Source organism: Plectropomus leopardus, chromosome 5 (assembly GCF_008729295.1).
Source record: "Plectropomus leopardus isolate mb chromosome 5, YSFRI_Pleo_2.0, whole genome shotgun sequence".
In the NCBI taxonomy this organism is placed as follows: domain Eukaryota; kingdom Metazoa; phylum Chordata; class Actinopteri; order Perciformes; family Serranidae; genus Plectropomus; species Plectropomus leopardus.
Window position 1 is genome coordinate 10588019 of NC_056467.1, and position 141149 is coordinate 10729167.

The 141149-nt window shown below is 39.8% G+C and overlaps 10 protein-coding genes across 15 annotated transcripts in view; 6 read left to right on the plus strand and 4 right to left on the minus strand.

The window, feature by feature from the left end:
- Nucleotides 1-943: 943 nt before the first annotated feature.
- On the plus strand, nt 944-17416 carry bace2 (beta-secretase 2). Its single transcript, XM_042486748.1, has 9 exons — nt 944-1470; nt 9095-9183; nt 9382-9598; nt 11968-12099; nt 12672-12806; nt 13112-13213; nt 13621-13770; nt 13879-14047; nt 15567-17416. Exons 1-9 carry the CDS (start codon nt 1183-1185, stop codon nt 15806-15808), a joined length of 1524 nt encoding a protein of 507 aa, XP_042342682.1. The 5' UTR covers nt 944-1182; the 3' UTR covers nt 15809-17416.
- LOC121943260 (transmembrane protease serine 2-like) lies at nt 13971-26149 on the minus strand. 2 transcript variants are annotated; one of them, XM_042486750.1, is made up of 14 exons: nt 25024-26149; nt 24603-24750; nt 23530-23622; nt 23321-23434; nt 22498-22627; nt 21739-21849; nt 21595-21638; nt 21122-21284; nt 20601-20773; nt 19805-19906; nt 19189-19331; nt 18270-18422; nt 17944-17979; nt 13971-14044 (listed from the first exon to the last, which is right to left on the minus strand). In XM_042486750.1, exons 1-13 carry the CDS (start codon nt 25036-25038, stop codon nt 17956-17958), a joined length of 1413 nt encoding a protein of 470 aa, XP_042342684.1. In that variant the 5' UTR covers nt 25039-26149; the 3' UTR covers nt 13971-14044; nt 17944-17955. The 2 variants fall into 2 exon arrangements, with proteins under 2 accessions (XP_042342684.1, XP_042342683.1); XM_042486749.1 differs by lacking the exon at nt 13971-14044 and having other exon boundaries at nt 17792-17979.
- Nucleotides 26150-26158: 9 nt separating this feature from the next.
- Nucleotides 26159-57672, minus strand: atm (ATM serine/threonine kinase). The gene is made up of 63 exons (XM_042486751.1): nt 57580-57672; nt 57178-57291; nt 56500-56618; nt 55909-56054; nt 55514-55678; nt 55105-55270; nt 54745-54983; nt 53561-53730; nt 53227-53405; nt 52308-52679; nt 52007-52210; nt 51144-51245; nt 50786-51020; nt 50566-50697; nt 49476-49601; nt 49252-49341; nt 48932-49118; nt 48623-48816; nt 48466-48545; nt 48216-48371; nt 47648-47723; nt 47139-47281; nt 46938-47055; nt 46666-46836; nt 45940-46115; nt 45581-45824; nt 45038-45153; nt 44762-44888; nt 44468-44667; nt 44186-44360; nt 43539-43697; nt 43288-43420; nt 42910-43005; nt 42639-42810; nt 42407-42548; nt 42036-42212; nt 41226-41403; nt 41007-41112; nt 40664-40816; nt 39725-39833; nt 39323-39411; nt 39110-39212; nt 38874-39022; nt 38639-38743; nt 38434-38553; nt 37813-38047; nt 37516-37686; nt 36598-36717; nt 35592-35809; nt 34822-35029; nt 34590-34715; nt 34307-34447; nt 33951-34089; nt 33449-33531; nt 33087-33227; nt 30686-30802; nt 30337-30486; nt 30003-30168; nt 28899-28985; nt 28472-28586; nt 27815-27878; nt 26762-26904; nt 26159-26628 (listed from the first exon to the last, which is right to left on the minus strand). Exons 2-63 carry the CDS (start codon nt 57247-57249, stop codon nt 26448-26450), a joined length of 9276 nt encoding a protein of 3091 aa, XP_042342685.1. The 5' UTR covers nt 57250-57291; nt 57580-57672; the 3' UTR covers nt 26159-26447.
- Nucleotides 57673-58056: 384 nt separating this feature from the next.
- npat (nuclear protein, ataxia-telangiectasia locus) lies at nt 58057-70237 on the plus strand. Its single transcript, XM_042486776.1, has 17 exons — nt 58057-58239; nt 58447-58565; nt 58670-58730; nt 59392-59464; nt 59615-59655; nt 60056-60302; nt 60689-60763; nt 61743-61866; nt 62403-62494; nt 62643-62724; nt 62887-62983; nt 63108-63224; nt 63970-65295; nt 65702-65802; nt 66877-66961; nt 67127-68496; nt 69487-70237. The coding sequence occupies exons 1-17, from the start codon at nt 58203-58205 to the stop codon at nt 69565-69567; spliced, it is 4128 nt and encodes a 1375-aa protein (XP_042342710.1). The 5' UTR covers nt 58057-58202; the 3' UTR covers nt 69568-70237.
- Nucleotides 70238-70966: 729 nt separating this feature from the next.
- Nucleotides 70967-88048, plus strand: vmp1 (vacuole membrane protein 1). 3 transcript variants are annotated; one of them, XM_042487139.1, is made up of 12 exons: nt 70967-70998; nt 71528-71636; nt 71938-72070; nt 72334-72424; nt 73039-73149; nt 78975-79142; nt 79476-79607; nt 82668-82748; nt 82976-83092; nt 84369-84430; nt 86113-86212; nt 86987-88048. In XM_042487139.1, exons 2-12 carry the CDS (start codon nt 71558-71560, stop codon nt 87128-87130), a joined length of 1218 nt encoding a protein of 405 aa, XP_042343073.1. In that variant the 5' UTR covers nt 70967-70998; nt 71528-71557; the 3' UTR covers nt 87131-88048. The 3 variants fall into 3 exon arrangements, with proteins under 3 accessions (XP_042343073.1, XP_042343072.1, XP_042343074.1); XM_042487138.1 differs by having other exon boundaries at nt 70990-71115; XM_042487140.1 differs by having other exon boundaries at nt 70990-71115; nt 71528-71624.
- Nucleotides 88049-89459: 1411 nt separating this feature from the next.
- tubd1 (tubulin, delta 1) lies at nt 89460-93160 on the minus strand. Its single transcript, XM_042487173.1, has 8 exons — nt 92970-93160; nt 92734-92881; nt 91600-91816; nt 91275-91506; nt 90735-90899; nt 90213-90341; nt 89818-90001; nt 89460-89621 (listed from the first exon to the last, which is right to left on the minus strand). The coding sequence occupies exons 1-8, from the start codon at nt 93118-93120 to the stop codon at nt 89516-89518; spliced, it is 1332 nt and encodes a 443-aa protein (XP_042343107.1). The 5' UTR covers nt 93121-93160; the 3' UTR covers nt 89460-89515.
- A 1050-nt stretch (nt 93161-94210) lies between these two features.
- Nucleotides 94211-106241, plus strand: LOC121942813 (ribosomal protein S6 kinase beta-1-like). Its single transcript, XM_042486079.1, is given in 16 exon segments — nt 94211-94336; nt 94339-94365; nt 96189-96232; nt 96324-96444; nt 96640-96708; nt 98729-98876; nt 99070-99127; nt 99632-99732; nt 99912-100002; nt 100178-100268; nt 100394-100501; nt 100606-100668; nt 102204-102281; nt 102600-102707; nt 103145-103257; nt 105290-106241. Coding segments are annotated over 16 exon segments (1518 nt in total). The 5' UTR covers nt 94211-94294; the 3' UTR covers nt 105546-106241.
- A 2571-nt stretch (nt 106242-108812) lies between these two features.
- Nucleotides 108813-113933, minus strand: slc33a1 (solute carrier family 33 member 1). 3 transcript variants are annotated; one of them, XM_042486077.1, is made up of 9 exons: nt 113788-113933; nt 112442-112896; nt 112179-112332; nt 111876-112071; nt 111566-111765; nt 111241-111425; nt 111030-111147; nt 110197-110412; nt 108813-110095 (listed from the first exon to the last, which is right to left on the minus strand). In XM_042486077.1, exons 2-9 carry the CDS (start codon nt 112852-112854, stop codon nt 109928-109930), a joined length of 1650 nt encoding a protein of 549 aa, XP_042342011.1. In that variant the 5' UTR covers nt 112855-112896; nt 113788-113933; the 3' UTR covers nt 108813-109927. The 3 variants fall into 3 exon arrangements, with proteins under 3 accessions (XP_042342011.1, XP_042342010.1, XP_042342012.1); XM_042486076.1 differs by having other exon boundaries at nt 113719-113933; XM_042486078.1 differs by lacking the exon at nt 113788-113933 and adding an exon at nt 113550-113671.
- A 4986-nt stretch (nt 113934-118919) lies between these two features.
- Nucleotides 118920-133680, plus strand: gmps (guanine monophosphate synthase). The gene is made up of 16 exons (XM_042486216.1): nt 118920-119158; nt 121772-121944; nt 122074-122188; nt 122565-122662; nt 123440-123543; nt 123846-124039; nt 124723-124888; nt 125165-125316; nt 125533-125706; nt 127405-127510; nt 127753-127868; nt 129183-129308; nt 130297-130412; nt 130538-130668; nt 131367-131539; nt 131643-133680. Exons 1-16 carry the CDS (start codon nt 119132-119134, stop codon nt 131742-131744), a joined length of 2073 nt encoding a protein of 690 aa, XP_042342150.1. The 5' UTR covers nt 118920-119131; the 3' UTR covers nt 131745-133680.
- Nucleotides 133681-135887: 2207 nt separating this feature from the next.
- The window catches only part of LOC121943407 (vomeronasal type-2 receptor 1), a 7186-nt gene continuing 1924 nt past the window's right edge, over nt 135888-141149 (plus strand). Inside the window, exons 1-11 of the mRNA XM_042486930.1 lie at nt 135888-136111; nt 136674-136965; nt 137048-137290; nt 137387-137578; nt 137821-137946; nt 138055-138239; nt 139306-139426; nt 139738-139965; nt 140115-140238; nt 140602-140762; nt 140869-141064. Of these exons, the coding sequence (XP_042342864.1) occupies nt 135888-136111; nt 136674-136965; nt 137048-137290; nt 137387-137578; nt 137821-137946; nt 138055-138239; nt 139306-139426; nt 139738-139965; nt 140115-140238; nt 140602-140762; nt 140869-141064 (2092 nt within the window). The remainder of the gene's footprint in view (nt 136112-136673; nt 136966-137047; nt 137291-137386; nt 137579-137820; nt 137947-138054; nt 138240-139305; nt 139427-139737; nt 139966-140114; nt 140239-140601; nt 140763-140868; nt 141065-141149) is intronic.

The following is a 141149-nucleotide window of genomic DNA, read 5'->3' on the forward strand; positions in this document are numbered from 1 at the left end:
AACTGTGCAATTCACTTTTGTTATACTGTTTAAAGACACATTTACAATATTGTTAAGTTACCTGTCCCGGCATTTTCACGTTTCAGTTTAAATTATGGTGGTCGGTCGTTCACATCCATGGTTGGTTAAAATGTGTCACCTGGCACCCAGGAAGTTGTGACAACAGCAGCGTCAAAACAGGAAAAATAAGAGCAGTGAGCTGGCCACTTTCCCTTCAAAATAAAATAAAAAGGGGGTCTGGGTCTGATGTACGATGGTTTGATTATAGCTAAACACTTATTCCCCCGATTTAGATTTTTTTAAAATGCCAGACCACTTTTCTTGTCTTCATGAAGGAGTTATTAATTATTTTTATTTTCACGAGTCATATGTTAAGTGGTTATTTTTTTAATGTTTATATGTCAACTTCATCTTATGGCAAAATGATTTTTTTTTTTTTTTTTTTTTTTTTTTTTTTAAAAATCACAATATAAAAACAAAATTACACTACAACAAAAAAGTCATTTAATTTAACTTGAATAAAATGCAAAATGTTGACGCAACATACACTATACCATAATATGAAGCAAGCGCCACAAGGCATTTCTTTTATATATCTCTATTTCTTGTATTTGTTTTCCGCCTCTGGCCTGTTCTGCAACTTATTTCCATAGATAGATAGATAGAATTATTATTATTATTATTAGTAGTAGTAGTAGTAGTAGTAGTAGTAGTAGTATTGTTGTTGTTGTGGTTTAAGATATTTTCTTATATAGATATTTTTAGATGTTTTCTAATAATACTGTATTTGACTCGTATACCTATGCAAAATTACTGTTTTTACGTTTCATACAAAATAACCGTTTAGGTTTACTTTAATTTTGAAGGTTGAACAAACAGGAAGTCGCGTGTCCTATTTTGTGCGTATTGATACAGTTGAAGAAATGTGTGGACTCTGGAGACCAAACATCTCGGAGAAGTACATCGACGCAGTCAAATACTTGTCACAGCGTTAGTTACTCAGTATTAAAATGTCTGTGTGTTTAGCTTCGTTTTGACAGTGGAGAGGCAGCCTTTCCACGATGGCGGTTGCCGCGGCACAGGCGTTTCCATGATGGCTAAACTTAAAACTTAAGGAGCAAACTTTGAACAAGGAGTCGGAGTCTCTTCCCAGACGTTATCGCTACAAAAAGTAACACCACCATGGCTCACACTGTCTCTGTTTCCAAATGGGCATTTGCTTTTAGTTTTTTCTTTAGCGTGTCCGAGTGTTTCATTACGATACCACTCAAAATATACAGAGGGAGTTACAATGTGTCCTCGACTGTGGATTTGACTCGGCGAGTCGTGTTAACGTCTGATGGAAATGGCCTCTCTCTGGCCTCTGATCCCACTGGTACCGTGAACTTTCTGGACATGGTAAATAACTTGCAAGGGGACTCTGGAAGAGGCTACTACATAGAAATGTCAATTGGTACACCTGGTCAAAAGGTAATGTTACCACAAACACTTTTACTGTGTGTATATCAGTTGTTTTTCTTGGATATCTGTCAGTTTTACAGGTGTTTTTCTTTTTGTGTGGTTAAAGGGGAATACTACCCAAATTGAGAATTCTTCCAGTATGTTATTGCCATGGTTTTGGAAAGTTGAATCAATATTTGTGAACGTAACGACACTCAGGACAGAAATCAGAGGAGTAAACTTGTGATGTCATAGGGTTTTAAGTCCAGGGCTGCTCCATAGACAATGTACAGGAGACACATTTTATGGACTCACAGAATATCTTTCTTTTTTATTCCCAAATGAGTTTTATTCTACTCTGATGTTCTCCACTCTGAAACAGAAAACGTACCCACATACTCAGATCCCTCCCCTCGGTGCTCTTTAATAATTTATTGTCAACAGTGAACCCCAGTAAAGAGTCTTAAAACTAAAAGTCAGTGGGCTTTTTGGGTGTTTTTGGTTATAAGCCATAATAAGGTCTGTTGTTAACACAAGCTAAAGAGATTTTCATGCTTTGTACTACAACATAAAATACATCAGTACAGGTCTGGGCGACATGATGATTTTTCTTTTTAAAGTCTATTGTTTCTTATTATGCTATATTGTTTATTTCCTTTGTATGAACTGATAATGCTTTGCGCTTTGATTTATTTAAGTTTAACAGCACTTTAACTTCATACATAATTTTATTTAACATTAAAACAGTATTTTATTAAACTTTATTATTACAGTAGTTTATTTAACTTTATTTAAAGACGCCAACTACTTTATTTGTAGCCGTAGTGCATTTAATAATTTTGTATTTTTAAGAAATATGTTTTAAAGATATTTTTGGGGCATTTTTTGCCTAAAATTGATAGGACAGCACATGTGTGAAAGGGGGAGAAAGAGAGGGGATGGCATGCAGCACAGGGCCGAGGCTGGAGTCGAACCCGCAGCCGCTGCGGCGAGGACACAGCCTCAATACATGGGGCACCCACTCTATCCACTGAGCCACCAGGCACCCTGTAAATTTGTATTTTAGTAGTTTACGGTCATTTAGAGGAGATTTTAAAATATCAAGCTATACATTTTGTACTGCGATACAGCTTAAAAATATTTATATATTTTTAAAGCCATATCGCCCAGTCCTGCATCAGTAAATACTCCAATCGCAAACTTTTGAAGCTTTTTTGTGTCTTAAAAAAAGATGTTGAGTGTGTTTCTTACACCCCAGGGCTATGGCTACAGCAGTACAACAATTTTTGTCAAGAACAGTTTTAAAATGGCATATTTTGCTATCGCTGTCCTTATAAAACAGTCAGCTGTTTATTTCCAGGCCTGCCTGGGACCATCAGCATGGCTGTAGGGTGCAGCAGCTGGCTCAAGTCTTTGCAGCCTTGGGGTCTGTAGGTAGACTAAAGCCCCGCTCACATGCACTCACATGATGCTGCCTGTGAGGACCACTGTTTCTTACCAGGCAGCTGACGGGGATTATGAGGCTCCCAGAGCAGAGAACAGCTCCACAGTTGCTCAAAACAATACTAACCCCAGTTCTGACATGTTCCCTGCTTATTTTCTTTTGGCTGCATAGAAATATGCCTGTGTAATTCAAGTTTTATACCGCTCATTATGTAAAGTGCCTAACAAGATCATATTAATGATTAAGGGGCACTAAATGGTCCCAGCAGAGGTGGCAGAGGGATTCTCCTGTCGTTATTAAAAATACATGACGCTTTAGGGTGTTGTAGGTTTAAGGTTACGCTTTGTCATCGTCTTCTGAGAAGATGCGTTTGAAATTGAGCTTAAACCAAAGGTGAATTATCTCATTAGTTTTTTGAACCATTGTTCCTGGGCCTCTCAGGTTAAACAGATCAGAGCTTTAAGACTCTTGGGTGGCACAGCTCAGTTTCTCAGGCACACAGAGGCTTATCAGTGCTGCCTGCCATGACACTGCCCTGTGTCAACCTCTGAGAGGATAATTTAGCATTAGTACAGTTCCCGCACAAATTAAAACCAGTTCACAGATGTAGGGAAATATGCTGAATGTGCTTTTCTGATCAAACACCACAGGTTTGAGTGTTGCTTGTAGGAGGAAATTCCCCAGACATAATGTTTGTTCAGACTATACTTTATTTAAAGCAACATTTTATGCCTGAGGACAATCCTCAGACTGCATAGAGAAGAAGCAGTACTCTAAACTACACACATAACGTATAACCAGGCACAGCTGTGGTTCCTAATTCGTAATAAAGAGTCAACAGGTTGATAAATAACAGATTTCGACATTACCATCCGGCTCTTTCATGATCAATCCCCAGTAGATACAGTGATTCAAAATAGGGCTGCACAATTAATTGGAAAATTATCAAACTCACAATATGGCCAAAATCCAAGTCACAGTAGCTGTTATGTTTTAGATAAAGCTAAAATTTGTCACAACATACCATTATAATTGAAGTGTAGTGGGCCTCTAAATCATATTCAAGGCGAAACATGCTTTGTTTTTGGTAGAGACATCAGCAAAAATCACACCGTCATCAGTTTCTACTTTTTTAAAGTTAAAATTAAATGCAAAAATTTCCATTCCTTTTTGAATTGCAGCACGTATTGCAATTGCAAAAACAATTCAACAGGAAATAAAAAAAGGAGCCTTTTATAATGTTTATGTCGTCAGATTTGAAATGGTCTATAAGTGGTATTTGTAGTGTATTAGTATTTCATATATGTAGGACATATGTGGTTGCTTTTTTAACTAAAAGCGTCAAGGGTGCCTCACCTCTTGTTCTCTAGTAGACCTTTGTCACGACATACATGTTTACCTGCAGAAAAAGCATCGGTGCAACGAATAACGTTAATGATGTCTCAGTTCCATTAAGTGTCCCAGTAAGCTTTTCTAGTGAGCCAGCACACACAATACCAAAGCCCTGAAGCGAGGTAATCTGTATGAATAGCATTCGTTAATGTCACGAGTCACACCTGTTTGTTTACTGCAGTCATGAACAAACTCCAGCCCGGGGGCCACTTGGTCCTCAAACCGATTTTAAACAGCCCTCTGCTTATCTTTCAAAATATACTACATGACAACACAATATTGGATAATCAAGCAAGATTACTTTTCGTATACTTGCAGTCACCTCACAATGGCAGGACAATCATGCCGTTTGCAGACATGTACCAAGAAGTAACCATGTAGGCGAAACTAATATGGTTTCATGAACAGAAGGTTAATAAGATTAACGTTTACCTAACACAAGATATTTCCCACTATGTAGCAGACATGGCCACAGCAGAGAGCTCAAGGGCCACAGCGAGGGTTGCTGTTTTTAGGAGTGAACTAGCTGGCTCCCAGGTATTTTGATATTATCTAATCTGCCCCCCCCCAATTAAAAAAGGTATATTTGGGACTTGTGTGAGGTGACTTGCTCTCGGAGCCTGAAGAAGCTCAAGGGAACATATACATAGATGGGACTGCACTATTTTTGAACAAATATTACCTTAAATGTTTCACCCATAGAGGATGCCTTTAAGGAAAATAGCATGCAGTCTATATTCGACTGAGTCAAATCTTGTGCGACATGTTTGTTAGTGCTGTATATATAAGCTGTTGCAGAGACACAAGAGCATCAGAACAATTTCTGTGGCAGGCATTAAAATTTACAGTTCCACTTCTTCTTATATCTCCTCTGATGTTCCAGCCGTTATACTCATGTGTCATGCGTATAGTTGCAGCAAAACCTTAATATCAGTTATTCATGCCGGCAGAGATCAATCCACTTTGGTTGAGATTGGTTATGCAGCACCAAAATGTCCTGTAACTCAATACTATTGAGTTATACTCTCAATATTATTCCAACTAAATGATGGTGTGATTACAGGGCCGCGGTGTTAAATGAGACTCTATTCAAATGAGCCTCTAATTGCTGCATCTGTTAGCATGTGGCACAGCCAGGCTGAGGTGTCGGCTGGAGAGCCTCACATCTGCTAATTGGTACAAACAGGTAGCAGATGCACGTTGCTGCCATGGAGCCACTGCCAATTAGACAGTGAACGCTCAACTGCAGGCTGCCGCAGCAGCGGGGGTAGAGATTTGCCCGAGGCTCAGCAGCCGAGCTGAGGGAGGAGAGTGTGACTGGAAAAGATAGGCAGTGTGTGGATAAGGAAATGCCCCTACTCTCCCTCCCTCAACACAAGGTTTCAGTATTTTCCAATCTGGCCTGTTTGTCCGGTTCAGCCTGTGTGTGGAGTGGACTCATGCCAACTGCAAGGCAGCAGTGAGGTTTTAGATGGCACAGTCGCAGTGATGGGACCAGATTCTGTCCATTGAGGAGGAACTGATAAGCCTGACTCCCACAGATGGGCCAACTGGGGCTTCCCATGCCTGGCTGAACTGGTCGATAAGACATTGTTGATTAATCATTTTTTAAAAAAAAAATAGTTTCATAATTACTTTATGCATACCTGAGCATGACAGTGACCATTGGCTAAAAATGATTATTTGTGATCCTTTTTGTGCTGTATAATTATGAACAGGTTCAGGGTTCTTATGAATCCTTGAAAAGTCTTGAATTCATTATTCTAAAAATATTATTGGTATTAAATTGACTTAAATTAATCTTTCAAAAGTCTTAATAGTGCTAGGACATGGGAAGTAGGACTTTATTAATCTTTTTTTTTTTTCTGATGTTGCATTGTGAAATCAAAATAATTGGTTACATCTATGTTTTAAATAATTTAATAAATTCCTTCTCTTAAACTAGTCATGATGGGAATGAGGGAATGCAGATTGAGAAACACAAAGTTGCCTAGAAAACCAACCAGAAATGCGAGATATTCCCCACTTCAGTTGGTAAACTAAATAGATACTTTTTTGGATTGGGCAGTATTTTTTCATACCTTCTCTTATACTCTTTTTTTTTTTGTACCTTCCTGGCATTTCATCGGGGTATACAGTATATGATGGTGACAGAGTGCACTGCCAACACACTGCATGCAAAACATCCTCAGTAAAGATTCTATAGTATAAAGTTAATGAAAAAGACGAGGGTCTGTATTTGTTATGGTATTCAAAATTATGCCATTTGGATTTTTAAATACCCGGGTGTACCGTAATACTGTGATACCGCCCATGCCTAGCACTTTTATGATAATATAATAAATGTCTAGCTTGTGCTCCACTCAAAAATGGGAGTATTCCAACATTTGACATTGATAATCTAACTTCTTCACTGGACAAAAAAAAAAAAAATCATTTTTTAACATTACAATTAACATTTAGGAAAAACAAAATTGTTCTTCAGTTTTAGATATTAAAATTGGTTTAAACTCAATTCAGAGTAGCATTTAAAAATAGTCTCTACATTGCCTTAAGCTGCAGGAACCCTGAGGTTAGATGTGGTTTACTTGTGAAAGGCATGAAGAAGCACACGTGAGGAAGTGTCTTTCTTTATGTAATTGTTGGAATTCCTTGTTTCTTGCTTATCAAACACGTTGAAACTTAAATAAAGAACTTCCTGCTGTTCTGGTTTTTCTAAAACAATGGGAAACACAGAGCAGCCGTGTTAGATTGATTGTTGCAGTTGCTGTTTGTCCCTGTGCTGCTGAGCATGCTGAATGAACCCTTTTATTTTGCATTATGTATTTCCATAGACTGTGTCATGTGACATCACAGAGAAGCCACTGTATAGAGCTCTTTGTTGTTGAGTCATCAGGTGGCTATGGGGCATTAGCTTTATGATCCCGTCATGGTGAGGAATGCTTGCTAGTGAGTGTTAATGTGGCCACTTCTCAGTAGTGGAGGTGACAGAAGTCTGCGAGCTAATTAGTTCCTGCTCGTTGACTTGATGCCTGGAAGGCAACATTATCTTAACTGCTGTAAGCCGGTTCCCAAAGTGCACATAACACAAACCGGGATGGCTGGATAGGTCATACAGTCATGTCAGTAGCCAGTGGCTGTCGTGTTTGACTCATAGATCACACATTAGAGAGCAATTATATCAGAGGTGCACACTAAGCCAGTTTGTGTGACGTCAAAAATCTCCAGGAATTAAGGATACTGCAGTCAGGATACCTCAATCAATGTAAAATTAAAAAACCTTTTCAAGATATCATGCAGCTGTACAGTACACACTTCCTGTCAGCTTTGAGTGTTTGTTAAGGTCAAAGCTCAGCATTAAGGAATAATCAGCCTGCAACAAAACAATGAAAACATAGACTGTTCCTTCCCTACACAGTATCGAAAAATATGGAATTAGATTTTAGTAACTTCCAGGTTTTGGTAAGTATGGAGAAAGGAGAAGAGAATTTGGAATATCATTAGTGTTCCCAGACGATTGCCTCTATAAAAATATAAAATTCTGAATTTTTAAGAATAAATTGATCATACAAGAACGCAGAAAGAGAGAAAAAGTCTTTTCATGGCTTTTGGAGCAGGCAGCCAAAGTGTTTACCACTGTGTGAGAAATTGTAGGCCAGAGCGAGCATCAAAAGCAAAGCAAGAAGTATGGCTTGTGCTCAAAGTGCCTTTTAACTGAATTAAATCAAGACATCTGTGACCAAATTAGTTTGAAAGAAATACGGTAACACCTTTGAATTGCATATGTATAGTATCACAAATAACCAAATATTAAGCGTGTTTTAAGATTTTTGAGTTATGTACATGTTATGAGACGAGTAAATGGACTCTTCTCTTCTGCGTACGGAAACTTTTTTGGCTGCGTTCATTATTTCCATGAACACAGTGAATAAATAAGTCTGTTCAGAAGCCACAAAATTGTTATTATTTCCCCTTTTTTTCCAACTAATTCTATCTGTACCCAGATATGGTGTGAAAAAATTAACTAAGGGGTCTGGCAATTAAAGTTTGGGAAAGTATGGAATTTTGAAACCCTGCTGCGTCTACTGCATCATAATCAAACACAGTATCTGCTGCCCATTTATGACGCATTATGTGACAGCAGGCATACGAGTTTATTTAAGTATTTTGTTATGAACTCCAGTGTGGAGATTTCAGATGGGCATGCATGGAACCTAACAGTCTGGTTTTTGTGTCTTTATTTAGTCTCTTTTCATGTTCTCTCTTCACTATCTCCAGTTTTATTTCTGTATCATGTTTGCGTCTTTAATTTACTGTTGGGAATTTTGTTGTTCTTGTTCTCCTTCAGTGTGCTGCTGTTCTTTTGTCTTCTCAACCATATTATTGTAATTAGTGCATACAGACATTTTATGCACTTTTGTCCTCTGTATGAATTGGTGTATTGTTTTGCTTTCTTTTCTTTTCTCTTTCTTTAAAAATCTGTTACTTGCCAAGAGACCAAGGATGGAAATTAGCAGCCCTGCACTCTGGCATATTTACATTTGTATTTTATACTGATGTTCATTAATATTCTATGTCCCTAAATAAACATTAAATTGAATTGAATTGAATTGAGCTAAATTCAATGAAATTAAAAATTCAATTAAATCGAATTAAATAAATGTCTCGGTTGCATTTAAAGTCTTGTTATTAATGTGTCGTGCTGTTTTACAGATGGTATATTTACGCTGTGACTCAGGAGCTCTGTAGGTCAGGGTGGGACCGGCGGACAGCAGACTGTAACGGACGTTAAAGCAAACTGTGCCTTTTGTTTTTCAGGTGAACATCCTGGTGGACACAGGCAGCAGTAACTTTGCAGTAGCTGCAGCTCCACACCCATTTATCACGCACTACTTCAACACTGCGCTGTAAGTACCTGTGACTCTTCTAGGCTCATCTCATTCCCAAATCCTTGGAAAGTCATACCAATATATTACATGTTATTTGTCATGTAATGTCTGTCTGTTTAAGCTTTAACAGCCCTAGTCCTAAATCGCCACAAATGTAGCTTTTTATCTACCTACTACAGGCCTTGGTAATGTCTTGGCTTCTGCCCCTGTGTGTAGCTCCAGTACCTACCAGTCTACCGGCCGGACTGTGGCGGTCAGGTACACCCAGGGCAACTGGGAAGGTGAACTGGGTGTTGACCTTGTCTCCATCCCCAAAGGCCCAAATGGGTCCATCTCCATCAACATAGCTGCCATCCTGTCATCTGAAGGCTTTTTCCTTCCTAACGTCAACTGGCAGGGCATCCTGGGACTGGCCTATCCCATGCTGGCACGGGTGAGAGAGATGCTCCTAAACTTTAAATCTTACCCTCAGCCTTAGATCGCAGAAATAAGGAAAAGCTTGAATTCCTCTTTCACTCATTTTTGTGGTAGCTTAGTGTGATGTCAAGTATCAAAACAGATTCACTCTGAAAAATTAATTTGGCTTCATTAAAAATGAAACTTATGCATGTGTTATCAAAAACAGTGAAGAAATGTGGTAATCAGACAGCACTTTTCTCCCTTTTATAAATAGAGATGGTTGCTGACTGACTAATGCTAGTGACTGACTTTGCTTCTTTTTTTTGTTTATGATTAAATTTTTTTTTGATTATGATTAGTGATTAGTAAAATTCAACAATGAAAAAAATCAAAGGCACTATTTTGTAATTCCACAGTTTAAAAAAAACAGTCATCTTTCTGTAGCTCTGATGTTTTAATCTGATGTTACTGTACGCATTTCTTGTGGACCTAATGTTGCCATGAAAAGTCACATTTTAAGACTCAAAATGAATTAAATACAGTACTCAAACAAGCATGTGGACTAAATCTGTTGGTCTATCGAGCAAAGTCAGTCCCATCTCTTATGAAAATACCGACCCTTCATGATGGAAACTTAAGTGTAAAAAATGCAGTGCACACAATGGAGGGAAAAAAAACATTGATTGGCTTAGATAAAGCAGTACTGCTTAACTTCCTGCTGTTCTGCATTTCTTTTACTGCACTAAATAACTTTTTAAGCTGATATCTTATCTGAGTGAGTCATGGATATTTCACATGACAACAGAATAGTTCCGTGTACGTGATTTATTTAAGGGTGTGATGCCTTTTGCATAATCAAGGTTTTTTTATATTCCCACTTTAAGAACATCACAGTGAATATTTGACAAGCACATGCTGAAAGTGCTTTGCTTTTTTTTTTTGTCAATTGTATTAATTTACAAAAACATCCTATATACAGTATCCGTGAAGATTGATACAAAAAAGATGCTTGGCTCACTGTCGGCTCTTGTTAACGTGATAATTTGGTGTTGATGGGATGAGAACTGCGTCAGCGTAAACCAGCACAATACGTCCTTTAGTACTGCACCGTCTACAGCAGCCCTTGGGATGAAACGCCAGCGATTGAGGGGCAGATAGTCTCACACTGACCACTTTGTGCCGTCGGCATCTCCTGAGTATTAAGGTTCAGCTTGCCTGAGGGCTGTTTGTCATGCGTGACGTGAAAATGCAGCACTGCCACTAAAGGCTATCTGAGGAAAACAGGAGCGAGAACATTGTTTAGTCAAGGGGCATACCACTGTACTCACACCTGGAAGTATTTGTACAAATACACTCATACACAGTGGTCAGAATATTGTTTCAGTCACAACCTTTTCAAAGCCATTATTCCACATTTAACCAACATTAAAGTATCTCTGTTGTCTGTAGCAACATTAGGGAGAAATAACAGCGGTTAACTTTGCATATCTTTCATGTTTTAAGTACACGGCAAATAGGCATACTTAATTGTTTTAACATGAATGGCTACCTCAGCGGGGAAAAAAGTAGAAAGGGTTATGGTCATATCCTTGAAGCATCAATTATAGTAGTAATTGATCATTTTTAATTTTGTTTTCCTTTTTATTTTCTTAGCCTTGTAAAATGGCTAAACTTTTTTTCTTCAAGAATAAAAAAGAATAGCTCGCAAAATGAGTTTTTAAGTTCAGCTGCATATTTTCAGAATTCACACTTTTTAAAAAAACAACATATTAATTTATCATTTTTGTCACTGGTTGTCTTTATTTTGGCAAAGAGAAAATGAATGTAATATTAGTCAGCCTGGGTAATCTCACAAATATAAAGCCAGTGTTGGGAACTCCAATTTCTTAAATGTAATTGGCTACAGATTACCAGTTAGCCTGTTAAAAATGTAAGAAATAAGATGATTTTAATTACTTCATCAAAGCAATTTAACTTATTATTATGAGCTTTCTAGCAAATGTTTTAAACTGGGCTATGAAGCCAAAAAGTCCTAAAAATATCATTTTAAACAAGGCAGCGTAAACCTTACATCACACATAAAGTTCTTCAGTAAAACAAAGAATATAGATTGTTATATTCTACACATACGTTTTTTACCGAAAGAATATATTCAAATGTAACTTCTTTGTAATCACCAACACTTTGATTAGCAACTAAAATTTAATTACATATTTTTCTCAGTAACTGTAATTGAAATGGAGTAGAATTAATTAAGTACATTCATTTTGTAATTGAATTACATGACTCCATTACATGTAAGCAGTTTCTCCCCCGAGTAAAGCTTTAAAATGTAAAGCTCAGAACCTGAAATCTCAAATTGATTAACATCAGTTAATTACCCATCTGCTGTGTCTTCATTAGCCCGACTCGTCCGTGGAGCCCTTCTTCAACTCTATGGTGCAACAGCTGGGAATTCCTGATATCTTTTCCCTCCAGATGTGTGGCGCTGGACTGTCGGCCAGCAGCACAGCAGACCCTGCAGGAGGCAGTCTTGTGAGTTGTCAGAAGGGGCTGAGTAAATGAACTTATGAAAAAAAGGTTTAAATGCTAAGTTTGTTCAGATTTTGTATCACTTGTGCCTTTTAATTCTGTAGTTTTGTGAACCGGTTTGTGTTTAGAGTTATGTAATGTGCAGAATCAATTATGTGGTTCAATCATAGAGGAGATGTGGCTGAGCACTCCTCTCCTTAGACAAAATAAAGTCTTTTTCTAGTGCACCAGACATAAAAACTGTGCATTTTACAAACATAATAGCCCGTATCCTCCTTGTCAATGTGGTTTCTCCATTGGAGGCCCAGTCTAGTTAGAGCGGAGCTAATTAAGCTAAGATAGCATCCTGCTGAGAGCAGATCTGTCACTGTTATACAAACGGCCTTGGGGCCTCGCTCACTGCGTCTCCATCATGTGACCCACTGACACAGACAGATGGATAAGATGGCAGGGTGCTTGTGTGTGTATGTGGGTTTTTGCATTCTGCCAAATTGTGGAGGGATGATAGAAACCTTTGCTTTGTTGTGGTTGTGACTCATAGATGAGTGAAGAAGTATTTTTGTTTTCTTCCTCAGATCATGGGAGGGGTTGAACCAGCTCTGTATCGGGGGTCAGTGTGGTACACCCCGATTGTAGAGGAGTGGTACTACCAAGTGGAGGTTTTGAAACTGGAGGTTGGTGACCAGAATCTGGAGCTGGACTGCAGAGAGGTAAATATCAAACTCTGCTTTGCAACACCACCATACACCACACATAATAAATGACATCTTTAAGTTTGACGCAGAAAAGGAATGCTTGTCAAAAAAAGCTAACATTAATTCTTGATAAACTGATTGTGTCAAGGTTACAACACGGAGATAAAACTGGAATTTAAGTAGCAGCACTGCAGCAGCAGTACTGAATACTGAATGTATTCAAGAACTTCATCGTTTTACATTTGCTCAAGGTCCTCCATAGGAGCCTGATGAACCGAGAAAAATACAACCGCACTTAACTCTTTGTCCCTTCCTTTCAGTATAACATGGATAAAGCTATAGTTGACAGTGGAACGACACTGCTGCGTCTTCCTGTCAACGTCTTCAATGCAGTGGTAGAAGCCATCACACGCAGCTCTCTGGTAAGCTGCCGTCTCTCCAAAGACAGTGATGAAACATGTTGTCAGACAAAAGCGATGCAGGGGAGGATAGCACACACTCACTGCTCAAGGACGTAGTAGCTTTGAGAGGAAGGATCAGGAATTTTATTCTATGAAAATATGTGTGCGCACATGCTTTTGTTTTTTTTTCTTCCTTATTCTACTTTACACATTTTTCACCTTTTGTAACTGCATACAAACAATACTCAAGGTTAATTTGAACCTGGAAGCAACATTTTCAATTAATGTACCCCAATCCATTGCTGATTAATCCCAAGTGGCAAAATGAAAGAGAACAGCAAAACCTGTTTTGGTGCCGTACTGACCTTCTGTTTCTGTCTGTTTGTCCCCCCCTTTGTCTGTTTCTCTTTTCTTTCCCTGTGGTTCAGATCCAGGACTTTTCTTCTGGATTCTGGGATGGCACCAAGCTTGCATGCTGGATGAAGGGAGAGACACCCTGGAGGTTTTTTCCCAAGCTCTCCATTTACCTAAGGGCGACGAACACCAGCCAGTCCTTCCGCATCACCATCCTCCCTCAGGTACCTGGATAAACATAAACACAAAAACATGTCTTCTTCTCCATGAGCCGAAGAGGCAAGAACACTCATCTGACCTTTCAATCTTCTCTGTTCATCTCGTCGTCTCAGCTGTACATCCAGCCAATCACAGACGTGGACGGCACAATGGACTGCTTCCGCTTCGGATTGTCTTCATCAGCGAATGGCCTAGTGATTGGTGCTACGGTTATGGAAGGCTTCTACGTGGTGTTTGACCGCGTCCAACAGAGACTGGGCTTCGCACTCAGTAGCTGTGCTGGTGAGGGTACACACAGAATTATTACGAAGACAGAAAAGCATTTAAAATGTTACCACATGACGTGTTACTCAGTTATATTAAACTTTGTTTTTCTGACGTCTCCACAGTCAACGAAGAATTCAAAAACAGAGAAAATTCATGATGAAGTAATAGGATGCTGCGTTAAACGACAGCAAAACCAAAGGGTCCCCTACAATAATTTATTCGTGGCGTGCCACCACAATAAAAACATCTGCTGCAACGAAGAGAGTTTCTATTTTTGCAGCTGGACCGTTCATTTGGAGTGCTATATACCGTTCAGTTATTCATAGCAGAGATGGTTAATTCGGCGCAGAGATGGAGCAGCAGAACATCAGGTGCATTAAAAGTGAAACTTAACCGTTCATTCTGCAGGGACTAAACGTTTGCATTTACCAACAGCCGCTCCTCTCTTCCAAGTGATCAGATCTGATCACCTGTGAACAGATCGACAGATTATTATCCACCCAGCGAGTTAAAAACTATCATGGTGAGCTCTGCCTGCGATGCGTTCACAGACCCAAGAAAACCTCTTATTTTAGACTCAGAATGCTACCAAGTGACACACGCATTTAAAGAAAAAACAAAACAGAAAACAGTCGCCCAGGGGTAAATAATTGTTAAACAATGGGCATTTTATGGGTAAAATATTGCTTTAAGACATTGGTTTGGTAATCTTAAAAATAGAATAAGCCATTCATAATGACCTAAACAGCAATGGTAAAACCTTAAACGGTGGTACTTTCCTGTAGTTCTGTGTAAACAAGAGCTTGGACAAGGCCTCTCATGCTCATCTTACAGTACAAAGATCACTTTTGTTACTAAGCAAACAGACTTGGAGCAGATGTAGGCTGAAGGTTAAGGATACAGGCTTGTGACAGAGGGGTTGCCAACTCCAATTTCTTAGCTTGCTGGTAAAATTTTGAAAAAAAAAAACCTACTGATATTCTTGTTGGCCATTGCTCTTGAATAAAGCAAACGACCTCAAATGACTTTAATAATGTAGCTCAGTCGCTGCCAGTCTGAGACAACTGTAGTGTTCAGAAGCTCCCACAAGTAAATCAAATCTATTAGATCATGCATTGAGTTTTTATTCAGCTGTGGTTTTACACTTTTGTAATAAAATACATGTAGGAACACGTTTGAGATACATTTATTTGAACTTTTACTCAGGGCTGAATAAATAATTCTAATTTAGTGTGTGGTTTTCTGTTAAAGATTATGAAGAGGACCTTTATAAAATCTGCCCTGACAACCCTCTGCACTTATAAATATTGTCTTTCACATAACAGGCATAGTATCACTATGCAGAATTCTGCAGATTTTCTGTCTGGATCACCACTAAATACTGTAAAAAAAAAAAAAAAAAAAAAATCTGCAGATCCATTTTGGGGTTTTTTTTGGCTGTTGCATTTATATTTTCCAGCACAACATTTTACTTAAGATGTGACTCATCCAGTCAGAAGTGAGATCTGCAACTATCCTTTGCATCTCTCGACAGTGAGCGGTGGAGTGGCTCTTTCAGAGATCGCAGGGCCCTTCTCAGCGGCAGACGTGGCAGCCAACTGCTCCGGCGGTATGCTGAAGGAGCCTCTTCTGTGGGTGATCTCCTACGCTCTTATAGCGGTCTGCGCAGTGGTCCTCATCATCCTGTTGCTCCTGCTGGTCCTGCCCTGCCGAGGCAGAAACCTCTCCGGGGAGATAACCGATGAGTCCTCTCTGGTGCGCCATCGTATCAAGTGACTCAGAAGAAAAAGACGAGCGGACAGGGTGAATAGGGGGGACAGCACGCAGAGTCCATCTGCAGCAGTGGAGAAAGGGGTGAGGTTGGGCCTGCACCCAACAGTGACCCTCGCCTCTGAATGTTTGACTGACTCTGGACTGCACTCATCAGCTTGGCCCGTGGAGGTTAACACAGACATATCAACCGCCTCTTGACAGGAAAATCCACCCAGAAACACTTCTGCAAAACAGCTGTCGGTGATGTATTTATGCTTCGCTCTTATTCTCACTCATAATTGATCACACTGTGTTGTATGTGACAGAGGAAGACATCAAGCGTAGAAGGAGAACAGTTTCTTTACTGACTTTAACTTTAAAAGGTCATAATGTCATGTTGCTTCAGGGCAGTTTGACTTTCTTTTTCTAAACTGGAAAGACTCGTATGCTAACGGTAGCGCTCTCCCCGCCTACACTCAGCTGGAGTGTAGTTTGAGAGAGCACTCAAATCCAGTTCATGCTTATTCTCTCGAGGGCTGTCAAAGGGTATTCTGGGAAACGTAAGACATCACTAACACAAACAGAAGCGTGAAACATAGTATGAAACACTTTTTCACAAAATAAACTCCTGACGCACACTGATGATCACACCAGCAATGACATATAACAACATGATAGTGTCAGCTAAGGGTGGAGTTTCTTCCTTACAGACAATCACAAGACGGCAGGTGGGGAGGAAGTAAACAGTCTGTGCTGAACAACCATTGGTGCACTCTTGAACAATTCAAAAGTGACTAATTTTACATCCAGGCATAGTGTGTATTATTCATTTCTAAAGGCCTTAATGTGTTTTTTTACATTCAGTGATCAATGAAGTAATGTCTCGTGCCTTTAATATTTTGAAGTGCTCTATTGAGCGAAACGAATGCCCGTGTAGGTTGAAAAGCTGCTCAAACATTTACTGTTCATACTAAGAATATAGTTAGAGAATACACACGTTTACAGTGCCTGTAGTGCCTTTAAGTCTCAGCTCACTGCTAACACAAACTGATGTACAGTATCAGAAGTTCGAGACTTACTCTGCTTGAATTGCACTTTGTTTCTTAAGTCAATCAAAAGTGTAATATAACGCTAAAGATCAATATTTCTCGATCTGTTATGCAATTGGTTGTATTAATGTAATTTTACTAATTCTGTATGAGTGTATATTTAAATTTCTTTGAATGTGATTGTATTATTATTCCAAATCTTTGCTTTTTTTTAAGACACTACATGTTCAGGGGTACATATTTATACTGCACATTTTATACAAACACTGAAGTAGAAACCAAAGTATTCTTAAAACTGACACAGTAGAAACACGTGTTCCTACTGGGTGCCTGTGGACCGTCCTGTTAGCAATAAAACGTTATCAAATGTCATTTAACAGTCTCTTTATACTAGTGACAGCTCCATATGCAAAAACAGAAACAAAAAATCTGAAAAATGTGCTTGTTGATTCTTAGTATGAGTAACGTTAATGTGTCTTTTTGTGAATTTTTTTCTGTGCCAAATTTTTTCTGTGCCAAATTTATACTTTGTGCTGTAAATAAAATAACTTGTGACCAAATAAAAGATGTAAATCATTCAAAATGAATAAAGGTTTATTTTTGTGAAAGGTTACTCTGGAACAGTCACTGGGAACAAGCTTAATGTGGTTTGTGAGTGACATCTAGTGCTGACATGCTGTATCTCCATCTACTGGCTCCAATTTAACTACAGATTAAATTAAATGTTTCAGTCGTATTTACACAAACTAAAATAAAACTTTATATATTTCACACAAATAAACAAAAAGGAAACAAACATAAAAAAATAAAGCATTAAAATGCAATGCATTTAGTTAAAAAAATCTGCTCTTGTTTAACAATATAATAAGCTACTTAAATCAGAAAAAAGCAGATTTTGTTTTTCAGGTGAATGCATAGCTCTTCTGTTATAAATATTAAAGATAACATTGTTCGTTGGAGCTTTTTAAGTTCATTTGAGAAAAATTATGAAGATATTCTAAGTTCACGAAAACAAGTAATTCTTATTTTCAGGTAATTATAAACTAATGAAAACAATATGTCCATCTAAATCCTACACACTTACTGGACCTTTAAAAAATGGTAACATACATTTCAGGTGGTTCATCTTTGGTCATCTTGATGCTTCTGTTAACAAAAAAACAAAAACAATTTGTTTTTTGCTTCATGTAATAATTTTGGGTTTTATAGATATACTTAAGATTAATCAAACTATATCATTTAAAATCTCAGCTTGTATAAAGACTCCACTGTGTAGGTTTTAATCACTGTGCATCCACTGAGAGTCAAGCAGTATTACTCAGAGCACCAGACAGATGCACCGTATTACTGCATCTGCTCGTGCGAGCAGATTAAATTAAATGCCACAAATTATGTATCAGATTTTGTTGAACTGTCAATCTTTTGTTGGTATTTACCCTCATCTGATGGTAGATCCAGTCCAGAAAATATGTGACGTTTCCATAAACACCTGGTCTGTTCTGCTCAGTGCAGTGTCCCCTCCAAATACTGTCCCCAGTGAGCCACCATACTCCGTCCGACAGAGACACCAGTGGCCCGCCGCTGTCAGTCTGGGAAAGCATTCAGCACAAAACTGACATTTTTATGAAGTACACACTCTTTAAGATAAATATATTGCTTATAGAGATTCCCACATTATACATCAAGAGCTTTACACTAATGTCAATGTTTTGTTTTTTTTTACATTTTAACACTAAAGGTTATTCATTCAGTTTATGAAGCATTCAAGGTCCTTCAAGGCTTTCCAAGGGCCATAAAAAACATGATATCATGGTCAGCTGCCACCTTAGTGTGCCAACTTTACATTTATTTTTGTCTGGACTGTATGAGTGGTTTGTTTTAAGTCACAAAGTGGGACTGTTTATCTAAAGCTGTAACCATGTACACAACATAATGCAGGTCTTGTTTAATGACGCCTCAGAGCAAGTTACATAAGAGCATGAAAATGGTTTGAATTCTTTCTAGAACAGGAAGTGCTCAATTTGTGCAAGAAAAATCTAATTTTAACCAGAAATATCTCATTATAAAGAGTGTTTGTTGCTGCTATCATCGTTGAGTGACTTTATTCTGTGAGATCTATCGACTGCATTATGTAAGGAATATATTTAAAGCCAGCGCCTAAACACATTAACCCCTAAGGGCAGTGGACCAGTGTGGTGACAGCAGTCACACTGCAACCATCTGGTACTCACTATTAAATAAAACAAACTGCACTCTGTGACATGTTTTAATATATGTATCAAGTCCTGATTAATGCAAATCTTTTTTGTGTTGGTTTCAGCATTCAGCCCTCTGAGAGGATGTGGTTAGTCTTACGTGGCACTTGTCAGCTACTGCCTCCGTCTCTCTGGCACATAACATGTCCTGTGATATCCGGCCATTGTAAGCGATGGAGCTGTTGCAGTCTGCAGTCTCAATGAGAGACACCTGAGCCTCCATCAGCTGCAGAGGGCCAGAGTCTGTCAAAAATCACTAGACATTAAAAGAAAGCAGCTGTACATTCATTTAAAGTCATTTAATCACTCATTCATATAGACTGTACACAATAATAAGCAAAACCAAGAAAGCCAAAACCATTTTGGAGGTACTTTTACTTTATTTACCTTGCAGAATCTGATTATATATATATGTGTGTGTGTTCAAGAAAAGACTTCATTTGGGAATTCATGAGCCCCATTTTTACAACCTGTTGCATTAAAGTGATTTACGATACACAAATAACGCATCAGTATATAATCCAGCACATTATTACATTATTCTGAAATTCTGCATAATGAGTACATTTAAAATCTAACATAACTGGTACAAAAATATTGTATATGTATATATATAAATAATAGTATCTAATCTAAATTTTGCTAATTTGTTTCAATTTCTCATCTTTCAAACATCTTGCTGTAGAATCACAACATAAAACCACATGCACGCTCACCTCCATTTACCGTGAAACCAAACTGTGTTATCCAGCCTTTCTGAGGTGCAGTGATGTTTAAACCAACATTTGGGAGGCACACAGGTCCAATATTACTGGAGGCTACCAAAGAGAAGAATAAACGTCATTGTGTTGAGTCTTACAACCTCCATGCTCTCGGGACACATTGTGCATTCATCAGCTGGTTTCCACAGAGTTAGGGATAAACACTCAGTTGCCAGTTTATTAACTAAACCTGGCTAAAACTAATTCAGTCTCATGCAACAGCCCTGCAACAAATCCTTCCTATAATATTTTTAGTTTGAGCTTTGAGCTTGTGATCATTTTTGGAGGCTGCAGTTTGTGATGCTGCTGGCTGTATTATATCATAAAGAAATTAATGATATATAATTTGAATTAATTTGCATTAACACCTTTCTAAAACAGTTTCAACAAAAAACTGAAAATTAAGACCTTCGTGATGGGTAAATTGACTATTGACTATTTAAGCTTCTGGCAACTGAGAGTATGGGTAAACTATTTATTGTTATGTATAACTGTTACTATTTTCCATAAACAAACTACAATAGCTGGCTACCCATAAGCAGGCCTGCTTTTAATTTTTGGTCACAACGAGATATAGTTCTTTAAACTGGAAAACAGGCTTCTATGAAAAATGTGTTAAGATGGGATCAACTGTGTGTGTGTGTGTGTGTGTGTGTGTGTGTGTGTGTGTGTGTGTGTGTGTGTGTGTGTGTGTGTGTGTGTGTCTTGCATGGTTTGGCACCTCTGTGTACGTAAATCTGTCGATACGTACCTGTGATGTCCAGAGGCTTAGAGAGCCTCATCAGAGCGATGTCATTCATGCGAGTGACACTGTTGAAGCCTTCATGGGCTATAATGCGGCTCACAGAGTACGCAGGGTTAAACAGAGAGTCTGAAGGATCCAGTATCCCAACATACACTGCCCAGTCTCCAGGACTGGAGGCCCTGCAGAGGAGAGAGACAGCAAAGAGTGGATTCAGGCAGCATCAGACCACAAACACTGATTTAAGAAGTCTTATGCCAGGCACAGGTCTAGGGACCCAAAGTGTCAGGGCCCCTTGATGACCTCACTAAGACACAAAACAATGGCAAGGAGACACAAAACAACCACAAGTAGACACAAAATAACCATAAGGAGACACAAAATGACCATAAGGAGGCACAAAACCATCACAAAGTCTGTGTGTCTGTGTGTGTGTGTGTGTGTGTGTGTGTGTGTGTGTGTCGCTGTTATGTGGGGAAGGTCGTGGGGCCCTTAACATAACTGTGTCTCATAATGTGAAAATGCCTCACCTGGCCACACAGTGTGCTGCAGTGACTATCCAGTAGGGGGAGATGACAGCTCCTCCACAGCGATGGGAGCCTGCAACCTGCAAGCTGACCTGCCAGGGCCAGGCCCCTGAGGAGGCCATCTGGCCCCCAGAGGCCCTACTGGAGTTCACCCCTCTCCCACAATCTGAGGACAAAACTGCTGTTAGAGAGGATGCATTTCACTTCTAGAGGGTTCTCCACCAAAAACGCCGTAGTGTGAGAGAACCACACCACTACAGGGATGAATGTCACAAGTGCACAATATGTCTTTGACAGAATAAGCTTAAGGAGAATAATATCACTCCATTCATTCCTGACATTTTAGTTTTCCGTACACATTGAAAAAGGAAACTACTCAGGAGAAAGTTTTTCAGGGATTCAATTAAAGGTAAAAACATGTCCAACTCCATTCTTCCCTACCTTTGACCTATTATTTAGAAATAGATATAACCTACCAGTGCAATGCAATGCCACCACACTGTTGCTGGGACATGTATCGCTGCAGATGGATAAAAAAAAACAAAATATTTGTGTAATTAGTATCATATTAATTCAGTATAAACAATTTGATACTGGTTTAACTCCACCAGTTCACTAACCTGAGCACAAGCTGTTGCAGTATTGATGCCTCCGGGTTAAAGTGGGACTTCACTATTAAGAATCCGTCGTCAGAATCAGTCATCTGTTGGCCGGATTTAAAATATGTGCCGCTGTCAAACCACATAACAGAAAATTAGACCTAAAGACATGAATCCTTCACGTCAGAACGCAGAGAAAACTATGAAAGTCTATTTCCACCAATGTGATGGGAAAAGAGTCCCGTAAGTCATTAAAATGAGAAACACTCTTAAAACAATGAAAAATGTTCTCAATTAATGAGGAACTCCTTAAAATGTAGTTATTATAACTGAATTTCAGGAACAGGAGCACGCTTCTCTCTCCCACTAATTTAAATCCTCTGCACCTTGTTAAGTCAACCACCTCATCAATTCAGTCAGACCTATACAGGTGTGTTGAAACCTTCTCCCCTTTTCGTCTCAGTTCCCGCAATCCCCAAATCCAAATAAAACTACTTTCTTGCCATACATCAAGCATGGTCTTCGTTAGTAAAATAATGAGTTAAATTCTCAAAATAATGAGAAACTTTCTGATAATGAAACTTTCTCAAAATAATGAGTCACTATCTCAAAATAATTAAAAAACTCTGTAAGAATATTGACTTAATATCTCAAAATAAAGAGAAGGGATACTTATTCAAAGAGAGTTTCTCATTTTAAAGACTCACAGGATCTTATTTTTTATCCCACTGGCAGAAATGGCCTTCCTAGCAAACAGACTGAAACACAGCAGCATTGCACCTGCTGTATCCAACTTGCTGGCAGCTCGCTCTGCCCTGCTGATCGGTCCAGCCGTGAGAACAAACCGTCCTCCAGGTTTTACTCTGAGTCGAGTAGACCTGCAGCAGGAAACTGGATCCATGCAGCCTCACTGAGCACAAACATATGGAAAAGTTGGTGATCAGACTCATGTAACATTACTGACAATAAACAACCATGTTCTCTTTGGTGTCTGAAGGAAAATTTAATGCTTAAACTAAAAGTAAATCTTAAGTAGTTTTTCACTTTAAGTTTTTTTTCCCCACATAATTACTCTTACAAAGACTTTTATAGTCATGATACAGCTTTTTTCTGAAATTGCACATTTATTTTGCTTTTTTGATCTTTCTTTACCAGTACTATACTTTTATTTAAACTTTTTATTTTAATCTGTTTACTTTTTTAACTAATAACTATGCCTAACGTTTAACTATTAAACTTCTTCCTACATCAATTTAAACATCTTTATGTAAATAGTTTGATGCTTTTTTTTATTTCTCATATCTGTGTATTTTTAAAACTTGGGCTGCCTCTGTATATTAAATGTTCTATATAAATACTATAAACTGCTTTGACTTAAGATCATACTTACACTAACAAAGGCCTCAAACTTAAATTATGTGAAGCGACAGTGTGTTTGATGATTTAACAGAAAAAAACACTCAATCTTGATAAAATTTAAAGCCAAAAAATATATTACAGTGTTCTTTTAGCTGTAAAAAAAAAATGAATAGACTGTGTTTCACAAATATGAAGTCAAGTGGACAGATTGGAGGATGTTCAGGTGGGTTTCATCCTAGTTTACCACAGTTAGTTTCATCCTGGCCTGCAGGGCAGTCTGTCACTCCGTCACACCACTGGGACTCCCACACACAGCCTCCATCACCACACTGCCTACCATGCACACAGGACGAGGAGACTGGGGGCGACAACAGACATAATTCAGTTCCCAGAAAGCTGGTGATGGAGTTATTACAGTGGGCAGTGGGAGGAGAAGTTAAATCCTGCACTCACAGTAATAAGCGAGGAGGATCCCAGCCACCAGCAGGAGGAGCAGCAGGCAGATCACAGCCGCCACAGTGAACTTAACACACCTCTGTTTCACACCTGACAGGGCGACACACACCCACACACACACCGCTTTACTGTATGAAGAGTTCTGCATGAAACAATCAGATGAATGCAGCATTATGACTTATTTACAATGAAATAAGTAGAATTTATTAAAGGAAGGCTCATACATTTGTATTTTAAATCACATGCAGGATAATGGTCGTCCTGAATATGGAAATCAAAATTAAATTGACTTGATCCCGATTATTCTGTATATATGTATATATGATATTAAAGTTCTGCATTGTGCCTACAAGCATTAAGTTGAAAAAGTGTTTTATCAGTTTTGACCAATATCCAAATTAATGGTCAATTTTAATTTGGTACATGTACAGTAAACATTTAAATATAAATGTATGAAACTAATGATCAGATGATATATGATTTCATCACAGACAATGATTTAAAAAAAAATCTCAAAGGAATATTTATTGCAAGCAAAATATAGCTGCGTGTGGGCATGGGATGATAGGAACATCTAATGTCAAAATATTATAATTTGATGATGGTGAATTTCTGTTATAACTATAATATATAGACTATCTACAACAGGTTGCATATGCATCAACTCCAAAAACTGCCAAATATTTTATCAAACATTGTCAAATTTCTTAAATATGGTGTTATCTCAAATAGTTGAAAAACCTGGCTTTTTAAGATTGTTCATTTTTCCCCCCCAAAAAAAAAGATGTATATTGCATCTGTGGTACATTAAAAATATTTCTATCTTAACAAAAGGTGAGGTAGAGTGATTCCAGACTTTTTTAGTACCATTTTAAGAGTTTTAGGCATGTTTTGTGTTATATAAAATATATGCCTTATTTTGCTATTGTTATCATCAGGATATCATATTAAACAAATAAAAAAATATATAAAGAATAAAAAAAAAAAAATAATATATAGGAGTAAATAAGTTAACAAGAGGTAAAATATTGTTCAATTAAAAGCTAAATATATGACAATCTGTGCCCTACCTTTGCGTTTGGGAACGGAGCTGCTGATCTCCGGTGGGGGTTTCGAGGCTACTTGATGAACATACTGAGGCTTAACTTCTGATCGGCTGGGTTGAGGAAGTTTCCTCTCGTCTTCTTCGTGAATAAAACTAGGACCTGAGTCCAGATACTGTCAGGAAAGCAAAAGTGATGAGAGAGAAGAATTTAGACTCTGGCTGCTTTTAATGATGGTGAATTAACACTTTGAGCTAATAAAAAAAAAATGCCTAAAATGTAAATATACTAACTATATCTGAGATTGCCCAGTATTTCAAATACAAAGTCATACACATTTTTTTCTAATAATATATTCAGTACTTGCATGATTATAGAACGAATAAGAGTTAATCTGTCCGTAAAGGTCTATTTTAACAAGGTAAACAAAAAAAAAATTAAAACTCACCGGATTGGTGGTCATTTTCTGTTTGACCAATAATATCTTATTGACGGGTGCAGTGGAAGAAAAAACGTCCTCCTGATCTAGTCAGTATCAATGTCCACACCATGAGTAATTAAAGCTATGAAAGTGTTTCACAGCTTAGCTCTTTGCAAAGGTCAAATCTCACATGTCCAGCATCTCCCCTCACATTTGTCCTGCTCTCTGCATCCTCACACTGCAGCGATGACACAAAGAGTTTGTATGATCATCCAAGTGGCCGCTCCTCCCACCTCACGGGCATCGGTTTAAAATGTCCCTCCTGAGCACACGACAAGCACAATAAAGACTGTCCAAACATCCCACAAGTGATATCTGCTGAAGCGTCAGCGCGGTGAGCGAGTAGTGTTACACTGAGTACGCAGTGGAAAGGTACAACTCTACAAGAACTGTACACAGACAAACACATTAAGCCTCAATACACGAGTCAATAATTGACAGAAAATCCAGAGAGCAGTTAAATCTGTAAATAAACTTGTAATGAATTAGCAGTCAGTTATATTTAATGAACCAAGAAAGTATTTGAACAGAAAATGCATTTTTACTGCTGTCTGTTATTATTATTCAGGAATCATGTTTTTTTTTTTTTTTTTTACAGAATTGGTAAGTGATACAAAGTAGAATAAAGTTGCTGTTACATATACATTTCTGAATGCCCTAGAGATACTCTATGAGCTTTACAGCATGACAGTATTTGAAACAAACCTCAGCCGGATGATGCGTTATCATACATTCATAAGGCGTGTATTAAAGAGCTCGGGGCATTCATTGACAAAACTAAATAACTGCATCAACAGCATGACAGCATTCACATCTTAGGTCAAATACAGAAGCATCTTTACCGTAAACACGTCTGCCCTTAAGCACCACAGTCTGTTGGTCTTTTTAAGTCCTTCAAAATTTTGTGATTTACAAAAAAAATGGCAATTTATCGCTTGTTCTGCAAGTACTGTTGCATGGACTTTGCCAAACTGAATGTATGTTCAGCGAAAGTGCAACAGCAAGCAGAGATAAAAAAAAAAGAAAATTCTAAAGAAAAAACTCCATCATTGATTTGTTAGTGTTTAGCCTGAAAATGAAACATAGCATGCTTCCTTTTTATTGAAAATGGTCTAAAGAGGAATAAACAGAAGGATCTTTTTTCACCAAGCTTCTATTCTGAAGCTTTTTTTTGCATAGTGTCTGACCATTTTTTTTTAACTACGTGGTGATATTATGCCGTCACTGGATAACTTCTCTTGCAATCCAGAATATTGCAGTAATTTGACTTCTTAAAGGGGATTTCTCCTGCACAAGCAAAGACCAGGAACCTGCCTTTACTTGGAGAAAACGAAAATGAGTCCATTACACTTGATGCCTCCAGCAGAAGCTGAGTTTACCTTCTCTCAGGTCTATACCCAGGCCTGCCAGCCCGGGAAGAGCCTGCTGAGGTTTTTAGGGTCCATGGCTTGTTGGATCAGCAGGTTGACCTGCCCCCCCACGCTGAGCACCGTGCCCTCCTCAACCCCCTTCAGTTTCTCCTGCAGCCTCAGCAGCACCCGCTCTGCTACTTTGTTGAAGCTCTGACTGTCACTGCAGGAGGAAGAGTACGAGGTGATGAGACAGAGCTTTACGAGAGATAGAAACACTGCCACAACATCACTGAAAGGGCTCTCATTTTGGAATCAAAAGATAAGAAACCAGTTCTCATTGTCTATTGTAGCACCTGGATTTACAGTGGTTGTCTATGTCATCTCCTCCCATGGTGGAGCTGAGCGTTGCGTTGAGCTCCTGCTGTTCGTCGTGCTGCAGGTAGAAGGCCTTCAGTGGGTTCATGGTCCAGTCGAACAAAGGGTCATACAGCAGCACCTGTTATGCACATTAACACATTTTATACCACAGTCTGGGTTCATACTCGATTCTGATTGGCTGCACGGTGTCCATTAATTCCTGATAATGGCCACCTGCTGAGGACACTGACAGCTGGCTGGATAACGAGCAAGTGTTGTTAAACATACTATCATTTTTTATAAACTCTTTTTATTCGTGAAGGCAGGACAGATACAGCAATTTCAAGTGATTACAAATCACATAAATTTTCTTTCACAACCCCCCACCCCCCAAAAAACAAAAAAAAAATAAATAAATAAAATTAATACAAAAAAAAAAATACACTCGTCAGAGAATTATTTACAAAGAATACATGATGATGTCGGCTTGTAAGGCAGTACAGATTAAGGATGCATGAAAATATTCAATTATCATTAAGTGACAGTGTTCAATTATTTAATATCACATGCACTGAAAAGCATTGTATGTATGCAGTGTTATTGACTTTCTGGCTAATAGCTGAAACAAAGGGATCTGTAATGTAAACAGACAAAATATATCACCCATTATCTAAGACTCGTCCTGTTTACTGGAGGAGTGAAAAATGTTCCTATTGCATAAAAACCTGATTGCATGATAATGATTATTCTGATTATTAGTCAAACCCTTAGGTGTTTATGGCTTGTGATAAACTTTTGATGTTGATTTCAAAATACATTAAAATATAAATCAAATGTCTCCGTTTTGTCCCTGTGACCATGGTATGAGCGGGATAACGGAGTTCATAATCATGAATGAACAGCCTCCTTGTCTTTGAATAATAACTAATAATGAACAACTCGTCGGGCATTGTCCCTTCCAAAACACACACAAAGGCAATGCTTAAGACGTAGAAGTGCCACTGATAGTGATACTAAGAGTGTTCGTGTGAGGTGTCCTGTGTTCTCACCTCCACAATAGTCAGCAGAGCCTCCTCAGAGCTCCTCATCACCTCCATAGTCTTCTCACAACATCTGACCAGAGTAAACAGGCAACGTTTCATTCAGTGTCTTTATTCATCAGAGCGACCGTAACGCTACCACAAAGCAGAGTGTTTTATAAAATAGTTCTGCAAGTTGATCTTTTACTCTGTAGTGGCATGAATATAAAATAGTGGCTGGCTGCAGGGTAGGACATCAATCCTGAACTGTTATGGTATGTTTTTTCTGGAGTAATGCTGAGTGTGTATTTTGTAGTACCAGTGCTAGTTTTGTGGTTAATGGGCTGAAATCTTTACCTCAGACGGAAAGAAACACCACATGAAAACATTCTTACCATAAATATTGGCGTATAAATATCTGATGTGTATTTATTTATTTGTTGATTTATTTGTTATTGTGATCATTTCATTTTTATTCTTGTAGAATTTTTCCTCTTTTTCTATTGCTTTTTTTCTCTTCTTATTTCAGTTACCTGAGTAAACCTCGATGGGGGTTTGTGCATGGGTGTATTTGTAAATGGCCATCAAGAATATACATGTGTTTTTAGATGTTTATATTTTGAACATATGAATGAAGTTGTTAAAATAAATTAACAAAAAAATGTGATTACATCTTGTGCTCCTCACCTCCTGAAAACTCCCTCCACTCCAGTGATGCCCATCCCATCCACAATGTCTCTTGACAGTCTGAAGGGGACAGTCTCGGGGGTGGGGAGGATCTTCCCCTGTTCAAAGGCCACGCCTGAATACCAAGAGCAAAGAAAAGTCAACAGAGTGTGTTGGATGAACACAATGTATTCGCAAAATCTTTGAATTTAGGGTTTTAAAGAGTTATGCAGTTTTCTGCATTTTAAGACAAGTGTCCATACAGAATTTCATAATTGTTAAATCAAAGAAGTGTATAACAGCTCTCTCGCAAAGTTACACAAGACTGCTTTGTCGTTCTTGAACTGCAGCAGCCTCAGTATAGTCAGCAGTTGTTTGCACAGCCTCACCTTTTCTGAAGTGAAGAATAAACTGTTTGCAAATATAAAAGTGATGAAAGGAATTTTACCTAAATCAATGTGCACCAGTTCAGCAGTCTGCTCATCAACCAGAATATTCTGGATGTGTCGGTCACCCAGGCCTACAATGTAGCCAACTGTGGACACAAAACAGAAAAGTTGGCAATTCTTTTGATTAAATAAAAGGAGGGTTTTCTACGGACAAATGTGTGAAGTTTCAAATCCCCACCGTGTGTTATTATATCACAAATACATTCTTTGCTAAAGAAATGAAAAAATGCCTTTAAAAGGTATGTTATATATATTTTTCAACCTGAACCCAAGGTGACAAAGCAGAACAATATTTGAAATTGGTCCAGTATTGAGTAAAAGGGCTGCAGCCAGAAGCAGCAAAACAGGCTGCAACGTAACTACCACTGGCACTATGTTCACTTGTTCTTCTAAGCGTAAAGAGTAAGATCCTATTTTATTTGACCAGAAATAGCCCTCAAATGCCTACTGGCAAACCCACCAGACTCCAGCTAAATAAAGAGAAATTTTAGTTTGTATAGGCTCAGCTTGTTTTCACATCTAACTGGGTGAATTGGGGGTTTATTACATTCACAACAGAGTTGGTGATTTTTAAACAGCGGAAAGACAAACCAAGTTGGCTTTTGTGAGTTTTATTTTGTTTCTGTCATCTTTGAATGAAGTGTGTTTTATGATGATAAAATTACTGTTTATTTAAATGCAGTCTGGTGGGTTAGGTGATTGCAATTTTGGGGTTGTTTCTTGTTTAAAAAAAAAAAAAAGTTGGGATCCTTTTTTTTCAATTATGTTGTCACACACTTGTTATTACAGCGTGAGCCTGTCAGTGGTAAAATCAAGCACTGATGGTGCAAACATGCCCCAAATATTAACATTGCAGCCTGTTTTGCTGCTGCCATCTGCAATGCTCCTTGCTCAATACTAGACTAATTTAGAAAATTGTTGCACCATTATTCAGTGACACAAAAACATGGGAAAATAGAATCCAGCCGAATGTACCCTTTAATAACTGCAATCATCTGTTATATGTCTGTGTCACAATTATACCTATTTTAAGATGACCTGAGAGACAGTCTGGTGTTGAATTGAAGACAAGACGTGGGCTGAACATGCAGTGACGTCTGTACCTATAGAAGAAGTGGCAACGCTGCGAGTGTAAGCCAGCCGTTTCTCCATCCACACCGCGGGGTCCAGGAATCGTTCCATACAGAAATACCTGAACACTGGCCTGAAGTTTTTGCACACCTCGCCGTAGGCCTGGAGCTTCTCATCAAACGCCAGCTTCTGAGCCTCCTACAATGACAGCATGACGGAAGATTAACAGGAAAGGGTTTTAGCTACTTTTTATGGATAAGGAGTGCAATTTTAACATTCGGTTCAGAGATCAATTCAAGTATGAACACTGGAAAAGACCCTCAGTATTTGTGTTTGACTGCTGTATCTCTTCCATTACAGCTGTACCATCATCTTCCTGCGGCAGGCAAGGTTGGTCCAGTCCCGTGGTCTGAAGCGTTTGTGAGCTCCTTTATTGGGATCCACCAGAAACTCCCCAATGGGCACCGTGCCAGAACACCACTCCAACACACCGCTACGCTGAGAGAACGGCACCACCTGGGAACAAGCAGACAGAAAGTAGGTGATGCATGAGTAAATGTTGTTTTTTGCTTTGATACTCTCTTTAAAAAAATAAGGGAAACAAGTAGATGACAGAAAAAAAGATGAAGGGGGATATGCAACAGAACAACCCAGTCCTGATTTATTATTCTATTTGAATTAAAGAGCAAAAAAAAGATGAAATAATGTGTCAAACCTTGTATCGTCTGATGTTGAGTTTCCTCTTGCGTGTGTCTGTGTTGCGCTGCAGCAGCATGGAGCACATGCTGAAGACCTGCTGCATCACTGCGTCCTGCCGCAGGTCATCCTGACCCTGTTCACACAGAGGGCAAAGGTCACCGGAAAAGGTATAGGCTGCAGTCGAATACCTCTTTTTGCTTAAGAAGGTTCCTAACTGAGTGAGATGACTCAGAAGTATCTCAGCGGCTGCCATGGTAAAAGCTGTCGAATTCTCCTAATATTAAGGAAAGGTGCATCAGTGCTTTCTTTATAATTTTCCTTAGCATAGGATACACCAGACCATCCTTTACAAAAGGAAAGGAGAAAATTCCAACCCACAATTCTTTGCGGCAGCAACTTTTAAAGTGACGCGCCACATCAGCCGCTATTTGGGGAATCAGCTGTTTTATTACATCACAGATCCACAGTCTGTATGAGCCGAAACATCAAAACACAATCACATCAACACGAAGCTGTTTCCTGAGCTGAATTTAGTCGATTTTTTTTTTAAAAAACATATTTGTTATTGCTTCTTATGTGCTGTTTAGTTATGATATTTTTATCATGTTTTATGTGTATTTAATATTTACTACTGGCTGTTTTCTATAATAGAGCTTGAAGCGAAAATATTTCATATCATTATATATCTGTAACAGGAGTGACAATAAACATCTATAGATCATAATCGGCACATTAACCAGAAAACAAGGGGACGTTGTTTTCAGTTTATCATGTTTGAAACTTAAGAATGATCATATGTACAGTAGTGGGTCTAACAAATCATACATAATTTCATTTTTATTATTTTCATAAAATCACATAAGGAATCATGATGATAAATATGAAGGAAAAGGAGGGTGAGTGTGAGCAAACATCTCGTGTGACAACGTTACATTTCACTTCTGTGACTTACCTCACTGTTTATTGTAATTCTCACCTTGGTAATGACGTATTAGCTATTTTTCACCAGGTTGTCCTTTATAACGTGCATGAAACAACGTGGTGAGTACACACAGAGCGAAGTAGGTGTGATTAAGATAATAACGATAACAATAATGATATTAATAATAATTTGCATTATAGTAATGATCATAATATTAACACTCAGAATTTATGGCACACCTTTTAAGAGCCACATTACAAAGGGGTTTAAGAAGGCAGCAAATAACGTTTTTTTAAAGAAAACATATATAAAATAATTGCGAAAAAAACACCTTTTTTCTGCATAAAAGTCAGTACAGAGAGGATGTGGTTTTTGTAGTCCATCATGTGAACATTGTAGTTCATTACAGCAGACCCACGCCAATAACATCCACCATTGCATCATCACAGAGCCGAGGAGCAGAGCAGTCAGATTCTCTAAAAACGCAATCGTCTTTTCCTAAGTCCTTATGAATTCTCCTTAACATCTTTCCTTGACCTCATGACGTTTTCTCTCGAGGTTGAGGAAAAGTGGTTAGGAAAAAAAATATTTTCACTTTTCGACCGCAGCCATAGAAAACCACAGGACCCAGAGCTCAGAAGCTCATCATGAGCACCGGTTTATTTGTGAGCTCTAATATAACAAAAGAAAAAACACTAAAGTCATTCAAATACAAGAAAAGTGTCTTCTTCTGTCATATTACCTCACTTTTTCATGTCCTATCAAGTTCAAAAGTGCCTGTAGAATATAAGGGACATATTTTCCAAGGTTGAGCAACAGCAGGACACTCAGAAAGTGTCAAATATTAAGTGTGAGATTCATTAAATTTACCACGAGTGTGCCTGTCCTACATCTGATTCATGATTTAAAACAATGTCTAAATATTATACATTTCTCTCCATGTGACATAAAAAAGGAGGGGAAAAACTCATAAATATATCAATAGCATATTGACCTAAAGACAGTTTCCTTAAGGTAAAGATCAGGAAAAACTGTTATTTCACCATGACTCTACAAAGTGTCTAAGTGGTGAATTATTAGCCATTAAGTGTTCCCGCAAACACGCTCACACACACACACACTTATACACCCCCTGAAGAATGTCCTCATTACAAAGGTGTCAAAGTAATCTAACAATCATTGTATTTGTCCTGGGACAAAAACAAGATCAATCATTGCTGAACTGAAATGGAAAAGAACTGAAGTTGAAAGTGAGCGGGTTCCCCGTCAGGGCCGGTCAGATTTTAATCACTCGTGACAGCAGCTTTAGCTTCAAAGAGAGGGGATTTGTTTAATCGAGAACACACACATGCTCAACAGAAAAAAAAAATTTGTTTGTGCATGTTCGTAGGGTAACGCAACCTCACGTACGACAGGGAATCAAAGGCATGCTTCAACACACACACACACACACACACACACACACACACACACACACACACACAATGTCACCCACCTTGACCAGTTGTCTCCTGCTCTTCCCATCAGAGCCGAGACAGTCGATGATTTTGGGCAGGTTGACTCCTCCGGCCAAGTGGTACTGGGGCATGAAGGATCTGACAGTCACCAGGTTGTCATAGCAACCGGATGGATCCACCTATTTACACAATTATTTTACAACGCACATTTGTCAAAAGATATCGTCCAAAGTGTTAAATATTTCAGTGGACTTATGGATGAGCTGGTTTGGTCTGGAGCAGTTTCATGTCGTGTACCGTTAATAATCTCATAGGACAGAAACAAAATGATCAAACACTGATTTCATATCACAAGACTGCGTGTATACAGGTATCAGACACTTATAAAAACATGTTTAACCTTGATCTCCATTGTGGGGATGACAACCTCATCCAGGTTTTTGATTTGCATGATGGGCTGATCAGCAGGGATGGGAATAGCCTCTAAAATGAAAAAAGGACATAAAGGAAGACTTTTCAGACATTCCCCCCCTTTTCACAATAATGAAACAGAAATGGAAAACTAAATGTAGCATCAGGATAAATCTAATCTAATCTAATCTAATCTAATCTAAATTTATTGACATTTCCAGGAGAAATCTTTGGTAAATTTTATTTTCATTTTGGTTTCCAAAAATTCTAAATATACCAAGATAATCATCTTTTAAAATGAGTTTTTTTTCCTTCAAATTAAATATAATGTTCAAGGAAGACAAGTTCAATAAACGCATGCCACAATGAGTAATGTTAAATGATTGTTTGGTCAAAATAAATGTGAACATTTTTGCCATAATTGAGCAGCTCTTTTTTAAATGTCACCCAGTATGTTTGTTTATGTGCGTCACTGTGCTCTGACCACTCACTCTTCTCCGTCTTGTGCTTGCTGACGTCCATATAAGCCAGAGTGATGTAGGCGTCACACAGACGCTCGACCCCACGGACCATCTCGCCTCTCTTTTTCCTGATCACACTGATGATTTTCCGGGCCACATCTGAACGCTCCTACGGCAGAGAGACTTCACGTGTAAAACACATCTGTTGCTGTTTAAGGCGCGCTGAAGAAAATTACTTTGGAAAGGTGAATGCAGGATTTGACTGCAGTTAATAACTTGACACAAGATTGGTGAAGAATAAAACTAGCATAAACTAACTGATTGATAGAAAAACAATAGGAGAATGATGATTTTATGCAAGAGATAATATCTAGTGACAGTCTCACCAGGTCAAATGGTGAGGGCTGCCGTGGAGCACTCTTAGTCAGGCGTGTCTTGCAAAAGGTCTCGTCTTTGTTAGCGTTCACCAGGGCGAGGATGATGAAGAGTGTGTGGTGAGGGTGCTCCAGAGACGCGCGGCAGATTAGCTGTGAGGAGAGAAAACAACTGAAGCGGCTGTTCTTTAAATTGATGTTTTGTTTCCAGCAGCTCAGGAACTGAGAGACACTGGTTGGACTAACTTTCAGCTGTATATTCTGCGTCTTGCGTATTAAAAAAGTGTTGCATTACGTCAATGAGAACATCATGGAAGCCTGTATCCTGAGTGATGCCGGTTGCCATCTTGGTTCCCATGCGAGCTGCCAGTTGGTACATGAGAGGCAGAAACTTGTAGGAAGGAATCTGCTTCACCCCTTTCTGGAACACAAAACAAGTGAAGGTCGTTTAAAGCTCCGAGTTTCCCCTTTACAGAGTGACTTTCATCCCAAACTCAAATCAAAGCAACTTTGGTGTGTTTCTCTACCTTCATCGTGTCGTTTACGGCCTTAACGTCAGCATTCTCCAGCCAGAGTGAAGCCAGGCGAAACACCCAGGTGTCGTGCTCCTCGCCCTCCCCCAGACACTGGATGTAATTCTCCACCGCCTTACAAAGGAACCGCTGTTTGTCCGCCTGCAGGTTGGACAGTGCCTTCTCATCAAGCTCCAGCTCTCTCTGCACCTTTATTGTGTACCTGTGAAGTCGGAGGAAACGCACATCTATCAGTTTATTCATCTAAAACTAATGCGGTCAAGATCAGGAGAGCACTCCGATTATAGCATTTTTTTATTGCCATGCGTACGTTTCTGGCCTGATGCCCTTCTTCAGCGTTAACATTCGACAACATCACAAAGAGAGACAGAAATTATAAGTCCACACATGAAAACACGTACAGTACATCCCAGCAGGGGGAGCCAACATTTTTATGGCACAGAATCTCAGTAATATGTATTTCAATCACAAAGAAATAAGACTTTTTAAAAAGGTTGTGACTTAAAGGTGCATTCAGCAATTCTAAGCCAAAACGTCTCCTCACATTATCTGCTATCTGTCCATTCTGTGTGCACTGAAAAAAATAGTGTTCATACACAAGATAGGAGGAGGGCTGTGGATGAATAAAGATAAAGACAGTGCGAGCAAGAGGGACACTAAGTCTGACTAATGTTAATGTGCTGATCTCTACAGTGCATTGTCAACCATCTTTCTCCAGTGTCGCTGACTCCACGTTTAAACAAGTGGAAAAAAGTAGTGCAGACCTGTTGGACATCACTTTACGCTCCCTCATCAAGTCCACTTCTTCTTTGGCCTTCTCCAGAAGCGCCTGCTTGTTCTCAAACTCAGAGGAATTCATGTATTTGTCGATGCTCTGGTACTGAGCATCAGAGAAGCGGGCCAGAGACAGGAAGGCCTCAGTCCGCTGACTCTGCAGCCTGGAGTCCTGAACACCCGATTCCCCCTGAATCACCTCCACCGCCTGAAAGAACAACACAGAAGAGAAGTTTACAACTTCTCTGACGGGCAGTAATGAAATGGTACCGACAAGAAAAACTAAAATCTAAGGTAAAGGTATCAAGGTAAAAATAGAGGACTAGTTCTACTGGAAGCACTACTGAAAGGTTAGTTGGGTGGCCACATTTAAAGACACACTGTGATATGCAAACATACACACACACACATATAAATAATTTAATTTTGTCCATATGAATCTGCCATAGCCTGAGGACACAGACTGTAAACTTGCAGAAATGTAATATTTATGTCTTTGGGTCTACTCCTAATTTAACTGGACATAAATAATTCATGTGTGTGTGCATGAGTATGGGTGGCCAGACACTGCTGGGCTGATGGGTAATAAGTCATTTATTTCTCTGAGGGAGGCCTGCTGCATGTGCACAAACATGTGAGTAATTCAGGGTGTTTGAGAGATTTATCATCAGTTATTAGACATTTTATGACTTTTTAGATTCCCGTTTGCCTGGTTTGCGGGCTTTTTCCACACATATGAAAATGACGAAAGAAAAGCATTAATTTCTTTCTTGAATCTGTGCAATTCCATTTTCAACATTTTATGGCTTTTCTATGAACTGTAGACACCACCATTTGTAGAAAAACTGTTTTATCTTGTTTTTTTTTCCTGAGCAGATTTCCATTTAAATACTGTAAGTCCTACAACTAGGCTTGTCAATAAAACAGGCCGATTTTATATTTTATGGATGAAGTATCACATAGAGCTTTATATTTTATATTTTAGCTTCCTCTTACCCTCTCTAGGTACTTCTCCAGAATTACTCCAGGGCTTTCCAGGCAGGTTTCAGCCAGCCAGTTACCACACAGCCTGAGGCACTCAGTGTAGACCGGGGCCAGAGTCGGATTCATGTCCACCTGGGGAATAAAAACAAAACTTAAGAGAATAATTCAATTTACTTGTTGACATTTGGGCTTTTATTTCACCTTGTCTGCTGCATGATAATGAAGACGAATTTTTGACAAATAAAGAACAGTGTGGAGGATTACGGGGGATTTACTGGCATCTGGAGGATTGCAGATTGAAACCAGCTGAAACTTCTCCTGGTTAGAATTCCTTCAGAGATCATTTTTCACGAGATCTTTTCTGTGAGCCATATTATCTGCAGAGGTCTCCTCTTCTCCAAAACAAATGCATCAGGTGATTAAAACTGGTAAAAACACTAAATAAAGCAGTTCCACCTTACAAATCAGTGTTTGGCATGTAAGAGACAAGCTGCTAGCCCAGCACCCTCTAATGTGTTCTCACCTAATTTCTGATCCAGACTTTAAGGAGTTTTTTATTGTGTTTTGAAGTATGCAGAGGTCTCTTCCACTTCAGAACAAATGGACCAGCCAACTGGTAAAAATGCTGAATAAGGCAATTTCAAGTTAAAAAAACTTTTTTTTTCCTACGCTTTTGTCACAGACGGGTTGCTAACGACAGTGGCTACACTACTACAGTGGAACTTTTCTTATTTTCAGGAGATTATACACTAAAGAAACACACTCGTATTACCTTTTATTCCATTTCTGCAAAATATCCCCCATAAATCCTAAACACTAGACCTTTAAAAATGTTCCATAATTAAAACAAGTTTTTTACTTCAACAAAGATTGAAAATATCCACATATTGACTTTTAGAGCTCTTTGATTTGAGTATTTTTGTGTCTGACCTTCTCCTCGAGGTTGTTTATCATCTGTCTCAGCAGGCCCAGGGCCAGTCCCTGCTCTCCCTTCACCCAGAACACCTGGGCTTCCTCCAGTTGCCACGACAACACAGGGGACGACGCCCAGGACCCTCCACCACCATGCTGCTTCATCTGGAAGACTGCTCGCTCTGCCAGCTGCACAGGAATCACGACACTGTGATGGTTTTGTAGGTAACCGTTCTGAACACTTGGAAAATACACACAGCACACACATTGAAACACACACACTCACTCACTGAAACACACATGCTCAGATGCTACCTGTGTATTCCCAGCCTTGCGAGCCAGCCGGCAGAGCTCCATGAGGTGGTCAGTGAGGACAGAGCTGAGGTACCGGGTGCTGTCGGGGTCCCCCGCCCTGGACATCAGGGTGTTCTGGGCCACAGAGCGGACAGCCAGAATCGGCTCCACCAGAGCAAAGTCGCTGTCAGCAAGCAGCTGAGAGTGCTGCCGCCACTGACGGCAAACCTCTGTCAGAGTCAAATCTGAGAAGGGCCTGATGTAAAAAGTATGTAAAGAAAATCAAAAATACTCAATTTTGTATTTATTTGATTTCACTTATTGAACTGTAGATTTAAGTATACTGTAAATGTTTTTTAGTTGTTTGTTTGGTTTGTCATTTATTCATTTTTCTGTATTTATTAAATACATTTTTTAAATATATAAATTTTAAAAGGTCATAAGTCAGGGAATGTTTTATCATTAAAAAACTTAAAGAAAACAAAAAAAGTTTTAAAAAATGGAAAAAAAAAGTAGACAAAAATTATTAGGAATTGTGTCAATAAAATCACTACAGTAGACTTCTCCATCAGTCCTCAAGAATCCTCCATGTGTTAATAACTATGCTGCACATTGATATTAAAGTCTGACTGTTGATATCACCTTGAAAAGAGCTGTTTAACACTCTCCAGCTCCCTGATGCTCTGCAGGTTCCTGAGAGTCGGGTACAGAGAAGACACGGCCTCTAAACTGCCTCTGCACAGCTCCTCCACATCCGCACCCCTGTGAAAACACACAAGCACATCGATTGCAAGCGGAGAATTTAATAAGAGCTAAAATTTGAAATTTCATGATATGTTTGCCATACCTGGCCTGTTTCATAGTTTCATCAAATATGGAGAACTCTTTGTCCCTCAGCGCTTGCAGGGAACAAAACACTGATTCATGAAAGCCGGGTCTGGATTTCTCACTCCTGATACAACAAATAGATTAATAGGAAAATAGATTTAAGTGACACATATACCTCTGATGGGTTACAGTTGTGTTTTGCCTAAACAGGCACCACGCTCTCAGCTTTGTGTTTCTGCCCCCTGCTGCCTCACCTCTCCGACAGCTCACAGTCCCACTGAGTGTTCCTCCAGGCCGCCTGGAAGCGGAGCTCTCTCAGCTCAGCTCCCCACTCCACCCCTTCACTCTCCAGACCCCTCATGTAGGTGGCGAGGATGTTGCTCAGGCCGAAGTTCTGCAGGCCCTGTTGGTGCAAACATTAGCACTGAAGAAGTTGATCTGAAAGCACTAAAATATGACATAAGAATTGACTTTTCTCTCATTATTTTACCTCCACTATTCCTACTTGTCGAGTGACCTCCGGCAGAGTAGAGTGAAGGTCGTATGAAGTCAGGGCCTTTCCCCACATGGCCTCATGCTCATAGGTTCGAATCCTTTAAATGAATGTGACAAAACAAACTTTTTAGTTCTGAGAATGACTGAACACTGCAGGGAGCAAATAACTCTGTGAAAGGATGCAGGCCTCATTAATCTATTTGATTACCTGGTCAGTGGACTGGTCATCGTCTCCCCTCCACAGCCATACAGACTGTCAGGCTCACCGATGCTACGATATACCTCAATCAGCAGCTCCTGTAAAACATAAGACAGAGTGGAAATAATTCCTTCAATATACATAATACAGTAACCATGTACTGAATCGAATACTATTTTGCAGCCATTTACAGTGTTGTGTTGGACCACTTTGACATTCAAATGCATGTTTAGCTGTTGGTCATTAAACTGGACTCACTATGGACAACAAACAATCTAAGTTTAACTGTTTCAGAGGGACATTTTTTAGAAATACATGGCGGAGAAATCTGGCTTAGCTATTGCTTTGTATTGTTAGTTCAGAAAACAAAAAATAACAAAATAATGACAAAATAATACGTAAGGAACTGACCTGCAGATTGATATTGGTGTCTTCTCTACTCTTCTCAGTCAGGCTGAAGATGGTTAAGTTCTGACTGTTCTCTTCAAAATTGATCTTACGTGTAGCTCTGGACTTGGATCTGCAGATTTGGCAAAAACATGAATTAAAGAGAAAAGTTTCTGGATGGCATTGGGAAGACAAACAGTCCAGTGGAATGGCACGTTGGTAAAACGATGCATGCATGACAAAATTTGGCAATGGTGGTGCTGTATACATATAAATATACATATATGTCTGTGGTACAAGCCGTGCAGGGGCTTGTCCTTCCATGACAGCTCCTGCTCCTCCTCCTCATTCCCATCATCAGGCTTCTGCTGCCTCAGATGTTCACTTTGCAAGTCATCACTTGGGGCCATCTTCCTGATGTTGATCTTACATGTGATATATTTGTCCAGATTGCTAATGTTTTCTCTTTTGTGTGAGGGTGCTATGTAACATCTGGTTGTTAACTCGAATGCCATCTGCCATTGCTGGCATTCTCTGCCCGTCTCACCTAATTTTACAGTCCTGCTCTTATCCACTAAAATAATATCCTGTTCGCTGTCTCCCTGATGTGTGTAAATGCACCATTAAAACTGTCAAAATACTTTAAACTTTATTTCTGGATAGCCTCTTGAGATTAACCATCTTGTTTTAGAGGGGGTCCAACGTAAAACACGCAATACAATACAACAAAAAATACAAAAGATTTTTAAGATGATTTGTTTAGATGCTTTGCATCATTACTTCCCTCCAATAAACTCAAAAATCAGCAAAAGAAAAAAAACAAAAACAAAAACATATTGTTAATGATGCAGAAAGTACAGATTTAACATTTAATGTGTATGAAAAAAAGTGTAAATGTCTTAGTTTTACACATAACTAGACATCAATTAAAATCCCATGGTGATGAGTTAAACTTGTGCATACCTTCGACTTTCTTCCATGTTAGCTTTGATCTTATCCACGTAGATCTCAGTGTACAGTAGAGCGGTGAAATGTGCCGAGCAGGACTGAGCAGCTTTGGCCACCTCCAGGTAGTTCAGCTCCAGCCAGAAGTTTGAGCCACACACTGTGGCACAGCTGGAGGGAGGGTACAGTGTTTATTAACCAAAGACGCTCCACACACTGCACGTCTGTTCACATGCACCTCCACTGACAAAGACGCACCACTTTTCCATAGCACGACCAAAACAGAGAAAGTACAGGTTCAGTTAGTCAATTAACAGTTAGTTTTATCTAAAACATATTTTATTACAATAACAGTGCAAACCTCTCTACTTCCAGTGGTCTCTGCTGATGTCTCAGATAGTCAATAACAGCCAACATGGTACGCAGAGAAGTTTTGTCGTACAAACCCGGGCTGACAGTGTCTGACTCTGTAAAGAATAATACAGACTAATCATTAAAAAAAATCCCAGAGACTCCTGAATGTCGACAGATGAAGGGGCAGATACATTTTCATTGTTATATGTCACACCTTCAAACTTACCAGAGTCCGAGTTTAGAGGTGTGGCAGAGCGGCTGGAGGCCTGAGAGCTTCTCAAACAAAAGCTGAAGAAGTCCTGGATGTGGGAGGAGAGCAGCTCCCTCCATGCACCATTAGAGTCATCTAGAAGGATGGAATGAATGATGAGCGGCAGCAGCCTCTGACAGCAGTCCACCCTCACCTGAAGACAAGAGCCGCGGTTAGATCTGGAACTCTGATAAACTGGTTGACGTTACAGTATAAATGTGAACCACAAATGCACTAAAGCACAGATATGAACTCTTTGAAACCTGGATTAACATCAGTTTTTCTTGTGTTCAGACTTTTGAAACATTGAGAAAATTGGCTGAATTTCTTTAAAAACATGGTTAAAAAAAAGCTACATGAAATGTCCCCTGAATTGCAAAAAAGATTAAAAATTGATAAGAAATTACTATTAGTATTAGTTTAAAAAAAGAGAGCGAATCATTAGAGAAATGTCATACAACTAAGAAAAATAATAAGAAAAATGTATTTCTAATTGTTATAACTATTAGACATTATTTATATTCATTATTATTATTTTTATTTCATTTTATCTATTTTTTCAGGTAATTTCCTGTTTTTGCTGTTTTTTTTCTTTGTTTGGCTTATTTCAGGTTATTTTCTAATAGGTTTTCACTAACTTTTGAAGGAAATCAAGCCAATTTGCTCAGGTTTAAAAGGGTTAAACACAACTCAAAATGCAGATACTTTCAAGCATTTTAAAACTGTATATGTAGGCAGTCAAGTTATAAAGGGTAAGAGCTCTTAAGCTAATGTCCATGTGCTCACCAGACAGAGTGGTCGTGACAGCAGCAGAGCTTCACTCCTGACTCCTCCGCTGTCGAGCAGGGCGGTGCACAGAGCCTTAAGCCAGGCTTTGTGGCTGCCCGCCTGGGGAATCCAAAACTCCTGACTCTCCAGCTTCCCCTTCGCCTCCGAACTCTCCTCAGCACTCACAGCTACCACCTAATCAAGGACGACAGTCAGTAGTAACTGAGCACACAAAGATGTTACAAGCATACACAAAACACATACTTGTATTTATAACATATAATTGAAGAAGTGTTTTTCCGTCTTTGAGAGCAGAGGGCTGTTGATCTTTTTTCTTCATTTTTATGTACTCATATTGTAAATATGGTTAAAACATTTTCTAAACCCACCTTCTTCTTGGCCTTTCTAAAGGGATTGAGGTAGGCCAGCAGGGGGTCTCTGTTGTCTTTGTGTTGTTCCCAGAAGTCGATGCCAGACTGAGTGGCGAGGATGCTCCTCACACACTGAGCGGCTGCCTTCCTCACCTCAATACTGGCAGACAACCACAGCACAGAAAACAGTGAGTATCAGTACAAGCTGCTCACACATCATTTGATTACTGAGGTCCAGGACTCAGCATACCGCTGTTGAGTTAGTGCGTCGTTCATGCAGTTCAGGATGATGTAAAGACACTGGGACTCGGTGGAGGTGAAGAGAGACACAGCCTTTTCATAGAGGGGGTCTCTGCCATGAAGCAGCGCGATGGTGGAGAAATCCACAGGACCCAGTTCCCCCAGACAGCTGCCTGCTGCCTCTGCAGGAACACATTTGTTTAAAATCTTCTAAAAGTGAAAATCTGGGCACGACTGAAAACACAGCGAACTAACCCGCTGAAAGTTATTTTACTAAATACCTAAGATGTCGGCTCCTCCAGGATGGTTGGCTGCGAGCTTACAGAGCTGCAGCAGACTAAGAACCAGCTTCACCAAAACACTGTCAGTGGGATCAGCTGCAAGGAGGACAGAGAGAGAGAGAGAGAGCAAGCTCATTCGGGGCCGATTATCGGGGCCAATATTTGGCATTTTGCCGGTTAACTATATCTGCATTTTATCTTAATGATCGGCAATAAAATTGATTTATGAAAAAGTGTGCATGTTACACTCAACCAACACCAGGAAGGGCAGTCTGCAATACATGCAAAAAAAGTGTCAGCATGGTAGGGAACTTTTACTTTTTTAAATGAACATGCAACAACTTTCTTATGCATAAATCATTTTTTCTTATGCCTCACCATGGCACTCTTTAAGCAGCTCCCTGATCTGTGCCTTGTTATCATGCAGCTGTCTAGTCAGCTCCTTCAGCCCTTCGAGTCTGGTCAGAGGTAAGGAGTCACAGGACGTCACTGACAGGAAGTGGGCTATCTCCTGTAAGACGGAGACAAGGAGGATTTAGATCTTGTTGGATGTAGGATTGATCTGAGGAATTATCTGTGTATGCATAAAAAAGATATAGGATACTAATACATAGATATTAGTTTATTACCTGTCTCAGTGTAAAGGTCCCAGTGTTATATTTGAGCTTGTGCTGCGTGGACCGCAGCTCTCTGAATTCAGGGAGGTCAGGAAAAGGCTCCAACCTGCTGATGGCTCCTTTTAACTTCTGTTGATTTTCTATTACAAGAAACTGCAACAGACTGAGTACCTGGAGGGCAAGAGAGGAGTAATAATGGAAGTTGGGGGGTTGCAAATGCTTAAGGAAGCAGATATTTCTAAAAGTGCAAAACAATGATACACGTCTAAAAAAGGGTTTTGAAAGATGAAAAAAGGGTACGAGATCATATAGATCCTAGAAACAATTATTTAAAAAGGAGCAACAGGTCAACTACTGTATCTGGATGCAAAAGTCCAAATTCTACAGTATTCTGTCTTTTTAAAGTGATTTTTTTTTTTGCATTTCTATGTGGCCGTAAAATTTAGAAAAAGTTTTTCTAGAGCCCAGTGTCCATTTGTGAAGGAAGTGGGTGCTTTTTCCACTGTGTAACGTATACCATGTCAGTTTTGCACAATTTATGCCTTCTTGAGTGCATAAATTTGTTGCATTAATCTGCATTTTTCATTAATTACATTGAATCTACATTTATTCCACAAACTTGCAAAAAAGAAAACCTAAATTGACTCCCTGTCACTTACCTGCTGTGAGATGGCAGGCCGGCTGGTCACCTGAGCTGTCAGTGTCCCAACGATGACCTGCAGGTGGCAGTCTAGAGCATCATCACAAAACTGCAGAGCCGCCTGACACACAGAGGTCAACAAGTCGCAGCACAGAGAGAGGCTTCGGTTGGAAACTTCATCACACTGAAGTGGCCTAAGAGTGAGAGGAAAACACACACCGGTTTGACTTTGTGGTTTGTTGTCTACATAGCATGTGAGGTACCACATTTGTGCTACTTGTGTACTTTTGTGTGCACCGACCTGCTGTTGATGTGATGAATGAGTGTGTAGATAATGTCTCTGAGGACAAAGGCCCACGCTCCTCCCAGGCCGTCCTTCACCTCTTTGAGCAGCAGGTTGACAAACAGGTGATACATGAGGAGGATGCGATGACGTTCGTAGCTGTTGGTCGTCTCCGCTGCTCTTTCACAAACTGCCAGCAGAATCCTCTGGATGGAAATCTACAGCACAGACAAGGGTAAGAATAGTCAAGAGCAAAAATAAAAATATTGATCACTGAAAAGTCAAATAGTTCCACATAGGGGAACATCTTACCGGAGTTTTTGAAAGAATGGCCACCAAAGACTTGTGGTTTGCACTGTGGCACTTGCTGAGGTAGTCCAGTGTAGCTTTAATAACATAAGAGCTGAAGTAAGGTGGATTTGGTACAGGATCTAGTTCCCTGTAAGACGTTAAACAGTTATTTAGTAAAACATCTTTCTTTAAAATTCAAATTTATAGAAAGGCAAAGTAAATTGGTAAATATATAAAGAAATAAACAAAATGGACTAATATGAGAGAAAAAGCATGCTAAATCTTGAAGACCATTACCCTGTAAAGCGCGTAAGATCTCCTCTGTCCCCCTCAGCTCCACTTCCCTCATACAGAGTCATCAGCAGTTCAACCACGATATCCGGCAGGTTACTGTGGATCAGGATGTCAATTTGCTGCGAACACATGCACAAACATGGGGACAGATGTGACACACAGTCAAGTCAATGTCTCATTCATACCATCAGATCTTTATTCATATGTGTTGCACACTGCATAGTCAGTTGAGCCTGTGATCCTGGTAACGTTTTGTTCAGTTTAGGCTAGCAGCTTATTCAGACTGGGGCAACATATTCTGGAAAAAGGAAAACCTATAAGAAAAATATGCAAAAGTCTTTTGACAGATGTCATGTCGCACCTTCTAACAGTCATGAAAGTCATTTCTCACAGCAGATAAAGCTACGGTGACAATTTCATGTGATTTCAATCAGCCCTCACTTGGTCCTGAAAATGAAAAATATGCCCAGAGTGCCTACATGTGCAGCTGCATAAATAAATCAGTCTAACCTGACATGTGGGCTGATGTTACGCAGTTATGTTTACCTGTTTGCCCAGACAGCTGGCGTCTTTGAGCAGGTCGTACACTCTGTGCGCCTTCTCTCTCTGCTGTGCGACCTGTGAATCCTGGCCAGGTGAGGCAAAGTACGGCAGGATGTTGACCATGATCTTGGGGAAACAGTCGGCCAATAACTCTTTCCAGTCCTTCTCAATATATCTGCCGATAGACTTCACCTGTTCAAAGTCATCCAGGAAAACCAGGTGGGGGATCAACACCTGGTAGGAAGAGCTACGAGGAGACAAGTGTTGGATGTTAATATATTCAACCCTTCCTTCACTGGGTTTTACTCAATATAAGTTGGATTTGTGATCTAAGATGAAATTAATAACATTTATTGACTTACTTATAAAACTCTTTCACCGTGTCGTGGTCTAGGAGGGCGAACGGGAAAGATCCAAGAGTGTAACGATCGTCAGACTGTCTCTGCGCCAGCCACTCAGCTACCAAGTAGTACAGATGAGAACTAACAAACGTTTTCACGCTCCTGTAGCCGATTACTCTGGATACACTGCACAGCATCTGTGGCAAAAAGGACAGAAACAGCTCGTGTCACTTTGCTTTTTAAGTATTTTGTTTCACAGCACAAAAGTCAACATTTTTTAGGTTATATACTGATGCATAAAAAGAAGCTCAAACAGAAATACAAAAGCTTACTCAAGAATCAGATTAGTGACGCAAGGTTAGCTTCTGATGTCAATGAACTTGGACGATGCAGTCAGACCTTTAAAAATCCTTCACATACATTTTCACTTTAAGGGGACGTAGATAATTTCTCCAGATATTTAACTTTTTAACTATTTATTGATTGCTTGTTATTGTTATCGTGTTATTTGTATTTCTTTTGTCTAGTTTTTAGCATATATGTATATTTAAATTGCTCTAATCTGTTTTTACTGTTGGTACTGAAAGCTGCTGAGACAACCAAATTTCTCCACTGGGGATTAATAAAGATTTAGCTTTTCTTATCTTATCTTATCTCTTATCTTATTTTCTTTCACTCACAGGCCTGTCTAAATTCTATTCTTCTTTTATTCAATTTCCACAGTGCACAGTGCCCTAAAATTGTTACCTTTTTGATAAGCTGGTCCTCTATACTGTTCTCCTTGTAGGACTGGAAGAGGGCAAATAGAGACTGTTTTTCGCAGACTGGGCTACAACACAGCACGACACACAAACTCTTCAACAGGGTGGCCTTGCGGTTAAAGGACTCGTCTTGCTGGTCCTCTGCAGAGCTGCCTCTCTAAGTATGATCACACAGAACAAGAAGCATTGGAGAAAGCCAAACAGAGACGCACAATGCACAGATGAGAAACTATTCCTGATTTATGACAGTAAACTTACTGGGAGCTTCATTCCTTCCTGAGCCTTCAGATAAACGTTCTCGAAAGCTGCCTGCTGGTGTTTAAGCGGCAGCATCTTCCTCTTATCTGGACTGTCAGGTCTCATCTCCAGAAACAACCTCGAGATGCAGGAGGGTAACGGTGACAATCAGATCTATGATGATGACATCTTGTGTAATCAACATCTTTCTGTAAAGCATACCTCTCCACTGACATGGCTACCAGCATGCGGACCTGATGGTGGGCATCTGCGAGGTGAGATGGGAGGATGACAGACACCGGGCGATCTTCTTCTCTGTCAGGCCCTCTAATACTCAGGACTGCCCACTCACAGCACGGGTCAGCCTGTCAGAGAGGAGAGCAGTTATAAACATTAAAATAGGTGCCAACAGAACTAATATACTAACATTTGACTGAACCATTAAGAGGATATACAGAAAAGGTAAAAAGAGAGTGAATGTTGTGGGACATTTTATTCTCTCCGGTTTTGATGTACGGTGATCAATCAAAAGTGAACATAAAATATTGAAAGCAGCTTAAATATTTTCACTGAAAAACACCCTAGTCAGTTAAGAACCAAGTTTTCTTCCCTGTCCAGCTTATTCATTCAGAATCAAATGAAAAAGATTTTTAAAAAACTAAATTCCATTGTTGTGCAGATATACACAATAACTTAGCAACAGTATTTCCTAAAATTCTGTGAGAGCTCACCTCCAGCAACGCAACCAGACATCTTACTAGAGCAGCTCGCACAGCTGCAATGCACTTTCCAGTTTGGCTCAGGAAACTGAAACACAGCAAAGTGACTGCGTTTATATCAGAAACTGAATCACACAAAAGTTGCAGACAGATTATGACTGAAAGTGTAAAGATATTTACAGAAAACCCTGAAACATTTTTCCAAGTCTTATACAAACAGTGTATATAAAGATGGATGGCATGACAGCTCCCCAGAAGTGAAACTGAGACATCTTTATAGCCCCCTGGTGGCTGTCTGCAGTATAGTCCATAAACAGTGTACAGTGGGAGGAAGTGGAGAAACAAACATCTTTTTACTCACTCTATGGTTTAATACGGTAGCCATCCCTAAAAACTGAATTAAAAATACTAAAAAAGAGAGGAATTTTCTTTCCTGACAACCAAAGGAGGCACATTTTACACTCAATCATCCTCCTTCACAGACTGAAGGCTCCTTGCCACAGACAGAGGCTGTATTTTAGGACATAATCTCTTACAGACCAACCCTAAATCTGCTCATGTTGCAAAAAAAGCTACTAACCAGAATCCAGTCATCACTTGTAGCAGAGATCCCTGAACATGTCTCATCTCCTCCAGCGTGTGGTGGGTTTTCCCGAGGCTCATGATGGAGGGTAACAAACCCAACAGGACAGCAGCGCAGATCTCTTGGTCTTGACGGTACAGTGAACACAGGTCCCTGTAAACACAGCACAACAAACAGGTGAAATGCATTAAAAAATGTATTTTATGAGAGCAGAAAACATTCATTTGTGACAGAAAGATTTCCCTACCCTACAGGACGAAGCAGTGAATCAAATTCCTCGGGAGAGAGCGAGTCCTCGACAGGAAGCTTCTTCAGCAGGACAAGATACTGGAAAAGATATCAAAGTTCATCAGCTGAACCATCATTTCTGCTGAAACCATGACTCCACAGCAGCAGTTACCCACCATGTTGAGGTGCAGGGCTTTGCTAAAGTCCATCTGCTCGGCCATCAACAGCAGCCTGCGTCGCACGTCCTGAGGTTTGAAGGGCAGACCGTGGACGGGCTGGATGGAGCCACACTCGCACAAGAACTCCAGGACTGCAAGGAGAGCCAGGTCGTGCTGGGCCAGATGATCGCCTGCTAACAGGCTTTTTGCACCTGACAGAGGAGAAAACGATTTTTTAAAATCTGTTATCCACTGACAGGATGATCAGCGACTTTCTTATCCCAGAAGAGGCACAGTTTTACAGACGAGGTCGTGATCCCTTCTTACCTGGCCCACAGGAGGCGTCACTGGTGTCCCCTTTCTGTCTGTTGGTCCCATTGCTGCCACTGTGGGACTCTTCGCCCTCCTCAAACAGGTCAATGCCGTCCCCTTGTTGAGTTCTGGTCACGTCGCAGTCGTCATCCATGTGATCATCTTCATCCACAACACCAACTCTCTTCAAAACACTGCTTAGCTGAAGATGTGAGGAACAGTAATTCAGCCTGCCAGCTTCTTCAGATGAAGGTTTCCATTTGTTTTATCCTCCAGCCACAAACATCTTTAATCTGCTATGTACTTCATTTGCAGTAGATACATTTGTCACCTACCAACAGTTTGCAGATCTCAGCCAGTTCAGTGAGGAGACTGGCCGACAGAATCATGATGAACAGACTGGATGAGACGGGACAACCATGATCCTGCAGAGGAGAGGTCAAAATATTTACTCCAAAATAACATTATATATCTGTTCATCCATAAATTGATTAGATTAATCTGAATTTTGTATTATTTCAGCATTATGCATAGTTTGTTGATGGATGTTTTTTTCCACCTTGTTTTGTCTGCTGGCTGACTGTGTGCACAGCTTCATGACGGATCTCAGCGTACTCATGGTTCCTTCCTCTGTCATCTTCACTTTCACACTAGAAATAAAACCGCTGAAGTCCTGAGCCAGGGCCTAGTAACAAAAAACACACCGACAACCTTAAAGAGTAGGTTTGGGAGTTTTCAACCAACCTGGAGGCTATTTTTCCATGTTTTTGTGTCTAGTTGACTACCACTTTGAAATTGGTCCAATATTAAGTGAGAGTGCTGCAGCCAGAGCTGCAAAACAGGGTGCAATGTAACTACTCTGGGCATGTGCGCATAATCACTTTACATCCACTTAAGTGCTTGCTTTTGCCAGGATCAGATTATTATAATTGCCTGACAATATTATGGAAAAGATCCCTAAAGAGAAAACCTTTTGTTAGGAAAGATCCCTTTGTTTAACCAGTAACAGCCCTGAAATCACCATCACACTACCCACCAGACTACATTTAAATAAATGGTTATTTCAGTGTGTATAGACCCAGCATATTTACATATCTAATTGAGTTTATTTCAACCAGAGTTGGTGACTGGTGGAAGAGTGGAAAGACAAATCAAGATGGCTTTTGTGAGCATTATCCTATTTTTGTTGATTTTGAATTAAGTGTGTTTTACATTGATAAAATTACTGTTTATTTATATAGAGTCTGGTGGGTTTGGCAATGGCGATTTCAGGGCTGTTTCCGATTAAACAAAAAAGTCTGTCTATGTAGAGGTCCTTTCCATAATGTTGTCAGAAACTTACAATGACAATCTGAGCCTGTGAGTGGCGATAACAAGCACTTACAGTGGACTACACTTACGGTGCACAAATAACACAAGTGGTTTCATTGCGGCCTCTTTCAATCAGTAGTGAACCACTTCAAGTAATGGTTGTTCCATCAGTCATTTAGACACCAAAACATGGAAAAATAGGGTTCAGGTTGAAAAATACTAAACTTAACCTTTAAATTCTTCAATGCTTTAGCGAAATGTTTTAATGTTTATAAAGCTGAAATGATTAATCACCCAAGGATGGAATACAAATCTGCAGCGATGCATCTGAATAATACCTTGGCTTTGGTGAAGAGCTGTGAGCGGCAGGCCTCTTCCTCAGTCAGAACCCCAGTGGACACGTAACCTGCTAGAACACCAGTCAGCAGACTGAAACAGCGCACCAGACACTCTGGAGGGGTGGACTGAGACTGTTGCAGAGAGAATCAGAATAAATACCAGTTTGTTACTGTGATAGTACACAGACATATAAACACATAAGCATTAACTTCCACTCACGTCAGGAGAGTAGCAGTTGAGTAGTGCGTCAGCCACACAGAGCAGGGATTGCTCCAGCTTATTTCTGAGGAAGGGGACGGCAGCAAATTGGCCGTCAGTCAAAGCCGTTTTCACTGACTCGTCAGTCTCTCGCTTTGGTGAGGGCAGCATGTTGAAGCCGAACTGTAAATACAGCCTCTCGATCTCTTCCAAGTTGTCTTTGGCCGTGGATGAGGTATGTTCTTGTAAATAGGCACTAGAAAAAAAAGTAACTGTAAGCTTAATTACACTATTATTAAATGATGAGATAGATTTGTCATCATGTCTGTGATTGATACTCTGTGTACTCAGTGTGTGGGATCAGGATTATTCCCCTCACCGCTCCACTCCTTCGGTACCCAGCAGAAATTTCAGGCCAGCTCGAGTGTCTTTTAATGTCAGTGAGACCAGGATGTTTGCTATTAGATTGTGAGGAAAGTCTCTGCACACAAGATCATAATAAAGTAGAGGTGAGGATCACAAGTTTCGTAACAATACAATGTAGTATTGTTTCTCTGCACAACAATACAATATTTGCTTATCACACAAAATCTACCACGATACAGTTTCAATTTGATTCAAATCAGCGTCCTGAGATCGATATTAGCCAATATCAGCAACTACCCTCATTGTATTTTTATTGGCTGCTTAAAATTATACACCAGGCACTAGGCTGTTAACACTGTTTTAATGTTTAGGAAGGAGGTGTGCTTGGACAGAAATGGCAACACAGACGTACCATGGGAATTTCAAAATAATGGCGAATTTTAAATATGATGATATGTATAGATGTTTTCACTTTGCACTGAGATTTTATCGATACATCAATGCAGAATAATTGTATAGTTATACGCTTATAATAAAGCAGAAATTCAGACCTTTATCTAAAAAACACAGAAAAATAGATATAGCTTAAAGAGAAAAAGATTTATAAAAAAAAGTGACACACTTTTAGGTATCTGAGAGCTAACCTCCTTTTTTTGTATTTTTTATGTAATTTTTAGTTATTATTATATTTAGTGATTTATACATACACACACATACACACACACACAGACACACACACATATATATATGTATATGTATAGTCTCAAGATATTACAATTTATTTTTCTTAAATAAAAAAGTCTCAAACCAGGACAAAATTATCTACAAAGTCAGATAAATCTACACTTCATATGTAAAAGCAAACAAAATGCCAACCTGCAAATGATAGGGTGAGGTCTGGAGATATCCTCCATGTCATCGCTCTGATCCGTCATCAGCAGCCAAGCTATCAGAGACTCCTTCAGGTTCGGTGACGCAGATCCCTCTGTGACCCCCACATAGTCCCAGCCGGAGCTTGAGATGATACTTTTAGGGACGGGACACTTGAGCAGAGCCTGGGTTAGACACAGAGCAGCACCCCTGTGAATAAAGAGAAAAAATGGCTACTAAAATAAAAAAAAAATCACACAATTATCATAGTTACAGATTTTCAGTACGAACTGAAAAACAGACTCACTGAGACGGTTTACACGCTGATCCAGAGAAGAGCTTCCAGAATTCTCTGTCCATATTGATTAGTCCACCGTGGACGATAGCGCCCAGCAGGTCCAGGCTGAGGGCCTCTGTTTGGGGTGAGCTGACCCCTCGCAGTGCCAGGGCCCACACTCGACCCCACAGCCGCATCAGCTCCATCCTGTGGACTTGGGCCCTTTCCGAGTAGCGAGCCTGGCAGCGAGCCACCTCCCTCAGACAGCGCAGCACATACGGGCCCCTCTCTCCTCTCCGCTGCTCTGCCAGGAGTTGGTACAACATGGACAGCAGCGGGACCAGCTCCTGACTGGGCATCATGGATGGGTACTTGGAGGTGAGCACTGCAGTGATCTGCAGCCTGAGAAGAGGAAAGAGGGTTTGATTAACTTTAGGTAATTCCTGATCTTGAGTTGGTACGATCAGAGAAGCAACAGGCTAATTTGTGTGTTTTTCTATAACAAAATTAAGTTTTAAAAACATGGAAAGAAGGCAATGAGCAATTTAAGAAAAAAATACCCCCAAAAATAAATAAACGGCCTTAGTTTAAATATTACAATTATATATTTTTTTCAAATGATCCTCTCTCCCTTTTTAAAGCTCATTTCAGACCAATTTTTGTCACCTTTTACTGGTTATCTTTTCCTTTTTTTCAGTTTATGGGATATTTCCTATTTCATGCCAAGCTGCTGATTGCCTTTTCTCCCAATTGTTGTTGTTTTTTTTTTTAAGAAATCAAACCAATTTGCCCATGTTGCAAAGGTTTAAATGCTTGTGAAAGGCATCTGAAGGCAGCACAAAAAAAACCTGGTGTCAATCCAGGTTTCAAAGGGTTAAGCGACCATGCTCAGTGATAACTTGTTTACCTTTAAAATGTTCTTATATTAATTGTATTGTGAATTTCATACCATGGAATGATATCAAAGTCATTATGCTGAGGCTGCAGATGGTCCCGCAGGACCTCCCAACCCAATTCAATACGCCGCCGCTTGCTGGCTGCTCCATGGGTGGGACTGCCCATGTGCGTGGCTCTGAGGGAGGCCTGGGTCACCTCCAAGACGTGGGTGTCATCGTCATCACTGAACAGCTACATGCAAGAAACAAAAAGAGATTAAGGAAATATTGTTGTCAAGGTGAACAAACAGCCCTGCAATATCTAAATCGCTCAAATCAGCTTTAGAATTGCTTAAAGGTTGAAATTGTGACTTTCTGTATAAATATTTGAGACTTGATCTGTGTTACCTGATGACAAATGTCAGCTGTGAGCTCAATGAGATTGTCTTTAACAGCTATGTGTCGAGTCCCTGTGATGTACTTCCCTCTGCTGCCTATATGACTAATTTCTCGGATTAAAGCATCATACAGGTTGTACAGCAGACTCCGCCACCTGGTCCAGTCCTCAGCATGAGCACCTAAAATATGAGAGAGGGGACAACTAGTTAAAGGAATATTTTGTTTTTCTCATACACTCAATGAAGAATCCAAAAACAGAGAATATTCTTGAAGAACAGAAGTAACAGGGGATCGTGTTTAAAGGAATAATTTACCCACAAATTGACCGTTTGTATGTGCTCTGTAAAGCACTTTAAATAGCCCTGTTGTACGTAAATATGCTATACAAGTAAACCTGCCTTTTCTTGCCATCAGTTAGTCACTTTGAATATGTAAGAAAAACTGCTTTTCATGTATGCTTCCACAAAAAAACCCCTGAATATATTGACTGATTTCAGATCACATTAATTACAGCAAAACTATATAAAAAAAATCTGTTAACAAACTCTCACATATCTCATGCACCATAATCCAAGTCATTTTCACTTAAAAAACCTTAGTATAGGAATCTATATTTGAAAAGGGCATCAATAACTTTCACTTTAAGTTCAGTTTTTGTTTATTAGCAATTGATATTCAAATTATTATTATGTGGGTTAAGTGTTCCTTAATGGTTGTTTAAGGTTACCTGTGATTTTAAATATTGTACTTTGTCACCCTTAAATCATAAGTTTACTTATTGCCAACAATAAATCCCAAGCTCAGCCAATGGTTTTCAATAATGTCATGATGATAAATCGTATTTTAGGGTGTTTTAGTTGATGAAATTTGCAAAGATTGCTTAATATCTGTAATCCGTCACAATTCATCTGAAGTTACCTTTATTTTGTTTCAAGTTTTTGTCACAGTGACATTATTATCACTCATAAAGCAGTCGACCTTCCTGACATCTTTTCTTGGTGGTGCAATTTGAACTTTTAAGATTAAGTTAGACAGATTTCTTTCTTCACAGCTTGGAGAAGTCAAATCAGTGGAACTATATATAAACTATACACAACCGACAATAAAGCCTGTCTACCACACAAGGACAGCCAAAGGTGTCAAAACAACTCCAAATAAAACTGGTTTCAAAGAAAAAGGAAGGATCACTCTACCTGTATCTTGTGTCTTGGCTCCTTTGGGGTGGTGAACACAAATCTGCAGGTTAAAGAACTCCACAATCTCCTCTTTGAGAGCAGCACTGGGCCTCATATCCGCCCAGACATACAGTATGGAAGGCAGGAGCTCCTCTCCCAGGTGACACACTCTCATCCGACAATTCATTGCCGCAGACCTCAAGAAGATGTTGAGAGCTGAGACGAGGTGCTCCAAAACAGCCAAGTGTTTCTCCTGCCTAACAGGGTCACGGGATTTTGAAAAAGAGAACATCTGTTTATTTTGTCGGTGTACATTATGTTCTCAAGAAATTTGGATGAGAACTGATGGTAAAACAAAATGATGTTAAAAGTCTTCACCTGGCATTTAGAAGTGCTTTGGAGAAAAATCTGAACAGAGAGTTGTTGAATCCGTCAGTCTGCGTGCAGCAGCCCTGCACCACTGTGTGGATCACTCTGCTCACCAAAACACGGTTGATGGACTTGCATGAAGTGTTGAACAAGTCGCAGTACAAGTCCAAAAGATCTTTGGATAACAAAAATGAACAGAAGGGATTCAGTAAACTGAGTAGGCAAGATGGTATTACAATATCAGTCATCAGTAATAACGCCGTAATGCAAATGACAAATAAGATTAGAAGTTATGAAATGTTGCTAAAATATTATTTACATAAATGATAATTTTGTTTTTTTTGTTTAAAAACTTACTAATAAATCTACCTTCTACCTTCTAAAAAACACATATTATTCAAATGAATATCCTACTGACTGTGCCACTGCTGTGGAGGGATGTCACACCAGTACTTGCGGACACAGAGGATGTCCTTCACTAGGAGGCTGCTATAATCTTCTCCATAAGCTGAACAGCTGTATGAATTCTGAAGGACGTCTATCACATGTTTCAGCATCTCACTGCACTTTAGACGCGGCCCGCCTGCAGAGAGAGAGAGAAAGAGAGAGACACTATACAGTAACTGAAGTCTCAACAGTTTGTTTAACTGCTCAGAAACTCTGCTGTTTTTTTGTCAGGTGAATGAGTCGCACGACGTAACAAAAAATGGCATTGAAACACATGTAGAACAAAACATATTTTAATTTAATATGACACCTAAATTGCATTGTATTGTAAGCTACTATTGGATCTCGCAAAGACAGTGTCCTTACGTTTGTTAGCATAGCGAATGAAGTATTTGATCAAGCTGCACATTTCAGCCATCTTCTTCTGCCGTGTGGCCAGTGTGGTTGCAGTGACGTTGGATTTACTTGATTGCATGCTTTCTGTCTCCTTCTGGACATAACGCTGCAGAAATCTGACAAAGGGGGAAAAAACAAGACGGAAAATGTTTAATTTTTAAGGCCTCTGACAGAAAACTGAACCTAATATAACCAAAACTCTTGCATGAGCACAATTTACAGGTAACTTATTGTGGAACATTTTGGAATAAATCTCCAATTCTAAATATAAAAACCCAACATATTTACTGTTTTGTTAAGTACAGTAAGCCAAATTTGCATTTGGCTGCTGCCCACACAAAGCTTCCAGGAAGTCAGCAGGTATCTATTTGTGAGTAAATAAAAGTGAAACTAATCCGATAAGATGGAAACAGACTAGGTCTTTTGTTTTAGTAGATGAGGTACAAAACAACACCAAGGTTGCAAGCTTAAGTAAAGATTTACAAGTTTGCAAGACATTAAACTTTATTAGATAACTACAGTATATGCAATGTGTTATGTATGAACAAAAAGGCAAAATACCTGAATACAGCATCCCATGTGAGTTGCTTAGAGCCTTTAACTTTAAGTCCGGAAGTACGATCCAACTCCTGCACAACCTCTGGACTTCGAAGGAGCCGTCTGAAGCGTTCAGCTTCTTTCTGCAGACATGAAGAGAGGACAAAAGTGTAGGATTAACACTACACTTCCTGGTTAAACCTAGCTACAATGATTTTAATACAATGATTCATTTTATTGTTTAAATGCAGTTTATAAGGGCTGACAGATTACTGGCCTGGCTGATTATTGGGGCAGATATTTGGCATTTTGCAGATTACATGTATGAGCTTTTTATTTTAATAACCAAAGGTGCAACAAAAAAGGTTTCTGCATTTACTTTGTAAAACCTCAGGGAGCTTTTTTTTTTTTTTTTGGAATTTTCACTTGATTTTATGAGAAAAGTTGCTGGGAACTTGCTATATTTGATGCTAAAAGTTTCAGTTTTGAGTAAACATTTGCTAAAGGCCTTAAAACAAAGTTTTGTGACAGAGTTTGTTATATTCCATATACTAAATATTGACAGAAAGATTTTTATTTATATTGTGAATGCATATCGGTTCCAGATATTGGTTATTGGTCTCATTAACTACTAATAATCGATATCGGTATCTGCCCTGAAAAAACAATATCGGTCAGCAGTTTATATGCAGGTGTGCTTACCTTCCTCTCTGTAGCTTTGTCATTCTCCAGCCCTCTGCAGCAGACCAGGAGATCATTAAGAGCCAGACTCATTGTGATTCACAGTGGATGAGGAGCAGCTCTCATCAATGTAGACTTTTCAACCCACGAGGACAGGATGTTGACAAGAGAGGCTGTTGTTATTCATCCACGTTGTGGACACAATACAATTACACAGCATAGCTGCCCCTATCCAAGCACTCCTGACAAACTATAAACGTAAAATAACAGTATTATTGGCTGTTAATTAACCTTAATACTGAAAATCACTCCGTATTTAGCCTAGCCTTGTAGACAAGCTACTTTAGCAACAAAACAGTGCGAGACTGGATTTAAACTTCATTCACAAACATACATTCAAACGCTCTCGGTCTGGTGACTGACCTCTAATGGTTGTAACTGAAGATACAGAGCTGTCACCCGTGCAGGTGTGGGTGTTTATGGAGGCGCTACGTTTCTGTAGTAGCCTGTCGCTGTGCTCCTGACAACTTTGCCATCTTGGCGTGCGTTGACAGACACGCGCGCGCACGCAGACAACGCAGGAAATTCCCGCCCCAGCTTCAGCAGTAAAGAGTCAACATCACTTCCTGGTCAGGGCTTGAACCGAGTGTGTCCGGTAACGTAAGTGCCAACGTTCAAGCAAACGAACTGTTTGGTCTGGTTCAATATTATTTGCGTTTTAAATAGCAATTATAAGTAATACGATATATATTACACTTATATGTGTGTATTTACCAGTCTGTATGTTGTTCAGGAGGTTAATGTTTCATATTGGACTACAACTACCAACATTCCAAGTGGCTGATTTATTTTGAAACTTCCGGGTTATACGTACTTGAGTTCCCCGCCTTTTGAATAAGCGATAGTGTCCTTAGGACGTCGCCCTCACAACGATATCACTGTTGTTTTTCTGATTTTACTCCATATAATGGACTCATGAGAGCTTTTTCTTGAACATGTAGCTTCCTACCTAACTCTTCACTCTTTATTTCAACAAACTGGCAGCCATGTTGCTACCATCCGACGTCGCCCGGCTTGTTTTGGGTAAGTCTGGGGTTGTCTGACGTAGCAAAGCTGTAGCTGGATTGTTAGCCAACAGAATGACTTAACTGTACACAGGCGACTAATAACTCAGTCGTTAACTGCTAACTAGCCACGGACAACGACAAACTGCCCTTTATTTGGGGGCAACTAGCGTTAATAGTTGAAGCTTTGTTTTGTTCATCTTACTGGATGTCTGTCCTTCTCCAGGGTACCTCCAAGAAGAGGGACTGTCGGCTACAGCCCGAGCTTTCATCCATGAGAGCACGAATCTAAAAGAATATGCCGAACACACCACTGAAGACGGGACGATTCCTGCTTGTGTGTTTGTAAGTGTGCCGACTGTGTCTGAGTAGCCCTCCCACAAACTGTTAACGAAGTGTCATCTAAATCACTGCAACTATCTATGATTCCTTGTTTTTCCTCCACACAGTCTGTCTTTGGGAAAGGCCTCACGACCATCTTAAATGAGTATGTAGCTGCCAAAACAAAAGGTGAGATTAAAACCAAACCATTAAAACCACTGACATGCGAAGTGATTGCAATGTGCTGCTGGGAGTCCTTGAGCCCTGGCATTAATGTGGATGTCGGTAGGCATGGGATGAGTTGCATCTTTAAAAAAAATGCCATATGATTGTCTTCTTTTCTTGTGTGAAAGTCAGAAAAATGTCACAATGTAGCAAAGGAAGACTTGCACATAGAACAAAAAACGATTATGACTTAAGTCTGGATTGCAACTGTACTGGCAGTGGAAAAAATGTGCATAGAGTGCAAACGTGCAAATGTTTCAGTCCATGCTGGACTTTCATCAGTGCAGAATGAGACATGCATACTGGTTCACCATATATATATATATAGGTCACTTTCTCTTACATGGGCACTCTATCCACATTTGCATATTTTTCACTGTCTGTACAGCCCTGCAACATGGAAGATAGAGATATTTGAAATGTAGACTGAAACATTTGCAAGTTTGCATTCTATGCACATTTTTTTCACTGTCTGTAAGATTTTCCAGTAGGACATTGCATTGTAACAAGATGATCAGTGTTATTCACTTCACCTATCACTGTTTTCTATGTTTTAGCTGATCGTGTATGATCTCATTTATGTGTCATGTTTGTACTGTTGGTAATTTGTCCATTTTTTTTAAAGAGTCTTGTCATGAAGTACCTGCCATGATGACTTCGTTGTGGAAAAAACTGGATTTTACACTCAACCAGATAAAGTATGTGAGCTTTAAGTTTCACAATCCAAATCACTGCGGTTATCTCAAATTAAAACTGACCACAATCTCAAATCTCAGTGTTATCTATTCAAATCTGGCATTGAGTTGGATTTGCATAACTAACCATTATTGTTTTATATCTTTCTGTAGGTCATTGCAGAATTCCCCCTCTATATCAGCAATTCAAAGAAGTAAGTCTGTTATTAGTTTGTCTATTTTACTTTAGTATTTTATTGCTTAATATCATTAATTCATTCATTACACTACTAGTACATAAGCATATACAGAGTATAGCAGTGTTTCCCATATTCTATTTTATTTACACGCACCCAAATACATTTGACTGCCATGAAGATTTTTGGGTCAGCTAACGCCATCATATAAATTAAATCAAAATGACTAAATCCACAAAATGTAGGACACAGTGGTGAATTCACTGAGTGTCCAAATAATCCGTTTAACCACCCTTAACACTGTAGTCAAACTATGATTGAAGATATAACCAGAAATACTAAATGATAAAAACTTGTTTGGGTCCTGTGTTTGCTCAGGCTTTGTACATAGATGTTTTAACTTCTGTGTTCATTGCAGCACGTTCACGCATTGGAGTGGCAAACATGGCAAGACAGCGGGTCTTGACTGTGGCTTCAGCTGGTGGTGTCATCTGCTCAACAGTTTCTGAAACAAGCTCCATCATCAGCCCTGCACTCACCTCCCACAGCATGCTCAGCCACTCCACTCCCGTGAGCTATACTGCGGCACACACCCGACCAGCTATCAGCAGTGGCTCACACCTGCCGATCCATGATACCAGCCGATTTCTAAATACACCAAGTCAGTATCATAAAACGTGCAGTGCTCTCTATATTGTTTGTTTTATTTACAGGGTAGTTGAGTTGACAGTTTTAAAGGCTTAGAAGGTTTGTTTTCACTTGCCTTAATGAATTGGTGGTCATTTCCACCATTGCTGATATAATGCAGTGGAGATGTTGAATCAAGCTGTGTCATGTTAAAGGAAATATTCTTTAAACAAAAGTAATCTTATTTCTGATAATTGCTTGAAAATGTGTCCTTATTGAAGCCCATATCTTTCTCCATCTTAAGGCCGTTGAAAGATTTAGCAAAGCTCTATCGGCTCATTGTATTTTTGCATGCTTGCAAGCTATCACACATCACAAAAAAAATTGCTTCTGTGTATTGTGTGACATAATGTGTCCTTTACAGGGGATCACCTATACAGGTAGTTGTTTCAGAACAACGGCTAAATACAGGCCCGATGTCACCTGGACGACGGAAATGGTAAGGATGATTTTTATTGTTATAATTTAGTGCTACACTGGAATTTCTAAATGTGATACAAAACCTGAAAACCATTACCATGCGATACCATTTTCTGTTACCACTGGGAGAAATTGACAGTCATATATATATATATATATATATATATATATATATATATATATATATATATATATATATATATATATATATATATATATATATATATATATATATATATATATATATATATATAAAACATGACAACAACACCAATTTCATTAGAGTTGAATTTCATTCACATTTCTTATCTTGGTTAGTAGCAGAGTAGTAAACATGAACGATAAAACTTTTTGCATTAATGAAAACAGTATTCGGGTTATGGGTTAGGGATAAAAAAGTTTAAAAGCCTCTGAGATTGTCAAACATTCAGAATGCTATAAAATGAAAGTGAAAAATACAATACACTTCCTTATCCTAGTATATCTTAACTTATTGAACAAACATTTTTTGTTTTTATTTCACACCGGCTTTGACAGTGACAAATATATATTGTCCATGGCAATAAAGCCCCTTTGGATTGAGTTGAATTGTACTATTGTACATTAACTTGACAATGCTGCTGTCGAGGTGCAGAACTAAAGTACAGAAATGCATGTTAATGCATTGTCTTTTTCTCAGAAGATATTTAAAATTGTCATGACGGTAAATAAAAAAGCAAAGGTGTAAATTATAAAATGATTGGTAGTTGAATTCAATTTAGCTGCTTCAGTTTCTGAGTCTGTTAATTACACACTGTCACTGTCACACCGTCATGATTTACTGTGACTAAAACGAGTCGAAAAGTCTCCAAAGTAAAAAATATTGATTGGCTTGTCAGATTGAGGCTTTTAGTTTGTAGTGTCTTTGAATGAGATTGCACTTTATAGTGGTCATATTGTTACGTTCATGCTTTGTGCATGTTGGCAATTACCTCTATAATGTTTTCTGTTGCCCTCAGGGACACCCCCAGGAAGAGAGGTGGTGCTCAGAGTGGGTCAAGTGCCCCTGGCAGATGTGCCATGACTGTCAGTACGCCCAACGCAGAACCCCAACCTGAGGAGGCCGTCGATGAGAACTTTCCTGTAAGTAGATCTGTATGTTAGCGGTTGGTTTTCTGCAACACTGAGAACATTTTCACAAAAAAGAAGCATTTTCTCCTCATGCAGTCATCTTGGTCCATCTTGTAAAACTAATATGGGCTAAATTACCTGTAGATTGTCAGAATTTTAGGAAACCTGAAGTAAATATGTTTTTGATCAAGTATAGTGAATGACAGGATCTTCCAGACACAGATAAATCAGGCTTAAACATTAAACTCTAAACAAGTTTGATCTGGTTTAAGTGCATATTTTGGTTAGTTGTGAAGCATCAACACTGACTGAATCTTTTATGTATTATGTAGCGAGCTCAGGGGTGGAGGGGTTAAAAGGAACTGTTGTCTCTTAGACTCGATAATAGTAAGTGACCAAAGCACCTCTGTGTCTCGAGGAGCAGTAGGTGATAGTAGAATATCTTCTCGTCAGAAATGGCACGCTTTCTCTTGAATGTATTCTTCTTTCCTTTTTTTTGTAATGATTCATGCTTTTTGTGACTTGCCAACACACGCTTTTCTGCACAGCAACTTGTGATACAAAGTGCACGGGACAAGATATTAGGGGACAGATCGTTACAGGAGAAGCTTGCTGAAAACATCAACAAAATCCTCGCCAAGTAAGTGTTGACTTGGAACTCTGCATTGCCTCACTGTTTATGTATTAGGTTGTTGTGGTAGATCATTTCTGATTTTGTCAATGGCAGCCAAAACCATTACATGACTGCAAGTCTGCATGACTGTAACTCTGTTTCATCTCTTTATCAGCGAGCCCACACCCCAATCAACAAAGGCCCCTTCAAGTACAGTGGAGGCAGACCAGTCTATAGATGAAATCCTCGGTTTACAGGTGCTGAAAAAATATAAACACTAATATCATAACAGCGTTATTTATGTATTTATTTTCAAAAATGTTCTTCATAAATAGTTATAACTGACAATAACAATCAAGCTTTGCTTATTTTTATGTGTGTCTTTAATATTACTTTCTGGCACATGTCCGATGTTACAGGGGGAAATCCACATGAGTGATGATGCCATACATGACATTTTGGAACAAACAGAGTCTGACCCAGCTTTTCACGCCCTGTTTGAGCTCTTCGATTACAGTAACTATGGCCTATGTTGCTTTTGCTTTGTCTGTTGTGTAGATTTCTCCCTAATCAGCTCAGTTTAATGATGTAATAAAGCATGAGGCCATTTCAAAACAGACTTTATAATGTGTATTTGCAGATAAAACCAAATTCCCTGAAAGTGAAGCAGGGGATGGAGATATTAGCAATAGTCCAGAAGAGAGCGACGCTGCTGGACCTTCATCTACAGTCGGACCCCTTCAGAGTGATGAGCCAGGTATTCTTACAATCCAATACAGCAGTAGGCTCTCAGCAGAAGAAAACATGCATGTCGTCTTTGATTACCGTTTGCCTCTCACAGGCCAAGGCAGGTTTCTTAAATCGAAAGTTCGGAAGGGAGCTTAGCATGAAGGTTTTTCTCACTGAGGGCTGCAGAGTGAGAAACAGACCGTCAGTGGTCCACGAAATCAAGTTTTCAGTTACATTGTTGTTGTCAAGAATGCTAACATCTCAGCAAAGCTTAGCACTTGGCTCCCTCCTTGTCTATGTCATTAGTGCGTGTCAAGAGTAGGACAAACTCTTTTGAGCTTCACAAGAGTTTGCAGACACACCACACTTTATGATGACTGCAGACTTTGGTCAACAATATCATAGTCTTTTATAGTCTTTACATAGAAAAGATGTTGGTTTTGTGGCAAATGCTAATTGCTGATGTTGATTTTGAAAATCGGTGTTAAACATTCATGTTTTTTTTTTAATTTGCCCTAAGTCAGTGTTTATCTGCCTCTATACAAGTTGTTTTATTTATCAGCAGCTATCAAATAAAACAGAATTAATTTTATTGTCAAAACAACCCCACTTTATCCAACTTGCTTTCTAACTTTCATCAAACTGCACGATGTACAGGTGGAATATCAGCCAAAAATAAAATAAAAACTGTTATACCCCTACAGAACACAGAGCTGTGTCAAATACAAAGACAAAGACAGACTAATCATCAAATATTTGATTGTATTTTTCAGGCACTACATTCAGAGAAGCCAATGCTTTGGATACAGTGAAGATGAGAGCTGGACAGGAGCGTAAGACCAGAAAATCCACCGCTCCCATCTTTTTAAAGAAAACAATTCTTGGCCCCAGTGGCAGAGCATCCAGAATTGAAAATAGTTCAGCCAAATTGTTAGTGAGTCATGGGGAGCACCGAGGTGTCTCATCTGCTGCAGTGGACACGAACAGAAAAGAAAAGGCCTCACTTTTTAATAACAGTGTTTTTGTTACACCAATGGATATTGATGAATCATTGAATACGCCTCCCCCTCCTGCAGACAATATGGCCACTGAGGACAGCACCTCCATCACATCTGTCCCCACTGAAACAACCCCTCTTCCCTCTGCTGCATATGCAGTGCCGGAAGCAACATCGAATGTTGACAAAAAACAGCAGCATGAACAAGCACAAGGAACCAAAGTGCAATCTGCTATAGCCCCTCCTACCTTTTTGTTTCCTTTACAAGTTGAACAGAACAACACTCCAACGCAGACTGCTGACCTACCTCATTCGTCACTTTCACGTAGTGGAAGAGACACTCCATCAGGGTCTGCTTTCTTGGTAACACCTGAATCTGCCTCTTGCACATCTGCTTCTAGCAGTGCCACACTTACAACTGTCTCTGCCTCACTCTCATCAGTGTCCGCTGCTGCACCATTCACAGCAACACCTGGCTTAGCCACATCTGCTTCTACCTCTACAACGCTTACAGCTGCACCTGCATCCTCCTCCTCTTGTGCCCCAGAAGGTGCAGCACCTGATCCTGCAACCTCCAGTCAAGCCACCCCAGGCAAAGCTGCAGCTGATTCCAGTAATATAGTTTCTTTAAAGATCATCATCACAGATAACCAGGATGAGGAGTCTTCCAGTGACAAGGCCTTGAGTCAGGCCATTTCTAGTATTTCCGGAGACAAGATACCCACAATCTATCTTTCCTCTCCAGCAAAGTCCTCTGGAGTCCCTGGCACACCAAAGGCCAACTTGGATGAGGCAGCACAGGCCGTTAGTGGCTTGCAAAGCTCTGAGGGACATGCCAGTCCTCTTAGCTGTAAGGCTGGGGCTCTACTCGCTTCCCCATTATCAGGGACATCACAGGCCCAGCAAAATTATATAATTCAACTACCCCTGGATGCCACCAACACTGCCCTTCAAGGAGCTGCAGCCAGCTACATCTTTTTGACTGAGCCCCCAACTACAGACAGACAGCTGCTACTCTCTGCTGGTGTCTCAAAGGGGCAGCCTTTACACACCAACCAGTATGGAATGACCACACCAACTCGCTCACGAGGCTTTTCCACTGGTAAGAGTCGTAAACTCAGTCTCACGTCAATATCAGGAGCTGGCTTTGATTTTTGCAGTTGTAAGTTTTGATGTTTAGATTGTCATCCTTATTTATAGTATTCGTTGATGGACTTTGGGCTGGACAAAGTATTGATAATGTCACTTCTGCCCCATTTGTGAACGTGTGATAATGTGGAGTTCTGTTCCTAAGGAGCAATGTACAATTTGGTGCTTGTTCGCATTAACACATGGGTTACAGTGCAAAATAACAGCTAATATTAACACTTCTAACTGAGGTTACTCAGACTGCAATTTCCAGAAACGCTGTTGACAGGCAACATTCTTTTTTGACCCTAATTTTTGTTTTTTGTTCTTTATCAGCGTTTGTATTATTTCTGAAAAATAATCTGAGTCTTTCCGTGCAGGGTCAACACTCATTTTACCATCACCAGTCAAACCCGTGATGCTTCCTGTTTCTGTGGTGGGGCAGAATACTGTGGGGAAGGTCCAGATGGTGTCCAATCAGGTAACAAAGCTTTATCTGCAGTTTGTAAGTTTGTTTCTAACCAATTTCACCTGAAGGGGAAAGGGAGCCCCTGCCAATTTTCTAATAGCTCTGTGTTGTTGTTGTTGTTGTTGTTGGTATTACATTTTGACAAAAAACACTCAACCTTCCTCCGTGCTGCCAGCCCGGAGCTCACTGTTTATCTGCCTGCCGGCGGGGTTTTACATCTTTTTAAAGAATACTTTTTTGGCTTTTAATGCCTTTTATTATAGCGTAGTTACAGAGTGACAGGAAAGGGGGAGGGAGAATGGGGATGACACGCAGCAAAGGTCCACAAGCCAGAATTGAACCTGGGCCACTGCAAAGGACTCAGCCTTCATGGGGCGGACGCTCTACTCACTGAGCTAGAGGCCGTCCCAGGGGTTTCACATCTTTCAGTGGACAAGTAGGGAGCTCCGGGCACTGCAGCATGATGGGGGATTGAACCAAACACTGTTCAACTGCATACACTGTGGTAACTAATAATGACTTATTTGAAATGCTGCTTTGTCACTTTGTCACACTGCATTGACCGATCCGGCTCTTTGCTGCCAACGTCAATGCCATATTGGCAAGACTGGCCATCAGTGGACACGCTTCCAGCAATTCAAAGCAGAGAATATTAATTAATTTGTCATGATTTTGAAACCTAATTTTATAGACTTGGTGAAAGCTTTATTTAGCCATATTTGGTGGGGTAGTAAATGACATGCAAAAAGTTAAAGAAGCAAACATCCATAAAGAGGGTGCTGGAACCACATTAAAGTGCAAACGTTGAAAAGAGGAAGGTCTGCACACTTCAGCACCCTTTACAGCTTTTTTTTCTAATTGAGATACTCACAAATAAGTGACATTTAGAGCTACATGCTGGTCTTCAATCTGAAGAAGAGCACGTAGCTCGAAACGTCACTTATTTGGGGTGGTAAATGGCAATTTTTGTCTGTAATGTAACAAATTCCAAATGCACATTTCTTTATTCTTTAAGTGGACAGAAAGCCGTTAAGACTTTTGGCAAAGTCAAGAGCAATAACACCTATCATATTGTTGTATTTACAGCTTGTTGCAATACCAAAACCAGTACAGCAGTCAGAAACTGTTAAACCCAAGTCTCCCACAATGGCAATGAAACGGTCACCTGCTGGTAAGTCCTAAGTCACTTCGGAGCAGTGCTAGCTTGTGGTATATGGTTGAAAATGACGTAATATTCTTTCACTGTATGTTACCGTAGGATTGTCCAGTGTTTCTCTGCTTAATGTTTGAATGTCCCTTTCTCACTTCTCTGATCTTATTTTTATGTGAATTCCAGGCACAGAGCAGCACCATGTTGGTAAGTTGGCTCAACCTGTGTCAACTGGAAACACAGGCCAGCAGGATACAGCAAAGGGTTCTACACACAGGAGGATTTTGTGTTTTGACTCCTCTGCAGAAGTTCAACCACAAACCGCTAAAACAACAAGAACTACCACAACTCCAGCTACAAATACATCTCCATCACAATCTGTCCATCAGACTGAAAAAGACGACACACAGTCGGTGATGCGAACAAGACCTGCCATCTTGGGTGGCAACAAGCCCAAGAGGAGGGTGGAAATTATCAGATGCTCAGCAGATCCCCAGACTGGGGGAGGTTTCATGAAGGATGCAGAGAAGTCCATGCCTCCACAACAGCACCAGAAAGATCCTCTTAAAAAGAACTCTCGCAAACAAGATCATAGCATCCATACCCAAGAGTCTCAAAGTGCAAGTACCAGCAAGGTTGATGCCTCACAGCCTGAGACTTTGAAAAAGTCAGAATCAGGAAGAATATCAAAATCTATTGACAGAAAACACAATCATGATAAGGATGGTGATGCAGCAAAAGCTAAGGATTCTCACTCTTCTAGGTCATCGTCCTCTGATTCTGCTCCAAAATCAGGAACCAGAAAGGAGAAAGAAGAGAGCAGCAGGAAAGAACCTGCAGAAAAAGCTCCCGGCAAAGCACGTGAGGGGCGCACAGAGAAGAGGCAGTCCTCACAGGAGGTGCCAAATGTGACCGCAAACAAGGAAAATGAAATAAAGGGTGGCTTGCAAGAGCAGCAGTCGACAGCTTCATCCTCTGCATTGAGAGACTTAAGTCCTCCACCTGTCCCCCAGCCTGCATCTAATACTCAGTCAAAGGCTACAAAAGCACCATCAAAGACCAGCTCTCTGGCCAAACAGGCAGCTGAGATGCTGCAGGACATCCAGGGCCTAGGCTCTCCCTCCACCCCAGTCAAGAGGCCCACAGCGGGCAGTTCAGACCACACTCTTTCCAGGACCCTCGGGACTGGCCCTAACCAGGAGGTGTCCCCTGAACGTCCCAGGACTCCTTCCAGACATAAGAAAGGTAAAGATGGAGAGGGGACTCCCAAGCATCTAATGCCTCCCAACACCCCGGACATCCCCACCTGCAGCCCAGCCAGTGAGGCTGGCAGTGAAAACAGCATCAACATGGCTGCTCACACACTCATGATTCTGTCCCGTGCTGCCATCGCCAGGACAGGCACTCCGCTGAAGGACAGTTTGCGTCAGGAGGAAGTAGGAGAAAATTCTGCCACAAGTTCAAAGAACTCTAAGAAACGCAAGCTGTCTTCCCCTACAGCCAGCCCGTCTGCAAAGAAAGAGTCAAAACATTCTCCCAGCAAAAAGAAAGATCGGGTAAGCACAACACACATTTCCCATTTAGGAGGCATTTTCTGTAATAAACAAGTACCGCTTCAGCAGTATTCTGCTTTTAGATGCAGTTAGATTTAGGGCTGTAAATAATGACTATTATCAATCAGAATCAATTATTTTTGCAAATGATTGCTAGTCCTTCAAATGTCCTGGAAATGGCATAAAATGTTACAATTTCATAAAGCCCAAAGGGACATCTTCAAATTGCCTGTTTGCCTAAAGAACAAATCTATCAAAATAGTTGCATTAATTTTCTGTCGAGCAAATAATCAATTAATTTATTAATGGTTTACCTAGATTTTTTTCTTGTGTGGATATAATTTCACGATACATCAATTACAACCCTACAAAACTACCAATATTCTCTTGTTCTCTCAAGCACACTAATTACAAAATGTGGAGCCCGACAAAACAGCAAAGACTGTTGATAGCTGAGATCAGTTTCAACTTTGATCTTTGACGAGCTGAGTCTGAGATGTCCTAAAATGACCACAGTACAAAGGATAAACCCTTTTGTAGACATGGAGGTGTGATGCATTGGAAACTCTGTGGCCTTCAGGTGTGAACGTGTCTGTCCACATGCAGTCTGTCCTCAGTAACCTTAAACAGGATAAGCAGTTTACAGAGTGAACGGGTGGTTTTAGGTGACAATGTGGCCTTTACTCTGGTGCCACCATCAGACCAGTCTATATTTTTGCCTCATTCATGAAGAACTAAGAAGAGCTGAGTTGTCTGTCTCCAACCAACACTTGTGTTTTAGTGTGTGATATGTTTCATGTTTAAACTGGCCACAAGTTTCTCTTCTTGATTAGAAATTGTTGTGACTTCAACAGATAAACTGCCTTTTGGTATCAGTACTTTTCAGTTTGATTGTAATTCAATGTTAATTAATCTCATTAATGCCATTTAACAAAGAGGAATTTCTATGCATATTTCTGTCTTGTAATTCTGATTTTTGGTTTAAATCTTCAGGAAAGGAAGAAACTTGTAGAATGCTTTCCCCATGACTTGGATGTGGATAAGTTCCTGTCCTCACTTCACTATGATGAGTGAAACCGGACACACCAACAGGAAAGGACAACCATATCACTACCTGCTTAGGTTACTATCCAGGAATAGAACAAGCCATCTGCTAAACCAGTGCCTATGGTTCCTATTAGTAACCTTGCCCGAGACCTTATAAGCTGTAATGTCTCCTTCAGCCAATGACGGACTTTAATTCGGCTGAATGGTCTCCAGTGTGCCGTAGCAGCAGTAGGACAAAAATGGCATTTTGTTGTTGGTGGTGGTTTTTTATTCACATGCTCACTTCTGTTTAAATGATCGTTTTGAACTATAACAAAACAATAGGACACTGACATCATGGGTGCATGTTGGTAAAATGGGTGACATTTTCTTGGTCAATATTTGACTCTAATAAGTCAAGCTAAGGCTGACTAATAGGTTGGTATGTGAAAAAAAAATGTTATGTAATATCAACTAGTAACTGTAGTCTGAGCTCTCATTGGTTTTACTTTTTCATGTTCAAAGAAGTAAATGGTTAACTGATAAATATGAAATGCAATGTGAAGAATATATTTTATGGTATGTGTGTGGGTGTGTGCGCATGTGTGTATTTTACACTTTTTTGTTGTTGGTAGAATCAGACACACAAAATGGCTACAGTTGTTCAAATTTGCATACTCAGGCTTCATTCGGTGTTGTAATAAAACAAAGAATCAGTCTTGTCTGTTTTTTTTTTTCCTCAAAGTAGGCCCAGTTTCATTGTACAGAAAAAGGTATATAGGCACTGAACTCCTGAGCGTAATCTGCAAAAATGTGTGTATGTTGCAGGATGTGAGAATCCAGTATGTTATTTGAGGACTGACAATAGGTGGAAGGAAGTCCAAACCACAAATTTCATGTGAGTTTGTTGCTCACTGGTTGAATGTAATAAAGGCCTACAATACACAGTTTTAAGTACTGCAGACTCTGTGTGAGGTAAGGTTTCCTTTAGTGGCTCAAAAAGAGATTTCTTTAAAGTGTGCTTGTTTGTCTCACAGTTGTAGTTCTGCCCCCTGATGGACAAACAGACACGAGTTTTTAGCACAAAAAATAGCGTTGATTCTGAAGCAGTGCCATTTGACAATTATTGCTAACTTGATTCAAGGTGAAACAGCCTTCAGAGAGCTGCAATTGTCTCACTTTGTTGGCAAATCTGGCAACCTCCGATTGGACCATCAAACAACTTGCGGAAATACGTCGTCATTCCAATTTCACAATAAAAGTGTCTCCTTAATGGGTTAAATCAAAAGAATTGAATTTAAAGATGAAAAAATATACATTTATACTGCTTCTCATTTCCAGTGTTACACAATCAAGTATTTCACGGCACCAGGTTAAAAACAAACTTGCTTGAAGAAAACTATTCACGGCTGAACCGCAACACTGCTTTTACTTTAACACGTCCAACGTTCGTTTCCGGGTGAGGAGGACAGGAAATAGGTACGACTGTCATATGATTTTACCAAACATCGCTCTGTTACCCCTCTATTGGGAGTATATTTTGTTAATACTATAATAGCACAACGACGAGGAACATTTTTACATATCACTCCACAAGTAAGGGGACTCGTTATTTATTTAAACGTATATTTCGACGTAGAAACCGCTAACGTCACCAGCTTACCCATTAGCTTATTGGCTAACCGGTTAGCATGTGGATGATGATGTGCACGCATTTAGCACCATATCTTGTTACAGATTGACCTACTGAACGTCGGTTACTTCATTTAAGCATAGAGGTCATTTTCACGAAGCAGTCGATTATATTTTGCGTGTGTCTTATCGCGTAGTGTGATATTTTCTTTCTGTAACTTAATTTGTCATGTAATTTGAACGTCCGTTGACAAAATATTCGCATTGGCAGGCTGATGTTTTATTGCTTTCATGACAGCGTCTGTCAAATTGTCAGTTGGAAGGTCATTCGGAAGCAAAACAATAGACACCACGTTATCTCTCTCTTTCCTCCCAGACTGCCTGACCCGCTAAAATCCTGATTGACATGGCAGCCAATGGAGCGAGCTGTGAACAGCCACAGAAACGTGCGGGAGCTAAAGACAAACAGAATGGCAAGTCGACAGGTTGGTGAACTTCAGCTCTGTAAATGTAGAGCAGACAAGTAAATACACATGTTCGAAATGTCCCTGAACAGTGTAGCTTGTGCAATCTCCACCACATGGTTTGAAGAGATCATAAAAACCTTGACTCATGTTATATTGCTTTCAGTTTCCCAAGGTCCAAATAACTCGAGCTACAATAGAACAAGACACAGACTTGTTGATGTCACATGTAGCATGTTACCAGTTAAACAGTATGTAGTAATTGATATAGATACATGTATTACAGAATGTGAGGATAATTGCAATTTTGTTTGTTCTCCAGATGCATCAGTAAGAGAGAGGCGACAGAAAGATAAGGAGGATCGCCTGTCTCTGGTGCTATGGAGGAGGCCTGTCACCACACTACATTATTTCCTTCTGGAGACTCTTATTATGCTAAAGGAGTGGACACTTAAGTAAGAAGTTGAAAACGTTTTTCCATGTGTGTCTTTAGTGACACCCTACTTTTGCAAGGATAAAGCTTGTGACCTCTTATTTGATCGTTGTTTGACTCTGTATTGCTCACCAGTTGGTAAAGCAGACATACCCTTTGATGTAAATAATAATTTAAAAAAGGATGCTCTAGAATATAAAGGATGATAAGCAAATGTATCACCCTTTCCAGGTTGTATGTTTGGAACTTTTTTCCTTATCAACATTTTGTTTTCTCTCTGTTCAGGCTTTGGCAACAACGAGGTCCAGTGTTCTTTGTTTTGGTGTTATGTTCTCTTTTCTCCATCGCCTACTCCACTGAGGGAGCACACCAACATGTAAGGCTCAACTGATTGTTTTTTTAGTGATGTTAATAATCAACACCATTGCTCCATCACCAGCCTGTTCAAAGGTTAACGATAAGTCACTCTTTATCTGCTTAAAAACGTTCCTAGAAGAAAGCTTATGTTGGGAGATAATGAGGTCTGCACTGCTGTCAAGTAACCCTTGATCATATAGTGAGTTGGTTGAAAGTATGCTGACAAATTCCTCTGTGCTGTGATCCGTTATAGTTCAGTTGAAGCATCACCACATCTTTATAGACTATTCACATTTGTAATAATAATTTAATATTTAATCACTTCAATTTGCATATATTTTTTTAAATCTCATTGTATAGTCAAAATTACCTCACTAAAATCTTTCCCTTTTAAACAGCTGACATTGATTAAAATAATGAAAAGCTACTCTTTTGGCCATAATCATCACATGACTACACCTCATGAGCTCTTAATGTATTAAATTTAAGAGAATTGCAAGACTATCTTAAACAGACAATGAAAGACAAGAACTAAAAGTATTAAAACTGTACTTTAAGAACACACATAATTGAATAATCACTTCTGGTGTCCACTTCCTTCTAAACTGTTTTATTTTTCTTTTTTCACTGAAGTATGTTAAGTACCTGGAGAAGAGGTTCCTATGGTGTGCCTACTGGGTAGGCCTCGGGATCCTGTCCTCAGTAGGTCTTGGGACTGGCCTGCACACCTTTCTCCTCTATCTGGTAAGATAACACTTTCTTATGATTTGGCAAAAGTGTACACCAGTACTTTAAGTGGTTTAGTACAGAATACAGATACACTCGCAAACACTAGAAAAATGATATGAAAGAAACATCAACAGTCTGCACTGCATCAACAAAGTGCTGCAATCCCAGTAGGATGCATGACAAAACATTAAAATAGAAGAAAACCACCTCACTCTGAGGGCACTGTGACTTCAAAAACATGCAATTTTAAAATGAGCAACATATATTAAGACTTTATAAAGGCACCTACTGTACAGCTCTAAATAATTTTAAATCAGCTTTTGTTTATGTTGATGAAATGTTATTTAATTGAGCAGTGTGTAATTGTATTCACCAAACAATATATTAGGAATTGTCTGTCAGCAATTACGTAATTCAGATGCCTACCTGCACACTGTAAGTGCACACAAAAACATGCACAACTAGAAAAGATGGTCGGCTCTTCGCCCTGCAAACCTGCATCTGCAGATGCTCTTTTTCAAAATGATACCAAACTATTTATTATAGATGTCAGTTTTTTCAGCCATGATGGAAGCAGACATGTCAACTGCTTATTGTCAGCCAAGCTAATTTTGGAAAACTAAGTGGAGTGAGGAGTTAGCAGGCACTGACAGTATAAAACAGTCAATAAAACAACTACCAGAGATCCTTGAACACAGAGTCATAAATGTGCACACAAAAAAATGATGCTGATCGGTCCAGTTGTTTTCGAGATTGTCCACGGAAGACATATTTACATACTCACACACCAGACCAAACACATACTCGCCCCCAGACTTACGCCTGGCAGAGATTAAAAAAACATGTCAATTTCCACTTAAATCACAATCATATCTAATCATCCACATGCTTTTGTCATTATAATAGCCATTGCTTTGTTTGTGTTTCTGGAAAAATAGACTCAGCTTGCCCACATGCAACCCATGTCTCAACAGTCAGAGGCTGCAGAATGATAACAGCTCTAAGGAGAAACTAGTTACCATCATTATCTGATCAGCTGCACTCAGGATGTCCTGTGTGTATCTGTAATATACTGGCTGTTTAATCCGATATAAATTACATCTAATTCACCAAACAATATTTTCTTCCAGATACAGTATACCTCCATAAAGGACATAAAAGCTCTTGTGTGTCAATGCCTGTAGTTGCCAGAGGATGGCGTTACACTTCATAATCATTGTCCTAAACTTCTTCAAACTTGTTCCATTTTGTCACCAGTCTTTCCAAGGTTAACCAAAAGTAAAGTGTAATTTTCCCTGACAGGCACTCACAGAATGACTATATGACTGAGTCACCGAAATCTGTGTCATTTGTCTTGGCTGCGGTAAAAAAAAGGAGAACATAGCAAATAAAAAAGAGTGTAACAGAGTTCGCTTTATTCTGATGATGTGGCTTCTGTTCTGTAAAACTTGTGCAGATGTGGGTCAGCTGACTCAACTGTTTCCATCATAACGAAATAATGGGAAAGATGTTATAGTGACCTTCCTGTTTTTCAGAGATGATGTGCACTCCTTCTATTAATGCCTTACAGCTCACCATGCGTTTGTCTGAGTAATGCCATTGTCTTCTGTTGTCTTCAGTTACTTTATATTCTTTGTCCAACAGCAATGCAACTTTATATTGTGTCTGTATGTGTACTTGTGTGCATACTTATTCTGTGTGTGTTTATATAATACCAAGGTGAACAAGGGTGACCTCACCCTCCCTCCCCTCCCTGTGTGAGGGATGTTTCTCTCTATGAGCCAGCAATGTCATCTCCCTATGGAAAAACCTGGCATTTTTCTAATTTATTTATAAACACTTACCAGCTTTTGCTTTTGCAATGGAGACTATTTTAAGAAGCACTTTGATTAGCATTTGTCCCATAAGCATTTGATGGCCTAGGGTCATTTGATAAAGTCTCTTCTGTGTTACTCAAACTGATATCGTACACTTGAAAATTGTTAAAAATTCTCACCAGAAACATTGTGTATAGACAGTAAAAAGGAAGCCAGTCTTCCCAAAATTCTAGTTACTCCTATAATGCTATTAAAGCAGTAAAGTCTTTCATTTAGACACTTTGGTAAACCCATTCTTTTGAAATTCAGGAAAATTATTCTGTGTCTCATTTTTGCCATTGGAGTTAGAGGCGGTTCTTGTTGCCCAAGTCGACACATTCTCGTGCTTTGAATAACCCTCAACTTTTCATCATTGATTGACCAGAGGTACTATTGGTATCGATAGCATGTTTGAGAGGTTGTAGCTGTGGATCAGTGCTTTTGGAGAGGTGGAGGATAGAAAAATCAAATGTGTTGAAATAATGGTTCAGCTCACTTGTTTTTTCCCAGTTCCTCTGTGTTGCACCTCCTGCCTTCTGCTCAAGCTAGCGATCTCTCTTAGACCTTTCCCAGCATCCTTTATCTTATTCCCCTTCAGATTATATAGCATTTCCTTTAGCTTTCATTTTACACACACTTGCACCAGGGCTTGGGCAGTATCAAGGTAATTCATTACTCTGCGGATATTTTGAAATCCTGAAGGTATGGTTTTCAGTGCTATCCAAGAAACAGACACTCTTCTTTCTATTGAACTGATATGACAGCGCCGTACTGAGGTGATGTATTGTAATGCACACCACGTGCCAGCAGAGGTCAGCCTCTGTAGTTCGATCAAACAGCCATGCTTAGAAAGATGGCGACTGTGAGTGGTGGGGATAATGTTACAGGACTAGAAATAAAAAAAAAAATAAATGCCCATGATTTTATTTAACACCTCATCTCTGCTCAGCCCACTGATGTGTCGGCATCTGCCACGGCAAGAAGAGTGCTTATTTCCTATCTATTCATTAATTTGTAAACCATGAGTATTTAACCTCTTGAGACTTGTCTAAGTAGGCTAAAGGCATATTAGAAACAATGTATTGTATATATTGTAGGCCAGATAATGACTTGCATACTACAATGACTTCTGTCAGCTTGTATGTTTTATTTTTACACAAATGTCACCATATACCATGTATTCCAGTAAAATGTGAGGAAGGTATGAAAAAACCTACTGCCCAAGCCTACTTATGCCCTTGTAAAACCCTCCAAAACCCATGTCAAAAAGGCATGGTGTAGAAGAGCCATCAGGTTGCTATTAACCCTGGGTGTGGGTGTTGTGGAAATGGCATACCTTTCTATTGAGAATGATGTTGATGCATGGGAGTGACACAGTCTGTCAAGCTGCCAGTCCCCCCTTGTGGATTTTCCTAAACCTTTGTGACCATCTCACATTTTTTCACATGAAAGTAAATGCCTTATTTACATCGCTGGCTACATGATATCAGCCCTCTGCTCATAAGAAGACAATTTTCTTTCTTACTGCTCACTAAAACATTATGCTCACAGTGCAACAGCTCCTTTCACTGCTGCCCACTCAGTGTTGATGTCAGCCACATACAGGAAACCCGCGGTATTCATTTTGAGGGAAAAAACACATGTCTCACAAGCAGAGTTACACTGTGAATTTAAGTCAAGCCCAAGGCATTAATAGATAGCCCCATAGAGAGAATGAGATCATGATGCTCATGGGAAAGGGGATTCACTCTGCAGCATGAGCTTATGATTCATCATGATGTTTTGGAGGTCATTGCTGTGTATCTAAGTGCTGGACTCTAGTCATAATATTATGATTGGGATAAGAGATGTGTCTATTATAAGATGACCATTCAATTAAAACTTCTTTCAGACGCCCCCGGAGTTATAGGAATGAATGTCTGAATGGGAGCAAAAGATAATGATGTTGATACTAGTTATCTGGATATTTTGGTAACTGAATGCTACTATCAGTCAAAATTAAATTCAACTCATACCAGTTGTTTTGCAAACTAATTGCTGGATTTCCACAAAATAAGCTGTGGTTGTTCATGATGCCAAAGGATTAGTAACATTTTTGGGTGATACACAGGAACCACACCCTACAACTTCTTTCTTTCACCATCCAGAGGTCAAAATGTCAAAGCAGATTGGCGTGAAATTTCCTGGATTCATTCATGCTGCTAAGGGGCTAAACTATTTTTATGACCCTGTGGCTCTTCCTGTTGTGTCACCTTCCCAGCAACCTCTGCATATTTAGACTCATTACTGGTAAGGCTTTAAAAACCAAATAATTGTCAGTGGTCCATCCAACACTTAAGTATTGTGGATTGCTTCTTCAGGGACCACTATCAGTGCTTTTGCCAAGTAAATGTGCTGTTAAATCAAAATAGTTTGGAACTTTTTTCATTCGATGGGTGTTTATTGAAATCCACTTGGTCCTGGTAAAAAAGTGGTTTATCTGCTCTGTATGCAAAGTGGTTTGCTGACATCGGTAGACAAAGAAGTTCACCGGGGGGCCATTGTATAATCTGTCAGATTAGTATCAGAATTAGTTTCACAGTTTGACTCACAGCTCAGTCTTTCCGTGTTAACACTTGTGTGTCATGAAGAAATGCTGTCTGTTTGGTCTGAAGCAGACTGTTGTGTAAATTAAAGAAGCCTCTTGTGTGCTCAGACTTAGTGGGGTGGAGAGTTATGGTGGGGGGGGGGCATTGCAGTCAACACAGACTAATTGTGTGCTGTCCATTTACTGTCAGTGTTGCCTGTATCACTCTGAGGAGGCATAATGGAGTAGCTGTTTTGTAGTTACAGGTGGGCCAACTGTTATTGAGGCCAGGTGGCTGGGCCTAACCAGAAGTCTTTACAATGATAAATGGTGACATACCTGCCTGTCAGAGAGACTGTGACTCAGCTACTGTTGGTGTGTGTCTGTACCTGTGAGAAGAGGAGTCTGTTAGCACACAAGCTGCTTTTGATAATTCAACAGCAGATTGATTTTATACTTGTGTAGGTCTGTGCAACAAAATAATACATCGTTTCTGAAGGACTCCCCCCACAACACACACTATCACACAGACCCATGGATAAAAAAAGTAAGACTGTTATTAAATAAAGCGCTAAAATACGAGTACTCATTAAAACGAGGAACTGAGGAAATGCTACCATAAGTGAGGAAACACCAGAGATAAGATACAACTTATAATATAATATAACATAATTATAAACAAGTAAGTAAAATACCCTAAACACTAGATAGCAGGCAAATGATAGTATAACAATACAAAATAATAAATAAATATGTTAAGTACAATAATATACCAACCAGTTAAATAGACTAAAATTTATAATTAATAAATAAGTACTGTAGGTAAAGTTCAATTAAAAGCCAGACTGGAAAGGTAGGTCTTGAGATTGCCTCGAAAAATATCACTCTCTGCTGCACTCACGTCTTCAGGCAGGCTGTTCCACAGATGTGGACAACAGATAAACCGTTAATACACTCAGTTGCCAATTTATTAAGTAAAGTTAGCTAAAATTAACCCAGTCTAATAAAAGAGCTCTGTGCTACGTGTACCTAATAATCTGGCAACTAAGTGTGAGTATAATGACTGACATTACAAACAATACTTCTACTACTACTTCTCTCCAATTAAAATACCTGCCTATGGGAATATTCAAGATTTTGAGATACAAGACTTCAATACATCATTTGAAATATTCAACAAAAGCTAAAATATCCTTTTACTCAAAACCACTGCAGATTGAGTGTGTTTTTTTATCCCATTGCTCAACAACCCCCCAAAGCTACAATATTTGCAGCATTCAGCAAGTGGGCACATGTCCAAGTATTTCATGACACATGTTGGACAAAATGACTGCATGTGCTAGTGCCAATAGATGTCCCAGTGGTTTCCAGTCTATTGAAGCAGCTCTTCAAAACTATTTGTCTCACTTCCCTCTCAGGGTCCTCATATAGCATCAGTAACCTTGGCGGCATACGAGTGTGGCTCCACAGACTTCCCGGAGCCTCCGTACCCAGACCAGATTGTCTGCCCCCAAGGTGGAGGGGTGGCGGGAAGCATCTCCCTCTTCTCAATCATGTCAAAGGTCCGCCTGGAGGCCTGCATGTGGGTGAGTCGTAGCTTGAATACAGAGACAATGCTGTGATCCACACTGAAAAATGGCAAGAATGTTTGGCAGTGCCAGCATTGCGTGGCACTGTGACAGCTTCAAACTTCTCCAAGAATTGGGACTCCCTCATTCCAACATGCTTACACTGCGGCAAAAAGTTATAATGCTCACAGGACTTAAAAAGCTTGTCCTCACACACAGCAGAAGTTTGCATTACATTACACAAAGCAGTCACGTGTACCAAATTCAGAAGTTGATCGTGGCATGAATAGTTGCTTGTCTGTGAATGTGGGAAGAGCTGACATAAAATATTTTTTAATTATGCTGATTTAGGGGGCCGGAACTGCCATCGGAGAGCTGCCTCCATATTTCATGGCCAGAGCAGCTCGTCAGTCAGGAGCTGATCCAGAGGATGAAGACTATGAGGAGTTTGAGGAGATGCTGGAGCAGGCTGAGGATGCTCAGGTCAGAGTTACACAAATACACATCTGCAGGGTGTCTGCAGGTCCTTTAAAAAGACTTAAAATGTCTTTAATTCAACTAATAGATATAAGGTGCCAGAACTCATGAAGTTGTCTTAAATTTGAATTTCAACAAACATTTTACCTCATGTCATTTATCCAACTATGTTTCCTTTTGTCCAATTGTTTCAAGCTCTTCTGTGTGAAAGTCCAGATTTGATGTTACAAATCTTTAAATTGACTACTGAATCTGATCCTGTCTTTTGACTTTATACTTGTGCTTACCTGTTACCCCTAACTTACTCGAAATAACCATATTCCTAAATAAAACCTACCTCTACACGGGACAACATATATATATACTACTCACCTTTATACTTACCTGCAATGCTTGAATAAGAAAAATATTATTTGTCAAAATAAATTTAGTTGGAAATTAAATTGAAAAGGTCTTAAAAAGCCTTAAATTGTGTGCCTGGTACCCATAGACACCCTGATCTGTTTTGAGACCATTTGGTTTGATCCTTTCCAATGTTACCTCTTTCCATTGCAGGTCAAATACATGGGCACACAAAAACAACAAATATTTTGTATAAAGATTGAAAAGGTATTACCCACCTCAGATATGCCTTTCATTTAATTTGAAGGTGACACCTTGATTAGGGTGTATCGTTTTTTTATTTGTCATTTTATGAATATTAAAAGAGTACAAACACAAAAAAACTGCACATACATTTTAAGTGACTTATCCCCCAAATTTTCATATTTAGTGTGAATTGTAGCCCAAACTCAACCTCTTGCTATATTGTAAAAACACAGGAACTGCACTGAGTATCAGAGTATCTGTCCCTCTGTTTGGTTCCATATCAGACAGGTGTTTACTCTTTACTAACCCAGCCAATATGATGATGATGATCATATTTCATTTGGCCTCATCTTTATAATGCACAACTGACCAGGAGCCACTGTCCAGTGATTGGTCTTAAAGTGCCATGTGACTTCAGTGAAGCCACTCCTTTCACTTCCAGTAAATCTGTCTGTTCGTGGGTGAGTCACCCTGAGCACAGCTCCCCCTTTAATCATCCCTCGGGCTTCGCTCCCTCTGCCTCCCTCCTTCCCTCCCTTCTCCTCTCTTTTCACCGGCCTCTAATTTGAATGACAGACAGTTCTGTCAGTAACCAAGCTCACATGACTGGAGAGACGGCTGAGATCAGATGCTGAGTCAGCAGCGGCAACAGGAATCAGGAATTGTGTACATTGTCTCCTCGATCTGTTTTCCCTTCACTGCATCTTAGCTGAATGGACTAAAGAGGCAAACCTCGCATCACATGTCTTTCATCATGGGGATGTATTCAGGATACATCCACATGTGCATTTGTCAGAGGTTTTCAAAGTAACAATCTCACAGACGAGTCATAAGCACTTAAGATCTCAGGAACACATGATTCACTGGAACGAATGTCACACGAAATCTCATAAAAGAGAAGTACATTACTTAGTAAGGACCTGTTTATACCTGGTATTAACATGCTTTTTTGGTGATGTGATCACAAGTGGACGACACTTAACACAAGTGTAAACAACCACCAGGGCGCTCTGTGATCAGGTGACTCAAACAACTTGCTGAAGTAGCCTGAAATGCATTTCACCTTACATCTTTTGTAGTGTAAATGCTAATAAATCCCTGACAAGGACTACATCATCAATGGAGGATGTGTTTGTTGTTCTGGTAGCTGTGCGCTAACACTCTATACATTAACTTTCTCACTTCGCAACGAGTTTGATGAAATGTTGCGTGACCATCCATCGTTTTGCTCTGTGGAAGGAGATGTGTTGAATTCTGCTGACAGCAATGTCTCCAGCTGTAAGTTACAGACAACCTTTAACATATCAAGCAGCTTGCAAGACTTTGAAATAATAATTGTGCAGGGCCCTTTGTGTCTCGAGGGTAAGTGACAAAGGCTACTCAGTAGCATAAGCTAGAGACGCATGATAGACACAGGCATAAAGGGCGATGAGTCTCGGTTGTCCACTTGTGTTGGGATCACTGTAACGCACGTTAATACCAGGTGTTAACAGGCTCATAAAGGTCTGTGGTGTTATGATCAGGATTCTCAAGTTAATTGAAAAGTAAAGAAGAGTGTTCAGACCAATAGACTTTTAGTATTTTTTTTAAATAAAGAAAAGCACTTCCAAAAATACAAAAAAATGAAATAAATGATTTAATTGTATTTAAATTTTAGTGGCATGGACTACATTGAACTAAAATGACCTTAGTGGTAAGGGATGGCATACATTTAAACAAACATGAAAAATAAAAGAATCAGAACTAGTTACTTGTTAGCGTCAGTGCAACATCTTTGGGTTTTTTGTGATGTGGATAACAACATTCTGAATAAAGAAAAATAAGCACCACAAATATTGACTACAAACACAATCAGCATGACTGAAAATGAGTCGGGTTTGAAGATGAAAACTGATATGAATTTTAATCATGGAGACTTAAGGCTAAATTAAAATTTAAATTGCTTCCAAAATTAACATTGATGAGATGCCAGTTCTTGAAACTGCCTCTTAAGCTCCCTCCTGCGTCGGCTGTGATCTTCACCATGTAACCACAGACATTTCACCCCCACAGGGATGGCGATAGGATCAAACAATCCTCGACATCTTTGTGCCAAACTGATTTTGGTTGTAATGCTGCCAAAGTCAGCCAAAAAATCTCTTAAAGAAAAAAATCTTAAAGTGCTCGGAAATAGCAAGTATATAACCACAGTACTCTTTACAAGGCTCTGTCTTTCTTGTAGTAACATTGCACACAACACTTTTGTTTGGTTGAAAACCAAACACTGAAAGCGAGAGCATGGCTATTTTAAGAAAAGATTAAAAGGATGATATGTGTTTAGAGACACCGGTTTATTTCGAACATTTTGTTGCAATGTGGTAGAACAGGTTTTGCAAACCATGAGTCATTAAAGTCCAATCTGAAGACAATCATACCCCTTCATATCTGAAGGTAATAATACATTTGTTTATTTATTTTTATTTTTTTTTCTTTGTGCAGGATTTTGTCACAAGAGCTAAACTGGGAGTTCAACATATGGTGCAGAGAGTGGGATTTTTTGGGATCTTGGCTTGTGCCTCTGTAAGTTGAAAATGTTTGGATGTTGTTTATAATGTGGCTGTAATTTTTTATAAATGCATGATTGAAGTGTAATGTCTCTTTCAAGATGTCTTTCCCTATTTCAATAAACATTGGTAATTGTAGTGTTAATACACTTTGAAGGTCATTAACCTGTAACCTGACATATGTTTCAAAGGTACTTTATAAGACTCTGAATCGGTAATATTTTGTGTGTGTTTTTGTTTCAGATCCCTAATCCTCTCTTTGACCTAGCCGGAATAACATGCGGTCATTTCATGGTTCCCTTCTGGACTTTCTTTGGAGCAACTCTTATTGGGAAAGCCATCATCAAGATGCATATACAGGTCGGTAGCTCAAATGAAAGGTTTCTCAGAGGTGGTTAGAAACTGAATTTACAACAGGACGCTTTCTCACGCAGCACCTTGACTTGAAATAAGACTCTTTTGTCTCATGTCATCACAATTCTTTCTCCACATTGTAGTAATCCGTGTCAAAAACTCTGCAAAAAACACTTGCAAAAAAAGAGTATACACTGCTGACTGATTCACAGTGCCCACAACCTCAAAAGCGTGTGGGAGAGCTAAGATCAAACCTAGAGCTTAGATCATGACTTGGTGGGGCTGTGAGAAACTCCTAATTGTTCACTTCTGGTTAACTCTTTCTGACGGTGCTCGGGTCCTTTGGGGATTCCTTATTCTGATTTTAATTTTGGGATACATCCAGACCATATAAACAGGCTCCAGATGAAAGGAAGGACGCTTTTAAGAAGTCTTTAACAAGAGTTTGGATTTTTTCAACTCCACTAGATAAAAAAAACCGTGTTAATTACGGAGCGTATTGTTGAGTCTGCCACACCGGTGACTAATATAAGCCTATACTGAAGGAGGCTGTCTGTGTCTGTGGCTGAGTCGCTGAGTGTCTTAACGAACTAAACCTATCCATCTCATGGTGGTACCAGCCAGTGATCTCACTCTGAGGCCTTTTAGACAAAGGGGCCCGTCGGGCAGCTGGCGTTATGGAGGATGTAGAGTGGACATGAGAGAAGGAAATTGAGCAGACGGTAAGAGGCTGCAGGGGGGACTCTTTGTATTATTTTTTTTTCTTTCTTTTTTGTACCTTGAACCTCTTGGGCATCACGTGTCATATCCTGTCTGATTTTGTCCGGGAGGCCATGTGTCATGCTGTTTAAAGCTGATCAGTTTCAGGACCGGAGAAAGAATATTGTGGTTTGGCCCCCCCACTTTGGCGCTTTGCAAACCACACAAAACCCCTCGCAGCTCGAAATTTAGCTTACTGCCAGGTTTGAGTTTTGTAATTAGTATGTCTGTGGATAGTGGCAGATGTGGCCTCATTTCCCACAGCTGTGTAGCTAAAATTAAAAAAAATATATATGTCTCTCTATCACTATATATCTATCATGTGTGACACTATGTTGTTTTGATAATGACTTGATTCTTCCTTAAATGTTCCTCTAAAATACTCAAGTCCTGTAAAATACTTAAATTGATATATCAAAAAAAATATAGGATTTTATTAATGGGGACATTTTCTGTGTGTGTTGGTTACTTCAGCGTACAAGTACAAAGTAACGGGGTTAATCTCTCCTTTGTTGTCCTACAGAAACTATTTGTGATCATAACCTTCAGCAAGCACATAGTGGAGCAAATGGTGTCACTCATTGGGTAAGTGGCTTTCTGTGCGTGTGTTTGTGTGAGACAGAAAAACTGCGTTAATCACATACTTTATGTAGTCATTGTCTTTCCCCTGGTTTTGTGGTTGGCAGTGCATTTCTAAACATTTTCAGATGCATTTTGACCACTGATTGGAGATCCTGTACGGATAAATGCTTTCACTGTAGGGGTGTACGGGCATGCATTGTGCATTTTTCCACACAAAGGTTTTGCTTTTCCTCCCCATATGCGATCCAGCTCTGCAGCATTGGTGGTCAGGCATGTGAGGTCCCATCTGAACATGTTGATCTGACTCATCAAGTTCAGATTTGACTGAGAGATTTGCCCCGGCGAGGCGGGAAATGCAAGCACAGACATGGGGGAAAAAGTGATGACTGTTAAACTAATTTCAGGTTTAGCTAATTTACAGCAATTAAGGTAATATCCTAAATTTTAACCAAAGATTTACGATGGTTAGATTACCCCCCCCCCCCCCACAAAAAATACAGATAAGTTTTTAATGTACTTCCAATCACAAATTGTCATTAGGCAAAATGTTAAGAAAGCCAGAACTGCTCTCTACTGATCTATTAGCTGATAAATGTTCTCTTACCATGTATACGATAGTCAGGTATTAACTTTTACCATATTTGGATCTGAATATATGGTAGCACTGAGTTTCCTGTTTCTTTTTGATTAAAAAAAAAATAAAAGCAGAGGTTTTTTCCCATGATGTTCAGGCCCTTGGTGACTCGCTATGACTGCTTCAGTGCTGATACAGGATGTTTTTTTGGCTCTTGCTGTGTGTGTATCTGTGTGCTTGCATGTAAAATGTGAGAGATAACAAGAGTGAGTCAGTCAGAACTAGTTAGCTTTATTTAAAATCAGCAATTACCCACTTCCTTTTACTGTTTTGTTTAGTAAACCGTCTCTTTTTTTTTTTTTGCTTACTGTCGTCTAGACAACATGTTTATGTCCTAACCTGAGATAGACTCGGGAGGGCTGAGTGTCAGCAGCCTGCTGCATGTTGTTCTTTTCATGGTAACGATCAGCGTCGCATCATGTAGCGATTCCTTTTGACTGTACCACCACTTCCTAAATGGTCAAACTATATCACCAATGCCTCTTTATGACATGCACTGATAAATGGTACCCATGATAATTGGGCCCCCTGGTGAGCTAATCCACACAGCCAAATAAGGACATGAGCACACCCTGATTAGATATCTTTCCACCAAGAAGGCAGCAATGGTGGTAAAGGTGATGACATCATGTCGACTCACTTCCTGATTGAAGGGGCTGACACCGGCTCCTATAGAGAGCTGTGGAGTATAAAAGAGGACTGAAGGGTTTCTGCTTCATTCCTCTCTGCTCTCTGCTCCTGCTCACAGTATTTGGTAGAGGACGTGGATGCTCCAGGATGGGCCCCACATGTAGGATGGGCCCCTCAGCCTTCAGCTGTCACAAGGATGCTGGTTGACTTGAGGATCAGTGAGGACCTTTGGTGTAGTGTTCAGGGAAAAGAAGACTTTAATGCTGTTTGAGGCTCTTACAGGAGTCTAAAGCTTCAGTTCTGGGCTCCATGTCAAAGGAAGGGTGCTTAAAGGGTATGTTTATTAATGTTCTTCCTCCGTGTCTCTGGTGTCTCTTTTCTTTGCCGTTCTGTGTGGATGTATGCGGGGCTGCTATGTCAGGTCTGTGCCCAAAGTGGGACCATCAATCCAGAAGCCCTTCAGTCAGTACCTGGAAGCACAGAGGAACAAGCTGCACCATGGTGGGGGGAGTGCGCCAGCGGTAAGAACAACCCACTATTTTACCATTTTCAAGAGATAATCTTTTCTTATTCACTAAAATGTGAGCTTTATTGGAGTATTTATTTGTATGTGGGGTGTATGCACATTTTGTGTCAGTTTCTAGACTTTAAGTGACGCACAGGATAGCTTTAAAATGTAAAATGATAATAATATCTAAATAAATAAATAAAATAAGATTTTAAAAGCTTTAAAATTTCTGCCTACAAATCTGTCCAACAATTGGATAACATAAGAGCAACAAAAAAATCTGAGTTGGAAATTGTTTTTTAGTAAAGTCCAATGGATGCTTGATTTTTAAGACCTATATTTAACATTTTAGAAAGTTAGATAATATATGGGCCTTTTTTTTCTTCGCATAATCACATAAACATAAAGACAATTCAATTTTGTAATTTAAGAATTGTGACTAAGATTTGATTTGACATTTTATAGTTTTAAAATATATTTCAGTATTCTGCAATTTCTCATTTATCAGACAACATATGCTGCGACACACATATATTTGCAGAAGATTTTATCAGTCTACCTCTAGTTTTTAGTTTGCTTCAGTCTTTGGCTTCAGACACTGTGTTAAATTCTGCAAATGGTGTTAGTCTTTCTTTATATCTGAATACCATTGTCTTCCATTAATAAGGCCAACAATATTCATATTTTAGTCATCATATCTGGATCTTTGTGCTCACATGCCGTAACATTACAGTATGCCTGTATGTTGTTAATTAATGGCATCTGCACCCTAATTTTGGGTTTCCAGGATGAGAACTGGCTGTCGTGGGTGTTTGAGAAGGTGGTGCTGGTCATGGTCTGCTACTTTGTCATTTCCATCGTCAACTCCATGGCTCAGAGCTACGCCAAGCGGCTGCAGCAGCAGAGGCACTCGGAGGAGAAAACCAAGTGATGACGAGACAAAGCGGTACAAACATCCCAGTGACTGTGTTTCTGCTGCTGCTGAGCCCCCTCCACTCAGCCGCAGCCACTCACAAGTTAACAGCAAACCTCACCCCCCCCCCCCCATCCATTCTCAGAGGCTGACCACTCAAAAAACCAGGCACTATTTGTCAGAGTGTGTGCGCGTGTGTGCTTTGAAGGATGTATGTGCTGTTTACTGTCTGTCCCTCTTCAGGTTTTGTAGATCTTCCTCTCATCTCACTCTTTAGGCGTGTGTAGTGCGATTGGTTCTATTGCAGATCTTATCATGTTACTTATATGTTAAATTAACCCATTCATTGACCTCAGAAGTAAAGCAGCGGTTTGGTGGTGACTGCTGTGTACGTGCAGTGCCCATCAGATGCTATGCCTTATGCAAGACGGGAAAGTCTGACTTCCCTTGAATATAGTTCTTGACTTATTAACTTGATTTTTATTTAATTTTGTAACATTTGTGTGTGGATGGATCTTGACTTGTTTGTACAGCGTGCTGCCAAGGTAACTGCTATGGATGGTCTTTCTTTTCAGGGTTTAATTTTCCTCATGTTTTCGTCCTCTTAAACAGTAAAGACCAATTTGTCTTTTTTTTTTTTGTCTCTGGAATTGTCAGTTTAAAATGGTGAGAAAAAAAGCAATATCAACTTAAAACAGTGTGGTATTGATGGTTTGCACATTGTGTAAATATCTTAATATCTTTTTGACAGTATGTGCAGATGTATTTCTATTCTAATGGTCTGTGTGGACATGAGTTAACTTGAACCAAAAGAGAAAAAAAAGGGTGATATCATTTGTAAAGTGACATTGTACTCTCAGCTAACTAGTACCATTTCTATTCTGTACATTTAGGTTGAACCTTGAACCGGATCATATATAAAACATGTAAATCATGGCACTTGTTTCCAAGTCTGAGTCTCATTCTTTTTGGATTCTCTTGTAGGATGAGATTTTTTTTTTAAAAATCGTCATTCTGACGCTGTGTTCTTGTGATGTATGAACTGTTTTCATCCATCATAAAGAGCTAATGTTTAATCTTCTCTTAGAAATTATCATCTTTAAGGTAAGTGAACAGCACTAATACGTTTTTACTATTTTTTAGTAATTCTTGGGGGAACAATCGCATTAATGCCATCATAGCTTGAGCTAAATTTGCCTTTTAATGTTCTTTATCTGAATGTTCATTAACTGATTCACTTGAATGTGACTACCTTCCTAAATCCAAAATCCTCAGTATGTTACGGTGAAGTCCTGCTTGAAACATACTCTGCAGCGTCTGGTTGTCTCCAGCATAATGGATATATATCTATATTCTCCGTAGTGAACTCCATGACTTTCCACCCCATCAGCTAGCTTATCAGACTGGTGTTGGCTGTTAAATTAGCACGGCAACAGCGGTCTGTAAGCTGGCTGAAGTTGTGGGCCTTCAGCATTTCATTTACGCTGCTTGACTGGTTCCAAAACTGCACGTCTGCTGCTCCGTTTGTGAACACAACTTGTTGTATACTGACACTCCGTCCCAACTATGGAAATGCTATGAATAAAATGATGAAAAGTATGTTAACTGATATCACTTGCCTTTGTTCTGTTTGTTGAACGTACTTTCTTGAACATACTTTAACATTTTTAAACCATGATAGCTTCAAAAAAGGCAACAGTCTGGCAAACGTTTAATAAAGAACAAGCTCTTTAGAAGAAACAAAAGTTCATATAGAAAACAGTCCAAGGCATTCATCTAGTAATTAAAAAAATTAATTAAAAAGGTAAAAAAAAGTCTTTATTCTGATGGCGATTTATTGTAAAATTCTAAAAATGTAGAAAATGCTGCTACATGTTGTGACAGTTGGGCACAAACAGCCTTCTTCAGAGTGTAAAACCACTCAAAGCTGGTGTCACTGAAAAGTCCATTAATTAGCTGTTTGGGAGCTTTTGGTTGCGACACATGATCTTCCTTTGCAGATGGAAATGCTCGGTTGTCATGGAATTGTTGATGGTGAAAAGTCCATTTTTTTCAAGCACTTGGTGTAAAACTTAATTTGGAAAGCAGCAGTTGACAAAATAATTTAATTAATTAGTACGTAATTTAATAACACAGCTCCTATATTTTTTTCCTTTAAAGAGGCACTGAATGTGCATCCACACTTTTGGTGTTAAAAAAATATCCACTTCAGATGTAACTCAAAGAGATTTTTTAATCTTTAAGTTATCCAAAGACTTGTTAAAGCAAGTCATTTTTTTTTTAATTTACACCTTCATTTTAAAAACATATATATATATATGCATATATAGCATCATTAATGTCCCACACAGTGTTATTTGCTTATTCACATACAGTCCAAAGGTAAGGTGATGCGTCCCATTTCTAGCTCAGCTGACGGTAGCTGGAAATGACTTGCTCAAGAGATGTAAAGCTGTCTAGAAAGTCTTCCTCTGAGATCCCAAATCTAACGTACTGATGAATGTAGGCCCTGTAACAGAGGAAAACAAAATGGCAAAGAAAAAATGACTAAACGACATTTAATCCAAAACAAAACAACTGAGCACATGTTTCCGGGTGAACTTTACTTCATCAGCATGAGGGTATTAGAAAGAAAATGTGCTTGAACCCAGTTTCTCCTAAAAGTGATATTTAAGCATTTCTCTGAGTAACGAGTGCTGACTCACCTGGACGCAAACATATTCCAGGCTTTTCCCACCATGTTATCCAGAGGGCTGAGCAGAGCCTGACTGTTGCTAACCAGCGTAGCACATTTTTCATACTTATTAAAAGGCACTGGGGATTTCCACAAGCTGAAAGCTTCTTCTGATGAGAGCCAGGAGGCGTACAGGGCGGGGTCCTCAAAGCCACCTGTGCACAGAACATTATTCATCCTTTGTTCTGCACTCTGAAGAGTTTTTAAAACAGAAAGCTGCTGATAATACTGTAAGAAATTTTTTTGTTATACGTATCACAGCAGCCTGTACAGATCATCTAATTTATGACCTGTGGATTTATGTAGATAAATCAATAAGGAGTCCATTTTTTAATTAAATCCATACATTTCAACCAGTTCTCTGACCTGTTTCTGCGCTGTAGACGTCTTTTCCTCTCAGTATGAGCAGGTTGGCCAGAGACGTGTTAAAGCTAGGTCCTGTGAGACTCCTGGTTCGCTCAGAGCCTGCAGGAGGACGCACCTGCCAGTCTATACCTAAACAGCACAAACAAGGATCATTTAGTGTTTTATGATTTCATTTGTAATTGATTACACTCACTTTCAAGCCGTACAACAGCTTCACCCTTTTAATGTCCTCCCAATTGCCATACACCTTTTGTCCTCTGGGGTCAAAATGACCCCGCCTGGTTTGAATGTTATTTAAAGAATATTATATAAATTGTCAATCAATTCTGTGTTACACCTTTAGTTTCACTTCAGTCTAACCCATTACCACACATTTTTCCCTTCGTTTTGGAATTTAGGGCCAATAGACCTGGTTTACATAAGTATAAAAAAGCATATTTTGACGGCAAAAGATTTAATTTGGGGTCAGAATGACAGCTAAACATAAACTGAAGTGCCAAATTAGATTTTGACAGAACTTGCCTTCTTCCATCTTGGTGTTGGAGATGAGCATCTGTCGCAGATGTTTGAGCAGGCTTGGCCAGCTGAACGTGCTGTAGGCGATGGAGGAGCTGGGCATCTGAGGGATTGTGGACACACTGAGCAGCTTGTACTCTGGGTGGCACGCGAGGGCGCTAACCAGTTCACCTGTTGAAGAGTAACAATAACGCTTAAGGCGTGCTTGTTTATGAGGACAAGCTTATAGTATAAAGGTTTGACCTAATGATGTTGGTAGTTTTATTATATTCTGTGTTTCTAATTATTGGTGTGGCTGAATCTGTGGCAGAGGGATTTAATGCCAAAAAAATGGGGACATTTGCTCTGAGTTGTACAGACAGTTCACCCAAAAATCAAAAATACATATTTTCCTCTCACCGTTAGAGCTGTTTATCAGCCTACATTGTTTTGGTGTGAGTTTCTGAGTGTTGAAAAGCTTTAGACAACATCAGCTTTTGGTGCTAAAAGTGCCAAAAAATGTGTGCGTGCGTGTGTGTGTGTGTGTGTGTGTGTGTGATCTCTCACTCAGAGGATTCCTGCTGTAGACTCCATGGGAGTCAGCAGTGAGCGCAGGCTGCAGGACGCTGCCCAGCTGGTGAGCGATCACCCTGTTGACATCACCGAAGGAGATGTGTTTGATGTTGAGCAGCTGACTGCAGACCCTGTGCACCGTGTCGTTCTCGTGCACCAGGATGGCATCTGACAGCTGGTAGAGATGAGCCAGCGTTAGCACAGAGTTGTAGTTCTGGACAATCACCTGAAAGGACAAATTAAGGAAAACCAGATTTATAGGGCCGTTAATAATTAAGACTAGTCAGTCACTAAGAGCACATGACAGCAGTCTCCATACCTCCCCAGTCCCGTACGGCCAGGTGAGGTGGTTGAGGATGAAGGACTTGGGGTAGATGTCTCTGAGACACTGAGTAACATAAGTACCGACCCCGGAGCCTGTTCCCCCTGCCACACTCATCATGGCCATGAGTCCGGCCAGTCTGTCACAGCGCTCTACCTCACGCCTAACCAGCTCCTCCACCACGTTTCTGTGACGAGGCCCGTGGACACAGTACCTGTGGGATACAAGACGCACAACACCAGCTTTTATTTTGAAACACAGCATGACTCCTGTATGTGATGTGCCTGTAAATAAAATACACAAACTCAGTTACACTTGACATGATATAAGCATGACAGTTCATTCTTAACCACAATAGTTATTAGTTATAGTGGTATTTCTCAGGTAAGAAATGAACTTTGATGCTAAATTTCAGAGCTGAGGGGCACGTAGTGGCTCAGTGGATAGAGTAGCGCCCCACATACAGAGGTTGTATCCTCGCCACAGCGACCGCAGGTTTGATTCCAGTCTCGACCCATTGCTGCATTGTTGCTTTTTTGAAATACTGGGTACATGAACACATACTCTCCCTCGCCTCAGGTCTCAGTGCCTAGCCAGTCTCTTTAGTAACAATTGGTGTGTGTTGGTGTATGTGTGCGTGTGTGTGGGTGGTAAGGGGGGGTGTTCGGGTGCCTTTGCGAATATGTGTGGGAATATCTACATGAATGTGTGTGTTTTGTTGTGTACGTATATGTGGGGGTGGGAGGGTCAGGCTGTCTGTATTTTTCTTGATTTTCTTTGATGTTTTTCATTTCTGTTATTGTTTTTAATCTCTGTTAGGCACTTTGTGTTACTCTTTGTATGAAAAGTGCCATACAAATAAACATTTGATTGATACCCACTTTGGAAGTCCTGTGGGTATGACCATTTAAAGCTGAAAGTCCCTCCCCCAAATCCAAATAAAACCAAAAAAGTCTATCTGCTGAAGAAACTATCTGAAATGCCTCCTTCCATTTTGCACCACCCCCTCCCTTCTTATAATTGACAAACAGTCCCTAAGTGGGCCTTCAGTTGGGAATGATGATTTTTTTTAATTAACAGTGATTAGTTTTTGATATATTTTACAGATTAAGTGATGAAATAAGTCCTCACCCATTAGCCCAGTTGTTCCCAGAGCCCTGCTTCTGGCTGAAGTGTGCAGTCTCTCCGTACCTCCACCTGCCAGATCTTGCAGCCCTGCTGATACTCTGGTTGATCACTTTTGGCTCCATGTCAATCAGCACCGCCCTGGCTATAAGGTCTAGTTTTAGACAGGGAGACAGGGCAGGTTAACAGGTGTGCAGTACAGACAGGACAGGCGGCACACTTACGTCATCCAGGTGTGTTACCTCCGTCTGTGGTTTGATGAAAGAAGCGCTCACAGCTGGCTGTCGTGTACACCTTCCTCTGTCCCTCCTGAGCATCGCTGCAGATGATGTCAAACAGCTCGTGACCCACCTGGTTACCGCACTGACCCAGCTGCACTGTGACCGTGGACATTTTCGCTCAGGAAGAGTGGAGACTTTCCATAGTTTTATCGATCAGGGTACAGGAACATAAAAACTCCTGAAAGGCAACACCATACTCCAGAATTCGCGCTGTCTTCTGCCGCCACAAGAAGTTAGCAATGCATTTCCGGTTTTGTCGAAAGCTTCAAAATAAAACTCCCACTTGAGTGTACTGAAAACAAAGTTTCTTTCTTTCTTTCTAATTTGCATTTCAAGAAATAGGCTATATGCACACTAACTTTATTTTCAATGATGAATTTGAGTTAGAGGATGCATTTTTACCAACATAGGACAAGACGACGGGGGCCATAAATACACACATGCACAAAAAGCCATAAAAATAGATTTTTAGCAATAAATATAATTTTGTATTATTATTATTATTATTATTATTATTATTATTATTATTATTATTATTATTATTATTATTATTTATTATTATTATTATTATGTAGCTGTTCTACAAGTAGTGGTAACTGTATTTATGTTGTTTTTTATATATATTATTGGGATGCTATGCTCTCTTGTCATTGGTTTAAGCAGTCTGATATCTTATAAAGTTTTTTATATTACTTTTATTTTCTTATGTGCTTTATATTGTGGCGTAACGCACCTTTTTCTTGCATCCTCTTGCGTCTATTTCCTTTGTTTCCATTATAGCCATATATAATATAAGAGCAACTGTAACTTCTCCCAATTTTCCCCAGGGAATGAGTAAAATATTCTGAATATGAAAACAGAGCCTAACTAAGCACAATACATGTCTGTATTTAGTTTGAGAGTATGTGCATAAAGTGAAAATTGATCTCAGTAGTTACAGGTTGTTTTGTTTTGTTTTTTCCTTTTTTTTTTTTAAGGGACTGGAATAATGTAATCAGAGTAGCTATTTTATTGTATTTCATTTTTAAACTTTGTTAAAAACATGACACATAAATCTACCTTCTACCTTATAACAAAAGCTGATACAAAAATCTTGTTATGATCTTGTTAATTTAATAACCATTGTGACAAAATAAAAGCTCAGGTTACCGCCCCTTTTGTTGTGCGTTGCAGTGCGCATGCTCAGTGTAGTAGCGGTTATGGCGGCGGTGTGTGTTTGTCCATGAGGTGGGGGACGCCTGCTATTCTTGCGGTCTGTGACAGAGCGATCCGAGCGAAGCGCTGCCATGGCTGGAGTGTTTGACATTGATTTGGACCAGCCGGAGGAAAAAACGTCTCCGACGATGAGAATGAGGAGGTACTTTAATGGAGGATTTTGAACGTAACCGCGAGAGTTGTCACAGCAGAAACTCTTCACGCACAGCGGTTAGCTGCTAGCTGTTAGCTGCCTGGTAGCCTGCCAGCCACCGCGGGCCTGCTCCTGCAGCCGGAGCTCTCGGGCCTTTTTCAAGCAGGGTTAGCTGAGGCTAATGCTAGCTCGCCACCGTTAGCCTGACAGCGATCGTGAAGAGCTGTCAGTCGTCCTGTTTTTATTTTACAGATAACGATAGCTGCTGATGAAGTGCATGCGCTGTTCACGCCGTGTCATTTAAAAACCATCGCTGTCATGGTGGAGTTGTGCAAGCAGAGCCTTACTTGGCCAAAGGTGCTGCAGTGATAAATGTGGCTCGGTGTGCAACAGTTTATTTTGGCAAGACTGTTGCAGAGTGGGACTGTATGGACTGTAAGCTGCTGTGCTTCTGTTCACACCGAGCCTAAAATGCTGCTGCACAACACTTCAGCACATTGTGCATTTATCTTTAAATAACCATTACTCTAAATTGTGTTTGTAAATTACCAAGTTATTTGTAAATACTGCTTTATGCAATTTTACAAGTACTGTCTTATTACAACAAAATCATTTATTATCCACTGTTATAGAAATCACACCGTCAATATAATTTAATTTGTAATATCTGCGCAGATACATGCAGTTTTTCATCAAGATAAACAAGTTTTGCATAATATCTTGCCTCATGTTGATGTCCATGGAGCATGGATTGGGCAACTATTAGATTACAACAGCTCCTGTTTGTCAACGACACATCTCAGCTCCAGTGTCCATGTGAAGCCAAAACAGACAGTTATTTTGGCTAAAGTTATCTATCAATTTTATTTTATCGTCGAAATGATTAAAATTCCAAATACAAATAAAACTGTATCTACTAGAATAGTAAAACCAATTGCTTTTTAGTCCACTATATACATTTTGCTGCAAGTAAAATGATTGAGAAGTGTGAAACTTCATCTTTAAAACTTTATCTTTTTTGATAAAAAACAGGTATTTACAAAGTTTCCCTTTCCCTTTAATTTACAACTGAAAAAAGGTAATGAATTGCAGTATATCACAATATATGTCATCACAATAGTCAGTGTATTTTAAAAAATTGTTTACAGTCGCAATAATATTGGAATGTGACCAAAAAATCCTGATTTCATTGTATTGTTGGGCATTTGGTGATTCCCACCCCGATTTTACAGCAGGATATAATGTATGTTGGGTTACAATTAATGATTATTTTAATTATCAGTTAATCTGACGATTTATTTCTCCATAAAGTGAAGGAAAATTGTATATATATATTATATATATATATATATATATATATATATATAAAAATGTTGTTGTTGTTGTGGGTCTGAAGCAATGTTTTCATATATGTCATTTTTGACCAAAATGCCAAAATATTCAGATTCCAATGATATCAAAACAGAAGAAAGCAGCAAATCCTCAAACTGGAGTTGATTGAGAGCTTGATTCTGTATTTAAGTGCAGCCATTATCGTGTTCTTAGACATTTATTGTATAGAAGAACAAGTATTATAAATGTCTTACTAACATAGTATTGAAACAGGCATTACGTGTTCAGCACAAGCAAGAAATTGAATTACATAAATGTCGTTATGAGGTTAAAAAGCTCCAACAGAGATATTCATTGGAGGGAAGACATCAAACTGTAATTTCTGTGTAGATGTTCAGCAGCTGCTCATGTGTTCTCCATCGCTGTTCTTCCACTTCCTCATTAGAACAAAAACCTTTCAGGACCTGTGTTTATTTTGTGTTTCCCTTTTTTCCTTCCAGGTTCAAATCGGAGACATCATGGACCAGTGCAGCGGATTTGAGTTGTAAGTATTCTTGTGTTTGTATGCCTTTTTGTGACTGAATTAGTGAAAAACAGCTGCACAAGAACAAAATGCATTTAATATGTCTCTGCAGCAACATGGACGACTGCGAGAAGATCGAGATATCAGAGGACAACGTCAACCAGGGGACGGAGAACATCAGACCAGAGTGCTTTGAGCTGCTGCGGGTTCTGGGGAAAGGTGGTTATGGAAAGGTACTTGTGGTACCCAAGAAGCAGCAAGCCTTGAGAAAGTACATGAAAAAGTACACTGAACATGCACACACTCCTACAAATGCACACTTTGGATTATTTCCCCTTTAGAATATGAAAAACTGACTCATATTGACCTGTGATTCTTTCAGTGTTGATCTATTTTAATCACATCAGTCTTTTTTTCCTTTTGTGCAGGTTTTTCAAGTTCGAAAAGTTGTCGGAGCTGCATCGGGCAAAATATTTGCCATGAAAGTTTTAAAAAAGGTACTTTTTTCCTACTTGAATCACTTCAGTTAAAGCAATGCCTCTCTCTGCTTGAATCGTGTAAACATAATTGCACACTTTTTATTACAAATAAACATTGTGGTGCTTCTGTCTGCAAATATTGGCCGTCCTTGAAGCCGTTGGTGGGGTAAGATTTCACTGCTAGTTGGTAGAGTGCCATCTGTGCTGCTGCAGCCTTGGCACTTAAAACACTCTGCCTCAGCCCATTAGATTCCGCTGGATATTCACACTGCTTCTGCTTGATTGGCTAAAATGACCCCAGTGACACGTTTAAGACCTGCCAGATTTCAACTGGTCGTTTCGATCGTACAGCTTCAAAATGGCAGCACTGCTTTGATAGAGACCTGTAGATTCTGGGGTAGAATCAAGGGCCCGTGTTTATGATGCATCTCAGAGTAAGAAGTCAGTCCTGACTTGCCCAAAATTCTTGGAGTGACTTATAGGCAGTCCTGCGTATAGGCTCAGGGCTGAAAGCGTTTTATCAACTGTCTCCATCGAGGAAATATATCATGTGTTTTGCATGTTTCAGGAGAGCTGCGGAGCTGTCCTAACCTGTTAGGATTTCCCAGCAGGTAGACTGTGACAAGACCGATATACCACAATATGCACAGTGTGCAACATTTTCTAATAATAATAATAATAATAACTGCAGGAAAAGTTTAAATGTTATTGCAATTTACTCTCAATTAATAACAGGAAATACTGCCACAAAAGCAGCGATCTCAGACTTAACAGCTATTGCTGCTATGATTTCCCCTCTGAATATAATTATATACTAGTATCTAAATAATGTGTCATTTTTTATATTGAGATAAAATCTATTCATAGTCTTGTGAGCTTAACTAGCTTGCAATTCAAGTGACATAATGCTGTAATACATTTAGATTTTCTGCATTAAATTATTTCTGATTTAGCCTCTTTTGAATGTGTTGATTTTACTTCGAACCCACTGACAAAAAACTCCTGGAAGTCACTGTTAATTAATGACTGATGAATAAAAACACTTCCCATACCAATTATGTTATTTACTCTTAAATCAAACTGTTGATTGTTTGCTCTGTGTGTGTGTGTGTGTGTGTGTGTGTGGGAAGGCTCATAAATAACTTAGGGATTAAACCACAGTGATTCTGAGATGCTTAATAAACACGGGCCCAGATTATCCAACGTAAGTAACAGCCTGTAGCATAGTACAGCAGTTAGTGGACGACGTTTTTTTGTGGTCGGGTAACTTTAACCTAGCTCGTGAATAAGAAGGGGCTGAAAAATTCAAATCACAATGCACGTCTCATAATCAGCCTCAACAAAAATGTGAAATGCCCAAAAGTTTCAAGACTTCTTAGTCAGCCAGCTTTCGCAGCATCCTCCTCCGAATCAAAGGGCTCATCACAGCTTCGCTCTGCCTGTTGGAGCTCCATCTGTTGTCGTGGTTTTGACGCCCAAAGCTGAGACAACATCTCTGCTGACAGGCAGCTCTTTAGCTTTCTGACAGAAGTGGTTAGCAAACATAAACAGGAGCAGCAGAGAGGAGAGGGAGAGTGTGGAGAGCTGGAGGAGCAGAAGGCGCTTCATATAAAACCTCAATAATGATTAGTCTGTTGGCTTCGTTATTCTCCATAGAACTTAACAGTTTTCATTTTAAGGCTTTATTGTTGCTTTGAGTGAGTAATAAATAAGGAATAGGAAAAACAGTAGAAGTATAAAGACCTGCATTTGCTGAACTTTTAGTTATTATCAGACTAAATGAGCAGTAATTAAGAAATAACACTCCTGCATCAGTGACATAATAGTTACCTTAATTGCTCAGCTGAACTCCTGCCTCTGTACATTGAATTAAGTTCTCTGTTAGTCATGCAGGACAAACAAGCAGCTCATATGGCAACAATATACAGCCTATTGACAAGACTATTTTGTTTAGATGTTTGACATCTGCATGGATTAAAACATGTTTTTCTACACTGTGGCTAATGTTGATATGCTTTCTTGGGGCGGCGGGCACCAGGCTATGATTGTACGCAACGCCAAGGACACGGCCCATACCAAGGCAGAGAGGAACATCCTTGAGGAGGTGAAACATCCCTTCATTGTCGATCTCATCTACGCCTTCCAGACGGGAGGAAAGCTGTATCTCATCCTGGAGTACCTGAGTGGTCAGTACAAGAAATGCACACACTGGTACAAACACACACTCTGCAGGAAGATAAAAGCGTAGCATGCATGAAGTGTGAAATCATTTCTCCCTGCTTGTCTTCTGTGGGGAGATCAGTAGTGAGGGTCAACTACGCAGCCTGGCCTTTGTGCTGTTTGTATGTCGCCCGTGTTAACACGTGTTCACCTGTGCAGGAGGAGAACTTTTCATGCAGCTTGAGAGGGAGGGAATCTTCATGGAAGACACAGCCTGGTGAGTGTTGTTCCTTCTTATATTGCACAGACAGTGATCTCTCCTCAGCCGCTCTTCCTTTGGTTTCTTCCATGTTTTTCCCCCCGTTACAGGGTTTTTTCTCGGGGGACTTTTTCCTTAGGCGATGTGAGGGTCTAAGGACAGAGAGATGTGTGTGATAATGGGCTTTATAAATAAAATTGACTTGACATCCTGGCAGCATCAGCTCCATCTCCTATGAAGTCACCGTGGAAAAATACTCATTTCTGATTGGCCGATGGTTGCATCTTATAGTTGTATGTCAGAACACCTCAAACGCAGATTTGATCTTTTAAAATCAACACACAAGTTAAATTAAATTGTAGCAACGATATTTACACTTCTTCACCAGTAAAATGAACCTAACAATGGGTTAAAGTCACTACAAACATATGGTATGCTGAGACCTTATGCATATCAGACTATGAAGTGCTTTTTTTGTGTCATAAGGTGGATTTTGGAATTGTTTTTTGTTTCTCTCTGTAGTTTTTACCTGGCAGAGATCTCCATGGCTCTGGGCCACCTGCACCAGAAGGGCATCATTTACAGAGACTTAAAGCCTGAGAACATCATGCTCAACAGCCAAGGTGTGTGTGTTTGTATCCACGTGTGCATGTAATGAAATGAACTCAAACCTGCCTGCATCATTTGTCCAAAAAAAGGTCTTAAATTTGTTTGTTTTGTTGTGATTTAATTCAGATGTATGTATATTTGCCACAAAGATGTGTAAATAATTGCTTTTGAATACGTGTTGTTTTCATTCCAGGCCATGTAAAGTTAACAGACTTTGGATTGTGTAAAGAGTCGATTCACGACGGCACAGTCACCCATACTTTCTGCGGTACCATTGAGTACATGTAAGCGCTTTAATTTTCCTCCTCACCCCTCCCATCTGCAGTTATGTTATCTTTTTGATACACTTGCACACACACACACCCCTACTCGCTCTTTGCTTTCCGTCTTCAGTCATGCTTATTGTCAACTCATTAACATAAACTCGTTAGTAAGAAATGTGCACTCGCATCGTTGCAGGGCCCCAGAGATCTTGATGAGAAGTGGACACAACAGAGCGGTGGACTGGTGGAGTCTGGGTGCTCTGATGTACGACATGCTCACAGGAGCGGTCAGTTAAAAGTTTTACAACACGACGAAAAGCTTTCAACTTTTATCTTTTCATGCTCTCATTTTAAAAAAAAGTCCATCGTAATTTGGGAATGTTTAAATGTTTCCTCTCTTTTCCAACTGTAGCCGCCATTCACTGGTGAAAACCGAAAAAAGACCATAGACAAGATCCTGAAGTGTAAGCTCAGCCTCCCGCCCTACCTCACACAAGAAGCAAGAGATCTTCTGAAACGGGTATCTCCTGTTTGTTTAAAAGCTTTTACGACGCGTGTTTATCCGAAATTCGTGTGGAGTTGTTGTGCAAGTATTGTTTTGACATTTGACTGCTGGTTGTACAGTTGCTGAAGAGGAACGCCTCATCACGGTTGGGAGCGGGAGCAGGAGATGCTACAGAGGTGCAGGTGAGAATGAATATTATTACCTGATATTTTCATCAGAACCACTAAAATCACGATTTCCACACTTTCTTAAACATCAAATTCAAGGACATTTCAAGGGCTTTCAGGCCTAATTCCCTCAAATTCCCAAACCTAAATGGAATAGTTTGAGACACGGATCAAGGTTAGTTGCTGTTAAAACACTGAGAATTTTTATAATGAGAACCACAGGCTTTAAAGACTCTCATAAACAATTCAAAAGAGAAAGAGGCTTGAGTGTGTGAACAGTTCTCAATGCTGCTGTGTTACGGTGATGGCAGAGTATAACGTCTCTTTTCTTCTCTAATACAGCAGAAAAATATTGTGTAAGTTTAGCACTAGAGACAGAGAATTCCTATTCTTGCACAACATATTTAAATTCCAGCATTTTCATAGACTTTAGTCTAATTTCAAAAACTGGTCTTGATTTTTTTTAAGTTACAACCTTGGCTGGAGGCAATATGTTTGAGGTAGTCCATCCATCACATTCTCATGAACGCAATATGTCAAGAAGGTCCTGAGGGAATTTCTTTAAATTGGGCACAAACATCCAGTTGGACTCAAACTCAAAGTCAGCTTTATTGTCAATTCGGCCATGTCTATTAGACATACAGAAATCGAAAATACGGTTCTCTCCATGCCCACTGGCAGAGAAGAAATACAAAGAGAAAGTACAGAATAAAGAAATATATACATAGAATTAAATAATAAAAATATAAGACATAATGCATCTTTAGGCTGCTGCCCCTGCGACCCGACTCTGGATAAGCGGAAGAAGATGGCATAATGTATATACATACATACATGCATCTGCTATATATCAAACATATATATATATATATATAAATATATTTTTTTTTTTTTTTTTTTTGCAATATGGTGTAAAAGGCAGAATGTTAGCATTGTAGCAGGTAATATATTACATTCAACTGCATCAGCAGAAACAGAGTTTATAGTGTGAAAAACTGACATCTTCGGCCATAACTCAAGAATTCTTCAGATCACTTTGGCAAAATTTCACAGTTTTCTTATCGGATATAATGATAAAGGGATGGCCTTTTAAATCCAAAAGGTCAAAGGTCACCTTCACTCTGGCATCATAATGTTCTGCAGAAAGACAAAACACCACTCATGAGTCTGCACAGACATACAGCCACGAGGTGATGATTCTAGTTTTCTAAAATTCACAGACTTTGAATGATTTCAAATACAAATGGGATCCCTGCCCTGCTTGTGTTTTTGGTTTTAGCTGCACCCAGCAGCTTGTTTGTGTCACTTAAGATTGTTTCTGAAGACCGTTACTCCTGAGAAACTGATTTGAGTTCAGCTTGTTTGGTGAAGCACAACTTTCAGCCCTAAAATGCAGAATCTCTGTACCACAAAACTTCTCAAGACATACTGGCGCTAACACTCTCATGCATTGGAAAAATCTGTGGTTGCATATATGGCAGTTTGTTTAAAATTTCCCAGACTAAAATATGTGTTTTATGGCCCCTCATTATTTGTTTGTTTCCCCATAGGCTCATCCCTTCTTCAGACACATCAACTGGGAGGATTTGCTGGCTCGGAAAGTGGAGCCTCCCTTCAAGCCTTTCCTGGTGAGTGTCAGAGGAGCAGATCACCAGGAGGTCTGAACCGGATACCACAGTACTTGTAGTTTTAAGGGGTGAAATTTGAGAATGTAAAATTTTGAAATAAGATCTGTGTGAATTCTCAACTGAAGCTGCTTGAGTACTTTTTTTTTTTTGTTCTTTTTTCTGAAATGGCGATGGGGCTTGATTCTAAACCAGCCAAACACGTTTTAGTAACTGAACCCAGGTCCTATCTTGTTTCAGGTCTAAATGTTGTGAGTTGACACAACGTCTCGTGTTGCTGCAGCTCCTCACCTGTGTTTGTCCTCCCTTCTATCTTGGCAGCAATCAGCTGAAGACGTGAGTCAGTTCGACTCGAAGTTCACCAGTCAGACACCAGTCGACAGCCCGGATGACTCGACACTCAGCGAGAGTGCCAATCAAGCCTTTCTGGTAACTTTCCTAAACTGCATTTCCCTGTCTTTTGTTTGTTTTGTTACGTCTTGATCACATAAGAAAGGCTGCAAAAAAATTTCCATAACTATCCTCTGATATTCAGTAACGAAAACTGATTGCTAACAACTATGTTTCATCTTCGTCATTTCCCTTTTCAGTTATTGAATGTTTAAAAAGACACCACAGGATCAGCATTTTAATCAGCATTTTTATCATACATTTTCCCAAATTGCTGATGTATTTATATCAGTTTCTGTTTCATTATATTTAATTTTAAAGATACTCACAGTGCATCACAGAGCAACATCAATGACAAGAAAATGGCAGTTATCAGATTTAAAGCCACTGCATTGCGGACAACTCACACTGCTGCTTCAGATGGGACCGCGCACCAACTGTACCTGTGTTTGTCTGTGACGTCTTTGTTTCCGCAGGGTTTCACATACGTCGCTCCGTCTGTCCTGGAAAACATCAAAGAAAAGTTCTCATTTGAGCCAAAAATCCGCTCTCCTCGACGGATCATGGGCAGCCCAAGAACACCTCTCAGGTATGTTAGCGTGTCTGTGGCAGGCTCGTGTACCGGCTGATTGGAAAACCCCAATATTCCCACAGTGGATCTCTGTTTTATTCCAGACATTTCTGTTTTTTTTTTACCACACTCAGTTCTTTTTGTATATTTTTGATTTAAACTTTTTTGTAAAAATTAGACACAGTGGACTCGACACACGATTAAAGCTTTAGGTCCTGGGTGCCGTATCCGTAATGTAAGTGACTATAAAATAAAGACTGGGGAAGCTCTCCTTTTTGGTGGATATTTTGGGCAAGACACCCTTCTTCAGCTTGTATTCCAACAGTGTCACAGACAATATACACAGGTGGTATTAATTATAGCTGACTGAAGCCAGCACAGCAATTACATCCCAACAGGGGGAGCCACAACCTTTCACAGCACAGAATCTCATCATATAAAGCACTTAACACATGAAATACCAAGAAACAACACAGATATGTTCACTTCATGAGAAACAAGCAATTTAAATCTCATTCGTCCTCTCGGGAATGAGGGACGCTTTCCTTCAGAGAAGGATGCTGTCCCTATCACCACCTCTCTGTGGCGTCTTCAGTCCAAAGAAGCTGGGGCTCTGACCATTAAAGTGCCTCACAACGGATGATTTATCATGATAATTTTAAAAAATTATGTTAACAGATCCTGGTTTTTAACTCTCATTGCATTTTCCTAACATGATATAAATAAGTGATTTTTCTAGCTTCCTTTCAAATTATCTCTATTTAATCTAGCTTCAGTCCGTCTGAGGTCGACACAAATGAGAAGTGGCCGTCCCTCACCAGATTTGTGATAAATACATTTAAACTAAAGCCCCACTTGCTTAGCCCGACTGCCTTAAGGCTAACAGTGTATGGCATTTTAACAGGGTTCCCATGGTAAACCTGGAAAAGTCATGGAATTTCAAAGTCATGTTTTCATTGTATTACTAAAAATCATTAAAAGTTTTGGAAAAGTTCTGAAATTTTTCTGTGTGTAGTAAAGCTTTTACATTAATTTTCTGTGGATAATCTTCCTCGTAATGTAGCTTGACGGCAAATGTGTTTTCTGTAGCTGGCGACGTAACTCGGCTCTGTTGTGTGTGTGAAAAGGTTCTCTACCCTTTCACATGCCCAGATCCCCGACAGCAGTCAGCAGGCATGATTCGGCCACCTGTGCCTCGTTTGCCAGAGTGAAGCTATCAATCAGGTCGCTAATCTCTCCTGTTGTCCATCACACCCAACCCCCATGCAGGGGATGAGTCCAATTAGGGATGGGCCAGGAGGGGTTATAAGACGCCACCTGGGCGTTGAGTGGAGGGATTGTCAGTGGCAGCTTATCTGTGAGGCTGTGCTTTTTCTTTTTAGTTGTTTGTTACCTCAGTAGTGCTTTTTTTGTTAATTTTTTGCGGGACTTCTGTTGTTCCCCTCTGCTTAAAATGTGATTTTTTGGTTAATAAATCACCACCTTTTTTTTTTTTTTTTTTTTTGCACATACTTCTGCCTCCTGAGTTTGTTCAGCACATTATCTTGTTCATCTAACTCGAGAGTCAGCCAGCCACACAAAAATCCCACATTTTTGTAGAGTTACTGTTTGTAAACCTACAGCGTGTCCCCGTGACATTTCTGTCACAAGCTTTGCTTTGCTTTATTTTCTCCCTGCGTTCTGTCTCTCCCTCCGTGTATGTCTGCTAGCTGAGATTCAGTTTGAATAGTTAAAATCTGATATGTTTGGGAGGAAAAAGGTTTTTTATGGGTCCTTGAAATATCATGGAAAAGTTTTGAAATTGTGTCCATAAGAACATGTGGGAATTATGTATTAAAAGCACATATTAATTGCTGTTGTTTTCTATTTTATGCAGACTAATAGATTAAACGCAGACATCTGCTTTCCTAAAATCTCACCCCTCACTTCTGGTCACGAGGGCTGAATTTATTTCTCGAAACCAAGAATATCACAGCAATACACATGAAGCCGTCATGTTGTTCCAAATGCGTCTGAGTGACATCTGTCTGTTTTTCTGATCTCCTTTCAGCCCGGTCAAGTTCTCAGCGGGGGACTGCTGGGCGCGGAGTCCCCTTCTCCCCGGCGGAGGACCGAGTGTCCTCCAGTCACCTCAGGACCAGGCCATGGAGCTGTCCACCCCAGAGCAGATGGACATCACAACAAGCTCCGAAGCCTCGGCCCCTCTTCCCATCCGTCAGCCTGCCGGGGTCAACCTGGCTCAGATGAAGCAGCAAGCCTATCCCGTCGTGGCCAAACGGCCCGAGCATTTACGTATGAACCTATGACCCACCGCGCCTCTTTAGGAGAGTTTATTTCTTGACTCTTTTTTTTCTGTTTTTTTGTTGATATTTTTTAAGAAACAAAGCAAAAAGATGGATGCTAGAGACAATTCAAATCCAAAATTGCACATCCGCTCACTCCATATACTGTCACAGCCTGGAGTTTGTGCGTGGGTCTGGGACTCCAGCGTGCTGCAGTTAAGTGCTACCGACAACGTCACCGCCTCACCACTTCTCCTCCGACACCTCAGGTCTCACGACCTTTCTGAACTGGACTAGTAGGACTGGAAAACTTTTGAGGAGCCACAACCTTTTTAATGCGACGGAAAGATGATGATATATCACACAGTATGCAAGCGATTTACTCTAAAAGCGCAGCCAGTCTGCTGTACAAGACGACATCCAAAGTGCTTTGTGCTATTTGAATGAATGCCAGAAAGGTAACTGCTTCCGTCTGGGAGATGTTGACAATTCGTAAACAAAAAAACAAAAAAAAGCTTCCTGGCTCTGAATGAAATGATATCAATATGGTTTGTTTTTGAAAAAGATCAAAGAAATGATCATTGTGAGCAGCGGACAAGCGTAGGTTAAGCTGTTGATGAATATAGCTTTATGTCTTACAGTGTTTTACAAAATGGATGCATTAAATGTGCTATACATCAGTGATGAATCAGAGAGCCTAAATTAAACAAGAAAAAAAGATGTTGACTTTTTACATTCTTTCGGCATTGGTGTTGTAGATGACTGAATGACTTGTTTGATGTGGGAACCGTACTTCAATTATCTGCTCTTCAGGCGCACTACACTGTGGGATGTATCACTGGATTAGCTGACGCATCACCGGACATAATTCAGCCCGATCACCACGACCACCCAAAACTGATCTCGGTGCTGCTTTGTGTGACCCCACTCTGGCCCCCCCCCCCCCGACTGTGGGGGTCGGGGGGGGGGGGCCGTCAGACCCCCCCCGACTGACCCCTGGAGTGAACTCATACTGGAGACTGTGGCACCAGTTGATCTGGACACTGTCTGTGGGGTTAAATGCTCCGAAAACTCGGGGCAGCATTTACAGCCTGTTGCATCAGCGTTCACTTGTTTAGGAGGGATATTTTAGAAATCCCGAAAAGCAAGGCAAATTATAATAAAATGTAAAAAAAAAACAAAAAACAATGCATTGTGTCTTTTTGTGAATGCCGGTTATCGTGTTCAAACTTTAGGGAAAAAAACCTCTGGAGAACTCACAAGTATGTGGATGTTTTTTTAATTACACATAAGATTTGTTTCAAATCTCAACATTGCATCCTATGACTGTCCTCACATCCATCATCGAAACATTGCAGAGTGCTGCTGCTGGCTTATTTAAATTTCTCACTGTATTATTACCCTGTGCTATACTTTTCCTTGATATGATTGGGCATTTGGACTTATCCTAAACAAAAGCTGTGCAGAGTAAAAAAAATAAAATCGCAAGTTTTCATTTTAAGTAAAAGGAGTCGCTTCAATGGTTATGAGGTAACATGGTGAAATAAAATAAAACAACTTCCTGCAGCTGAAATAACAGTAGTTTACCAACACCTAAAAGCCCATTTAGATTAAATTGATCTAAAATATAAAAACATGCATGATGTTGAAATCATCAGTCGCACATGACGTCAAATTTCTTTGTCAAAGAAAATTCAAACACAAATTGTGCCCTGTTAATGGCAGAAAAGGCATATTACAGTGATCTGTTGGTACAAATACAAATGAAAGGCTCAATAGACATCAGAGCAAAGTTATCAAGTATGAAGTTAAAGGAATACTTCACCCAGCAAATGACCACTTGTATGTCAGTTACTCAGCCTGTGTAACGCTGAATTTGTAAAGAAAACTTTGTTTTTCTTGCATCCTGCACGGTGAATTAAGAATCCAAATACAGAAATTTTTTTGGAGGAATTTGAGTCATGGGGGCTTTATTTTACATCAAAAATCTTTTATCAAAAACATTCGTTTGCACACTCTCTTGCAACACCTGCGGTACAATGTGACAATGCTGTTTTTGGATCCACTAAAGTCACATGAGAAACTAACAGATCGAGGCGTCTGTAGACCAGCAGCTCCTGTGTTCAGTGAGATAAAACTATTTTTTTGGCAACGGAGCCTGGCTTTGAAAAGAGCAAGCTCCCTGTTGGAAAGGGCGTTTTGTTTGTGAAGTACTGAGCATATGGCTGGATAAATGAGACGTGGATTATACTGCTCGTGTTGTGCGAGAATTTGTGAACGGATGTTTAGATAAAGTTTTGCTGTTGTTGAGTGTGTCCCACATAAACTTCAGTTTATCAAGAATTGTCTGTTTTTGGATTCTTCGTTCACTTTGGAGGCACGTGAGCCAAAAGTTTTCTTCACAAATTCAGCGTAACGTGGTGAGTAATTGATAAATAGATGGTAATTTGATGGCTTAAGTATTCCTTTAATGTACAGTATAATGGACCTCTGAGCATTTCAGATGAATCACTGGCCAGGAAAAGATTTTTTTTAAATGCTGCTACCATAGTGTTCTGAAATGACCCTTGATTGACCTTTTACATGTGGTTCACATAGTCCCCATAGGAACTCAGGTACTTTTCCAACAAGAGTTAAAAATTAACCCTGATTGTGTACTTCAACATTTGAATTTGAATCTGTTGGGTTTTCAATGCTGGCTTTAGAGAAAATACTGTAACATTTAGTTCTGTACAATATACAAAACATAAACAGCTTTTCAAGTTTCTCACCAAGGCTGCTCGTCTGGGTTCTGAAATATTTTTGGAGGGCAAGAAATTCACTGTACGTATTTACTTATATAAATTCCAGGCTGGTTTTAATGTCCCACTAAGACGGGATGTGCCAAGAGATCTTCCATCTACACTTCTACACAAAACCTGACAGGCTTTAGGGATGTTAAAAAGTCTTAATCAGCGCTTCTGTTATAAATTGCAGCATTAATAGTATACAGCTAAATGGCCTTTCACATACAGCGTGTCTCAATAAAATGCATCTATAAAAATGGAAAATGCTGCAAGACCTACAACAGGCTGACTGAAAAAAAGAAATGCATAAATATTTTTGAATTTTTTTTTTTTTGCACCTTAAAAGGTACCTTGAAGAATCACTGAAGAATCATTGAATAACCAGATCCTATTGACAACAGGTCCCAATGATTCAAAGCTGCACTATCCAATATTGCTATTAAAGATTTGAATTGGTCCTGTGATGAATAAAACGAATCAGATTCAAGGAAAAATAAAAGAATACTCCAACTATAAAACATTTAATATTCTAGACATATCAGTTCATTTAACCATAGATGATATTGGTAATCGTATATTTTTCATAAGGAATGTGTGCTCAGTGTCATATTCTGGAGTATGTATAAAAAAAAGAAAAAACATGAATATAATCAATGATGAAAGTAATCACGTTTTGCATAATCTACCAAACTACAGTATGACAGAAAACAGTGTTCATCAGACTTCATCTTCAATAACTATTATTCCCTGCCTTGATTTTTAAACGCAATCAAAGTTGGCTTTGAAAAAATTTGAAACTCTAAACAAGGCACAAATCACTTCAGAGGAAATACATATATATTTAAATAATAATTAAAATACCCACAAACTTCGGTTCAGATCTGAGTCAAACAGCGATGAAAGATAGTGTTCACATTGGGTTTAACTTACTCTGAATAACCAGCTTCAGGACACTTTAGACACTTCAATACCAGTGGAAAATCATATCCACACGTGCAGACAGTAAATTTGGAGGAGTGCGTTTGTATGTTTTACCTGTCTTTTCCCTTTGGTATCCTTTTAATATAGATAATATGGTGACTGGCCAGAAGAGCGCACAAAAGTCTGACGTGCTGATTTTATTTTACTTTAATGTGGAGGAGCTCAAATTTCAAGAAGTTGTTTTTCTGGGCAAAAGGTAAAAAATGCACACAGAAACTTGTACACTCAATCAGCTGGTTATCCAAACAGGTAAAACAAACCCAAGACGTTGTTTGAACGTGCTCTTTGACCCAGCTCTCGTTTGGTTAGGCTGTTTCGAGCAGCAGAAAATGGTTTCAGAACAACAAAAACAACAAAAACGTTTTAGCTAGTCTGACCGGTTGTTTCAGTTTTCAGGGTGTTGACAGGTAGCATGAGAAACGGTGATAAGGACTTTTTCCATCCAGAGAGACGACGTTGTGTGTTATCAGATTTATGTGCTTCAGGGTGACAGAGGTGAGAATGAGTTTTCTGAACGCAGCAGCTAGAGCAGGACCAGAGGGACTAAACCAGACGGATGAGAGTGGAAGAACACAATGTCGACCATTCAGCTGTTTTCGGAGTATGTGACGAGTCTGTGGTGCTGATGATGGAGCATCATCACTGATTGGCTCTGCACCTCCACGCAGTGGGGCTCTGCTCCTGCAGCCGCCTCATCTTCTTCCCCAACCACAGCCACCAGGCTAGACCGATCACAACACACACCACGGACTCCACGTAGTAGCCGTCCAATGTGGTCACGCAGAAGCCGCCCTCCTTAACGCACAGCTGGAGACACAAACAGGGACAAAGGAAATCAGTTTATCAAGTCTAGGTAATTATATACATCACCGGGCTGATTTTCCCTCACTCTCCTCCTGATAACTCACCCCTGCCTCCTCCGGAGAGCCGCAGCTCTGCCCGACAGCCCCCTGACACTCCTTTGAGGTCAGCGGATCCACCATCCACAGGGCCACAGTGGAGGGCCAGTTTCCACCGAGGTTAGTGACTGTGTTCAGCAGGGTCATATAGGTCCCGCCAATCAGGGGGTCGCTCACTTTGGCATGGAAGGCCATGCAGGCCACGTACATACTGTACAACGCCACCTGAGGTAGAAGAATGAGAATATACAGTATATTAAAGCAAATCAAATCTCAAATTGACCTTAAAGACTTTATTATCACATTAGTGATATGGCAGAAATCCAAGGTCCAAAAAAAAATAACATTACATCCCTTACTAAAAAAATGCCTGCAATTTGAAAAATGAAAAAAAGAAAGAACGGGGATAAATATTTTCCTTTCCATGATGCTTTAGAGTTTTCTGTCATACAGTGACATCTGGAGGCAGAGACAGTGAAATGAGATGAGATTGATCGGAGAAAAAGGACTTGAAGGAACACTTCGCCCAAAAAAATGATCATTTGTGTACCAATTACTCCATGTTAGGTTAAATTAGTTTTATTTGGGCATAAACTAAGAATTTTAGCATTGCCTGTTGTGATCAATTATAGTCATTTTAGCTCATTTTTGGTCAGTTTTTATTACGCATTCACCAAGCAGATTTGGACATACTATATTGTAAATAGTGTGAAGAGGAGCAATCTGTTACTGTCTGCATGTTGCTGAGATCATGTCACCTGGATAAACTATGATGAGGATTGAGCTAAAAGCAGAAAATAGGAGAAAAACAAGATATTAAACAGAGCAGCAGAGATACAAACCTGATGCAATGCGTAGCTGAGCAGCACTATGGCGTAGTAGTAAACAGGGAACCCTCCTTCTTGTTTTACGCTGGGGGTCCACCACACCAACACCGCGTACCCCAGCCCGATGAGCAACCTGCAAGCACAAAACAGCAACACTCTGTTAGCTTTTAGTTTCTTGAATGTGGGTATGCATGGATTTGTGTGTGTACTTGATGTGTGTTACAACCTGAAAGGGAAGGCTTTGTAGAAGACATCCAGAGGTTTGGGCCCTGCTGTGTATTTACTGATGATCAAAGGTAGCAGGATCTGCAGAGGGACCATAGGCACTGCCAGCAATGCCAGCTGCTCCTTAGGAACTCCAGCCTCCACTAACTTCAGACCCGTTACTGCATCTGCTGCAGAGAAGCCGATCTGAAACACAAAGCGACGACACATTGAAAATCTTACATTCGCAACAGATGTTCATGGCGAGTGGCAAACAAGCAAAAGCAACACCTTCAGGGTTACATTTCAGAGACAAACCACATATTCATTAAGTAATGCTCAAGTACTTTAGCAGTAAGAAGCAGGGAACAAAAGGTGAAGACTGTCGGCATCTTGATGATAGAGAGCAGCAGCTTGTAGGTTTCCATGACACCCTGCGTCTCCTCATGGACTCTCCTCTTTCCTTTGCCTTGCTGATTTTCCCTTTTTAGGATGGCTACCAACGTTGTAGAAACAAGGAACATCGCTCCCCAAAACAGCAAGAAGTCTGCAGTAGAATACAAAATATAAGAAAATCCACTGAAATGACTGTTCTGTTGAAAAGTATCAGAAAAGTTGTTTCTCTGGTTAACCTTTCACACCAGAGATAGATAATACCTGACAATGTGACTATCCCTGTGTCCTTAGGCTCCACTCTGAGGTATTTGTTGCAGAAGTCTGCAGACTCCAGGGCCAGAAAGAGCACATTCCCCAGGAAGTATCCTGCTGTCTGGCCCACAGAGTTGCATGTAGAAGCATAGCCCACATTCTCTCTGGATAACATAGTGAGGGCCCAGCCGTCCACAGCTATGTCCTTAGAGGCAGAGAAGGTGCAAAAAGAGGACAAGAGAGAAACTGTGGACTTGAATGCATTTCTCTTTCTGAATGCGTGTTTATGTCACAGTATTAATGATTGCATACCTGTGTGGCTGCCAGGAAAGCAAGCATAAAGAAGACTGCAGTAAGTGTTACCACTTTGGGTCCTCCCTCACTCTGCAGCAGTGAATTGACAGTCAAAGAAAGGTAAAGCATGAAGAGGCCCAGCAGGTACTGTGTGGGCACCAACCATGACTTTCTGCAGAATCAGGTGGGAGGTAAAAAAAGAAAAAAAGGTAAATTAGAAAAAAGAAAACAACAGGTAAAACAAGAATAACCTGATGAAGACATTAACATGTCATTCTTACCTCCTACCAAACTTGCTGAAGTAGAGAGCGTCCACCAGTGGTGCCCAGAGAAGCTTGAGGCTAAATGGCCAAAAGACAAAGCTAAAAAAGGCCTGGTCTTTATAGCTGACGTTCTTACTCTGTAAGATCAGAGGGATGCTACCAGCCAGTCCCAGAGGAATCCCTTGCAGCACGTACAGAAACAAAAGAAGCAACACGTTCCCCAACTCGCCACGGATCCCAGGCCGGACTTTGTGCCTACTGTCCTCAGAGTCAGACTCTCTGATAAGGCCCTCTGTTTCTGCTTCTACATCTGGTTCAGAGGAGCTCATGTCTTCTCTGTCTATGTCCCTCATGTTTTCAGGTGGGAGGGGGGCACCCGCCAGCTTCCTCTGTCGCCCGTTCTTGTGTGTCATAAAATCTGAGTGCTCCATGTTGGAGCTATGGGCATCAAACCGGCTGAGCCCTTAGCAAATCTGCAGAAAAAAAGAGTGAAATGCTGAAATAATAAGAACTGCACAATTTACTGCAAGTCTTTGAAGCTACTAAGAATCATTGGAGTCCCAATGAGATTAAAATTTAAGTTTTTGGAAGGCATAGCCACAATGGCAAACAGTACAGACAAATAAAGTTGTTCATGGCAAGAAAAAAGAAGATACAACATACAAATCAAACAAAGCACAATCGAATATTGATTAAATAGACAGGTGCGTGTAATGGTAACAAACAAGTCAAGATAAATGGAAAAACATTCTCGATCAAACACTTGATCAAACATTTGATCAAGCTAGTGGCAAACCGGTCAAGTGAGTATCTGATGATCACAAGCAGACTTCTTAAATATGTTCAGAATATCCACATTGCAATTAACAAATTGTGACAATGATTCATGAGGCGGGTGAAAGATGAAGGAGACACTTTCAGCATTGTGATGATTTTTAAGCTTTGTATTGCAAACTGATATAGTACAAGAGGCATACTAACTGCCCATCGTGTGAAATAAAAGTCACACACTAACAGTGTGTCCACATTCATTCATTGGCTGGATGACATGATCAGAGTCTGCCAGAAAGCAATTAAACCATTGAATAGCTCTATTAATATGTACACGGATGATAGCAGCTGTCACCTTAAACTCGCAAGGTGTTGCGTTGGCCTAAAAGTAAAGGACAACATACAGTGAAATTAACAAAAACTATTCAAAAATAAATGTTTTTCGGCACATTATTAAGGCAAAAGCAAGATATGTGTAAAAAGTAAAGTGAAACCACATATGCAGTAGATGAATTCATGCATACCTGGTGATGATGACAGCATGCCAAATCAGAAAAACTGAACACAAACGGCTGAATAACAGAGCCAGTCACCTGGAAGTCGGCTTTATTCTGTGTTAATTATTTCGGAGATTAATGCCATCTTAATAAAAAATGAGAAACACAACAAAATAACCACCGTTCGACTAAAAACAGATTATTTCGATGAACATCAAAACAGAAGAACCAGGAAGCGTTGATGCGAGAATAGATCGTCCGGATGGAGGGGGCGGGAGCTCAAATGCTGACAGCAGAATCAACCAATCACAGCAGCGTGTAGTTTCTGACAGATTTTTCGGTTTATCGCGTTTATAGACTGTATATTATATCTGTGTCTTTACATACGGGCTATGATCTGTCTGCATCATTCCCGTTCATAAGTGTGACGCTCCGCTATGCGCATCATAGATATATAAAAGCGTATGGATGTGTGAGCGATAGATGACGTGCAGCGGAGTTCCCGCCCCCCGTCCTACCTCCGGACGATCCATTCTAACATCAACCACCAGGAAGCCCGGCGTGTGCGGCGGCTAAATGTGTCCGGCACCTACAGCTGACGTGTCAAAGCCCAACTGAAAGGAGTTCCGCTTCAGTGTAAAAATGTGTCATGTGGGAGAGAGGAAAAGAGACTCGTTAAAATTTTAAGGTTTTAAGCGCAGATCATTAAATTCGAGCCCGAAATGACGTTCAAGATGTCTCATGATGCGTCACTCCACGAACACGCGCGCGCGCCTGACATGCGCACACACACTATTGACTGGTAATGATCCTTAGGGGCTTGATTAGGAGAGGCTGTATCCTCAGAGGCTGGAAATATCACTGTGTTCTTCCATAGACCTTTTTTCCACTGCAAACATTTCGACATGTAATAGGAAAAGCACAGGTGTATTCAGTAGCTATTATTGATAGCTGCATTGCATTTAGTGGAGGCCTTGCTATTGTCCACGGTGGCTCACTGTAGCAGCTTAGTGGGGCACTTTCACCTTTGCTGTCCTACTATGGCAAGTCAAAGTGTCTGTTGTGAAAAAAGTCCATTGGCATGCTGTTACTTTCATCATCATCAGATGTCACAGACAGCAGGTAATTAATAATTAATCTATAAGTAATCTGTTAGCAAGTCTTTGTGGTTGAAATATACTATAATGAAGATTGTTGCATATTAATTAGGTAACTGTAGCTATGGTAAATATAGCACTTTATAATAGGACTGGACAATATAATTATAATTGTATATTATAATAATTTATTCCTTCCTAATTCCTATTTAACTCCCTTTTCCTTTATTTACACATTCATCATCTTTACCTTGTTTTTATTATTTTTATTATTTTTATTATTATTATTATTATTATTATTATGCTGTTGTTGTAATGTGTACACAGATTTTTTGTCCAAATTAACACAAAGAAAGTCACATCTTATCCAGAATTATATTAGATGTGTGAGTACGACATGCAGTCAAATGTGATTGACAAGAGAAAAAAAACCTTTAACTGAGTATTTTTCAGAGCTAAACAGAATGATATGTATCAATACTAGAAATAAACCTTTGGTTAAAGTGATATTCATTCATTGTTTTCTATGTAATGCTTTTATGAATGTATTTCTCAGTATAATCAAAACCTTTTATTGTTGAGAACATCATTCCTGATTAAATTTTGATTCAGAGCGATGAGGCACCAAATGGTGACTTAAAACTTCAAGGTGTTAGTTTGTAGCTCAGAAGATCCAAATTAAAGTGTGTAAAAATACAGTGACATCCATATTCAGAAGGAAGTAATAGATCGAAGATCTCTTTGTCCAATCCCAAATTCCTGAACAGAAATCTACTCCATCAAATGCTCTTTTAGTAATGGTCATGATGCACCCATTACACCACATTTGAGTTAGAGGTAATGAATAACATCATGCTCTGCCTTGTGGTTGATGTGAGTGCATGTGAGGCTGCTTATCTACACAGATGACATGTGACAACACACTGACATATTTGGGTGGATCAGCATGTGCTAACAGGAGCACTGTGAAGCTAAAGTTTTTACCATGCAAAGCATAGATAGATAGATGGATAGATGGATGGATAGATAGATAGATAGAAACTTCAGTAATCCCAAAGGAAAATTCAGGTTTCCAACGGCTCAGTACAATGAAAACAAGAAAGAAAAAGACACAACAAACAATAAAAGAGGTATAAATTTTTTTTAAAAAGGACATAAAAGAATATCTATAAAAACCTCAGAATAAAAGAGCCATTAAATGGATATTAAAGTGCAGAATAAAAGCCATGACGCAGGCATGCTGCAATCATTCCAGTAACCATCCGTGTTTAAGGTTTGTTAGTTTCAGTCATTTTCATTGGGCATCTGCTTTGGGCTGCCAAAGGCCCCATATTTATTATGTCTCAGCTGATCTGTGGTGAAAAATTTCAAATTTGTTTGTGAAAATGCACAAAAAAGCACAATATCAACTATTAATGGACCTGCCTGATTACCTGCCTTGTCTGTCTTGTAGAGAGGATCATTGTCAAAGTATACATGATGCATGATATTCCTATAATAAACTGCCAGAAACAAGAAGGTCAACCTACAGATCAGTTTTGCCCTGTCGTCCATGGTGAATTAATCCAACCACAGTTACGTCTGTTTCTCCAGTGAGAGTCAACTACAGAGGGAGTGCTGTTGCTATGGTTATGCTAGGTTTCTTTGTGCACAGGTACACAGTATGGTTACTGTTTGACTGGTTTTAACAGACACCAACCAGCCAATAAGGAATTGATTTCCATGGCTTTTTTCTGTGTCTGTGTGAAATGTTGTTTATTATATTTTCCACATGATGGCGCTGATATCATCAGATCTGAGTGTTTTATCCCAGTAGTTCTCAACCTCTGGCTATGTTTTAACATCCCATCAGAGGCATGTTTAATGTTTGTTTTTCAGCCTTAATCTGTGAGTCATATGAACAGCTCCTCAGAATTATCTTGTGATCTGCATGAGCAGTGGCTCGCAAACTTTTTCTGACAGCCCCAGCCTCTGAAATGCTGGAAAGAATGAATCAAACTGTGTTGTTACCATCAAAGCAGTTTTATTTCTTTATTGCTTACAAATGCATGAGAACTGTAGACTTTATTCACAGCAGATGCTTTCCTTAGTTCCTGCCTTTGCTTTGCCTGTAAAAGCACTTTGTAAACAACTGTTTTTAAAGGTGCTACATAAATGAAGTTATTATTATTATATTTTGACTTGTCAGAGAAGGAAATATACAGGTAGACATAATCACTGTGTTACAGCACTTATTGAAATGCTATGTCATAATTAATTATGTAATTAGTTGCACCTGATCCATATGCCTGCTTTGAAAAAGGTCTGTTCAACTGTATAGCTGTACACATTTCCCCCTCTTTGTTTTTGCCACCTCCATATTAAAAACCATTGCCTTACCCCTTTTAAAAACAAATTAATTTAAGACACTATCAGAAATTTTATTTTTATTTTTTTAATCTATTATAACATTAAAAAATAACGAACAACAAACTTGCTCTGTATTGAACTTAGACTTATGTCTATTTGACACATGACATTCCTCATTGTAATTCATTGTTATTCAAGGGAATTACAGGCTGAATGTTTCTGAGAGCATGTAGATAAATTAGAGGCACTGCAACTGTATTATTATTATCCAGATATATGTCAATGGCAAACACCAAAGCCATATATGAAGAATAACCCTGAAGATAACTCATGATAGAATTATTGTTGTTTGAAAAGACATGGAAAGATGAAAAGTTGCTGGAACAAAAAGTAGAGTAGACATGTTAAAGTACAGGGGGTTCCTCTCACATACTTGCTGCTTCTTGCACTTGACTTTTTTTCTCGTAACTGTGGTTGGGTGATAAGACATATAAAGTGAAACTACACAAATGTGTAAACTGTAGAGAGAGCTATTCCTTTTATTTTTTGCATGAGGCTAGTGTTAGCAATGTTGCAAGTATCCTACATGAGAACTGTTTTTATGCTAATACTGTATCACAGGATTAAAAACTGTTTAGTACTGAATGTGTCAAATATTTAATATTTAGTTCATCGGGTAACCAAAAAAAAACAACAAAAAAAACCACCAGACACCACCACCACACCATCTGTTTTCTTATCTACAGTCATTTTGCAACTGAGTTTCCAGAAAATTGTGTATATTATGATAAATGTTGATATAACTCTGTGCCGCTGTCCTCACCAGTGTTGGGAAGGTTACTTTTGAAATAGAATAGGTTACAGATTACTAGTTACCCTGCTAAAAATGTATTAAGTTACCTCACTTTTTAAATGCCTTTATCAAAGTAATGTAACTTATTACATTTGATTACTTTATTACTTTTCTGAAAAATATTTTAAGCAGGGCAATAAAGCTGAAAAGACCTAAAATTATAACTGCATAAATGTTGCATTAAAATTTGCTAACTTGTGTCGTACAAAAATATGCCAAAAAGAGACCATTCCTGCACAAGATGTTGAGCAACAAAATGAATGTTACATTCAACATATAAACTTTTTAGATTTTTTGTAATCAACAATATTTTAATAAGTAACTGTAATTTAATTTCATTTTTTTCTCGGTAACTCTAACCGATTACAATGACATTTATTTTGTAAATTATTTACTGTAAATCCCCAACATTGGTCCAAACCCACAGTTTTGTCTTAAGAGACTGAGATATGTGTCAGTATTGTGTGGTGGATCAGACACACTCAGATTTTATATGAATCTGTTTATATATTTTATTGCTCTGTAAATCACTTTAAATTGCCCTGTAGTATGAAATGTGCTATACAGATAAAGCTACCTCGAAGCATTTAAAAGTATATCTAATTTCCATTTTGCTTAGGACACCCCTAACTATTAGGGATTGGCAGTTATCCTGGGACATCCATCAGGGCACCTCTGTGAGAAACACTGACCTACCTCACTATTAAACTCCATCTCATATTTTAAACATTAAAAAATAAAAAATAAATAAAATAACCGAAGCACCCAGTAGCTGTCCATATTTTAACACCATCAGTCAAATTCTACTATGCTGTCTAAGCCCAGCCCTCGTGGGGCTGTTCTCATTTTGTGGGTTTAACTTTGTGCTCCACCCCATGATACAAAGACACGTTTATTTAGTCTGTTCCCACTGAGAAAGTTATTCTCAGCCGGAGGAGGAGAGAGTGTCAGCCCATCCTCAACCCATCAAACCCAGTCTGCTTCTGAGACAGTAGCCGGTGTGCTGAGCCGGGAGTTAACCAGCAGCTCTCTCTGTCGCTCTTTCTCCCTCTCCTCCCCCTCTCTATCTCTCTCTCTCTGTGAGACCTGGGACACCGAGGAGGCGAAGGGGAGAGCTCATTCCTCAACACGGCAGTCCTCCATGGCTTTATGCAACGGAGACAGCAAGGTCAGTGGAGCGGGGAGCACCCGCTGCTCCAGTACTGGGTGGCCCGGTTTACTTCGTGTTAGGACCCTGGTTGCTGGTGTAGCCCCCCCCGGTTAATTACGGCCTGTGTGTACCTTGGGGGGGAAAGTTAGAGAGCATGTAACGTTACCATCAGTTCCGCTGAGGAGCGATGCTGTTGTGTGCCTGTTGCAGTGTTACATTAACATGTTGCTCATAGCTGCTAGCCGTTCAGGATTATCTCAGTGATGTTTTGGCATAAATCTTCCACATATTTCAACACTGGACCTTCTTCTCATGGTGGAGCCCTCCCAAAACCCGTTGCCTCCAAGCACCGCGTGGGTTTTAGCATAGCTCCGCTAACTTAGCCAGCTGCTCGTAGGACGTGCTGCTAACAGGCTAATGGTGATTACTACTGTTTATACTATCTGCGAGCTAGCATGCTACATAGGCAGTTTGTTAGCTAGCTTTAGCCAAGCAGTCTGAATTTGTAATGGGAGTACTGCTAACCGAAAGTCCTGTATTGTGACCACTTTGGCGTTCATTTTGGGAAGTGACATTGAGCCTGTGGCAAACAAATTTATTTCTGCTGTCACACACTTCAAGCTAACGTACGTTAACTGACAGGTTTGCTAACGTCGTCACTAAGCTAGTGTGAGCCAACTTGTGGTTACCGGTCTGACAACTGGAGCCTGTGCTGCTGTGTTACCCGCTGATTTTGAAAAGTTTGCTGTAAAAACTGTAGGGCATTTTGATCGTAATATTACTGCCAGAGCTGCTGTTTATACCGACGCTTCGTTTTACCGATAACGGGCTAGCTGTAACTTCTGATAACATGTCTGAGGTGAAGGGTAACGTTAGCATGCTTATTGCAAGTTGTTTTTAGAAACATCTAAGGCGGAAGTGTTTCCACTAACCACGTGGGATCATGTTTCCCCTCTTGAAGTCCTCATCTACCCACTTTTTGTTATTTGTGGATATTAATAAGTCGTGCACGAAGTACCTGAAAGCCACACTTGAGTAAAACAACAATCATCTTAACAGAAAATGGCTTTGATAGAGGTTAATGTGATCTATAACAATGTTACTTCTACAGTATCTGATTTTTACTGTACCTTAGTATTAAAAGACATATTGAAGTGCAATATTTAATTACTGTATTTTAGTATATTTTTGTGAACGTCTGTACGTAAGTTTTTAAATTTCTATCAACTTTTGCTTTTATTCCACTACATTTCCTCATGAAATGTGTACTTTTACTCAATACATTTGCCCACATTATTGTAGTTACTTACTACATAATAGGGAAGGAAGGGAGAAAGGAAGCAAGGGACAGATATTCGAGTGAAGGGCAATGAAGGAAAAACTACAACTCTGAGGATTTAAAGAGCAAAATCTAAAGAGACCTTGTTTTCCTTCTATTATGGGCTCCATTTTTATGGTGGTATATGTTATGAAGAGGTAAACATCATAATGATCAAAATGTTGTCTGCTTGTTTTTTTATTACTAACATTTCCTTGTGCTGTTACTTTAAATATTAAAGTGAATTGAATATCATCAAATAAAAATATAAATATAAATATCAGATACTTTTACTCAAGCAATATTCTAGTAGGTGACTTCTACCAAAGTCATTTTCTAGTAAAATCTGTATCTGTACTTTAACTCAAATACAGCTTTTAGGTACTTTATCCAACACTGATTATATCATATTAAATGTAGCCTGCTTAAGTTTAAATATTAAATGCCGGTAATGGAAAAGCAAGCGCTCAGAATGTTGACCATTATGAAGTCTTTTTTTTCTTTGTGATGTGTACAATACCTTAAAAATATACAAATCATTACACTTGAAGGAAACAAGGTTGTTTTGAAAACTTCAAGGATTTAAAGAACAAAATCCATTTTTTTTCTTATCCCCTATTCCTTTATTTGTCTGTTTGTGCCTTCCTTCCTTCCTTCTCTATTTTGTTTTAAGTAATTGAGACTTTGTGGGAAATGTGTTGGAGTAAAAGTGGAAGCTGACATAAATATGAAAACTAAAGTATAGTTATTCCCCAAAAATATTTAAGTACTGTAATGAAGTATTATTACTTTGTTGCATTACACCACTGATATCTATTAACTATCAGTGATCTGACTTCTCTCTAAATCTCATTCTGAAATTTGATTCCCCACACTTTGATCTTTGCATATGTTTATGATAAAATTCAGACATACAAAGCCGTGCCAATATGCTGAAGACGAACTGTATACCTGCTAAAGTTTGAGCAATCTTGAAAAGTGATATAAGGGTCCTCACTAATAACTAGCCTTCGACTAACTTGTGAGTTTCATGTGATTCTACTGATGGGCTGAATAGTTGCAGCACGTTTCACGAGAGTGACTGTCTGTATTGAAGCTCACATGTCCATAATTATGTTAGGCTTTATTGAGTCAAATTTTCCACGGGGAGGTTGGAAGTGGAGCAGTTAAGTCAAGCAGGAGCGGGTTACTTACCTAACATCACCTCTCACACAAAGCACCACTAAACTGTTGACGCTAAAGACAGCATAAAGACATTTTGTTTGTGCTAGTTAAAAGACAATGAGTGTTTTTCTGAATGCGTGTGTCCACAGCTGGAGATCAGCAGGGCAGAGCAGAATGGGTCATGTGAGGGGGCGGTGGCGATCCTGGATGCTGGGGCTCAGTATGGCAAGGTGATTGACAGACGGGTGCGAGAGATGTGTGTACGCTCTGAGATCCTCCCTTTAGAGACCCCGGCGTTCGCTATCAGAGAACAGGGCTACAGGTGAGCATGAGCAGCACATGAACCAGAGAAGATTGGTTTTTGCATTGTAGCATTGTTAGTACATTATTCTGTCAAAATAAGTGTTTCAATACATTGTGTCTTGCTTATTCTCTCTCTTCCCCCTCTTAGGGCAATCATCATTTCAGGAGGTCCAGCCTCTGTGTATGCAGAAGATGCCCCATGGTTCGACCCTGCCATATTCACCATAGGAAAGCCCGTCCTTGGGATTTGCTATGGGATGCAGGTATTTATGCTCATGCATGCATTAACACTGTACATTTTTCTAATGGGGGGATTTTTTAGTGAAAACCTTTGTTGCAGGAAGCATTTGTTTTGCACACACTCACTATGAGTTAGCTACACTCTACAATCACCCTACTCCAGGCTGCTGTACAGCTCTCCCGGGCCAGCTGGGACTTCACCACCTTCTTCAAGGGCATTTTGACACTAGCTGAGGGAGATGAGAGCATAACTCGCTCAATATTCTCAGCTAGCCTGTAAATTAAAACCAGCAGCCATCCGTTCTTTAGACAGCTGGCAGTTGTAACGTCTTTGGAATCACACTAACATGTAATTTTTGTGGCCAAGTGTTAACTCTGCTACGTGTGTGTGTGTTACAGATGATGAATAAAGTTTTTGGCGGCACAGTACACAAGAAGAGTGTGAGGGAAGATGGAGTGTTCAGTATTGGACTGGACAACACTTGTTCTCTCTTCAGGTAATATGGTTGCTCAACTGGATCACAAGAAAATCTCCTGTGTGTTTTAAATATTTATCAATATAAACACTGGTTCAAATTAGCGTCTTGGAGAACTTTTAACTTTATAATCTGTTATTTGGCAATACAAAATGACAGACTGAGGAGAAACAAATTCAGAGTTTATGGATGAGAACAGAACTTACAAATGAACTTGGTGCAGAAACAATATGGTCTTATACACACTGTGGAGAGAAAATGAGCACATGGAAGACAGTATCACTCTACCGAGAAACTGGGTTTGGGCGACAGAGCAGATTTTTTTTCTTTTTTACTGGCAAGTATCAGCCCTTCATGCAGCTGCAGTGGGAGTGTGGATGAGAACATCTGACATGAATTTAACCTATTGAAGGAAGCCAATGTAATCATCCTGTCACTCAAATCTACAAATAAATAGTCAAGAAATCATGTTTAGATCAGTCAGTAGACTTACAGTGCCATAACTTAGGACAAAATTTTGTGGACTGTGTAAAACACAACTGCTGCTCAAGGAGTTTGTCTCAGTGCCGTATTTACTAGATAAACTGCAGAAGCATTCCAGCAGTCACATATTTCCCCCTGGTTGTTACACAAATACTGCAGAGTCTAAAATAGATGGCTGCAGTCTTTTATTACTGTCTGCCCCTCAGCACTTAACTCATATGCACCTGGGGCCTGTACACATATAACTATTATATGCAATGTTACTGAACACCACACATCTTTCCCTGACGTTAGTATGTGCATTTATCTTAACAGAGGCCTTCAGAAGGAGGAACTGGTCCTGCTGACCCACGGAGACAGTGTGGATAAAGTAGCTGATGGCTTTAAAGTGGTGGCCCAATCAGGGAACATCATTGCCGGTGAGCAGCACAAAAGATTGCCTGTGACCCCAATGAACAAAATCCAAAATAAGATTGTGGTCATGGACTCTCATGCAAGTCCCAAATGAAAAGCTATATTTGTTTGTGTTAAAGAGCCTCAGACTGTGTATACGTATTTACATCCGGCAGTCCGTTAGAGGAATGTTCAATCTGTATTCTGAGTCCATTCTGGATACCGTCTAAAATCCTGATTTTGTTTAATTATACTAGTTTTACTTCAACACGATATTCAGAGTGGATAAATGTTTATAGTCCTTTGCCGCCTCTGTTTTTTCCACCAGGAATTGCTAATGAACAGAAGAAGCTGTATGGGACACAGTTTCACCCTGAAGTCGACTTGACGGAGAGAGGCACTGAGATGCTGCGAAACTTTCTCTTCGAGATTGCAGGATGCACAAATAACTTTACCGTACAGAACCGCCAACAGGTCTGCATCAATGACATCAGAGAAAAAGTGGACAAGTCTAAAGTGCTGGTGAGTGAAATTGCAGTTTTATGATTGTGTGTGTGTGTGTGTGTGTTATTTAAGCAGAGAGGTGGCTTTACAAAAATAATAGAAAAAAGTAAGAAAATATTTTCTCAGCATATTTTAACACACAATGGGAGATAATTTGACTAAACATCTAAAGCTGGGATGCAGAGTGTGAAGTGTGGTAGCCGCTCAGAGAGTGGTGACAGCAGCAGTGGTGGGAAGTAAAGTAGAACCAATTAAACTCTCAAATTAAACCCTGTTTTATCTGAAAAGAGGGAGTCGACTCCCTGAGCGGCTTCAAACTGGGCTCCATCTCAGGAGAGTGTGAAGGCGATAAATGGATGTGAGAAATGGGCTAAAAGCACAGGATTTATATTAAAATATGTACATGTAGCCTCTGTTTCTTTTTTGTGCATGTCTCACTATTTGTTGCTGTACTCTGTCATAGCAGAGTGTGGCAATTTTGGGTGTGTGAATCCCAAGAGTTAGTAGTTGGCTGATTATACATAAAGAAGTGTCAAGGCTGTAGTTATCTCTTCATTTTTGATTGAGTTCATAACAGACAAAACTCTCATGAAATACATTTGGAGACCATCATAATTAGAAATAAGACACAAATGTAGGTTTGGATGCCATTACTTAACTCTCTCTGGCTGCACAGTGACTATTTTCAATGATTTCTTCAGGTGCTGCTGAGTGGTGGGGTAGACTCAACAGTTTGCACAGCTCTCCTCAACAAAGCTCTTAACCAGGACCAGGTGATAGCAGTTCACATCGACAACGGCTTCATGAGGAAGAGAGAGAGTCAGAGTGTGGAGGAGGCCCTCACCAAGCTGGGAATCAAACTCAAAGGTAAAGCACCAATGGTCGAAATGAAGCAGAGATAATATAATAAGACCTTATAAGTCACCAATGATGAGTCAGTATTTTTTTTTTAACATTTTGTAGACCATATGATTAATCAGTAATGAACAGCAAACAGTTGCAACTCTGGATATAACCGGATACTGATACATTGTAATTGTATTCATTTTGTCTTTGACATGATCTTGGAGAACATTTTTGTGTCGCTTGTGACCCAATTGTGTCTTCTGTTTTTCTTTTTCTCTCCTCTGTTCCTCCATTCAGTGGTAAACGCAGCTCACACCTTCTACAATGGAACAACAACCCTCCCCATCTCTGAGGAGGACAGGACGCCACGAAAACGCATCAGCAAGACTTTGAATATGACGACCAACCCAGAAGAGAAAAGGAAAATCATTGGAGATACATTTGTCAAAGTGAGTACTGATTTTTATTCAATTATTTTATGAAACATGCTCTTCTACAAAGTTTTTTTGTCATTTTCACTTTTTATCCTGCCAGGTTGCTTTCACTTTGTCAGTTCAGCTGAAGACTTTACTACAAATTTGTTCACATCTGCCAGTTTTGCCATTTTTTCTTGAATGCACTAATTCCGTGTTGTATCTGACTTTTTGCATTTCGTTGCTTCTCAGGTAGCAAATGAAGTGATAGGGGAGATGAATCTAAAGCCAGAAGAGGTTTTCCTGGCCCAGGGTACCTTGCGGCCTGATCTCATTGAGAGCGCCTCTCATCTTGCCAGTGGCAAAGCAGAGGTCATCAAAACACACCACAACGACACCGAACTTATCCGCAAACTCAGAGATGAGGTACTGCACACATGCACATACTCATACAGATATTAACATAATTAACTTCCCTGACAGATATATTGAGTAAAGTGAATACAGAGATCAGCTGTACCCACCAGAGTTGTGAATGCACGCAATTATACCATAAGAGAAAACGGAACACCTAACATTTCTTTTTTAATTAAAATGTATTTTCCGAAGAATAAAATCAATTCGAATGAATCTTACCTAGATTTCTTTTTCTCTTCCAATCCCTGCCCATACCTGTACCTGCCACTACTTTTAAGAGGTTAGATAAACTTAACAGAATATATTTGGCACAAAAAGGGACCCATAATTAGGCTCAAAACACCTCTCTTACCAAAACACAAGGGTTGGACTCGGCCTGCCAAATCTTAAAAACTACTATTGGGCAGCCCAGCTACGAATACTGGTGCACTGGATAAAAAATTATCTGGATACAGGATGGGTAAAGATAGAACAAAATTCAATAGGAGATACTCCTCTTTGATCAATAATTTTCTCGGGTAAAGCACACTGGAAAAAATTTCAGATCAGTAACAGCTGGATACAAAACAATTAAAATATATGGGACAATGTAAGGAAAAATGGGGGAGAACCAAAATCTATATCGAGGGCCATGCCAATAACAGATAATTTGTATTTCTATCCATCTTTGCAGGATGGAGGCTTTGAGAGGTGGGCTGACTCGGGCCTGATTATCATAAACCAGTTAACAGGAGGTTATCAAATGAAATCTTTGCACATTTACAACAATGTTTTGGGTTGCCCTCGAAGGATCTTTTTAGATATTTTCAGATAAGACATTATGTTATGACGCACACTGAGTGGGAAGCAATTAGAAGACCTCCAACAAACATGGAATAGTATTTGATTAATCAGTAGAAAACAATTTGTTGGGAAAAAAAACATGTAGCCAATATATATTAAGTGTTGCAATTAGATGAATCAGGAGATATCTCTTATATCAAAGAGAAATGGGAGCTAGAGGCTTGATTTGCCTCTGAATCCACTATATTATATGTTGGGATGTATACTGAGGGGTATACTATATGGTGATAATCTGTATATTTTAAGAATATTATTTTTAGTAGCGAGAAAAATGATGACTGTTTCCTGGTTGTAGAATCAACTACCCACTGTGGAACAATAGATTGAGAGCCTGAGACAGGTATACATCATGGAAAAAATGACTGCACAGTTACAATTGAAAAAGGACATTTTTGTGCGGAGATGGGCACCTGTAATTCTGTACTTGACTGAATAGAAGAACACATCTCCCTTTTCTCTCTTCTTTGGCACTATCCTTTTGAAATAATGTATTTTCCCTCCAAAGAACTTTGATTTACTTCTAAAAAGGTTGAATGAGCTCTGCAGTTCTATTGTATGTGATCAATGTTTAGTCTTGATATTGAATAAGTTTAAAAAAAACAAAGTATTTTCCACATAATCCTTAATCCCCTAAAAAGGCTTCTCAACAGTGTTTCAGTATTAGACTACAGCACTGAAACGTCTGTGAAGAGCATTCACTCTCTTTCTCATTAGCTGTTTGCTGCTCACTTATTATTGTTATTGATTGTTATTATGTTGTTTTGCTCCACTCTTATATATAAACGCACAACTATGCAACACCTGAGTATTGTCCTTGCTCCCTCATTGTTTCGTTGCTGATTCCTCTCCTGTGTGATCTCCCAGGGAAAAGTAATCGAACCACTGAAAGATTTCCATAAAGATGAGGTCAGAGCGCTGGGGAGAGAGCTGGGCCTGCCAGAGGAGATTGTCTCCCGACACCCTTTCCCTGGCAAGTACATAAGCACCTGCATATGGTGCGACTGCTCTGACAAAACTTTGCAAAACTGCATAATAATATCATTAATGTAATGCTCACCGATGATCTCTTTCTACTGTTGTCTTCTGTCTGGATCTATCTCTGTCACTTGTGCACCTATTTTCTTATTCAATCAATTAAAGAAACTTAAAACGTGCACACATCAGACCTGTCTTTACTAAAAAGAACATCTCTTCTCTGTTCTGTGCTTTCAGGTCCTGGTTTGTCCATCAGAGTGATTTGTGCAGAGGAGCCCTACATCTGTAAAGACTTTGCTGAAACAAACAACATCCTCAAAATCATCACAGACTTCTCTGCAAGCGTCAAAAAGGTCAGAACAAAACAGATGCATAAAGAAAATCTAATGGCGAGTTGTCTGATGCCCTGTGTTTGGGGAAGTATCATAAAACAACTTGTCACTGAAACTGGATCTAAACGTATTTGCAGCTAATGACAAAACATTAATTACCATGAATAGGCCTCTTTTTCTGCGAAGTTTGGATGATAACCCCACAAACAGACTTTGAGCAGTTTAAACTGACACACCACTTAGTATGTCAGTGTTTTCAGTGAAGCGTGCACATTTTTGAGTACTAATTTAATCACTGCTCACTGAAAACACCCCGCTTAGTAAGTGCTGTCACTGTGAATTATCTGGCATCAAATATTAAGAGGTAGCACACAGATCCAAACCAATCATAGAGAGATTGAGGACAGAGGGAATTTGCACTTCCAGTATTTTCAGTGAACATCTTACCAATTATGTTGAGTTTCTGTATCTTTTAGAAGCATAAAAAGTACACCAACTCAAAGCATCACAACCTACTGGCAAAATATTTGGTCATTAAAATGCTGTAGGAGCACAAGTGGTGTGTTGACTTATTTGATTTATTCCTGTGAAATGAGCTATCAGCATTTTCCCTCTAGTTTTTGGCAACTGGGTTAAATTGTAACAAAATCTAGCAATACAGACACTAGCTATGAGCAGTGGCTGTTTGTAGCCAAGCAGACAGTGCAGTGGAGGCTCACATAACAAATGTGAAGATGTTTGTGGCTGTTTGTCCTGACTGGTTAATTATGGAGTTCATCATGTGCAACCTCTGCTGGCTGGTTGGTCACATTGCACTGAAAGCCAAATAATTCTGGTGATTTAAAGATGTTTTTGGTGCCTTGTTTTTCACTCTGCTGCTGAAGTAAAGGCCAGTCACCCTTAAAAAACAGAGCCCATTTACAGACGTTGTGCTACATTTGGTCTGTTTGCTGCTGGTTATCTGACAGGATATATGGGGACTCATGTGCCGTAAACATGCAGAACAGCTGTTCATTAGAAAAATGACTGCTGAAGTTCAGAGTTGATCTACATAATTTCTACTCAGACATTGGTTGTCAGAGTTTTTGTGGCTCCACTGACAAATATGATGGACAAAATCAAAAGTCCTGTAAGTTTTTGAGGCTTCATATTTTTCTTACATTTGATGAGATTCAAGAGAAATGTGTGGCAGTGAAGTGTAACAGCAGATGAACGAGAAGTGTTCTCAGAATTATAAAAACGTAGTCACAACACAGACTCTGTTTCTGAGTTTTTGTCCTTTCAATTCCAGTTTTACATGCCGCTATAAAACTTTCTGTCCCCCTGCTGTTTCAGCCCCATGCTTTGCTGCAGAGAGTCAAGTCGTGCATATCAGACGAGGAGGAAGAGAAGCTCATGCAGATCACCAGCCTTCATTCACTCAATGCCTTCCTGCTGCCCATCAAAACTGTCGGGGTCCAGGTGAGCCAGATGGTCAATGAATTCATCAAACCCAATCAGTCATTTTGTCTTTTTGTGTTGTCTGTTCACTCCCCGGCAAAATCTTGTTAGATGAGCTTTACTGTCAGTTTTAGCGTTCAAGGTCTACACGTGTGTGGAGGCTGAATGTTTGAACCTGCAGTCAAAATAGCTTTAAGTAGTCTCTCTACAGGCTTTCTTAATGGCCCAAGTAAAAGTATCAGATGTCTTTTTTTGCAGGTTTTATCAAACATAGCTTTTTTGTCTGAAAATTAGATTTTCACGTTTGAGGAGGACTCAAATGTCTTTAGGACTGCAGATGAATGTCCAGAGGCAGAGGAGGCTTGAAAGAGTTTGCCTCACTTTTGCTGTTTGTCTCATTGCATTACAACTATAATTTAGTGGTAAACCACGAGACACACCCACCCACACAAAAGTTTCATACTTGTTGACTCTCCCTGCCTAGCCAAGCAAGTGATCTGTTGTAACTATTGTGGCATGTTTTAGTTTCTTCTTAAACGTCTAATGTTAGTCCCTGATGTGTACTATGAATCTGCTCTGTAGAAATGGTTTAACAGCAAAAAAACCAACACTGTCCAACAGTTAAGTCATGACTGTCTGTTCCTCATCTAAACATTGCAGTCAGCCAGTGACTGTGTGTGTGTGCATGTGTGTGTGGGTGGGTGGGTGTGTGTGGGTGTGTCCTATTACTTCCTGTTTCAGGCCAGAATTCTAAATTTAACCGAAACCTCAAATTGTGAGGCAGACAGGAGACCGTGGACAAACACAGGCAGTGTTTACTGCCTGTGGAATTTGTTGGAAGTGAAAACAGACTATATTCTAATTATAGAAATTTCACAGTTTACATAACAGAAAAAAAAAAGAATTGGGGGAAATGACACGTGCGTACACTAATCCAAGATTTGTTGAGGATTTACATTCTGTTGTTTGATTTTCTTTATTAAAAAATGAAAAAAATATTGTGTCTCAGGGTGATTGCCGGTCCTACAGTTACGTATGCGGCGTCACAAGTAAAGAGTCTCCACACTGGGAATCTCTCATGTTCCTGGCCAGACTCATCCCTCGCATGTGCCATAGCATCAACAGGTAATGCACAGCTTTACTCTTTACATTATCCTTAGTGATATGTCTCATTAGACACTCAGTGCCATCAATGAACAGTAGAAAACACTCACACACACACATTCATTCATGTGTCTCATTTTTTCCAGAGTTGTGTATGTGTTTGGATCCCACGTGAAAGAGCCGCCAGCAGACATCACCCCCACCTTCCTGACCACAGGCGTTCTGAGCACGCTCAGACAGGCTGACTTTGTAGCTCACTCTATCCTTAGAGAGTCTGGTAAGTGTGTGCGTGTGCGTGTGTGTGTGTGTGTCCATCCGTACGTCAAAGGGATTTTAGATATTTTCGTTTAGCCCTATGCATTGAAGTGTTACAGATTATTTTGGAGGATTTATATTTGGTAAGAATATGTAAGCAACTTAATTAAATGCAAAAAAGTATACAACCACAGGACTTTCTGCCCACGTACATAACCAGAATAGTGTACCCGTCTGCATACTTGCATCCACAAGGGGAATTTAACATTTCCCCAGAGGCAAACCAAATATTTGCTCTGTAGTGAGAAGAATTTTCTTTTGTGATATATCTGTACTTTCGTGGCAGTAGCTGTGGTTTCATGTAGTATTTCATCGTACTAGTTTAAGATGTGATTAACAGGATTGATTTGAAGATCATTTGGATCATTTTGTCCATGTTTAATGTCACATAAATGGTCCATAAAGTTTGATGTAAGCCTTTTTGCTTGATCAAGACATTCAAAGGTTCTTTATTTTTGTCACCAAAGTCCTATTTTTTCGATATTGATATCTGTTACCGGCCAAATTAGTTGTTACATATTGGCATATCGGATATTGGCAATAAGCCCAGTATTATGCATTCAGATTTTAGTGTCTAAGACAGCAAAGCTGCGTTTACTTTTACAAGTTTTTGTTGTAGCACTAATACAGACTTTTCTCGCTCCTTGGCTTCTCTTTCAGGCTATTCCGGGAAGATCAGCCAGATGCCGGTCATCCTGACGCCCCTGCACTTTGACCGTGACCCATTGCAAAAGCAGCCATCCTGCCGGCGATCTGTAGTGGTCCGCACCTTCATCACCAGCGATTTCATGACCGGCATCCCCGCCATGCCGGGCAACCATATCCCAGAGGAGGTATACCATGATTAAACCTCACAGAGCTGGTCTAAGTGCACTAGACTTTCTCTCGATTTGTTAAATGTTTGAAGAGTAATGCATCTTATTTGTTTTTCCTCAGGTGGTGCTGAAGATGGTAAATGAGATTAAGAAGATCCCTGGCATCTCCAGAGTCATGTACGATCTGACCTCCAAACCACCCGGCACCACAGAGTGGGAATAAAACACAACGTAACGTTGTACCGGTCGGACACACACTCACACACAATGCACAAACACACTCAACAGATATCAGAGAGGGCTGGTGAACTCCTCCCCCTTTCTGTCCTTCCTCCCTATTTTTCCTCACCCCCTTCCTCCCGTATCTCCACCCTTCTCTTCAACATTCCCACGGAAGGCAGACCGTACTGTGACGGGCGCACATGCAAAGGCGCTACCACTCTGCTCTCCCCACCACTCCTCTCTGGTCTTAATATTTTTGGCGATAGGGATTGATTAATGTTGGTTATTGATAATATATTGTCATTTTTGATTCATGTACATCAATGTATTTCCTCTCTATGATGAAAAGGTGAATTGCTGCTTCCTTTTTTGTAAGGTCAACCATTAACGGCGAGCGGCGAGAAGCTGTGAAAGTTCCGAAAAGCGGACTTTGATGTTGTGCCTCAGGTTGCATTGCGGGATGAGCTAAACATGAAAACAAGCAAACACTTAGTGTCATGAAAAGAAAGAACAAAAGAAGGAGTTTCAGCAATTGTTTTCTGCCTTTTTTGTCGGATGTTTTTGTTTCACTGTTGTAGGTCAGAATGTTCTCAACCTAAGACTATCCTCTCTATCAGTTCATTTTCACTTTCTGCCTGTATACTGTGCTATGAAGAAAGGTTGTCTGTCTTTAAGGTAAAACTGAACAACCTATGTGACCAATCAATAACTTTTAAGCTTTTTTGTTTTGCCAAAAGTAGAATATGCTGTGGTGATATATAACATTGTGGGCTCCTCGGACGATCTTCTCCAAGCTACATTTGTTGACGAGAGCTCTTGACTAGTTGCTGCGCCACACCGTGTGAAGCAGTCGAGCCAAGTTTAGCTTCAGTATGATGACTAGTGTGCAGGTGTGCAGGAGGCCAATATGATGGATAACTTTATATGTGCCTGTTCTATTGTTTTTGTTTATTTCTTTCGCGTCACCCGACCTGGAGTCTAATGTTTTGAGAAAGGAGGATATAACACCGTTTCTCCTCATGCTGCAATATGTATGCTTTCTATGAAGAATAAACATGGCAAGAGGACTAACTAATAACAGAATTATAAGTACAGTAGAGTTTATAACCACATTGTGTAAATTGCTGTTGTCATTTCATCATTATTTGGCTGCTCTTTTGTCGTGCAGGGGCACATTTTTGCACATTATGTCTTTTTTCCACCCATAAAGCCTTGGAGCTTTATCAGTTTAACAGAATCCAGTGGGAACTTCACCTTTTAAAGTGTGTTGCTCTGTAGTGTCAAAGGTCAGGTTAATAATACTGTCTGTTGCCATTTCTAACATAACTGTAACATTCACTGTCACAGAAAGGCATTAACCGCGTCATTTTTCTGTTCTCAAAACATTCAGCACATCATAATCTCTAGTCTTGTCATTTAGACCTCAGTGAATACAGTGCTCAGGTTTAACTGAGATTTAAAGTGTATCGTACCCAGATAGAGACATTTCACTCGGATGTGGTGATTCTCATGCCTCCAGAATTTGTCTTTGTGCCTCTCATCTTCTGTTTTCTCCTTAACCTTTAGTGGCAAAAATACTCCTAATGCAAAATGAAAGGTTTTCCTATCTTGTCTTAACTGCTCTTAGTGTTTCTCCCTCTCTTCGGCCTTCTATTCGTGTGTATTTTCTGTTACATTTGTCTCCATAGAAAACAACAGCTTGATAATATTGGACACATAATTTTGTAGTTGGATTTAATTGCAATATCGATAAGATTAAGTTATGCAATTTATTGTCTGATGTTCTTTTGTTGTTTGTTTTGTTTTTAAAATTTTTGTTCAGCGCTCATTCTCCTTAGTAACGTGCCTCAAACAAGCCACTGCATGCAGTTTCAACTATGATGACATTTGTACAATGGAAAACTGAGCTTTAATAAAGATCTCCATGTTGAAACTTCTCACTTCTATAATGAGCAGCTTTTCCACTGCTTTGCACTTTACCATATCATTTAAGATTAGATATCATCATTTGTAGTAATTATAGTGATTTTGATATTAGTTGGGGTTAATTCGAAGATTATTTGGAGCACTTTTTGGCTGAAAATAAACTTGCTGAATACATTAGATAAAGAAAACAAAAGTATTTTTCAGGTAAGAAGTTATAGTTATTGATTGATTCTGAGGAAGTAATTTTTAAGCTAAAGGGTTTTAAATTAGAGAATTGTAGAAAACTTGATTTATTCTGAGGAAAAGTTAAAAGGGACATTATAGAGATCCTGCATGGTGGTGCTACAGTTCATATATTTTATTAGTCATTTTCAGGGTGTCTGCAGGTCCTTAAAATATCTTAAATCAATTTTGGTCTTAATTGCCACAAACATTTTATCTAAATTAATGTATCCATCTTCTAATTTCCTTATATACAAATGATTTTTCCGTTTAAAAATGTATTTTTCTAATCTTTAATTCTACTGCTGAACCTTATACTGTGTTTTTACTTTATACTTGGGCTTACCTGTTCCTGAAATGTAGATGACTATAGCTCACTCTAATAATCATATTCCACCATGAAACCTCTGCATGGGACCACAATAACCTTCATTTTTACCTGCAATGCTTGAATAAGAAAAAGATGATTGTCCAGAAATCTGTCTTAGATTTTTTATTTCATGAAAAGCATCAAACTAAAGTGTCTGAGACCTGAAGACACCCTGCAGTTTTGTCATGATGCTCTAGATATTTGATTTCATTTTGTTACTTTTCATTTAATATTTTTTAGTGTGTATAGTTGTATAGGGCTGTGGACATCCAAGTAGAGGTGAAAGTACATGCAATTTATTTAAAACTCTGCTCTGTGCTTCGAATATCCACTTTTATTATTGTTTTGTCTTGTCTGACTTGTTGAAACCATTTTCTTCTTTCCAATTTAAAAAAAAAGTGCACTGGAATTATTTCACTTGCTTCAAATGCAGCCTTGTGCATCTCTTTTACCAGCTACAAATATAAGCCAGATTACAGTTTCCTTTAGCTCTGGAAGCAAGAGAGGGAGAACTTTACAATTTAATATTTTTAATATTTTTTTTAATTCAATGGCTTCAATAAGTAAAGTAAAAAGTAAAAGTAGAATATACAGAACCCTTTTACCATTTAATCATGTGCCTCTTTATAAATGTCTGCATGCAGCAGGTCTTTTGTGAATTACTGAACATAATTGATTTCTTGCAGAACTCATCAGTATCAATCAGATGTCTCTCGTGTGTGAGATAGATCACAAGATCATGCACTGAGGCACATACTCTGAAGGTCACTTATTATCTGCAACTACATCAGACGATCCTCTTCCTTTCTTGGATTCCTGCTTTCTATGTGATAATGTCCTGTCAGTATAATAAAAACAGTGACACTGTAAACAGCCATATTCAAAGAAGTTCAGACAGCGTGCATTCGGCCCTTGTTAGACAGCAGAGGTCCCTCTGCGTGCCGGGGGTTCAGGTGTGTGTTTCTCCCTGCTGACTGAGAGACAAGAGCAGACAAGTTCAGTCACCCATCAACACACACGCAGACCCACACTCAGGGGACAAGGCATGATTTTGGAACAGTAGCCATGCCGTTAAATTGCATGAAGACTGTACAAGTTACCACATGCAGCTGCTCATTAACTTTGGGCCTGTGGCAGTTTATCCTCAGCAGCTGACCTGCATGCAGACTGATGCCACTTTCATGACACCTATTTGTATTAACAAGAGGAAAGAGAGGGAGACAAAGACAAATTAAAATACTGGATGTTTCTTTGAGTTTATTTCGCACAGATATATGTGTGTGTGTGTGCATGCGTGTGTGTGGTAGTCTTGGGTCCAGTTATGCTCTTAAAGGGAGACAAAACCAGTGTAACACCTTTTGAACCAAACTTATTTTATACACCATTAATGAGATCATAATACATTGGTATTTACTTAAATTTACAAAGTCCTTCTTGTCTATGTTTCACTTGAAATAAAGATTAATATTCCCTCATCCAATTTCCTCCTCTCCACTTTTGTTCTCAGGTTACCTCCAGCAGCACATCTCCCTGGAGAGCAGATAAGACACCTGTCACACTTTGCTTTTTTCCTTTGCTGTCTGCCACAGTGAGATCTCTCCTGACTCCTTTCTGCGTCCGCATAGCATGGAAATCAGCCGCTTTTTGCTTGGATTGTGCGCCTTCTTCTACTTTTACAGATCTCTTTCAGCAGCGTCCACGTGCAAGCTGAAGGCCAAGTTTAACCTGAGCGGCTACAAGGATGTTGAAAAGAAGAAGGTGGTTGTTGGGGGGATGTTTCCTGTTCACAAGCGTATTGCTTCCAGTGATGGCAACACTTCAAGAGTGCCTGTGTCCTCAGGGTGTGAGGGGTGAGTTGAGCTGCTCATATGCCTTTTTTCATAATTTTGACATTAATAATAATAATTATTGCTTTAGTTTAAGAATTGAGAATGTATTGCACTAATCTTAGATAACCTCCTAGGCCTTTTTATGTGAAATGATTCAGTATCTTGACCTTTTAATGAGAAATAATTTTACTTTGAGTATATATTTCTACCACAAAGTGTCCTTCTGAGAACTCTTAACCTCATGATTTTACTATAGAAATCAAGACAGTGCAGGGCAGCACCTCTGGGGCCAATTAGTCTGAGTAGCCCATATTATTAGGGAGACAGGCCTTGACAGTGTAATATGCAACAATGATCAGCAAGTCTGCAAACTGTCCTCTTGTGGCTAATTTAGGAAACAACATCAAAAGACTGAAATGGTCTGTGTGTATCTTCCAGTTGTCAAGAATTTCAATTTTGCACATTTGTTGAATGCAAAATGTGGGTTTTCCTTTCTTAATTTAATTCTTATCTAAAACTCACAGACAACATAGCTTTTGTACTGTGTGTACTGTTATCACCTCACTCTCCCATCAACTTCAAGGTTCAACTTCCGCACCTTCCGCTGGACCCAGACCATGCTGTTTGCCATCAACGAAATTAATGCGAGGAATGACCTGCTGCCCGACACCGACCTGGGATACGTCATCTATGACTCTTGCTTCACCATTTCCAAGGCCGTGGAGGGCACCCTCACCTACCTGACGGGGCAAGACGAGGCTGTACCCAACTACCGCTGCGGGTCAGGGGCCCCTTTGGCTGCTCTGGTGGGCGCTGGAGGCTCCGACCTATCCATCGCCACTGCGAGGATTCTTGGACTTTATCACTTCCCACAGGTAGGCCAGTGGTGAGTTATATGAAGATAAAGAGAAATAAACAAGAAAAAGTACATATTAATGATATCTGTGTCTCCTCCAGGTCAGCTATTCTTCCACCTGCTCCGCCCTGGAGAGCAAGTTCCAGTTCCCCACATTCCTGAGGACCATTCCCAACGACAAGCACCAGTCTACAGCTATTGCCAAGCTCGTGCTACACTTCGGCTGGACTTGGGTGGGCACCATAGCTGCTGACGATGATTACGGAAAGTATGGCATCAAAGACTTCAAGGAGCAGGTGGAGGAAGCTGGTGTGTGCATCTCCTTCTCTGAGACCTTGCCCAAGGTAAGATCTTTACAGTCAACATCTCACTATCCCATCTGTGATTTTGTTTATTATTACCGTTCAAAAATGAATATTCTTTTTGGTCATAAACTTCAGGTGAGTTCCCCAGAGGACATCCAGCGAATTGTCCAAACTGTAGTTGAGGCAACAGCCAAGATCATTGTGGTCTTCTCATCAGATGTGGACCTCAGTCCTCTTATCGTTGAGCTGCTGCAGCACAATGTGACCAATCGCACATGGATCGCCAGCGAAGCCTGGGTCACCTCTGCTCTCATCAACCAGCCTGGGGTGAGTACTCAGTCCAGCATGTTTGGGACGCAGGGGACACATCCTGTCAAATTTACATGTGCAAATCATGAAAGTGGCAGAGAACTTTTATTTTGACAAAATTTAACCCATAAATTGATGCAGAAAAGGTTCAAATAAGTGCAAAAAAATTCACCAAAATGCAAGACATTACATGTTTGCTGCTCAGTTATTTTTAGTGAACCCTTCTCCCTAGCAGTTATAATGTGCATGTTTTTACCCAGGTGAGCTCAGTGCTGGGTGGTACTCTGGGCTTTGGGGTAAAAAGAGCCAACATCCCGGGCCTACAACGTCACCTACTGGAACTGGATCCCTATGCTGACCCGCTCACTGAGGAATTCTGGGAGACGGTGTGTTTATTTAGCTATCAACATTCAGTGGCAACATTTAAGAGTCATTCACAAATCAAGAGAAAGTCTGGGATCTTATTTTTTGTTATATTGTCTGTTATTTTATAGTTGTTTAACTGCACATTGGACTATGGTAAAGCGGTGAGGCAGGCCAAACAGAGGGCCACGGAGGTTAACGGCACGCTGTCCAGGGCAGCGAGGGGGGTTCCTGATGGGCTGTGTACAGGCAGTGAGTCTGTGGTACAGCTCAATAACACCTACTCTGATGTTTCCCAGTTACGAATCACATACAGGTCAGTTCTCTCTGTTCATATCGCTGCTACAAGTATCACTGATTCTGGTAACTCCACCAGTGCAATTTAATTCTTTTTACCTTCATGTTACTGGCAATACCTTTACAACACCTATCCCATTCAGCACTAATAACATAGTAGTACTCTACTATCATTAAAAGGTCAATTCACCCTTATTGCTGTGCAAAAAGAAATACCTGGCCATGGAGATAGTTTTGGTTTTATGAACTCTAATACAATGGAGGTGAATGGAATCACATTTGTGCAGCACAAAGCAATGAATAATGTATCCCTCCAGAAAACAGTTAATACTCAGAAAGGACACATACTGCAGTGTCTTCATTGGGACAATTTCTTTGTTAGAAAGCAATTCCAGAGTAATTAAGACATTATTTCTAAAAAGAACAACAACCAAAAAACAAAAAACCCAACATGTTGCTTTAAAGGTCTACTGTGGAGGATTTAATGGCATCTGGTGGTGGGGTTGCAGAACTGAAGGAAAACCCTGCAGACTGACACAATAATGTGAAAACGTGAAACACTTGAAAGTGTGTTTGTCTATTCTGGGCTCCTGTAAAACGTGATGGACTCCTTGGAAGAGGATCTGCTCAGTATGTAGACATTAAAGGCTCATTCGAAGGTAGCAAAAACACAATCATTCTTGTTTTTAGGTGATTATAAACGAAGGAAAACATAGTTTTGAAAATGATAAACCATTTCTGCCAATTGATTATCCTAAATCCTGCACACTGGACATTTGCACCAGAAAACATACCTCCTTTGTGTTTGAGTAACAGTAGAAAACCTCACTACATAAAACTAAAACAATCTATGCTGCAAGATATGAACAATGAAGTGAAATATGGTTACCTTTTTGTGATTTGGGTGAACTAATCCTTTAATGGTAAAACAATACTGATGGAAATGTGAACGTTGGCATGGTTGATGAGGATGATGACGATAATGATAATGAGATGATGAGGGTGATGATGATAATGATGATGATGAGGATGATGATGATAATGATGATGATGAGATGATGAGGGTGATGATGGTCTCCCTGCAGTGTGTACAAAGCCGTGTATGCTGTGGCGAACGCCTTGCATAACTTGGAGCACTGTGTAGACGGACAGGGGCCATTCGTCGGGAACAGCTGTGCTGACATCACCAACTTTGAGCCCTGGCAGGTGTGTCTGTGTGTTTGTGTGTGTTAGTACACAAATTGATTGATTGACTGATTGATTTCTTTATTTAAGTTTCATGCACTTAATTGTGCCCAGCCCACATGGGTTCATAAGACACTGACAATAACTATACAAGAAGGATACAAAGATGGTCGCGTAGTCCTTTCTAATACATCCACAGAACGAAATACAAATTATACAAGGAACATTTCATAACATACAAACCAATAATACGCAATTATACCAGATACCGTACAACTGTTTTTAAACGCATGTGTTTGACTCAGATGTGGCTCCATCTTTCTCCTCCTCAGCTGATGTACTATCTGAAGAATGTGCGCTTTAGAGTGCCGCACACAAATGAAGAGATCTACTTTGATGACGGGGATGTAGAGGGCGTCTATGACATCATTAACTGGCAGGTCAGCAGTAATGGCGAGATATCCTACGTCACTGTGGGACACTACAACGGCTCGGCAGCCCCAGAGGACAGGATGACCATAATGAATGACTCCATTGTGTGGAACAATGAAGTGTTGGAGGTCAGCAGCATGTTGAGCACTGACCATTAACTCTTATGTTTATGTAGATTATGATTAGTGTCATAATATGTACTTTTGAGTCTGTGGAAGTATGTCCGACATATGTGTGTGTCTGTATACATTTTTGTGTATTTGTGTGTGTGCGGCAGCCTCCTCGGTCAGTTTGCAGTGAAAACTGCCAGCCTGGCACCAGGAAGGGAATCCGACAGGGAGAGCCGGTCTGCTGCTTTGACTGTATCCCATGTGCTGATGGGGAGATCAGCAACTCAACCAGTTAGTATACAGCTTTCACACTGTACCTTATAGACGTGACAGTATCCTCCTAAAAAGTCAGAACTCATACTGAAATATAAACCTCAGTCAATAACATGATTAGATTTTATTTTAATAAAACAAGCATTATGAGGTATCTGTCCAAAATGCAGATTTATGATCCTATTTGGAATAATTATATAACAGGCAAAATTGAAATAATAACAAACTAAACATGATAAAGACAAAGCTGTAAAGGAACCGTTCACCCCAAAAATCAAAAATTGCACCAAATGATACTGTATATAACTTTTGTTGTTGCTGATCAGTGACAACACAGAAAAAGAGAAACATGACTCTGCTGCCTCCGTCCCTCTCTGACAGATGCCCGCGCATGTATCCTGTGCAGTTATGAAGAATGGTCCAACGAGGCTCATGACGCATGTGTACCAAAAATCATCGAGTTCCTGGCCTTTGGAGAGCCGCTGGGGATCACTCTCATTGTCATCTCGGCCTTCGGAGCTCTAGTCACCATCGCTGTTGGGGTGAGAGTCAGAAGAAAACACACCTCCTTGAGATGCCAACAGATCCCCTGCTGCAGAAAGTGAGCAGCTAAAATGTCAAATGGTGGGTTTCCTCGTCTTTTTCCAGGTGGTGTTTGTTGTGCACATCAGGACCCCACTGGTGAAGGCCAATGATGCTCTGTTGAGTTTCACGCTGCTCTTCTCGTTGGTGGTGACCTTCCTCTGCTCCATCGTCTTCCTCGGAGAGCCTCAGCATTGGAGCTGCATGACCAGCCAAGTAGCACTGGCTCTGGGCTTTGCTCTCTGCCTTTCCTCTATCATGGGTGGGCACTCTGTCAAAAAAGTATACCCATGGTCCTCTGTGGTGTAAGGTAAGCCTCTTACTGTGCTATCTTTGTACTAACTACT

What these genes read in the sequence shown, in the direction of transcription:
- bace2 (XM_042486748.1), top strand. Translation starts at nt 1,183, where the DNA reads ATGGCTCACACTGTCTCTGTTTCCAAATGGGCATTTGCTTTTAGTTTT. An exon ending in TTGGTACACCTGGTCAAAAG is followed by an intron (nt 1,471 to 9,094) that starts GTAATGTTACCA and finishes TTTGTTTTTCAG; the next exon opens with GTGAACATCCTGGTGGACAC. An exon ending in GCATCACCATCCTCCCTCAG is followed by an intron (nt 13,771 to 13,878) that starts GTACCTGGATAA and finishes TCGTCGTCTCAG; the next exon opens with CTGTACATCCAGCCAATCAC.
- LOC121943260 (XM_042486750.1), bottom strand. An exon ending in GGTGGCATTGCATTGCACTG is followed by an intron (nt 21,285 to 21,594) that starts GTAGGTTATATC and finishes TTTTGTCCTCAG; the next exon opens with ATTGTGGGAGAGGGGTGAAC. An exon ending in TGGTTTCACGGTAAATGGAG is followed by an intron (nt 19,332 to 19,804) that starts GTGAGCGTGCAT and finishes GATTTTTGACAG; the next exon opens with ACTCTGGCCCTCTGCAGCTG.
- atm (XM_042486751.1), bottom strand. Translation starts at nt 57,249, where the DNA reads ATGAGTCTGGCTCTTAATGATCTCCTGGTCTGCTGCAGAGGGCTGGAG. An exon ending in CCGTAAACGACACGATGAAG is followed by an intron (nt 34,716 to 34,821) that starts GTAGAGAAACAC and finishes TTTGTGTTCCAG; the next exon opens with AAAGGGGTGAAGCAGATTCC. An exon ending in CGTTGCCACTTCTTCTATAG is followed by an intron (nt 28,986 to 30,002) that starts GTACAGACGTCA and finishes TTGTGTCCACAG; the next exon opens with TTGGCTACATTGTAGGCCTG.
- npat (XM_042486776.1), top strand. Translation starts at nt 58,203, where the DNA reads ATGTTGCTACCATCCGACGTCGCCCGGCTTGTTTTGG. An exon ending in CGATTCCTGCTTGTGTGTTT is followed by an intron (nt 58,566 to 58,669) that starts GTAAGTGTGCCG and finishes TCCTCCACACAG; the next exon opens with TCTGTCTTTGGGAAAGGCCT. An exon ending in TTTACACTCAACCAGATAAA is followed by an intron (nt 59,465 to 59,614) that starts GTATGTGAGCTT and finishes ATCTTTCTGTAG; the next exon opens with GTCATTGCAGAATTCCCCCT.
- vmp1 (XM_042487139.1), top strand. Translation starts at nt 71,558, where the DNA reads ATGGCAGCCAATGGAGCGAGCTGTGAACAGCCACAGAAACGTGCGGGA. An exon ending in AGCAGGCTGAGGATGCTCAG is followed by an intron (nt 79,608 to 82,667) that starts GTCAGAGTTACA and finishes TTCTTTGTGCAG; the next exon opens with GATTTTGTCACAAGAGCTAA. An exon ending in CAAATGGTGTCACTCATTGG is followed by an intron (nt 84,431 to 86,112) that starts GTAAGTGGCTTT and finishes CTGCTATGTCAG; the next exon opens with GTCTGTGCCCAAAGTGGGAC.
- tubd1 (XM_042487173.1), bottom strand. Translation starts at nt 93,120, where the DNA reads ATGTCCACGGTCACAGTGCAGCTGGGTCAGTGCGGTAACCAGGTGGGT. An exon ending in CTACAGCAGGAATCCTCTGA is followed by an intron (nt 90,900 to 91,274) that starts GTGAGAGATCAC and finishes ACTCTTCAACAG; the next exon opens with GTGAACTGGTTAGCGCCCTC. An exon ending in CGTCTACAGCGCAGAAACAG is followed by an intron (nt 90,002 to 90,212) that starts GTCAGAGAACTG and finishes TTCTGTGCACAG; the next exon opens with GTGGCTTTGAGGACCCCGCC.
- slc33a1 (XM_042486077.1), bottom strand. Translation starts at nt 112,854, where the DNA reads ATGGAGCACTCAGATTTTATGACACACAAGAACGGGCGACAGAGGAAG. An exon ending in TTCAGCAAGTTTGGTAGGAG is followed by an intron (nt 112,333 to 112,441) that starts GTAAGAATGACA and finishes CTGATTCTGCAG; the next exon opens with AAAGTCATGGTTGGTGCCCA. An exon ending in CCCTGCTTCTTACTGCTAAA is followed by an intron (nt 111,426 to 111,565) that starts GTACTTGAGCAT and finishes TTTGTGTTTCAG; the next exon opens with ATCGGCTTCTCTGCAGCAGA.
- gmps (XM_042486216.1), top strand. Translation starts at nt 119,132, where the DNA reads ATGGCTTTATGCAACGGAGACAGCAAG. An exon ending in TCCGCAAACTCAGAGATGAG is followed by an intron (nt 125,707 to 127,404) that starts GTACTGCACACA and finishes GTGATCTCCCAG; the next exon opens with GGAAAAGTAATCGAACCACT. An exon ending in TCAAAACTGTCGGGGTCCAG is followed by an intron (nt 129,309 to 130,296) that starts GTGAGCCAGATG and finishes ATTGTGTCTCAG; the next exon opens with GGTGATTGCCGGTCCTACAG.